The 144,179-nt window shown below is 37.8% G+C and overlaps 7 protein-coding genes across 11 annotated transcripts in view; 3 read left to right on the top strand and 4 right to left on the bottom strand.

The window, feature by feature from the left end:
- Window positions 1-3,693: 3,693 nt before the first annotated feature.
- Window positions 3,694-12,178, top strand: LOC108416633 (nuclear body protein SP140-like protein). Its single transcript, XM_037542785.1, has 11 exons — window positions 3,694-3,735; window positions 3,879-3,911; window positions 4,563-4,617; window positions 5,643-5,774; window positions 6,108-6,247; window positions 6,839-6,907; window positions 7,423-7,550; window positions 9,758-9,869; window positions 9,954-10,028; window positions 10,601-10,744; window positions 11,808-12,178. The coding sequence occupies exons 6-11, from the start codon at window positions 6,893-6,895 to the stop codon at window positions 11,886-11,888; spliced, it is 555 nt and encodes a 184-aa protein (XP_037398682.1). The 5' UTR covers window positions 3,694-3,735; window positions 3,879-3,911; window positions 4,563-4,617; window positions 5,643-5,774; window positions 6,108-6,247; window positions 6,839-6,892; the 3' UTR covers window positions 11,889-12,178.
- A 6,515-nt stretch (window positions 12,179-18,693) lies between these two features.
- Window positions 18,694-30,360, top strand: LOC108439138 (nuclear body protein SP140-like protein). The gene is made up of 11 exons (XM_037542771.1): window positions 18,694-18,854; window positions 20,481-20,588; window positions 21,890-22,023; window positions 22,575-22,628; window positions 22,772-22,804; window positions 23,456-23,510; window positions 24,536-24,667; window positions 25,001-25,140; window positions 25,734-25,802; window positions 26,326-26,453; window positions 29,767-30,360. Exons 1-11 carry the CDS (start codon window positions 18,728-18,730, stop codon window positions 29,885-29,887), a joined length of 1,101 nt encoding a protein of 366 aa, XP_037398668.1. The 5' UTR covers window positions 18,694-18,727; the 3' UTR covers window positions 29,888-30,360.
- A 2,377-nt stretch (window positions 30,361-32,737) lies between these two features.
- LOC108439124 (heat-stable enterotoxin receptor) lies at window positions 32,738-70,004 on the bottom strand. Its single transcript, XM_017717342.2, has 28 exons — window positions 69,833-70,004; window positions 68,973-69,173; window positions 67,287-67,399; window positions 66,115-66,182; window positions 60,722-60,940; window positions 59,759-59,877; window positions 59,015-59,111; window positions 58,365-58,467; window positions 56,472-56,622; window positions 54,357-54,439; window positions 52,983-53,094; window positions 52,135-52,216; window positions 51,138-51,240; window positions 50,437-50,499; window positions 48,446-48,517; window positions 47,317-47,421; window positions 46,904-46,990; window positions 46,435-46,567; window positions 45,926-46,063; window positions 45,628-45,716; window positions 45,201-45,292; window positions 44,905-45,063; window positions 42,654-42,846; window positions 40,732-40,906; window positions 40,115-40,213; window positions 39,932-40,026; window positions 35,085-35,161; window positions 32,738-34,262 (listed from the first exon to the last, which is right to left on the bottom strand). Exons 2-28 carry the CDS (start codon window positions 69,169-69,171, stop codon window positions 34,088-34,090), a joined length of 3,201 nt encoding a protein of 1,066 aa, XP_017572831.1. The 5' UTR covers window positions 69,172-69,173; window positions 69,833-70,004; the 3' UTR covers window positions 32,738-34,087.
- A 9,925-nt stretch (window positions 70,005-79,929) lies between these two features.
- LOC108439123 (phosphomannomutase 1) lies at window positions 79,930-103,410 on the top strand. Its single transcript, XM_017717341.2, has 8 exons — window positions 79,930-80,269; window positions 82,907-83,024; window positions 86,504-86,580; window positions 88,524-88,615; window positions 89,293-89,392; window positions 90,400-90,475; window positions 97,610-97,725; window positions 100,754-103,410. The coding sequence occupies exons 1-8, from the start codon at window positions 80,189-80,191 to the stop codon at window positions 100,874-100,876; spliced, it is 783 nt and encodes a 260-aa protein (XP_017572830.1). The 5' UTR covers window positions 79,930-80,188; the 3' UTR covers window positions 100,877-103,410.
- Window positions 103,411-105,457: 2,047 nt separating this feature from the next.
- LOC108439122 (cold shock domain-containing protein C2) lies at window positions 105,458-116,507 on the bottom strand. The gene is made up of 4 exons (XM_017717339.2): window positions 116,320-116,507; window positions 111,715-112,081; window positions 108,829-108,951; window positions 105,458-107,080 (listed from the first exon to the last, which is right to left on the bottom strand). Exons 2-4 carry the CDS (start codon window positions 111,879-111,881, stop codon window positions 106,918-106,920), a joined length of 453 nt encoding a protein of 150 aa, XP_017572828.1. The 5' UTR covers window positions 111,882-112,081; window positions 116,320-116,507; the 3' UTR covers window positions 105,458-106,917.
- Window positions 116,508-117,441: 934 nt separating this feature from the next.
- On the bottom strand, window positions 117,442-125,914 carry polr3h (polymerase (RNA) III (DNA directed) polypeptide H). 5 transcript variants are annotated; one of them, XM_017717337.2, is made up of 7 exons: window positions 125,658-125,914; window positions 125,101-125,212; window positions 123,588-123,684; window positions 123,335-123,421; window positions 122,226-122,289; window positions 121,778-122,009; window positions 117,442-120,089 (listed from the first exon to the last, which is right to left on the bottom strand). In XM_017717337.2, exons 2-7 carry the CDS (start codon window positions 125,209-125,211, stop codon window positions 120,039-120,041), a joined length of 642 nt encoding a protein of 213 aa, XP_017572826.1. In that variant the 5' UTR covers window position 125,212; window positions 125,658-125,914; the 3' UTR covers window positions 117,442-120,038. The 5 variants fall into 5 exon arrangements, with proteins under 5 accessions (XP_017572826.1, XP_017572825.1, XP_017572824.1 ...); XM_017717336.2 differs by having other exon boundaries at window positions 125,447-125,914; XM_017717335.2 differs by having other exon boundaries at window positions 125,725-125,913.
- Window positions 125,915-127,677: 1,763 nt separating this feature from the next.
- aco2 (aconitase 2, mitochondrial) overlaps window positions 127,678-144,179 on the bottom strand; it is a 22,016-nt gene continuing 5,514 nt past the window's right edge. Inside the window, exons 4-17 of the mRNA XM_017717331.2 lie at window positions 142,575-142,667; window positions 140,610-140,768; window positions 140,239-140,389; window positions 139,906-140,010; window positions 139,348-139,439; window positions 138,506-138,611; window positions 137,595-137,752; window positions 136,048-136,121; window positions 135,792-135,903; window positions 134,569-134,847; window positions 133,448-133,639; window positions 132,824-132,956; window positions 131,500-131,621; window positions 127,678-130,940 (exon numbers count right to left, since the gene is read on the bottom strand). Coding sequence (XP_017572820.1) covers window positions 130,806-130,940; window positions 131,500-131,621; window positions 132,824-132,956; window positions 133,448-133,639; window positions 134,569-134,847; window positions 135,792-135,903; window positions 136,048-136,121; window positions 137,595-137,752; window positions 138,506-138,611; window positions 139,348-139,439; window positions 139,906-140,010; window positions 140,239-140,389; window positions 140,610-140,768; window positions 142,575-142,667 — 1,911 coding nt within the window. The 3' untranslated portion in view covers window positions 127,678-130,805. The remainder of the gene's footprint in view (window positions 130,941-131,499; window positions 131,622-132,823; window positions 132,957-133,447; window positions 133,640-134,568; window positions 134,848-135,791; window positions 135,904-136,047; window positions 136,122-137,594; window positions 137,753-138,505; window positions 138,612-139,347; window positions 139,440-139,905; window positions 140,011-140,238; window positions 140,390-140,609; window positions 140,769-142,574; window positions 142,668-144,179) is intronic.

Genomic DNA, 144,179 nt, shown 5'->3' on the forward strand with positions numbered 1-144,179 from the left:
GAGATTCAGACTGGCTGAAGAAGAGCAAATAAAGATAAGAAATCACAGCAGGAAGAGAAAGATGATACTGAGACCGTCACCTGTCCATAATTTTAATCAGGAGACTGCATGCAGTAAGTCAGCTTTCCCCAGGAATTCAGGGAAAATAAAAAGAAAAGTGGTATGGAGACTTAAAAGAATCAAATTTATTTTTATTTTATTTTTATTATTATTTTATTTTTATTTTATTTTATTTATTTATACCATTTTCAGTTCATTCCAAATGGAGCTGATCAACAAATATCATGCTTGATGTCTGACATTTCCTTCTTTACTTTTGCCCTGGAGCTACAGGGCTAATGTAGCTAACAGGCACTATATATATTCATATATATATATATATATATATATATATATATATATATATATATAGACAAATATAATTATTTAACTGAATGTACATATAATTGTGTATAAGTGTGTTTCAATCTGAATAACAATAATGTATTCAGAACTGTTAAATACAGTAATTATTATATACAGTACTGTGCAAAAGTCCTTTCATTTAATTTCCAGTCGGCATCAATGGTGTTAATTTTTCAGCATCAGCCTCAACAAGCAATTCTTTTCAGTAGACTTACTCTCAGTTTTCCAAGAAATCTGCAAGATACTTTTAATACCTTTAAAGTTCAGTCTTAGAAGTTGGTTGCATTTTCTGCTTCTCATGAGCCAAATAATCCCAGACATAAATTTAGATTTATTAGTCTGTAAAACCTGACTTCTTATCTCAGATGTTCAGTTTCTGTGTTCTAGTGCAAAGGCTGTGCAATCTAGTGCAATCTTTTGTTTATTTCCTTTACTCATTAATGGCTTCTTGGCAAGGGCGGCATGGTGGCGTGGTGGGTAGCACTGTCGCCTCACAGCGAGGAGGGCCTGGGTTCGATTCCCCGGCCGGGCAACCAGGGTCCTTTCTGTGTGGAGTTTGCATGTTCTCCCCGTGTCTGCGTGGGTTTCCTCCCACAGTCCAAAGACGTGCAGTCAGGCCAATTGGACATGCTAAATTGCCTGTGTGTGAGTGACTGTCTGTCTGCCCTGTGATGGACTGGCGACCTGTCCAGGGTGTATCCTGCCTTCCGCCCGAAGACTGCTGGGATAGGCTCCAGCAACCCTGACGGAGAAGCGGCTTAGTGGATGGATGGATGGGCTTCTTGGCAGCTACTCATCCTTTCAGATTCATGGTGTTGAGTTGCCTTTTCACAGTGGAAGGATGGACAGAAACACCTATAGTTTTTTTTTGCTTTAATGTCAAGTAAGAGGGGAGCTTGATTTTCTCCTGTATTTCAAAAGATGAAAGCTTTACATCCTGTTTATCTGATGGGGACTGTTTTAATAGATGTTCAGAGTCCTGTTTTCTCTACCACAGTTTTTAAAAAAATTTAACACCTGTTTTTTTTTTCATTTATTTTTCTTTGCCTTTCCTCTGATTAATACACGTGGATTATCTTATATCTAATCTGCTCTGTAATGTCTCCTAAAAAGGAACAGCATTTATTTAATAACTATAAAATGGGGGGTTTCTGACTTTTGCACAGCACTACATCACTTATCTAGAATAAACAAAAATCTATCTTGAAGTCCAATTGGGATGACAAGTTCTTGATCAGGGTTTTACAGCACAACCCAAAATTTCACTCATCATTTCATTTGCATTGTTTATCATAAACCTGGCTCTGCTAATGTATAGTCTCTTCAGGCCCTTCAGTGAACAAGAGGCTGGGAGACCACTACAGGAACAAACAGGATCTTTTAGTCTGCTGTGGAGATAAAGGAGGCCTACTGCACAGGGAAAAGTTCAACAACAGTAAGTCTGAACGTGTTTCAATATATCTGTATCTGAGTTTGGGTGAAGTCACAAACCAAGCCAGCTGCTTTTTGTGCAAATCCACAGATACATTAAACAAATTTCACATAGTGGAACACATCATTACCTTTTTTTATCCACGTCACTTTAACCACTGTAAAGGTCTCTGTAATGACTGTATAAATATAATATGTACTGCTGCGCCATTTAAGGTGGAATGGGACAATTTGATCGAGAAGCAGGAGAAAGAGAAGCGACTTCAGCTTAGCGAGTTGTTGTAGATTAAAAATATGAGGAAACCAGCTCAGTGCTTATAAATGCAATGAAGTCAATTCATCTCCAAATTATCGATGTTTGTCTTCTTTCTCTTTGCTGTTTCGTTCTCTGCGTTGCTGTGTGATCAGCAGTCTGGCGTCAGCCTCAGCGTTAAGGGGTGGCGATTTTAAGTTTAAGACAATTTATTGTGAAAACTGTGTTAAAACTGTGTGTTATAACGATTTTACAGCAAAGGAGGATTATTGTGTTATTTTACCTAGAAATCTAGCTCTGCTGTGGAGCCGCAGCAGCTCTGCAGCAGTGGAGCGATTATTCTGGCCTGATTCTCACCCCAAACAGAGTCAGAGACACTGATGAGGATTTTGAGGCTAAAGTGTTACTGAAGTTTAACAGGACTCTGAATGCTGTGTCTGTATATCCTGCTGAAATGTTTAAATTGTTTGGCTTGTCTTCAGTTATTTTATTTTATTTTATTTTATTTTATTTTAATTTTTTATAATCTCATACTTTTCAGTTGATTTTTGTTAGGAAATGATTGGAAAGATTGACTTTGCCTTTAGTCTTATTTTTGTTGGATATCACGGCTTTGGGTGTGTAAGATTGATTGTTCGTTGCACTTTTTGGTGATCTTTTTGTATCTCTGAAGCTTTTCAGTTGTGTTTCTTTATGGCGTTGGATTAAGTGCAGTGTCTTGTTCAGACTATCAGGTGGGTTTTTTTGGTGTATCAGGTGGAGATTCACAAACAAACATTCTGACAATGGCGCTTCGAAAGCAGCTAAAAAACAGCCACTACTTTTTCTGGAAAAGTAACTAAATTGCATATATATGTACTTGAAATATACACATATATATATATATATATACACACACACACACACACACACACACACACATTCCTAATTAACTCTCTCTGTCTCTTTCTCTCTCTCTCTCTTTCTCTTTCTCTCTCTCTCTCTCTCTCTCTCTCTCTCACACACACACACATGCTCACACAACATCAACCCCCACCACAAACCCCTCTGCAGGTGAGCCATGCATCTCCTCTGCAGTCTATACCAACTCCAAACTAAACACACTCAATTCACACTCAATCAGTATAAGCAAAGAAACGAAGGTTTGATTACAGCATTAATAAATTTGTACAAATAAATAAACAGTCACGGGCAGACGTTTGAACACCCCTGGTCAAAGTACATGCTTTTTTCACATTCTAATTGATTCTAATTCTATTAATTCTAAATAACTTAAATATGATATTTTCTGAAAAAGAATGCTCATATTTATTTGCTGAGTTTAACATATTACATAAAATTATAACATATAAAATTGATAGAAATTTTACACAGGCTACATTTTACATCGATTTTTTACCCTCGTATTTAGCAAATAAAGAGTACGTTCTCTCTGTAGCGCATATGCACTTATTTTCACCTAGAAAATGAGCAACCATGTAACGTCCGTTTTTCCATATGTACGTACATATGATTTAGCTACATTATTTGTTTTTGTACACATGCAAGTGTAGAGACTTCATTCTAGTCTTCTTACTGTTCTCACTGTGTAGGGGGGCTTGCTTTCCTCTCCATCATTTAAACAAAAGAAGATTCAGGATGAAGAGGTACTACAGTCTCTTATTGTGTTAAATGATTCTTGTTAATGTCTTAAATTCTTACTGAAACCTTTTTAGGGCTTGAAATAAGTTTTTTCTCACAGTTCTTTGTTTTTTGTCTCAATTCTTCCACACACTGCTGGTTTCCAAAGTCTTCACCTGTTGGCAGGGACTCACTGGGACAGGTAAGACCAGTGATGTCAATATAATGTCTGTAAGCACTGTACAGGTCACTGTAAAGACTATAAAGACTGTAACTAAAGTAACTTATAACTGTAAAGTTCAATGTGTAGCGACTGTACCTAGAATGAATAAAGTTACATCATCGGGCAGAGCTTTCTCTTACAAAGCCCCCCAGCTCTGGAATAATCTTCCTGTTAATGTTCGGGAATCAGACACAGCCTCAGTTTTTAAGTCTAGGCTAAAAACTTACTTGTATAGTCAAGCCTTTGGTGATTAGGACCCGGCTTCTTTTCTTTTCTTTCTGTAACACTGATTGTTCTGTAAAGCTGCTTTGTGACAACATCTGTTGTAAAAAGCACTATATAAATAAATTTTGCTTTGCTTTGCTTTGCTGTAAAGGTCACTGTAGTGACTAATGACTCTAAAGGTCACTGCACTACCCATGACGGTAAAGGTCACAATAATGACTATAAAGACTAGAAATATTGTAAATGTTACTGTAAAGACTGTAAAGGTCACTATAAAGACTGTCAGGTTTAATCTAATGACGGTAATAACCATAAAGTTTAAAGCTAAATTTAGTTCAATATAGTCTATTCTGTGTCTTTACCTTAAGTTTGAGACAATGTATTAACATCTGTTTGTCGTTTTAGCCAAAATGCAAGAGAGCGCTGTTCACATCAAGTGGAAGTACCAGACATGTTGCAAGTTAGTGTCTTAATCGTTTACTCTGAAAGTCACTAACTCAAGTATTATGTTGTATGCACTTCATATCTGATGCATTTTTGTTAATGTTATTATGACTGAAATGGGCCATTAGTTGGATTTAATAAAAATTCTAGTAAGATAATATATTAAATATTGACATGTGCAGTTGTGACTTTGTGATTTTAGAAGTCCTGCTCAAGCTGATTTTATGTCAGAATCATGTTACAGATGTTTGACAAACACGAACACCTACTTATGATTCATCTAAAAGCACTGAGATGTGGATGTGTTTGAGTAATGAGACATCATACTGTACATATACACCGATCAGACATAACATTATGACCTCCTCTTTGTTTCTACGCTCATTGTCCATTTTATCAGCTCCACTCACTGTACAGGTGCACTTTGTAGTTCTACAATTACAAATTGTAGTCCATCTGTTTCTCTGATACTTTGTTAGCTCCTTTTACCCTGTTCTTCTGTGAGGGTCCATGGGAGTCCTGACCAACTGAAGAACAGGGTGTCACTAAATATAACTTATGATGTTCAAAGAGTTTCATTAAATTAGATAAATCTTAAAACCATGTAAATTACAGACCGTAGAGAGCAAAGATGCACTGGACCATGTTTGAGTGCTTACTGTTGATCTGCTACTGCTCAAACTGTTTTGAATGACTATGTGATGACCAGTGCAGGACATAGACAAGCAGTTTTTTGTCATTACTATTTCTCATTTTCTTTGTTATTAAATGCAATGACAATGTAGACTTATTTAACCTTTTTTAAAAGCTTTTTTCAAACAAAATTTTGATTTTTTCAGTGGCCAAAATTCAGTGCAACCCTGTTTAGGGCTTATTATTCAGTAAACACTATTAATTATTCAGTAACTGTGAAACTATTTTTGAGTTAATTGAGTCAATTTTTTATGTGTGTCCTTCTCTGCTGCTATTCTGATGATGTGATTCATGTGAGGTTGTGTACAAGAGCAAGTGTGAGTGATTTGCTCCAATACTGTCTGTTAGTTTCAGAGTCCAGTGCTAAAGCAGAAGAAGACAACACAGGGCCAGTGCATCCATTTGTGTTTCAAACTCTTACTTTACCGGTCAGCTGTGGTTCTGTCAATGGGGTTTTATATAAATGCAGATTTGCCTCAGGTAGGTGTCTGCTTTGCAGAGTGTAGTCTTATGATATTTAGAGGAATGGTTTGGGAAAAAAACTAATGTGCGGATTATCCATTCAACCCCAAATGTCAATCAGCCAAGACTTGATTGATGTCTGAAGTTTGCTTTGTACTGGAGCTAAAATGCTAGTGCTAACGTATACCCCACACACTTGTATCAGAGCATCTTTATCTGTCTCATATATATAAAAGATACTAATCTATCTCATATATATAATATGTAGAATATTCTATGTATTATATGTGCAACAACTTTATGGGTTTTATTTTAATCTGAACACTAAAGCTGTATGTTGGTCTTCTGCAGGGTCACGCAGTAAAAGCATCCGCACAGAGGAGCGCTGGTTCACTCCGGAGGAGTTTGTAAAGCAGGAGTTAACTCTGATAGACGGGCACTGGAAGAAAGATATTCAGTGTCATGGCAAAACATTAAACTACCTGCTGGAGGTAATACGAGAGAGAGAGAGAGAGAGAGAGAGAAATAATGAAAATGGCAGAATGCATGAATCCATTCATTCTTATCTAACCTACAGATGACATTCAGGAGAGAGATTTATCAGAGATGTCAAAATGTTTACATTTTGGTCAAATGATGGAAACTAAAACTTAAAATATTTAATGTGCCATAACATTTGTGCAATATGCTTTCTTCACTATGTTAAATTCAGCAAATCAAAAGTAACTGTGCATTAAAATGTGCGGAAGTGAGCTCTCCATAGAGGATGTGTTCACTTATTTTCACTTAGAAAATCAACAAAACATTCCCATTTTTTTTGCCTGTGCCTGTAAGATATGGAGGAAAAGTGAGTTGCAAGGTATTCATTTAACATATCAAGAGATTTGTAATGTATATTTGCATACAGCTATAACAGCCTCCTGGCACATTTAGAGAAAAGATCAGAGAATCTACATAATGCATGGATATGTTTACTGTATCAGTAACAATTTGTAGGAACTGACATCAGTTCATGGGATTTTATTTATTTAAATTTGTCAGTAATACAAATATAGTCTAACATGTATATGTTCCTTCTGTAGAAGCAGATCCTGGTGGAACATTGCCAGTGGTGTAGTTGTAGTCATTGCAGTACTATGGAGCAGGATCTGGTGAGTCCAATTCTACAAATTTCATCATATTCTATACACTATTTTTAGATTATAAACATGCATTTTTGCCTGAATCAAAATATGATGATATGCTACACAGATGATTGATACCTAATCACTATTGCTATAATGCTGTGGAAAAATGTAAGAAGATGTTAGCTAAGAAAGGGAGTTTAGGACAGAGTCCTGTGGAACACCTACTAGGTGACCATGAACATGAGACATGAGAATGTTATCATTAGTGCTTTTTTATTACCTTTTAAGATTGAAGTGGATCGGTTATAGTTAATTACATCAGTTATTTAATTAAATCCATTACAGTAAGTTGATCCATTATAGGTAGTCCTTAATAAAATATTACCATTAGTTTTCAGAATCATATATTAAATTAAGCAGGTCTAAACAGAAACCTGCTGATACTGATGCCGTTATTTTTTTTATCATCCCTGAATTAATTTACCTCAATAAGCATTTATTCAATATTCAACTCTTTTATCTTTATGTTCTGTACTCAGCTTCATGAGACAAATGATGATGAGTGCTTCATCTGTAACATGGGAGGTTACCTGCTGTGCTGTGATGAATGTCCAAGAGCTTTCCATCATCAGTGCCATGTACCGGCTGTGCAGGACGATTCACTGGGGTGAGGGAAATAGATTTTAGAGCTCTGCTCAGGACAGAGTTTATTAATATAACTACAGAGGCTTTTAATAACACCACATCCACTAAAACATACAATATACACTGACCGCTCACTTTGGTAAGTACACCTGCTTGTATTTACAACTGTTTCTGTGCATATTTTGTTTGCCCCCTTTCTCCCTGTTCTTCAGTGGTCATCACCATCACAGGACCACCACAGAGCAGGTGTTATTTGTGGGATAGATCATTCTCAGAGCTGCAGTGACACTAATAGGGTGTGGGGGGTAAACTGGCAAGTTGGCTGCGCAAGTGAACAAACAAACAACAACTGCAAATATTTTCTCTGTATAAAAATTACAATAATCATTGTATTATCTTTGTTTAATGTTGTTTCAATGTATTATGGTCCCATTCTTCATAGCAAGCATAAACAATCACTAGTTGTATGCTGATGTCTTGGTAACTAGCTAGCTGATTTTCCCGTTCCACCTTAAATGGTTCAGCACATTCTGATGCCTCAGGGGTGGGGTATGATAAATAATTGCACATCCTCCCCTTTGAAGGCAAATGATTCCCTGAATGTAACTAAAGCCCATCATCGAGGCTGCTGAACTTTGCTGTCCTCTGCTATCACTGCAGACTGGCAAGGTCATCTAAAGAGCACCACTTGTAGCCTGTTAATGACGTAATGTTATTCTTTATTAGAGGGTCTCATTTCAACCACTACACATTTGTAACTCACTTCTAAGGGGCAAGGTGACACTCAAAAACTCAAAAAGGGGTAGGGGTAAAAATAAGAAATGGCATTGGGCCTGAGTGTGTGTTGCGCTGATAGGAGTGGATCAGACACAGCAGTGCTGTTGGACTTTTTAAACACCTCAGTGTCTCTGCTGAACTGAGACTAGTCCACCAACAAAAATATCTGGCCACCTATTACATTGGTATTAACAAATGCTGCAACTGTCATGTCCAATTTTATTACAGTGTGCTTTGGTTTTATTCTACTAACACACCACCCATAAAATAACACAGACTAGTTAGTATCATTAAAGTGGTCAAATCTGCAGAACGTTTTTGTACAACTTTGATAAATAAGTGCCATCATGAGAATTTATATCAGGCTGACAATAATTACTTTATACAATAACTTAAAAAATGGTTATTTAACCACATAAACTCTAATTTCAGTCTCCTGTCAGAAGCGTTAAACCATGTGCAGTGGCAAAATTAGATTTTCACTTTTACTGTGTAGAACTGTGTGCTGTGTTCTCCATCGCTGTGTAAAATATGTACAATGCTTCCTTTTACGATGGTCCATGGTCACTCAGAGCGCCACTCAGATCACTCATTAAGCAAGCACTTATTGTTTCGTTGGAGTAACGATACAGCACAACTTGAAAGTGATACTTTATGACACAAAGTGTATAAAAGTCTCAGACTTGTTGGACTGAAAAAAAAACATGATTCAACAACTTGATTAACAGAGAAGAATAAATAAAACAGCAGGAATAGCCACTTTTTTCCATCTTACCTAAAGAGTTCAACTATAGCGAATGTGTTTTTGTGCTTTTGTTGTTCGGTTTAAATCTAATCACACAGTCAGTTGTTTAATGAATTACATTTACATTCAATTTGCATTCTGTACCAACAGGTTTGAGTTTCCACCTCTGAATTTTTCCTTCACTTTTGAATTCATGAACTGATAAAAACATGGCACAAATATAAATAATTTTAAAAAGAATTTCTTGTCACGGAACAAGACCATTTGCAGACCCAGTAGTGGGAAATATGGCAAAAAATATAACATCATGGTACTTGAAAATGCTTTCATGGTACAAAATACATATCGCAATGTTTCATATTTGAAAATTTACAATAGATCTAAAAGTAGAGCCACATAAACACCTACATAAAACTGTGAATTCAATGATTTTTCAAAATATCTCGCATGCTCACTACTGTTAAACAGGACAATTTTCTTCAGAGTTCTTTAAATTACTGATAATATCTGTGCTATGCTCAGAAAAGGATATTGTGACAAATCATTTTTCAAAAGCATATCATTTATCCTGTTATCAACAGAATATTGTCATATTGCCCAGCAATATGCAGAAAGATCATTTTTCATCCAATTCATATCGTACTGAAATGAAGTTTTCACAAGTTTTATGTGCTAATAACACAACTGAAGTCTTTGTGTTTGTGCAGAGAAAAGTGGATGTGCACTTTCTGTGTGTTGAAGACCAAACAGAGATGCCGGCAGCCCAGACAGATGACCGAAAAAGAAGCTCTGGACAGTTCCATTTCTCAGTATATACTGGTAAACACAGAAAAACATACATACAATTATTTATATTCAAACATAGCATTTCTGATTTTGTGTATTTGTGTGATTCTTTGTCAGCATTGCGAGTATTTGCTGCTGTATATGTATAAAGAGGATATAGACTGGGTGTTCATTGAAGACCCCACTAAAACAGTAAGACTGTCACTTTCTCTTAAGACTTTTATTTATGTATCCTTATATTCACCTTTCTCTACACTCTCCATTGTTCAGACTCTTACTCACTTTGTAAAGTCTGTACAGTGCTTGTAGCACTGACTAATCTAGATGATTTACTACTAATATTTTCTTGCTTATAACTTATTAAAACAGAAACTGGGAAATTCTTTGGAAAGTGCAAAATCTAAACTTGCAGTCCACACCATTATACCGTTACTGACCGGTATTACTGTTAGGAAAGTGATTAGTCTTGTTCTGTTGCAAGAAAAATATCCTTAATGTTCTTATTATTTTGTCAGTTTTTGACATCAAAACAAAAGAGTAAATTTGTCCAAGGCTGTTCAAAATGTTGTATTTGACTGTAGCGTGCACACTGAATAAAATGTAATTAACTATTCAACCAACCATATAACACAATTAAACGAAGTAAGCTGGATGTTTCACTACATTTTGATGAAAAGCTGCTGTATTGAAGTGAGAATTCATTTTCACTTAAATACTCTGTATTTCTTGGTATTATGTTGACTCTCTTTGTTTCTCTTATGCAGGTCTCAGGCTACAGCAGAGTGATCACTGACCCCATGTGGGTGGACAGAGTGAAGACAAAGCTGCAGAACAAACAGTATAAAACATTGGGCCAGTTTGTGTCTGACGTCCGGCTTATCTTTCACAATTGCCACATCTTTAATAAGGTGAGATGAAAATGATGTAGAGGTTTGTGCAAAAGTTTGGGCACCCCTGGCCAAATAGTGTTTTTAAAACAGCATTTTCAGCAAATATTAATGCCCAATTAATTTATATTTCATAAACATAATTAATATAAAGCCTCAAAATAAAGCTTGGAGTCTTTCTGGTCGTGTTTTAGGAATTCTCACCAGTCTTCTCTGCAGAACACTTACAGTTTTATGTGATATTCTTGGACTGTCTTGCATGCACAGCATGTTTAAGATCTACCCACAGATTTCAAATGATGTTCAATATTTCAAAAAAGACATTCAAAGAGTTTACATTTACAGCATTTAGCAGACTCCCTTATCTATAGCAACTTACAAACATGCTTTGTCATCTGCTCAAATAGGTTAGAGTCTAAATTACCCTTGAGCTAAGACATTGCCAGAAACAAATGCCAGTGTTGATACCTAGAAAGAGTAGGTAGCTCTTAAATCTAATGCAAGAAGCTACACAGCAGTAGAGGTTTCCTTCTGTAATATTTCCTTCTAATGATTCTTCCATGTGGACCATGTTTTTTGCAAGCAACGCTTCCAGTGCACCAACACTTCTGTCTGCTAAATCTTCTTGCAGGTCCTTTGCTGTCATAAGGGGGTTTTGCTTTGCAATTCTGGCCAGCATACAAGCAGTTCTATCTGAGATTTTCTTGGTCTTCCAGATCTTGCCTTAACTTTCATAGGCTCCTCTTAACTGGTATTTTTTAAAAACATTGCGGACAGTGGAAATTGCAAGCTGGAATGCACAGTGATATCTTTTTATAGCCTCCCCCTGCTTTGTAGGCATAAATTAGCTTCATGTTTAGATCCCTCTTTTTCTATTTTTTTATGTTACTCAAATAAAAAGTGTGTTCAACAACATTTACAACAATGTTATTTTTTTTAAATAGTTTGCTGCAGATTGTGTTGACCTCTTTTCCCTTTGAACATCAGCAAAATATGCAGTTTGGCCAGGGATGCCCATATATTATTGTTAATTATTGCGTTCAGTCATTAAAAAAAGTTTATATATTTTTTTCTTTGTCTGTAGGGCAACAAGTTTGACAAGTTGGGATCCAGGCTGAGTGAGGTGTTTGAGAGAGAGTTCAAAACCATCTTTAACATCGAGTAGCATCTCTCCTCACTCAGGAACCTGTTTGTTTTTTTTGTGGAATGTGGATACATTGCAACTCAAATTTCCCTCCTGTTGTTTGGGAACAGGCCTGGTTGGTTTCATCACATGTTAAGAAATGAGGTTTATTTGAACAATATGTATCAACTGTCATGTTAGATTTTTTTATTGTCTTTTGACTTAAAATTTCCTATTTAGTTATCACACTGATAAACTAACCTTTAAATATTTTGATTCACTGTGTTCTCCCCGTGTCTGCGTGGGTTTCCTCCGGGTTCTCCAGTTTCATCCCGCAGTCCAAAGACATGCAGTCAGGCCAATTGGACATGCTAAATTGCCCCTAGGTGTGAGTGTGTGAGTGACTGACTGTGTCTGTCTGTCTGTCTGCCCTGCGATGGACTGGTGACCTGTCCAGGGTGTATCCTGCCTTCCTCCCGAAGACTGCTGGGATGGATGTTTTCAGTCATACAAAACTGATCTTGCTTCAAATGTACAAAATGACTCTAGTATAACAGTCATGTGCAAATTTGCAGGTTTTAAATAATTAGAAGGTCCATTTTCAGCTGAAATAAACTCTCAAGCTGGATGAATGTCAATAAATACTTACTGTATGTTATTTGTTTATTCATTACACAGAATTCATAATAAATATTCAATAAAAATATCAAAAATGTCAAAAGTGAGCACATCCCTCGCAATTCTGCAAATATTTTATCGTCTTTTCATGGGACAACATTCCAGCTGTGAATGGAGAGCAGGGCTGTTAAATTTGGTGTTTTGGGTACAATTCATTCATACTAGCCACTGGATATTCAACATTGCACCCAAGTTGGCCTAGAGTGTAAAAAGACTGCTAACACCCTGAAACTAAGTTATAGCACGGTGGCCAAGGTCCTACAGCAGCTTTCCAGGACAGGTTCCAAAAGGCCTCGCCTGGTTTGACCAAAGAATTTGAGTCCTCGTATTCAGCGTCATATCCAGAGGATGGCTTCAAAAAATAGACGCATGAGATCTGCCAGCATTGCTGCAGAGGTTGAAGAAGTGGGAGATCAGCCTGTCAGTGCTCAGACCCTACGCCGCACAATGCGTCAACTCAGTCTGCTGGTAGTCATCCCAGAAGGAAGCCTCTTCTGAAGCTGACACACAAGGAAGCCTGGAAACAGTTTGCTGAAGACAAGCAGTCTGAAAATATGGATTACAGGAACCATGTCCTGTGGTCTGACGAGACCAAGATAAACTTGTGATAAGATAGTGCAGCTCTTGAAAATCCATGCCCAAGATAGTTCAATCAGTGCTAGATAATAATGGTGGTCACACAAAATAATGAAACTTTGAGCACAATTTGGACATGTTCACTCAGAGGTGCACTCACTTGTTTTGTCAGCTATTTAGACATTAATAGCTGTGCACCGGGTTCTTTTCAGAGGACAGTAAATCTATACTGCTGTACAAGCTGTACACTGACTACTTCAAGTTTCTATAGTGTTGTCCCATAAAAAGATAAAATAAAATATTCGCAGAAATGTGAGGTGTGTACTCACGTTTGTGAGATACTGTACATTTTGGTGAGTAGTTTGATGGTTTTTTTTTTTTAATCAATCTGCCAAGTGACTGACTCAAAATATAAAAGGCTAAAATAATGTGTTGTTATTGTAGCAGGGAGTATAATCCTCTATAATAATGCCAGAGTGACATAAACGATGTAAACTCCTGCTTCACTCAGACTTGGTACTGTAACTGGGATACATGTACGTATCTGAATCAGGGGAATGTGTGCATATTTGTGTAAGGGTGCAAAAGAGAAACCTGAATAATATACAGTGCTGTGTAAAAAAAGCTCTAGCTAGGCCTTTAAATATATATTATTCAATTTCAGCATCAAGAAAAGAAGCAGAAAACAGATATTTATTAATGTGGTCACCCTTTTTATCACAGCTTATTTTATGGAAACCTCAAATGGAGTATTTTATATTTAACCTCCTCAAAAATATCTCCTGAAAAATAAATTACATGTACATAATGGCCTTTTTGACTTGAATTTAAATAAATGATGAGTGGTTTCTGGGTTCTGTACTGTATCTGTATATGGAAACATGCTGACTAGATTTAAAATTGCTGTCAAGAAAGAAAAGACAAAGAAAGCTTTTTATATTTGGCCATTGATCCTGCCAGATTACTCCATGTGGGATGTACAAAACGTCAAACACACAGGACTGAAAGTTTAGAATGTTCACTTTCCATAGAATTTCTTTACTTTTTTAAAAAGCTGTAAGTGAAAAATGAATTAAATAAAATTACATTTGCCTGCTGTTATCAACAAGGATGAACATGTCTTCAACTGCTGACATATACTTATGGTTTTACTACATGCTGTAAGTCTGTTGCGTCTGTACAGGGAGAGCAGGGTGGGCTGGTTGATTTCCTTTATATTTTATTTTTAGGTGATGTCAGTGGAAAGATCATATTATGCTGATTATAATGCAATATTTTTTCCCTCAATTAGGCCACACCTCCCATGACCCAGTAGGAGACGCAGATTAGAAGGTGTGTGTGTGTGTGTGTGTGTGTGTGTGTGTGTGTGTGTGTGTGTGTGTGTGTGTGTGTGTGTTTGTCCATGGCCAGTCAGGTGACAAGATTTTTGCCAGTTCAAAAAAAACAGCAATAAATAATTTTTTCAATCCTTAAATCTGATAAACACAGGCAATGAGAGAGAGAGAGAGAGAGAGAGAGAGAGAGAGAGAGAGAGAGAGAGAGAGAAAGAAGCTGAAGGAGACTGAAGGAATTAAATTGTTTATAAAATTTAGCAGGACATTAGAGAGGAAATGTGTAGAAAACGTGCTTTGATGTGAAGAAAGAGGAAATGGCATTGTTGGCAAAACATCAGCAATTTTTTCATTTTCTAAAGTGTTTTCATTCTTTTCATTTGCTGTTTTTTGATTTTGTTTAAACTACATGTATTTTGTCTCAATATATAGAATAAAGTCTTTATCCGTGATGCCATAGTGGAACCATGACCAAAGTATTTCTATAACCTAAGAAAAGTTCAGTTTGGATTGAAAAGTTTAGTTTGCATTGACGTCCCTGTAGCTACTGAATAATAAGCCTTAGTATGTAAAAAGCCTGAAATGTTAAAATCCCAGTCTTAATACATACTAAGGCTTATTATTTTAGTAACTACAGGGATCTCAGTTCAAACTGGCTGAGATATTCTTGGGTGTGGCTGTGACGTAACACTTTGGGCCTCTGGTGGGCTATGGCCATTAAAAGCTTTTAGTTGATGGATCATCAGAGAACCAGTTTTTTGTAAATGAGGTGAGTGAGGGTGAAAAAGCTTTTTAAACTGTAAAATACCTCCACACAATGTAAAGGTTCTAGAAAAAAACTTAAACTGGTATACAGTCTTTCCATCACATGAAGGCTCTTTAAACCTTAGTTCTTTAAACCAATAAACTGAGGCCGCCAATGACTCACCACTCTCATATTGAAACATGTTTCTACCTTTACATGCACTCTGACTCACACAGAAACCACACAAGCTCTGTTCTGTCTTGTCTCAGGTTTTGATTACGAATGTATTACGAATATTTTCAGGACGTAATGAAACATATGATATAATGCACACAACAAACTGGTCTAACACCCTGTGCTGGTATTTTCCAAAATATCATCTTAAGCCAAATGCACATATAAGCACATAAACATAGAAAACCATTGTTAGCAAATGAACCATGAGTCCTAAAGGAGTCTTAAAGGGCCAATATCATAGAAAACCGAACTTTCATGACACATTCACACTAGCATTCAAATTTTGGAAAGTAATAATAATTATTATTTAATAAAACTTTTGTCTTGTGGGGCATTGACCTATAAAATATATATTTATACATTTATAACATTACCCTTTACACATTACAGAATTCTAAAGGAAAATATAAATATACATAAACATATTTATGTATATATAATATTTTATATATATATATATATATATATATATATATATATATATATATATATATATATATATATATATATATATATATATATATATATATATATGTAAGTGAGGTAATGAAGGTTTCTGGTAGGCCAAATCACACAACATCCACAGAGCAGACTTTGGGAAGCCCTGTATTAGAATGTGATAAGCCTGGTATTTTATGAGATTAAAACATCATAAACAAGACAGCAAAACATAAACTGATGATTTATTCTCATGTTTAAAGAATTAGGAGAACAACAGTAAGTTATGATACAGTAAAAATAATAAAAGTTTAGTTATAATGTAGTGCTGGGTTTTAGAAGCTTGTGAGGCTTGGCCATGGCAGGAGGTGCACGTCCTCCAGTCCTTTCAACTCTGCATTTAACCCATCCGTGAAGTAATGAAACACCACATACACTCTAGTGACCGTGCACACACACACACACGGGGGCAGTGAGCACACTTGCCCAGAGTGGTGGGCAGCCCAATCCGCATTGCCCAGGGAGCAGTTAGGGGGTTAGGTGTCTTGCTCAAGGACACCTCAGTCATCTGCTGTCGGCTCTGCGGATCGAACTGGCGACCTTCCGGTCACGAGGCTGGTTCCCTAACCTCCAGCCTGTGACTGCCCCTGTTTGTCTCTTTCTGCACTGGTGTTTAATAAAGATCACTTCTCATAGTGGAATTATGGCCTCCCCTGTGCCTTACTCTACACCGATATACAATATTAACAGCTATTTGATCGGTGATATCTGTGAATTTTGACAGCAATGAGAGATGTTACATTACATTAGCATTTGGCTGACTCTCTTATCCAGAGCGACTTACAATTTGATCATTTTACACAATTGACCTGACTGCATGTCTTTTGTAGGAAACCAGAGAACCCGGAGAAAACCCACGCAGGCACGGGGAGAACATGCAAACTCCACACAGAGAGGACCCCGGTCACCCGGCTGGGGAATCGAACCCAGGCCCTCCTTGCCGTGAGGCGACAGCACTACCCACCACACCACCGTGCCGCCCGTGTTCCTTGAGATTGACCCTGAAAATTGTTTCTGTACCATGTAAGTAACTTTTTAAAAAAAAATTTCACTTAACATTTTCAACTTACACCTATAGTAGTTTATTGGCTGTAATACAGCATTGTTCTGAAGCATGTAAGTACCTCACAGGCTGAGGTAGCTCTTATGAAGATTAAATAAAAACATGCTATAGATATGATGTAAATGAAACATTTAAATCTGATCATGCTGATATTTGCTCTTCTAATTTGTGTTTGAATATATTATTGTGTATTTGGGTGGGAAATTTCAAGTAATGCAAAAAACATAGACTTGTATATGAATTGAAAATTGAAATGAAACTGAAAGGAACCAGGGTGTGTTCAGTTGAGTCATGGAAAACAAAACCAGGAAGAGAGTGAGAGGATTGAAGGAGTGTAGAAACAAACAAAAAAAAAAAACACAAAAAATCAGCATGTAGGAGGGAAGAAAAGCAGAATAAAAAGTGTGTGCACGTCTGTTCATGAGTATAACCGGATGGTGTTGTACAAGGTGAGTAAATCTTTCACATTCTATTCATATCTGATCCTTATTTTCTTTCTGTGCTGTCAGTCTTTGTGGTTATTTTCCTTATTTTCACTGATGAACACAAGATGTTAACGTGGAATAACAGCGACAGCTTCAGGATGTCGTATCTGAACGTTTCTAAACATAAACTTGCATTAATGGTCTTTTGAGTCTTTAAGCATCTTCTAAATGACAGGTAGTGGTGTACCAACTTTCACTACTTAATTAGCAATGTAGCTCCAGTTAAACAATAAACAAGTAAACTTCAGACACCAGATATTTCTTGGTGGCTTGACTACATTTGAAGTAGGTCAGAAATTTAAACTGTTTTTTCAAAAAATTATTAATTTCTCCCTTTAAAAGTACCTTGTGAACTGATTCTGAATTGAAGTAATTCACCCCATGGTAACATTATAAAAAAGGACTTTTAAACCTCTTTAAAACCTCTTTAAAAAGAGTTTTTAAACCATTCCATCACATTACACTGTACAGGACAGTTTTCCTTGCTTGAATTCATTTGAGCTTGTTAATTAGGGTCTATCCTCTAACGCCACAGATCTTCTGAACGTTAGCATCTTTTCACATTGGAAGACAGTATGAGAGTTATTAGGCTTCTAAAGAAACCTGTCTATGGATCACAGATGCTTAAATCTGAAGCTCACATAAATTCCCAGTGGGCATATCCAGATATTAAAAAAGGCACGATAGATCTTGGATTTAAGTGATGCAATATTTAACTCCTGAGAATATTTGATTTCATGTGGTTTTTTTGCTGTCAAGATGATCAAAAACAGGTGATCTGGATACAATGTGGATATGTCACAAACCTGATTTGGGCTGGCAGTCTAAACAAAGACCTAGACTTGAATTTTCTCACACACTTGGTCCCTTTGTAAATCAAACCTGGACTGGTGGATTCCACTGTCAGTTCCTCATTATGTTGGTGGTTTATCTGACACTTGAGACATTCAGTCCAGCTACTGAAGTCCAACCAATTCAATAGCTTGCTTGGCTCTGTCTACCTACAGACCACAAAGAAAAAAATACTGACTGGAAAATTTTCTATTGAGTTTAATTATTTTGTTTACCACAATTACAACAAAGTGTGACGATTATATTAAATAACAATGAATCTATAATTACATTGACATTCATTCATTCATCCATTCATGCATCATCTTTAACCACTTAATCCAGCTAGGGTCAGTACAGATACGTACTTTTTTGTTTCATGGAACTCATTAGGCCTTTACTGAAGCCCTGGAAGGACCAGAAGAGAGAGGAAAGTGATGACTGGGACTAAGAGATTCAGACTGGCTGAAGAAGAGCAAATAAAGATAAGAAATCACAGCAGGAAGAGAAAGATGATACTGAGACCGTCACCTGTCCATAATTTTAATCAGGAGACTGCATGCAGTAAGTCAGCTTTCCCCAGGAATTCAGGGAAAATAAAAAGAAAAGTGGTATGGAGACTTAAAAGAATCAAATTTATTTTTATTTTATTTTTATTATTATTTTATTTTTATTTTATTTTATTTATTTATACCATTTTCAGTTCATTCCAAATGGAGCTGATCAACAAATATCATGCTTGATGTCTGACATTTCCTTCTTTACTTTTGCCCTGGAGCTACAGGGCTAATGTAGCTAACAGGCACTATATATATATATATATATATATATATATATATATATATATATATATATATATAGACAAATATAATTATTTAACTGAATGTACATATAATTGTGTATAAGTGTGTTTCAATCTGAATAACAATAATGTATTCAGAACTGTTAAATACAGTAATTATTATATACAGTACTGTGCAAAAGTCCTTTCATTTAATTTCCAGTCGGCATCAATGGTGTTAATTTTTCAGCATCAGCCTCAACAAGCAATTCTTTTCAGTAGACTTACTCTCAGTTTTCCAAGAAATCTGCAAGATACTTTTAATACCTTTAAAGTTCAGTCTTAGAAGTTGGTTGCATTTTCTGCTTCTCATGAGCCAAATAATCCCAGACATAAATTTAGATTTATTAGTCTGTAAAACCTGACTTCTTATCTCAGATGTTCAGTTTCTGTGTTCTAGTGCAAAGGCTGTGCAATCTAGTGCAATCTTTTGTTTATTTCCTTTACTCATTAATGGCTTCTTGGCAAGGGCGGCATGGTGGCGTGGTGGGTAGCACTGTCGCCTCACAGCGAGGAGGGCCTGGGTTCGATTCCCCAGCCGGGCAACCAGGGTCCTTTCTGTGTGGAGTTTGCATGTTCTCCCCGTGTCTGCGTGGGTTTCCTCCCACAGTCCAAAGACATGCAGTCAGGCCAATTGGACATGCTAAATTGCCTGTGTGTGAGTGTCTGTTTGCTCTGTGATGGACTGGCGACCTGTCCAGGGTGTGTCCTGCCTTCTGCCCGAAGACTGCTGGGATAGGCTCCAGCACCCCTCCGCAACCCTGACGGAGAAGCGGCTTAGTGGATGGATGGATGGATGGATGGGCTTCTTGGCAGCTACTCATCCTTTCAGATTCATGGTGTTGAGTTGCCTTTTTACAGTGGAAGGATGGACACCTATAGTTTTTTTTTTGGTTTAATGTCAAGTAAGAGGGGAGCTTGATTTTCTCCTGTATTTCAAAAGATGAAAGCTTTACATCCTGTTTATCTGATGGGGACTGTTTTAATAGATGTTCAGAGTCCTGTTTTCTCTACCACAGTTTTTAAAAAAATTTAACACCTGTTTTTTTTTTCATTTATTTTTCTTTGCCTTTCCTCTGATTAATACACGTGGATTATCTTATATCTAATCTGCTCTGTAATGTCTCCTAAAAAGGAACAGCATTTATTTAATAACTATAAAATGGGGGGTTTCTGACTTTTGCACAGCACTACATCACTTATCTAGAATAAACAAAAATCAATCTTGAAGTCCAATTGGGATGACAAGTTCTTGATCAGGGTTTTACAGCACAACCCAAAATTTCACTCATCATTTCATTTGCATTGTTTATCATAAACCTGGCTCTGCTAATGTATAGTCTCTTCAGGCCCTTCAGTGAACAAGAGGCTGGGAGACCACTACAGGAACAAACAGGATCTTTTAGTCTGCTGTGGAGATAAAGGAGGCCTATTGCACAGGGAAAAGTTCAACAACAGTAAGTCTGAACGTGTTTCAATATATCTGTATCTGAGTTTGGGTGAAGTCACAAACCAAGCCAGCTGCTTTTTGTGCAAATCCACAGATACATTAAACAAATTTCACATAGTGGAACACATCATTACCTTTTTTATCCACGTCACTTTAACCACTGTAAAGGTCTCTGTAATGACTGTATAAATATAATATGTACTGCTGCGCCATTTAAGGTGGAATGGGACAATTTGATCGAGAAGCAGGAGAAAGAGAAGCGACTTCAGCTTAGCGAGTTGTTGTAGATTAAAAATATGAGGAAACCAGCTCAGTGCTTATAAATGCAATGAAGTCAATTCATCTCCAAATTATCGATGTTTGTCTTCTTTCTCTTTGCTGTTTCGTTCTCTGCGTTGCTGTGTGATCAGCAGTCTGGCGTCAGCCTCAGCGTTAAGGGGTGGCGATTTTAAGTTTAAGACAATTTATTGTGAAAACTGTGTTAAAACTGTGTGTTATAACGATTTTACAGCAAAGGAGGATTATTGTGTTATTTTACCTAGAAATCTAGCTCTGCTGTGGAGCCGCAGCAGCTCTGCAGCAGTGGAGCGATTATTCTGGCCTGATTCTCACCCCAAACAGAGTCAGAGACACTGATGAGGATTTTGAGGCTAAAGTGTTACTGAAGTTTAACAGGACTCTGAATGCTGTGTCTGTATATCCTGCTGAAATGTTTAAATTGTTTGGCTTGTCTTCAGTTATTTTATTTTATTTTATTTTATTTTATTTTAATTTTTTATAATCTCATACTTTTCAGTTGATTTTTGTTAGGAAATGATTGGAAAGATTGACTTTGCCTTTAGTCTTATTTTTGTTGGATATCACGGCTTTGGGTGTGTAAGATTGATTGTTCGTTGCACTTTTTGGTGATCTTTTTGTATCTCTGAAGCTTTTCAGTTGTGTTTCTTTATGGCGTTGGATTAAGTGCAGTGTCTTGTTCAGACTATCAGGTGGGTTTTTTTGGTGTATCAGGTGGAGATTCACAAACAAACATTCTGACAATGGCGCTTCGAAAGCAGCTAAAAAACAGCCACTACTTTTTCTGGAAAAGTAACTAAATTGCATATATATGTACTTGAAATATACACATATATATATATACACACACACACACACACACACACATTCCTAATTAACTCTCTCTGTCTCTTTCTCTCTCTCTCTCTTTCTCTTTCTCTCTCTCTCTCTCTCTCTCTCTCTCTCTCTCTCTCTCTCACACACACACACATGCTCACACAACATCAACCCCCACCACAAACCCCTCTGCAGGTGAGCCATGCATCTCCTCTGAAGGACAGTGGTTCACACCCTCACAGTTTGAGAAGTTTGGGGGAAAGGAGAAAAACAAAAAGTGGAAAACTAGCATCTTTTATCGCGAGCTTCCTTTACAAACACTCATAGAGGTAAATATGCAGAACACATAAGAGCTCACACTGCAGTCTATACCAACTCCAAACTAAACACACTCAATTCACACTCAATCAGTATAAGCAAAGAAACGAAGGTTTGATTACAGCATTAATAAATTTGTACAAATAAATAAACAGTCACGGGCAGACGTTTGAACACCCCTGGTCAAAGTACATGCTTTTTTCACATTCTAATTGATTCTAATTCTATTAATTCTAAATAACTTAAATATGATATTTTCTGAAAAAGAATGCTCATATTTATTTGCTGAGTTTAACATATTACATAAAATTATAACATATAAAATTGATAGAAATTTTACACAGGCTACATTTTACATCGATTTTTTACCCTCGTATTTAGCAAATAAAGAGTACGTTCTCTCTGTAGCGCATATGCACTTATTTTCACCTAGAAAATGAGCAACCATGTAACGTCCGTTTTTCCGTATGTACGTACATATGATTTAGCTACATTATTTGTTTTTGTACACATGCAAGTGTAGAGACTTCATTCTAGTCTTCTTACTGTTCTCACTGTGTAGGGGGGCTTGCTTTCCTCTCCATCATTTAAACAAAAGAAGATTCAGGATGAAGAGGTACTACAGTCTCTTATTGTGTTAAATGATTCTTGTTAATGTCTTAAATTCTTACTGAAACCTTTTTAGGGCTTGAAATAAGTTTTTTCTCACAGTTCTTTGTTTTTTGTCTCAATTCTTCCACACACTGCTGGTTTCCAAAGTCTTCACCTGTTGGCAGGGACTCACTGGGACAGGTAAGACCAGTGATGTCAATATAATGTCTGTAAGCACTGTACAGGTCACTGTAAAGACTATAAAGACTGTAACTAAAGTAACTTATAACTGTAAAGTTCAATGTGTAGCGACTGTACCTAGAATGAATAAAGTTACATCATCGGGCAGAGCTTTCTCTTACAAAGCCCCCCAGCTCTGGAATAATCTTCCTGTTAATGTTCGGGAATCAGACACAGCCTCAGTTTTTAAGTCTAGGCTAAAAACTTACTTGTATAGTCAAGCCTTTGGTGATTAGGACCCGGCTTCTTTTCTTTTCTTTCTGTAACACTGATTGTTCTGTAAAGCTGCTTTGTGACAACATCTGTTGTAAAAAGCACTATATAAATAAATTTTGCTTTGCTTTGCTTTGCTGTAAAGGTCACTGTAGTGACTAATGACTCTAAAGGTCACTGCACTACCCATGACGGTAAAGGTCACAATAATGACTATAAAGACTAGAAATATTGTAAATGTTACTGTAAAGACTGTAAAGGTCACTATAAAGACTGTCAGGTTTAATCTAATGACGGTAATAACCATAAAGTTTAAAGCTAAATTTAGTTCAATATAGTCTATTCTGTGTCTTTACCTTAAGTTTGAGACAATGTATTAACATCTGTTTGTCGTTTTAGCCAAAATGCAAGAGAGCGCTGTTTACATCAAGTGGAAGTACCAGACATGTTGCAAGTTAGTGTCTTAATCGTTTACTCTGAAAGTCACTAACTCAAGTATTATGTTGTATGCACTTCATATCTGATGCATTTTTGTTAATGTTATTATGACTGAAATGGGCCATTAGTTGGATTTAATAAAAATTCTAGTAAGATAATATATTAAATATTGACATGTGCAGTTGTGACTTTGTGATTTTAGAAGTCCTGCTCAAGCTGATTTTATGTCAGAATCATGTTACAGATGTTTGACAAACACGAACACCTACTTATGATTCATCTAAAAGCACTGAGATGTGGATGTGTTTGAGTAATGAGACATCATACTGTACATATACACCGATCAGACATAACATTATGACCTCCTCTTTGTTTCTACGCTCATTGTCCATTTTATCAGCTCCACTCACTGTACAGGTGCACTTTGTAGTTCTACAATTACAAACTGTAATCCATCTGTTTCTCTGATACTTTGTTAGCTCCTTTTACCCTGTTCTTCTGTGAGGGTCCATGGGAGTCCTGACCAACTGAAGAACAGGGTGTCACTAAATATAATTTATGATGTTCAAAGAGTTTCATTAAATTAGATAAATCTTAAAACCATGTAAATTACAGACCGTAGAGAGCAAAGATGCACTGGACCATGTTTGAGTGCTTACTGTTGATCTGCTACTGCTCAAACTGTTTTGAATGACTATGTGATGACCAGTGCAGGACATAGACAAGCAGTTTTTTGTCATTACTATTTCTCATTTTCTTTGTTATTAAATGCAATGACAATGTAGACTTATTTAACCTTTTTTAAAAGCTTTTTTCAAACAAAATTTTGATTTTTTCAGTGGCCAAAATTCAGTGCAACCCTGTTTAGGGCTTATTATTCAGTAAACACTATTAATTATTCAGTAACTGTGAAACTATTTTTGAGTTAATTGAGTCAATTATTTATGTGTGTCCTTCTCTGCTGCTATTCTGATGATGTGATTCATGTGAGGTTGTGTACAAGAGCAAGTGTGAGTGATTTGCTCCAATACTGTCTGTTAGTTTCAGAGTCCAGTGCTAAAGCAGAAGAAGACAACACAGGGCCAGTGCATCCATTTGTGTTTCAAACTCTTACTTTACCGGTCAGCTGTGGTTCTGTCAATGGGGTTTTATATAAATGCAGATTTGCCTCAGGTAGGTGTCTGCTTTGCAGAGTGTAGTCTTATGATATTTAGAGGAATGGTTTGGGAAAAAAACTAATGTGCGGATTATCCATTCAACCTCAAATGTCAATCAGCCAAGACTTGATTGATGTCTGAAGTTTGCTTTGTACTGGAGCTAAAATGCTAGTGCTAACGTATACCCCACACACTTGTATCAGAGCATCTTTATCTGTCTCATATATATAAAAGATACTAATCTATCTCATATATATAATATGTAGAATATTCTATGTATTATATGTGCAACAACTTTATGGGTTTTATTTTAATCTGAACACTAAAGCTGTATGTTGGTCTTCTGCAGGGTCACGCAGTAAAAGCATCCGCACAGAGGAGCGCTGGTTCACTCCGGAGGAGTTTGTAAAGCAGGAGTTAACTCTGATAGACGGGCACTGGAAGAAAGATATTCAGTGTCATGGCAAAACATTAAACTACCTGCTGGAGGTAATACGAGAGAGAGAGAGAGAGAGAGAGAGAGAAATAATGAAAATGGCAGAATGCATGAATCCATTCATTCTTATCTAACCTACAGATGACATTCAGGAGAGAGATTTATCAGAGATGTCAAAATGTTTACATTTTGGTCAAATGATGGAAACTAAAACTTAAAATATTTAATGTGCCATAACATTTGTGCAATATGCTTTCTTCACTATGTTAAATTCAGCAAATCAAAAGTAACTGTGCATTAAAATGTGCGGAAGTGAGCTCTCCATAGAGGATGTGTTCACTTATTTTCACTTAGAAAATCAACAAAACATTCCCATTTTTTTTGCCTGTGCCTGTAAGATATGGAGGAAAAGTGAGTTGCAAGGTATTCATTTAACATATCAAGAGATTTGTAATGTATATTTGCATACAGCTATAACAGCCTCCTGACACATTTAGAGAAAAGATCAGAGAATCTACATAATGCATGGATATGTTTACTGTATCAGTAACAATTTGTAGGAACTGACATCAGTTCATGGGAATTTATTTATTTAAATTTGTCAGTAATACAAATATAGTCTAACATGCATATGTTCCTTCTGTAGAAGCAGATCCTGGTGGAACATTGCCAGTGGTGTAGTTGTAGTCATTGCAGTACTATGGAGCAGGATCTGGTGAGTCCAATTCTACAAAAATATTTCATCATATTCTATACACTATTTTTAGATTATAAACATGCATTTTTGCCTGAATCAAAATATGATGATATGCTACACAGATGATTGATACCTAATCACTATTGCTATAATGCTGTGGAAAAATGTAAGAAGATGTTAGCTAAGAAAGGGAGTTTAGGACAGAGCCCTGTGGAACACCTACTAGGTGACCATGAACATGAGACATGAGAATGTTATCATTAGTGCTTTTTTATTACCTTTTAAGAAAGATTGAAGTGGATCGGTTATAGTTAATTACATCAGTTATTTAATTAAATCCATTACAGTAAGTTGATCCATGATAGGTAGTCCTTAATAAAATATTACCATTAGTTTTCAGAATCATATATTAAATTAAGCAGGTCTAAACAGAAACCTGCTGATACTGATGCCGTTATTTTTTTTATCATCCCTGAATTAATTTACCTCAATAAGCATTTATTCAATATTCAACTCTTTTATCTTTATGTTCTGTACTCAGCTTCATGAGACAAATGATGATGAGTGCTTCATCTGTAACATGGGAGGTTACCTGCTGTGCTGTGATGAATGTCCAAGAGCTTTCCATCATCAGTGCCATGTACCGGCTGTGCAGGACGATTCACTGGGGTGAGGGAAATAGATTTTAGAGCTCTGCTCAGGACAGAGTTTATTAATATAACTACAGAGGCTTTTAATAACACCACATCCACTAAAACATACAATATACACTGACCGCTCACTTTGGTAAGTACACCTGCTTGTATTTACAACTGTTTCTGTGTTATTTGTGGGGTGGATCATTCTCAGAGCTGCAGTGACACTAATAGGGTGTGGGGGGTAAACTGGCAAGTTGGCTGCGCAAGTGAACAAACAAACAACAACTGCAAATATTTTCTCTGTATAAAAATTACAATAATCATTGTATTATCTTTGTTTAATGTTGTTTCAATGTATTATGGTCCCATTCTTCATAGCAAGCATAAACAATCGCTAGTACTATGCTGATGTCTTGGTAACTAGCTAGCTAATTTTCCCGTTCCACCTTAAATGGTTCAGCACATTCTGATGCCTCAGGGGTGGGGTATGATAAATAATTGCACATCCTCCTCTTTGAAGGCAAATGATTCCCTGAATGTAACTAAAGCCCATCATCGAGGCTGCTGAACTTTGCTGTCCTCTGCTATCACTGCAGACTTGCAAGGTCATCTAAAGAGCACCACTTGTAGCCTGTTAATGACGTAATGTTATTCTTTATTAGAGGGTCTCATTTCAACCACTACACATTTGTAACTCACTTCTAAGGGGCAAAGTGACACTCAAAAAATCTAAAAGGGGTAGGGGTAAAAATAAGAAATGGCATTGGGCCTGAGTGTGTGTTGCGCTGATAGGAGTGGATCAGACACAGCAGTGCTGTTGGACTTTTTAAACACCTCAGTGTCTCTGCTGAACTGAGAATAGTCTACCAACCAAAATATCTGGCCACCTATTACATTGGTATTAATAAATGCTGCAATTGTCATGTCCCATTTTATTACAGTGTGCTTTGGTTTTATTCTACTAACACACCACCCATAAAATAACACAGACTAGTTAGTATCATTAAAGTGGTCAAATCTGCAGAACATTTTTGTACAACTTTGATAAATAAGTGCCATCGTGAGAATTTATATCAGGCTGACAATAATTGCTTTATACAATAACTTAAAAAATGGTTATTTAACCACATAAACTCTAATTTCAGTCTCCTGTCAGAAGCGTTAAACCATGTGCAGTGGCAAAATTAGATTTTCACTTTTACTGTGTAGAACTGTGTGCTGTGTTCTCCATCGCTGTGTAAAATATGTACAATGCTTCCTTTTACGATGGTCCATGGTCACTCAGAGCGCCACTCAGATCACTCATTAAGCAAGCACTTATTGTTTCGTTTGAGTAACGATACAGCACAACTTGAAAGTGATACTTTATGACACAAAGTGTATAAAAGTCTCAGACTTGTTGGACTGAAAAAAACATGATTCAACAACTTGATTAACAGAGAAGAATAAATAAAACAGCAGGAATAGCCACTTTTTTCCATCTTACCTAAAGAGTTCAACTATAGATAAGATAAGATAAAATAAGATAAGATAAGATAAGATAAGATAAGATAAGATAAGATAAGATAAGATAAGATAAGATAAGATAATCCTTTATTAGTCCCACAGCGGGGAAATTCACAGTATTACAGCAGCAGCAGAGTAACAGGAGTAAGGCACTTAGTAGTAGAAACAGGAAACAGTGTAAACATTATCAACATTATAAATAATAAAAATTAAAGCTAAATCTCTAGACTATTTACAACAAAATAAGGATAATAATAAAATAAAATAAAATAAGAGTTGCATATAAATCTGTATTGCACTTAGCCTATTGCACAATGAAAAATGTTCGCATTCTGAATGTAAGTGTATATTGTATTGTATGTGGTCTACTGGGAGCAGTGCTGGTTGTACAGTCTCACAGCAGCAGGAAGGAAGGACCTATGATACCGCTCCTTCACACGCTTGGGGTGAAGGAGCCGGTCACTAAAGGAACTGCCCAGTGCTGCCAGAGTCTCACGCATGGGGTGGGAGTCGTTCTCCAGCATGGATGCTAGCTTGTTCAGCATCCTCCTTTCTCCCACCGCCTGCACTGGGTCTAGAGGAGTCCCTAGGACCGAGCCGGCCCTCCGGATCAGTTTGTCCAGTTTCTTCCTGTCTGCAGTGGAGATGCTGCCGCCCCAGCAGACCACTCCATAGAAGATGGCTGATGCCACCACTGTGTCGAAAAAGGTCCTCAGGAGTGGCCCCTGCACTCCAAATGACCTCAGTCTCCTGAGCAGGTAGAGTCTGCTCTGTCCCTTCCTGTAAAGTGCAGCTGTGTTGTCTGACCAGTCCAGTTTACAGTTAAGGTGCACACCCAGGTACTTATAAGAGTCCACTCTTTCAATGTCCGTTCCCTGGATGTTCACTGCTGGAGGGGGATGTGTGCGCCTGCGGAAATCCACCACCAGTTCTTTGGTCTTCTCTGCATTGATCTGTAGGTGATTCCGCAGACACCAGTCCACAAAGTCCTGAATCAGTTCTCTGTACTCTCTGTCGTCCTCATTTGTGATGCGGCCGACGATCGCTGAGTCATCAGAGAACTTCTGTAGATGGCAGTTGGGTGAGTTGTACATGAAGTCTGCAGTGTACAGGGTGAAGAGGAACGGTGCTAACACCGTCCCCTGTGGGGCCCCTGTGTTACAGACCACCATGTCGGACACACAGTCCCGAATGTGTTTTTGTGCTTTTGTTGTTTGGTTTAAATCTAATCACACAGTCAGTTGTTTAATGAATTACATTTACATTCAATTTGCATTCTGTACCAACAGGTTTGAGTTTAAATTTTTTCTTTCACTTTTGAATTCATGAACTGATAAAAACATGGCACAAATATAAATAATTTTAAAAAGAATTTCTTGACATGGAACAAGACCATTTGCAGACCCAGTAGTGGGAAATATGGCAAAAATATAACATCATGGTACTTGAAAATGCTTTCATGGTACAAAATATATATCACAATAGTTCATATTTGAAAATTTACAATAGATCTAATAGTAGAGCCACATAAACATCTACATAAAACTGTGAATTCAATGATTTTTCAAAATATCTCGCATGCTCACTACTGTTAAACAGGACAATTTTCTTCAGAGTTCTTTAAATTACTGATAATATCTGTGCTATGCTCAGAAAAGGATATTGTGACAAATCATTTTTCAAAAGCATATCATTTATCCTGTTATCAACAGAATATTGTCATATTGCCCAGAATTATTCAGAAAGATCATTTTTCATCCAATTCATATCGTACTGAAATGAAGTTTTCACAAGTTTTATGTGCTAATAACACAACTGAAGTCTTTGTGTTTGTGCAGAGAAAAGTGGATGTGCACTTTCTGTGTGTTGAAGACCAACCAGAGATGCCGGCAGCCCAGACAGATGACCGAAAAAGAAGCTCTGGACAGTTCCATTTCTCAGTATATACTTAGCTCTTAGCTCTGAACAACACAGCCAGTTACTACTGATTAACATTTTGAACAGCTACTACCTAGAAACTAGTTACAAATACTACCTAGAAATAAGTTATAAAAACAGCTGCCAATAACCATTTTTGCTCTGTACTAGGCATTCAGAAGTTTAATGGCTTGGGTCAGAAGTGTTTGAAGCTGTGTTAAAACAACAAATGACGACCACCTGGGGGTCTCTGTCGACTGGTCTACATGTTAATTGCAAACTGTAGTTCAAATTACTGTTTTAAATAGTGTAAAAATGGATGTGCACATGGATCAACTCCAGTTACCTCACAAAGTTGGCAACCCTGTCAGTGCAGCCTGTGTTTTTATTCATCCTTATGTATTTTTTCTGTGGGTAGGGATCCATGGATCTGTTCCTCCTGCATAGCAGCGAGAGAGCCCTTATCACATTTCCAGGTTCTCATTTCTGTTGGTTTCTGCTAGCAGGTAATTTTGTTTCTGGCCAAAATAAATAATCAAATCAAATAAAATTTATTTGTATAGCACTTTTTACAACGGTTGTTGTCACAAAGCAGCTTCACAGAATTCCAGAAAAGACAAAGTTTTAACAAGATGTAAAAAATGTAACCCCCCCCCCGACAGGCAAGCCAGGGGCAACAGTGGCAAGGAAAAACTCCCTCAGAACTGAGGAAGAAACCTTGGGAGGAACCAGGCTCACCAGGGGGGCCCATCCTCATCTGGTCAAACTACCTACAAGTGATTATAATACTAATATTAATAGCAGTAGAATTAGTAGTAGTAATAGTAAGAGTAGTAAGAGTCTATGAAAACATCAGTGTAGGGTGGGCAGCTAGTCCAAGGTAGGTGGCGGTAGCTGGGGCGTGGGCAGCTGGTCTGAAGTGGGTAGCAGGAGACCTCGACAGTCAATCGTCCTTAAGTGTCTGGCCGGACATGTTTGGCTATTGTATACTCAGAAAAAAGCAGGGAGAGGGAATTAGTTTTATTCTGTCTGTTTGTACATAAAACAAGGGATGTGAACATTTACAGAGTGTGGCTAATGACTCTGGCAGATCTGACTATGACAGCTTAACTAAAAGGAGAGAACCAGAAGGACACACAGACACGGCAGCACTCTGAAACAGTTCGGCATCCCTCCTCTCCACCGTCCACAAACCTGAGTAGTCAAGCTTTTAAGCATTTTGTTGTGTTCCTCAAAGCCACAACTCCAAAGAAAAAAAACATAGTTGCAGCACTATTTAAGGTGGATGTGAATATTTGAATAAGGGCTGACTTCAGCGTCATCACTGATATTGGAAAAGCAGCCTGACCTAACAAAGCACTGCTCTTCGCCCACAGTAACCACAGTAACCAGTAAACCTGAACTTTGTGTGGTTCATTGTTCTTCCTCATTGATCTGTATGATCTGGCCCTCACTCCTCATTCATAAAACTTGAAACTACATGTACATATAAAAACATTATTATAATAATTATATGTAAATATTAACCATGTTAGTTAGGTCAGCTTGCTAGTTTAGCTAAGTTAGTTGTTGATTTTAAGCTAACGTAGCTGCCTTTAAAGTCAAAAATGTCATTTTCAAAGAACAGCACATAGCCTTTATTCCTCCTGGTGTGTGTTGTGTTTATATTCTTGTATAAGTTGTTCTGCATCACTGGGAGGTCCTTAAGATAACTTGTGAAATGACAGCCAGGCTAACCAGAGGTGTTTTTCCTGCTTTGTCACTATTTCCTCTTGACGGCATCAGTGTGAAAAGGCCCTATTAATGTTTATTGTATCATATATTATTTATTTATGGAACAGTCTGTACCCTGATGTCATGACATTGTGGGAAATTCTAGCAAGTTGGCCTAAACCACCACCCTCTCTGGACTAAGTGGTTGATGATGATGATGATTATGAAGTTGGCCTACCTATTTTATTCAAATTTTGTACTCTACCTTAAACATTGCCTCAGTTAACTGTGGATGCATTTAGCATTTTGTCTAAAACTCTGCTTAACCAGCGGTCGGCCACCCAGAAAACGCTGTGCAATAACCCAGTGTTCCACCAGCTTAGCCATAAGAGGGCCAACAGTGGCCCACTATCTTCTTGCTACCTGAGAAATCCCCTTGCAGTAGGTTGTAAGAAGAGCTGGGTTACCCCATTCACTCCCAGTAGCTAATGGGTGAAACTCAAGGCAGCAAAGCTGATGTGCCAACCTTTTGTGAAAAACTGCTGGACTCATACGAGAGCAGAGTCTTTTGTAACACTGACCGAGAGACTTGGAGATCCAAGTGTCATCTATACTTTGTTCAAAAGAGGATAAATAAGTGACTGGGGTGACAAAAAGACTCAATTCAGTTGTTATTTGTAACCAATTATTTCACCTGTATCCAAAAATTTCACTTATGAAATTAATATAGCCAGCCATGCTACTTCTATCTACATGATACTTGCTTTATATGCTATATATGTTACTTGTAAATTTAGGGTGGACTATCTCTGTTCTTTGGGTGCAAGGAATGTAACAAATCACCTACTCCACACAATTTTAGGTCTTACCTCGTTTTCTTCTAGCTCCTTCTCAAACAGGCAAGGAGTGAAGGCACTGATGACCATATATGACCTTCCCTCGTCATTAACCATACATATATGTTAACACTCTTGTTTATTCATATAAAAATTACATGTAACCAATGAATAACTTCTTTGTTCTCTATTAACCAATGAAATGTAACAAACCCCACTTCGGGAATAAACAACCTTTGTAACTTTAGTCTGACATTTGGAAATCTCTGGGAATTTGCTAGGAGATTCTCCTCTGAGTTTTCAATAAATATATTATTTTGGAACATTAATCGTGACTCTAAGATTTTGCTGTTTTCTGTTTTATTCAGAAATTTCTTCGACACCATAAAATGATCAGAAAACAACGAAAATTCAAGGAGAGGGCTCAAGAGAGGGCTATGGATGTGACAAGATTATGGACATACATTAATGTTAACAACAAACAAATGTCTTTATTATACAAAGCCCCACATTACTGGCATGTACAGGAGTGAGGAACTCAATGATCCGTTTCAGTTAATTTATATATGATGTAAAATATGTTAAAAATTAGCTTCAGAAATCACAGTTTGTCATTACTTTAACCACAGTGATGCAATATTAATCCAACATATTGAATCCAAATGTTCATTATCTCAATCCATTAGGCAACATTTTGTGATGGTATTTGTTATGACGGCAATCAACAGAAATGAAGCTGCTATCTGAGACAAAAAACAGATGCAAACTGGGAGCTTTAAGTTGAAAAATTTGCTTCCATTCACTCTGGATAAGACCACACACGGACAAAGCTGTAGACCAGCTGTTACCAATCCCAGTGCTAATACACCATGCTCTGCACTGCTCTGGAAATGGGATTTGTAAATTTTGTGCGAAGTTACCAGGTCCATGTTTTGGAAATCTGTTTTTCAGACTTTCTGAAACTGTGTTCCTATTTAAGGTCATGAGAATGACTTTAATCACTGTGCATGCGTCAAAAGTTGCCTGTATCTGAATTGCTCAAATTCCAAAAAAGCTGTGCTTAAGCTCCTTCAGGCCAATAAAAAAAATAAATAACAATGATTTGAGCAAAAACTGAGCTCCACCACTTAAGGATTTCTATGAAATACATAAAAAAAGTAACAAAGACAAGCAATTTCAAGCACTCCACTTTCAATTACCTTGTCACACAATAGAATTACAAATGTTTAGATTCAATATAATTTTTAAAATTCTACTGTCTAAGTGGCTCAGAGAAAACATAGAATGTATGCAGGGAATATGAACTGGAAGCAGAGCTGATGTTCTGCCACAACCCAAATCCACTTTTAGTCTATCACTTTTGACTCTCTAATCTGGTAACAAATCAACAAATATCAGCTGTTAGTGTCATACTTGTAGAATGCAAGTGTAAATCTTACCAGCAAAAGCACGTGGAATTGTAGCAACAGTGGGGACACTTGAGATTTTGCCACTTTCCCTGGTGAAACACCTCATTGTAGTATTTCAAAACTATGTGACTTTTATGTTAATTCACCAATTTATCAAGCATTTCTTAAGCTGAATCGTGAGTTAGAGTAGGCAAAGCTTTCTGCACTGTCCTGGGTTGTGGATGTATATAGAATCCTACTCCTAGGTAGGTCAGGTTTTGTATGTATGTGAATTTGGGTGTGAGCTATAGGTAAGTGCTGGGGTCAGTCAGGTGTAGGTACTCTGGAAGACCATCGCTACCCTGTCTTTGGCTCCTGCGGAGGCGTGTGGAGAGTGTCTTTCTCATCTCATTTCCTCTTTTAGCCAAAGTGGAGGCTACCATCTCAGCAAGGTCCTGCTGCAGCCGCTGGAAATTCTCCCTGAGGAATAGGATACAATAGTATACAAAAGCTTGAAATGGTTTTAATAATACAATGAAAAAAGTAGTGCATTTATTAATTTCATCTAATGTGTACATCATTTCCACATGAATACAACATTACAATAACAGAATTACTGCCAAAGTAAACTGAAGGACAAGGTAGTGTTGATGTATTTTTTTCGTAAGAAATTATGTTTGATAAGTTTGATTCAATTAAATACAACTCATACAACTCATTGTGTATGAAACCGCTGATAAATGCTCATAAATTATTCTAATACACAGTACAACATCACTGGTTTTAAATATACAGCAGGATGTTTTGAAAAATGTATGCGTGTAGAATGATGTCTAGAAGTAAACAGAGCTATAGATGATTCTAAAATGACTGAGAAAGACATATAATATCAAGAATTAAGTATTTAAATTCATATCCCAAATGCCTTGTATTTCAAAAGTGTATATCAAATACTGAGTGAGGTAGTATCGACAAAAAAATCACAAATACAAGATAATAAATCATTAATTTATTCATTCATTCATTTCTTATTTTAACATTTAGATAACTTTTTTTATTTAAACATTTAGTTAACATAACAGTAGCATTTTATTGCTCCAAAATTCCTGAATAAGACATGTAAAAATATGTTAATAATAGTTAAATTGATTGTTAAATTGATTATTGGAATTGTTATTATTAAAAGTGAAAGATAGATGCAGATAAGATGTAGATGTAGATAATTTATATCTGTATAAAAGGTTTAGTAATGTGGTCACATAAAGAGTAGGTGAATAAATCAAGAAGAAATGGTTTTCTTACGCTGTGGGTGGGGTCGGCAAGTTGTACTTCCTTCCTGTTACACCTTTTAGCCAGTAAGTCATCTCCTTTCCTTTACCCTTAAAAATCACAGACATTATTATAATTGATGAGGGATGCATTAATACTGCCACTGGTATAGGGTAACAACCCAACACCGTGCTCATTTACTTACATTTGTTCTCGTGATAAAGCACTGATACCAAGATGCAATATCAGAATCAGAATCAGAATCAGAAGAAGTTTTATTGCCATTGTCAATGAACAGGATTCACAGACTAGGAATTTGCTTCGGCATGAAGGTGCAACATAAAAACAAGTAGTACTAGGCATGCAAAATTAAGTCCACATAAATAAATACTCTATGCAAATATATAGATAGAATGAATAAAAATAAAAATACAAAAGGCATGTACAACAGTACTGTATACAACAGTGCAGGTGGAGTAGTGCAATTCAAGTAAAGTGACCAAGGCAGGGTTATAAAGAGGTAAGTGACGTGATTATATATTGTTCTTGAGTCCAATGGCAGAGGGGAAGAAACTGTTCCTGTGGCGGGAGGTTCTGGTCCGAATGGACCGAAGCCTCCTGCCCGAGGGGAGTGGATCAAATAGTCCGTGTGCGGGGTGAGAAGGGTCTGCTATAATACGATCCGCTCCTCCCACAGTCCTGGAGATGTACAGGTCTTGGAGAGATGGGAGGCTGCAGCCTATCACCTTCTCAGCGGAGCGCACAATGCGCTGCAGCCTTTGTCTGTCCATGGCAGTGGCCCCAGTATACCACACTGTGATGGAGGAGCTGAGGATGGACTCGATGATGGCCGTGTAGAACTGTACCATCAGCTGGGCCGGCAGTTTGGCTTTCCTCAGCTGCCGCAGAAAGTACATCCTCTGCTGAGCCTTCTTGATGAGGGAGCTGATGTTCAGCTCCCACTTGAGGTCCTGGGTGATGGTGGTGCCAAGGAACCGGTAACAGTCCACAGTGGTGATGGGGGTGTCGGTAAGGATAAGGGGGGCAGGGGGCTTGTGGCTTTCCTGAAGTCCACAGTCATCTCCACTGTCTTCTGGGCATTGAGCACCAAGTTGCTGTTGATGCACCAGGTCACCAGCCGGTCCACCTCCTTCCTGTAGGCAGACTCATCACCGTCTGAGATGAGTCCAATGAGGGTGGTGTCGTCCGCAAACTTAATCAGTTTGACAGAGTCATGGATGGAGGTGCAGCAGTTGGTGTACAGGGAGAAGAGCAGGGGGGAAGTATACAGCCCTGAGGAGATCCTGTGCTTAAAGTCCGCGTGTCCGAGACAATCTTCCCCAGCCATACTCGCTGACTGCGGTCCGTGAGGAAGTCTGTGATCCACCTGCAGGTGGAGTCGGGCACATGGAGCAGAGAGAGCTTGTCCTGGAGCAGAGTGGGAAGGATAGTATTGAATGCAGAGCTGAAGTCCACAAACAGGATCCTAGTGTAGGTTCTTGGGGAGTCCAGATGCTGCAGGATGAAGTGGAGGGCCAGGTTTATGGCATCATCTACAGACCTGTTGGCTCTGTAGGCAAACTGCAGGGGGTCCAGAAGGGGGTTGGTGATGGACTTGAGGTGGGATAAGACCAGACGTTCAAAGGTCTTCATGACTACGGACGTCAGGGCCACAGGCCTGTAGTCATTAATTCCTGTGGCGCGTGGTTTCTTGGGGACAGGGAAACAGGATGGAGGACTTGAAACAGGCTGGGACATGGCATGAATCCAGGGAAGAGTTGAAGATTCCCGTGAAGACTGGGGCCAGCTCATCAGCACAGTGTCTCAAGGTGGCAGAGGACACGGAGTCAGGGCCCGAAGCCTTGTGTGGATTTAGCCTCTTAAACAGCCTGTTCACATCCTCCTCCTGGACTGAGAGGGCAGAGGGGGCAGATGGGCAATCCAAAGTGGTTGAGTGTATTGTGGTGTGGGGGGTGGAGGATGGGGGGTGTGAGTCCATGACTTCAAAACGTGAATAGAAGTCGTTAAGGTCGTTAGCCAGTTTGAAATCTTCTGAACAATGAGGTGCTCTGGGCCTATAGTTGGTGATCTCTTTCAGCCCCCTCCATACAGTGGCAGAGTCGTTAGCATAGAAACGCTGCTTCAGACGAGCATTGTACTTGGATTTAGCCTTTAACACCTCCCTGCTAAATTCATACTTTGCACCTCTGTAGCTGACTCTGTCTCCTTTTTATATGTCCTCACGACAGGTTTAGAGAGCTTTAGTCTCTGTCTGTTCGCGGGGATCAGGTGAACCATGACATGATCTGAGAGTCCTAAAGCCGCACGGGGCACAACACGGTAAGCACCACTCACTGTAGTGTAACAGTGATCCAACGTGTTCCCGTCTCTAGTCGGGCATGTGACAAACTGTTTGTATCTCGGTAGTTCATGATTAAGTTTCGCTTTGTTAAAATCTCCGAGGATTATAACAAGGGTCCGGTAAAGACCGCTCCACGTCCATAATCTGGTCCGCCAGAGCACGCTCAGCTTCGTGCACATCGGCGCTCGGTGGAATGTAAATATTGGCCAGAATAAATGAAGAAAACTCACGTGGGGCGTAGAACGGCTTACAGTTAATGAAAATGTATTCCAGAGAAGGAGAGCAGTGTCCTCCACCTTTCGTTTTACCTCCAGCAAGTTCCCGTCGTCTGTCCGCGCGGAGGAGCTGGAATCCCTCAAGATGGAGCGCACAGTCCGGGGTCTGTGTGTTCAACCACGTCTCGGTGAAGCACAACACACTTAGAGGAGGAAAAGTCGCTATTTCTTCCATTTCCATTTTATTGGAGAGTGAGCGGACGTTGGAGAGGAAAATCCCAGGTAGGGGCGCACGAGTACCCCAGCTCGCTTCCCTCTTCGGCGGCGTCTCACTTTTTTGTTTATAAAGTGCACTAATAATGCAGCAGGCACTAGAAAAACTGGTGAAATGTCTGTAGGGGTTGTTGTTCTGATGTTTAGTAGCTCCTCGCAGCTGTAGGAGCACGAAGACACACGAATAACGCACAAAAACAAACAAAACAAAGAGCAATATCACCTGACACCATGTGATGTAAGCCTAGTGTACACTGCCATGCTAAACAACACACAAACTCTTGCTAGTGAACGAGGGTCTGCTCACACAGAGAAGTGTTACATGATGCCATGGCAGTCAAACACAAAGTCGCTGGTCACTTTAAACACTCTGCCTCGGCAGATTCCTGCCAGGCATATGCTATTCAATTTTAGCCTGTTTTAAACATACACAATCACAACCATGTCCGCATGGCGGAGATGCATAGGCTTGCAAAATGGAGGGGAAAAAGCCAACATTTGCAGAACTAAAGTCTGTTCATGCTGACTTTACTGTTTGAATAGAATTGTGTAGCGGTATAAATGTTATTATGGTGGGGTTTTTTTATTGTCTTTGTAAAACATTATCTTTGTACTAGGAGATTGTATTGACCTGCTCATGTACAACACTGCCTGCTTTAGTTTCAGTCCACAGTGTGGCACAAGTTAACCAAGCTGCTCAGTTTCTTGGCATGTTTGGTCAGTACTCAGGTGTGCAGCATGTTACTTTGAAAGCAACAGCTTTACTGATAATTGTTCATATTCAGTGCTGTCTGTAGTTTCATGCAGCATGTCAGTCAGATCAAGTGTTTTTATACAGTGTGAACATATAAATCGTTGGCTTTCTGAACCCAATGGGCAATTCAAACGTACAATGTGAGGCACCAAAGAACAAGATTTCTAAAATGACAGTATGCCCGGACAATTCATCTAAAGTTCCACTGCCAAACACTCCCACAACACTTAAAACTCAACAACTGAGCTCCTCAAATGCATTAGCACTGGGACCTGATTCTTGCCATCACTGTGCTATAGAGATTGTTAAAGAGAAAGATGAGGATCAAAACTATGAAACATACATTACTTTCAGCTGTATAAATGCAATTAAATGACACTGAACAAAACTCACTCTTCTCCACTGCAGCTCTACACAATCCAAGGTAACTAATGTATCACAAGTACTAAAAAATACACTCGTACTCATACTCAATTAGAAAAAAAATACAATTGATGCATCACTACAAATTATTGCTAATTATTATTATATTATTATGTTGCAGTTTAACATTTGAACAGTTTAATAATTTACAGTTTCATTACTATTATAGTACTTCTGACATGCCTGCTACCAAACCATACGTTTCAGGACTACAATTCCCAAGATCCATTTGCAGGATCACATAACCCAGGACACAACACCATCGACCTATCAGAGATCCAGATCACCTGAATACTGATTACTCATAGCTGTGTAGTATGGTCATGTGATTGTTTTGGATAGATTTAAGCCTGGGCTTTAGTTCAGATCTTTGCGAAGTATTGTTTTCTTTGGAGACTTACTGAGCGTTCTTTCCTGTGTTTAATATCTTCGTGTATGACTTCCTGCCTGTTATCTCTCTTGACCCTGTTTTTGGACTTTCCCTTTTGGTACCTACGCCTGGTTTGTTTGCTACTTTGGTTTTTTGACTCTCTGCCTGTTTTGTGGATTTTGCCTTGCCTTGCCCTATCTTGTGATGTTTGCCTTGGTTATTGTATGGATTATCCTGGATATGACCAATGTCTGTTCTTTGACTGCTCTCTGCCTGTCCCCAAGTAAAACTTCACCTTTGTTTTTGTCTGCTTTCTGATCGCACATCACAACTTCTTAACAAATGTATACAGCAGTTTTACTCAACTGCCCACTGATTCAAACATTCAAACCAGAGCAAATGAAAACATGAAAAAGGAAAATATTTTCCCACTACAAGCTGTCAGTGACTGCTGATTTTCAATCTGTAATTTCTAATTCTTACCTTCAGATAGGTCTCTCCTCTGCTCTCAAATTCAAACTGGCAGTTTGTTCTCTGTAGGATGCTAATGGTGGACTGGCTCACATGGATTCTCAGAGCTGTGTGAAGAGAATAAAGCAAATGATGGGAAGAAAAATGAACATTCAGTAAAGTTTCTCTAAACCCTTTTTTGTGTGTGTGTCTTACGCAGTCCTGTTGACTCCATTCTTGATGCAGTGTTGACAGTGTCTCCAAACAGGCAGTACCGCGGCATCTTATTCCCCACAACACCTGCAGCACAGGGACCTATAAACACATTTTAATATTGTTACTAGCTCAAAGACTATTGTATCATAATCCAAACTACAGTGCATCCTATTATCCAAGTAATGCATGAAACAGCATGCCTAACTGTTACAGAAGCAGTGTCGTGGGAAACGTGGTAAAACGCAGTTTTAATTTTTTATTGACATTAAAATTGTGCAAAAATGTATTACCTGCATTGCTTATATGTCTTTGAAAATGCAAAAAAATACCTACAATGCATTTAAATAATACATTCTCTCTCTTATTATACAGTTCTGTCCTTATATGTAATTTCTACACATTTGCTACTTGTGTCAGCTGAATGAGTGACTCTGATTGTGAATTAGTGTGGTGCAGTGCAAGCATGGGAAGTGCCATAAATTCAGCAAACAATATGTAAAAGCATTTATCACTCTAATATGAAAATGACGGATAAAGATCCCCATGCTCAAGGGATGTAGTGAAACATTATGTAAATATCGCCCAACCTATTCCTTTGGTGTGAGTGTTAAGAGTACCTGAGTGGACTCCGATGCGAATCCAGAGTGGTATTCCTGGAAGATGACGGAGCTGAAAGGTTCCCATAAATTCCAGAATATCCAAAGCCATGAGAGAAATATCCACCGCATGCCTGTTCCCATTCCGCCTGGGTAAACCAGACGCTACCATATATGCATCACCTATCGTCTCCACCTCAAGTAAGAGAGATGACATGAGGAACAAGATCAGAACAATTTCCAACAGGCAATGCCTTTTTAATTCAGTCCCAAACTTCTACTTTGAGATGGTTTTACAACCCCAATTCCAATGAAGTTGGGATGTTGTGTAAAACATAAAAACAGAACGCGATGATTTGCGTATCCTTTTAAACCTATATTCAATTGAATACACTACAAAGACAAGATATTTAATGTTCAAACGGATAAACTTTATTGTTTTTTGAAAATATTCACTCATTTTGAATTTGATGCCTGCAACACGTTCCAAAGAAGTTAGGACAGGAGCAACAAAAGACTGGGAAAGTTGAGGAATGCTCAAAAAACACCTGTTTGGAACATTCCACAGGTGAACAGGTTAATTGGAAACAGAGCATCCCTGAAAGGCTCAGTTGTTCACATGCAAGGATGGGGCGAGGTTCACCACTTCGTGAACAACTGCGTGAGCAAATAGTCCAACAGTTTAACAACAATGTTTCTCAATGTGCAATTGCAAGGAATTTAGGGATTTCATCATCTACAATCCATAATATCATCAAAAGATTCAGAGAATCTGGAGAAATCTCTGCAAGTAAGCGGAAAGGCCTTCGTGACCTTCGATCCCCCAGGCGGCACTGCCTTAAAAACCAACATCATTCTGTAATGGATATTACCACATGGGCTCAGGAACACTTCAGAAAACCATTGTCAGTGAACACAGTTCGTTGCTCCATCTACAAGTGCAAGTTAAAACTCTGCCATGCAAAGCGAAAGCCGTATATCAACAACACCCAGAAACACCGCCAGCTTCTCTGGGCCCGAGCTCATCTGAGATGGACTGACGCAAAGTGGAAAAGTGTCCTGTGGTCTGACTAGTCCACATTTCAAATTGTTTTTGGAAATCATGGACGTCGTGTCCTCCGGGCCAAACAGGAAAAGGACTGACCTTTATTGTTATCAGCACAGAGTTCAATAGCCAGCATCTCTGATGGTATGGGGGTGTGTTAGTGCCCATGGCATGGGTAACTTGCACATATGTGAAGGCACCATTAATGCTGAAAGGTACATACAGGTTTTGGAGCAATATATGCTGCCATCCAAGCAACGTTTTTCAGGGATGTCCCTGCTTATTTCAGAAAGACAATGCCAAGCCACATTCTGCATGTGTTACAACAGCGTGGCTTCGTAGTAAAAGAGTGCGGGTACTAGACTGGCCTGCCTGCCGTCCAGACCTGCATGTGTGGCGCATTATGAAGCGCAAAATACTACGGAGACCCCGGACTGTTGAGCAACTGAAGTTGTACATCAAGCAAGAATGGGAAAGAATTCCTACAAATCTTCAACAATTAGTGTCCTCAGTTCCCAAACGCTTATTGAGTGTTGTTAAAAGGAAAGTTGATGTAACACAGTGGTAAACATGCCCCTGTCCCAACTTCTTTGGAACGTGTTGCAGGCATCAAATTCAAAGTGAGTGAATATTTGCAAAAAACAAAGTTTATCTGTTTGAACATTAAATATCTTGTTTTTGTAGTGTATTCAATTGAATATAGGTTGAAAAGGATTTGCAAATTATCGTATTCTGTTTTTATTTACGTTTTACACAACATCCCAACTTCATTGAAATTGGGGTTGTACATAAATTGGCATTTTTCTGTTTTCACTTCATAAAGATTCTACTTAATTTATCATTACCTCATTAACGATGTAACTTGTTTTCATCATTTTACCTAAAGATGTGTGTTTACCTTATAGACATCATGATTGTCAAGAATGCTGTCAAAGTTTTTGTACATGTCATTTAACATGTCCACCACTTCCATTGGTGTGCTGTGGTGGCAGATTGTCGTGAAGCCCACGATGTCACTGAAGTAGACCGTAACTTCATCGAACAACTCTGGCTCCACTCGACCCGTCTCCTTTAGAGAACGCACCACCGGCCTGTGTTTGTAAAACACTTGGTATTAAGGGGTTATATGACTTAATTACATGTATATCTGCTTAAAAAATAAATTTAAACAAAAATTGGATTTAAACAAAGACAGAGAGTTTGACTGTTAAATCTGTGAAGTGAGAAAGTTCCAGAACTGTAGAACAAGCCTGGAAAATGCCTGGCCACCAAAGCTACAGGGATTACAAGATAGAATATTAAGCAGTCCAGTTGTAGAAGATCAGAGAGAAGATAAGATTGTAAGGTTGAAGAAGGTCAGATAGATAGGAAGGAGCAAGATGAGAGCTTTATTTACTCAGAGCTTTATATTTGAGGAGAATAATTTTAAGCTTGTGCAGTATTTTATGGGAAGTCAACAGACGTTTAGGAGAACTGGCCATAATGAATTAAAGTTTTAGCAGGACACGAGGAAAGATTAGCAATTTTGCGCAGGTGAAAGAAAGAGGTTTTAACAAGGGAGCCGACATTTTTAAATTTAAGTGCAGAATCAAGAATGACACCCAAATGTCAGACCACCGAAGAGGGAAACAAAACAATGTGATCAACTGAAAGAGTAAAGGAACCAGTTTTATGGAAAGTAAATTTAGCATTCATGAGTTGTGTTTCATCCAGTTTCTCATTTCTGATAGGTACAATTCTAGGTTACCAAGAGGTGTTTCACCTATGGAATTGTGATAAATCTGTACATCATCTGTATAACAATGAAAATTGAGGTTAAAACGCTGTATGATCTGACCAAAAAGAGGCAATGTAAACAATGAATAATAAAGGTCCGAGAACTGAACATCGCTTGTCTCTTTGAGTAAGAGCACAAATGGAGGAAATGTGTCCAGAGAGAGTAACAAATTGAGTAATATAACTGCTACAAACTACAAATTGTTTAAAACATATACCTGCTCAAACATGGAACACATATTAACAAATGTGTCAGATCTTTGAAGCTTTTATAACGCTTCTTATGAGGTAGTGTTTCTACAACAAAAAGATTCAACTGTGCTTTTATGTATGACCATGTGCTGATATGGACAATACTGGGACATCGTCCATTAGTGGACCATTTTCCTTAAAAAGAACTTTATGAATGTTTCTTTGTTAAGGTCTATTCACACTGATTCCATTTTTTATGGTCAAATCCTCAAGTTTTGAAAACAAGTAAATTAATGCCTGCTGGCTTTTCAGCATCAAAAATCAGGCTGACCAAGCTTGGTTGCAGCGCAAACAAACATGCATAAAGGTGGTGACAGAACTCATCTTGCTTGTGACAGAGCACAGACGTTTATAAAACAAGCAACATGCTGACTATCAAAAAGGCTGGAGAATGACAGGATGTTACAATGCCTGCATATAACCCATATAAAGTTTATTTAGGTGCATTCTGGCAGGTTCATTCCCACAAAAGACTCAAACTATTAGCTTCCATTACTAATGAGCACTCCTTTTAACGAAAGGTAAATAAGTAAAAGCAGTGCCTTAAACAGAAACTGTATCGAGTACTTGAATACCTGAGTACTAACACCTAATCAATACAGCCATGACAATTTATGTAAAAACACCAGATTAAAATATCACAAGTGGTCAGCATAGGGTTCTCCTTTAGCAGCTGTAGCCAGTCAGCAGCATGTCCATATTGTTCAACCTCTTTCTCTCTCTCTCACACACACACACACACACACACACACACACACACACACACACACACACACACACACACACACACACACACACACACTAACCACAGGCCAAGTAGAAGGAGAACAGAGTGAAGGGACAAACCACCTCCACATTTTCATTCCCTATGGGTTCACCTCAACACTACATGTGTAATATAAATCTGTAGGGGATGTGCAGGGGGTGTACAGTGAAGTCACTGTAAATGTGTTATTTTATATGTTCTTCACAGAAAATGAGCAAAGGCAAAGGAATCTAAGGGTGAAATAATAATAAATTGCATCACATCTTCTTTTGGCAAACATTGAAAATGAAGTCTTCAACACCACATAAGGGTTTTAACTTTCTGAAAGCCAGTGTGTGGTATGTGTGTAACTAACCCTGGCAGCAGCATGAAGTTGAGTTGGTCCGCTCGGTCTCTTTCTGCCTTGTACAGGGCAGTTCTCTCCTCCACCAGGTGCTCCAGGTTACGGGAGTACATCTGCAGCCGCCGGATCAGATTATCCATGTAGCTAGCATTGGCCTGGTTATTCAGGTTACTGTGCAAATACAAAAACTGTTAGGGTTGTATATTAAAGAAGAGAAAAGGTGAAACTGTGGTAAGTCTGTGTTTTGGTCAATAATAAAACATGCTGGAATTTACAGTGTACCAGCTTGTCCTTTTAGCTAAACAAACCTGAAAATTTTCCCCAAAATGTTCTCAATCTTCTTAAAGTCCGGCCTCTTCTCCGGATCCTCATCCCAACAGTTCTTAATCAGCACATACACCTTGACATGGACAAACATATGTTAAAATCTTGAATTCCATGAAAGGAAGTGAATCTACATCTACTGCTGAAATAGGAATTATACAAGGCAGTGTATGGCAACTCTGAAGAGTGACTTTCTTACAGTGTTTGGCTTTAGCTTACATTTAAATGACAAATTTCAGCTTGGACTAATGTTTGTGATTCAATAACAATGTGTATATATATATATATATATATATATATATATATATATATATATATATATATATATATATATCAATGAAGACAAAAATATTTCAAATCTATTCCTCAAACCAGAATTAGCAAAAAAATGTGTTAGACACTTCTTCTTACCTCTACTTCTTTCTCTCCAGCGGTCTCAAAGTTGAGATCTGGTCTGAAAATAGTGGGACCGCTTGGACACTGGATCTTGTACAGCTTCTCTAGAGAGGACAAGACAGGAAAAGAGAGTGAAAGAGGGTTGGAGAGAGAAAAGAGATACTGCAGCTGCAGACACTTGTGGAGTCTAATGGAGGTAATGTATGAACATAAATCTTGCTTTACTTGATCAAAAATCATCAACATCAAAGGAAAATGATGTTTGATTTCTGTAATATAATGATGTGTTTTGGATCAGTGTGTTGGGTTTTACCTGCTATATCAGAGCAGCTCTCAGTATAGAAAGGACACTTTCTCAGCATAATCTCTTGAGCAATGATAGCAAAACTGTAAACATCTCCCTTCTGAGAAGTACCCTGCACGCGCATGTGCTCTGGAGCTGTCCACAAGTCTGAGAAACAGACATAAATAGAGATAAGAAAAAAGAAACAAGGAGACAGATCGACAGCGAGAGAGAGAAAGGGAAGGTGAGAAAGAGAGAGAGAGAACAATAAAACACAAAAAATAATTATTCAAATTTCAATTTACTTATTTCAAATATATTTATTTCCACATAAATAAAATATATTACATCAACACAATTATTGCTTAAGTTAATAAACATAAAGACCAAACTGTGCTGATATATTTCATTCATGTGAAAATACTTACTTACTCAACTAATTCCTTTAGGTTAACAGACTCTCTAAAGTTAACATTAGTAATAAATAGAAAAATCCCATAGACAAGTATACCATACAATTAAAGCAAAAAAAGACAAACCTTTCCCTGGTGTCAGGATGGTGTTGCAGCCAAAGTCTGTGATTTTGACCACCATGCGATTGTCTACCACACAATTTGTGGACTTGAGCCTCCCATGCATCCCTATATTGCTGGTATGCAGGTAAGACAAGCCCTAATATCACCACAAGAGGGAGACACAAAGCGCACATTTAATGTTTATTTATGTTTCAGCTCTGGAAAGAATCCATTACAGTGCCTCATCACAGCTGCACAGCTACTTGAAAGTGGCAGCCATGCTTTAAACTGTGTGATCATTTCATGACATGCAACATATATGGTCAAAACAGAACAATAAAAATGGTCCATTACAACTTAGTTGTAATATAATCTTAATATGTTAAATCAATACTGAATGTTTCAGTATTGATGTAACAGAGATACAAGTTTTTGTTACAACAGTGAAGATATGCTTCTTTATGTCCCATTTTCTCTAGATTTTTGTACATACCTTTGCTATATCATTCATGACAGAGATTTTAAACTCCAGGTCCATAAAACTCTCCTCTGGATATGAGATTGTATCATTGAGGACATACTGATATCAAGAAACAAAAAACAAACACAATAAATATATGCTAGAGTAAATGAACCACCAATTTCCACTAAATGTGAACAGCAGCTATTATGCTTGAATGCAAGGTGCTTTGTATGCACTATTACCAAGAAATCTCATTTATGTTGCTCCTTTATGGGCCCCAAGTCATTTGCATGTGTGCAATGTGCATTAGGTAAAATTTAAAGCAACAATGACATCCATTGTTATATACCGATGTGTGGAGTGTCTGTGTCATTGGTTACAATGTTTCATGCAGATGAGTAGGAAAGACTGAGTGAGCAAACGTGTGTGTGTGTTTGTGTTACCCTGAGGGAACCTCTCTCGCAGTATTCAAACACGCCGAACACTCCATATTCATACTTCACTGTACCATAAAACTTAGTCAGATTATAGTAATCAACCCGAAGAAGCTGGGAGAAAGAGAGAGAGAGGGAAAAGGAAATGTAAGAGAAATGTTAATAATTCACTAATCAATAAAAGCAACAATCAATTATCTCCCTGTTTCATTTTAACATTGTTGTTTCTGCAACTAATTAACTTCATTTAAATGTCTACATGATTTAATCAACACAGTTAATGCCAAAAGTAAATGAACTATAGACACATTGATGTAATACATGTTTATAATGTGGTGTATATGTGATGTACATATTTGAGTCAAGCAAATCCAGAGCATTCAGAGACATTACATAACAGAAGGTGACCATTCGCTGGTTAAAAAATAAATGGAATAGCTTGTGACACTCAACATGGGGTCTGTTAAAGGGGAGTCTCAATAGAAAGAGCCTATCAATAGAAATAGCCAATCAATTTGCTGGTAAAGACACAGATGGTAAAAGCCTTGTGGAGATATGCATAGAACAATAGCCAGAACAATCCCAGAGAAATACCAGAAAATACCTCATTTATGTGTGTTATGTAAGCCAAATCATACAACTTACTGAAGCAATTGTCAGATATTACCATTTACTTTATTAGTGATTTCTAATGTATTTGAAGTCTTTTTCTGCAACCTGGACTTACGGAGTTGGAAATAACTTAAATAATGTCTTCAGAGCGGACAGACCTTTGTATAAGGTCTTTGATTACATCGACTGAATGAGTAATAAGTAGTAATATTGATACAGTAACACTGTAGATAGGTGAACTGGGTCATACTAGACCTAAAATAGCAAAATAACAAAAAAAGTTTTATGTAATTTTCCTATGTCAATCTTTTTCCACAGTTGAATATCCCATGGAATAATAATCTGAATCACATTTTGACCTAAATGTCAGTCCAGACAGATATACCCTAGCCAGCCAGGATGTGTAAATAAGAAAAATCTCATGACAGACACATTTTTAAGTGCGAATAATGGACAGATTAGGTACATAACAGAGGGAAATAGTACAAGGAGAGTTTTACAGAACTTACACTTTTACAGAACTTACAGAATTTAGTTCAATGCGTTGGTCCTCTGAGAAATTTCCATCTGATTGCCTCAGCTCTTTGAGGATGACAGGCTAAAGAGAGGGAAAGAGAGAAAAGATAGCAAGAGATATAGAGATGAAAAGAGTGAGACATAAAGCTAGGTAGTGAGTGATAGGAGGGCATTGAGAATTTTGCTAGCACTTTATTAGGAATACATCCTTGTGCCTACACTAATTATTCATTAAGTGTTATCCACTTACTATAGAGGTAAAGCTGGGTCACTTTGTAGTTCTTCAATTACAGACTGTAGTCCATCTGTTTCTCTGCATGCTTCATCAGCCCTTTTTCACCCTGTCGTTCAGTGGTCAGGACAAGTATTATCTGGATGTTGGATCATTCTCAGCATTGCAGTAACATTGATGTGGTGGCGATGTGTTATTGTGTGTTGTGCTGGTACGAGTGGGTCAGACACAGCAGCGCTGCTGGAGTTTTTAAACACTGTGTCCACTCACCCGTCCACTCTAATAGACACTCCTACCTTGTTGATCCACCTTGTAGATGTAAAGTCAAAGACAGTAGCTCATCATTTGCTGTGCAGTTTGTGTTGGTCATCCTCTAGTCCTTCATCAGTGGTCCTATGACGCTGTTGGCTGGATATTTTAGGTAGGTGGACTATTCTCATTCCAGCAGTGACACAGTGAGGTATTTAAAAACTTCAGCAGCACTGCTGTCTGATCCACTCCAGCGCAACACACATGCTATTACCCCACCACCACATCAGTGCTGTTGCAGTGCTGATGCCACCCAAATAGTACGTGCTCTTTGGTGTTCCTGTGGGGGTCCTGACCACCGAAGAACAGGGTAAAAGGGGGCTAACAAAGTATGCAGAGAATTGAATGAATTACAGTCTGTAATTGCAGAAGTACAAAGTGCACCTATATGGTAAGTGGAGCTGATAAATGGACAAAGAGCACAAAAACAAGGAGACATTACTAATATAATGCTTGGTGAAAGAAAGTCATAAATTTGGGTTAACCATCTATGACTTTACAACCATTTAATTATTCTGGAAAGCATTTTGGAAATGTATTAATGTATTACTGAACCAAATTTTTACAGATATTCAATGTGATTTCATCATTTAGGTACAATTCAGAATTCTCAAAACAATACGCTAAGGTTTTCCACATCTAAAAACATTTGAGCACATGAGCACATACATTTACAGGTATTACTATAATCGATTATAATTGACTCTGATGTTCCAGAATTGATGTTGTTGATCATCATGCATTTATGCATTCAACTACATATTCTTGAGAAATTGGAATTATATTAATAGTATGATGCCCACCATAAAGATGGCATCTATTCAGTGTAACTCACATCTACAAACTCAATTTTATAAAGTTCTGACAGTAGGTAAAATGCCAGAAAACCAGAATGCAAAACTGCATGAGCAAGTAGTCCAACAGCCTAAGAACACCATTTCAACATCTACACTGCATAACTTTATTAAAAGACTGAAAGAATTCAGAGAAATCTCTGTCTGTAAAGATCAAGGCCAAAAACTACTATTAAATGTCTGTGACCTCAGATGACACCACCTTAAAAATCCATGCTGCTGTAACAAATATAATGGAAAAAACTACCACAGCTGGTCTTCTCAGTCCCAAATGTTTACTGAACATTGTTATAAGGAAAGGTGATGTAACACAGGGGCATTTTGCTTTTTGGGCAGCAAATTCAGAATGTGTTTTAAAGTGTTAATCTAAAAAACAAAGTTAAGTAGCTGAAACAGTAAATATGTTTTTTTTGTACTGTTTAAAGTTGATTTCAGGTCTAAAAGCATTTGAAATTCTTGCTGTCTGTTTTTATTTGCATTTTTTCCTCTTGCCCCAAACTTTTTGGAATTGGGTCTGTATAAGCACTCATTGTCCAGACTTAGCTCGGCTTTATAACTACAGAAAAAAACAAGCACAAAGTCAGATAAAGAAGCAAAAAGTAAGACCTTTTTGTCGTAGCGACCTTTCCGGACTTGATAGGTGCTGTCTCTCCTCTTATCCTCATCGATCTGACAAAGACAGAAACAAAACAAACATAAATGGTTATTGATACACAGAGTGTACATACCTAAGAGAGTAATAAGGATGACATGAAGAAAGATACATCGGAAGAATGGTTATGAATAGTTATACTAATAATTCATAAATGTGATGTGTGCAACACAGCCCACAACCAACATTGGCAACTTCCCCTCTCTCTGAGTTATGGGAAGATATAATGTTATACTCAATCTGTTTTCAACTCAACCTATTGGGTTGTGATTGCCCTGTAAGGACCATTACAAAGTGGATGTTTCCAGTTATATAATCAGACTGAATCATGTTTGAAGCTGTAAAATATTGGACATACATATTAGAATTCTGTACAAATGCAACAAGTTATTAAAAACCATTAAACATTAGTGTGTTTTATCATACAGTCTTTGTGGCCACTTCACATCATGCTTAACAACAACCATTAAATATCCCACCCAGCTTAGAGTGAGATATAGATGTTAGGGATGTTCGCTTCTTAGCGCCTGAGGTTTGTGGTGTTTGCAAATTTCTTTGACCAAAATAAGATTTAAGGGAAATACTATATTGCCTTGAGTGGGTTAATGCCTTCAATCTGTTCATCTGTTCATGTGTGTGTGTATGTGTATGTTACTTTGAGAGAGATGAGGTTTGTCTCTCTGTAGTCTACTGGTATAATGAGGTCTGGGCTTATATGAGACCATTTCTTCTGCATGTAGCGTTGCTTCCTGTTCTGTCTGAAGACACACACACACACAGAAACACAAACATCACATACACACGTGCAGCACACACACACACACAGTGAACAGTGACAAACATGAGAAAAATATGAGCAAAATGAACACATACTAAAATCATCATTACAACCTGTTTTATGAGTAGGTATCAGGTCAATTTAAACCAACAGCACTGGAGTTTCTGGAGTGAGAAAATGTATGGCTGACCTCAGCACCTGGTGTTTTATTACACTTAAAAAGGTTCCCAATTTGCTTCATTCAAATGTGCACATCTTTTCTGACTGAAAGAAATGACAACACAATTACTGCCAAAAGGAAAATCAAAGATAGAACTGTGTTGATGTAAAATTATTTTACTCATGATGTACACATTTGAACCAAGTAAACTCAATGTGTCTCAGATGACAACTAAGTGGAAGTTAGTGTGGCTCTGAAGCAGCAAGGACAAAATCTTCAATCCATCATGCTCCAGTCACTGTGTTTCTAATTGGACCTCAAAGGTTGAAATGCAGATTTTTGCTAATTAAGTAACGACAAAGTGTAATACTTATGTGATATTTATTAGGCAAATTGTTACATAGGTAGCATAACGCCACTGTCCAAAAAAAACTCCATTTCTCCATATCTCCATTTCAGATTTTCATTTTTCTAAATCATTTGAGCACAGATGGTGCCCTTTAGACTGTGTAAAAAATTAAATAATGAACGGACCAACAGAAATGCTCCACAATTGCTCAGAATAAAATCCCTTCACATTAGCATATAATAAATGTAAAAAACATATACCTATATCTAGATGTTCAAATATATTTAAACATATTAACAAAGAGAAAACATTATAAAATACTTATTATATATATAAGTCCATATTATAAAGCATGCTTCTCTTACCTATAGAAGAGTAAAGCAATAGCAGTGACAAGTACAACGCTAATGGCAAGCACAATAACAATGATATCTTGTATCTGCAGGCCTGCAAGATACATCACACACACACACACACAAACACACACACACACAAAATCATATATAAGCATCACAGTAGAAGAAAACAATTGGACTGCTAATATCAATTATATGAGCAATCAAGTATCTTTTGGCAAATAATCAAATAATCAAGCAATGAAAATGGGCTTAAGAGAACAAAAATTGTGCCGAGATTTCATAACACTGAAAACAATTTATATATGTATATATATATATATATATATATATATGGATGAATGGAATACTACGTGGCACCACAAAAATGTGTGTGTATCAGGCTCTGTTTATTACTGAAAGAGACATGCATATTTTAAATATGCATTATCAGGGTATGTGCAGGTATCATAAAATTCAACATGGCACTGCAAAAATCCATTAGGTATTATATGGGAATTTTAATGTTTTGTTCGATGAACATATCTGAATATTTTTGAACGGGCTTGTTAGACTAATAGATGTCTGCCATTCTTTTCAGACCTTATGAAACAAATGTCTTTCTACAAATACACTTTAACTTCATATACACTCAAACTACATCTACAAACGTAAGTGCATTTGTGAGATCCTGCTGTATGTAAACTGACAACTATTTCCTCTTTTTCAGTGACACACAAAAAAGCAATTTGAGTATTTTCAGCCTGCCAAATTATGACCTGCAAAATGAATCTACAAAACAGTGGTATGTTTTGTACCATGTTATGTAATGTTTCATTATTATTAACAAATGAAAATGAAAAAGGCCACATTATTACCATTTCCAGGTTTGTCATCAGGCAGACGAGAGCCACGCCAGGGCAGGTCAGGATTACTATGGGTTAGTGTGGTTTTGTTGGTGGAGGTGTCAAACACAAATAACGTCTTAAACTAGAGAAAACAATAAAAAGAATGAAAGAAGTTTATATGCTCATAAGATTACAAGGATCAGAACTGCAGGTTTTTAAAAGATCAAGCAGGATTGTTAATTCAGTTTTTTCAACTCATACCCATGGTATAACAAACATACTCATTGTATAACATCTCTGGAATGCCGTATGTGGGGTTTTAAACAAATTAGTTACTCAGCAATAAACCTCAAAGGAAATTTACATAATTGTCCACTAACCCCAGATGTAGTCAACTAGTCAAGACATGTTTGTTGTCCAAATTGTAGGACACAGTGTGACTGTGAACTGTAAAAATTAAGAAACATTCACTGTGTAGCTCATGAGAAGGAAACCATTTTAGACAACATGTGTTGAATTCCCACTTTGTAGTTCAGCCATACTTTGTCCTTAACCACATCAACAATTATATTTAATGAAGATCTTGATGTGGTTCAAGCGGGCTTAAGGACGTTTTGGGCCTCTACAGTATTTATGGAAAAAATTTACTTGACTATTGCCTTCTAGTGTTTGCTAGCAACATTAACCTGATAGCTTCAGTGTAAAGGAGCAACATCTGGGTACAAAACATGTCTTGCCTGCTTAACTACATCTAGAGTAAGGGGAACAAATTTAATTGTGTTGCTGAGCTATTCCTTTAAGATTAATAATTCAACAGCAGTTAAGTTGTAAATAACTACATACATAGATTTGAACCCCATATTAGAATCCCAGGTTTAATATATACAAAGGTTTATTCTCCAGTAACGTCAGGGATTTCAGTGCAAACTGGTTGAGCTATTTTTAGGAAGTATGTAACAAAACTGGCCTGTTCATTGCTATGCTGCTGTTGTAAACACATTTTGATACTTACAGCCAAATGATGAAGAAATGCTAGAAATGTACAGGGTGGGCCATTTATATGGATACACCCAAATAAAATGGGAATGGTTGGTGATATTAACTTCCTGTTTGTGGATTGGTCGTCGTGGACCATTGTTTTTATTGTGAAATTCTCAATAAGTTTAATGTGTCACATGACCCTCTTCCCATTGAAAAAACTAAAGTTGGATCCAAAATGTCTGACTTCAAAATGGCCACCATGGTCACCACCCATCTTGAAAAGATGTCCCCCTCCCATATACTAATGTGCCACAAACAGGAAGTTAATATCACCAACCATTCCCATTTTATTTGGGTGTATCCATATAAATGGCCCACCCTGTACTATGATTCTGTAACAGCATTACAACTCCTCAGAATGACCTGATGTGTGCTTGTTGTATACATCAATGAGAAGTTCATATCTCTGTCTCCGTATTCATCCAAGACATAATGACCTCCAATTCCTGGTCATAAATACACACATACGAACACGCATAAGACACACTTTTACAATCACATACAAACAAGCACAAAGATGTGTTAAAAATATTTCTATCAGGTGAAGAAATACATAGACATATACATGCACATAGAAATATACCTACAGACAGAGTTGGACAATGGCAATTATAAACTACTGCAGTGAAAACATTTGAAGATCCAGAGTGATAAATAAATTCAAATTTGGCCCATAAAACAGAGAGAGAGAGAGAGAGAGAGAGAAAGAGAGAGAGATGACACAGACCATAAATTCAGCCTTGTAATAAATGCTGCCTTGTATATAAAATATATCTCTGGCAGTCAATTGTAGATTTTGGTTTTATTGTAATGTCAAAAGTTAAGGTAATCACTTTAGACAGCCCAAATACACTCACTGGCCACTTTATTAGGTACACTAGTAAAAAGGGTGGACCCCCTTTCGCCTGCAGAACTGCCTTAATTCTTTGTGGCATACTTTCACCAAGGTGTTGGAAACATTCCTCAGAGATTTTGTTTATTTATTTGAGTCACTGTTGCCTTTCTATCATCTCGAACCAGTCTGCCCTTTCTCCTCTGACCTCTCACATCAACAAGGCATTTTTGTCCACACAACTGGATATTTTCTCTTTTTCAGACCATTCTCTGTAAACCCTAGAGATGGTTGTGCGTGAAAATCCCAGTAGATCAGCAGTTTCTGAAATACTCAGACCAGCCCGTCTGGCACCAACAACCACGCCACGTTCAAAGTCACTTAAATCACCTTTCTTCCCCATTCTGATGCTCGGTTTGCACTTCAGCAAGTTGTCTTGACCACCTCTACATGCCTAAATGCATTGGGTTGCAGCCATGTGATTGGCTGATTAGCTATTTGCATTAACAAGCAACTGAGTACCTAATAAAGTGGCCGGTGAATGTACATTGTTTTTTAGTGCTTAGTCAACAAAAAGAAAAAAGGATCCCTAATTTTCTGCATCAGTTTTGAAAATTTTAGACAAACGTCTGAAGTTACGTAAAATCCTGAAAACACATAAAAAGATTTCAATGTATGCACAATTAATGTCTATATTTTAATTAATATGCAACACAAGGTAAAATGAATTTTAAAGGGAAAAAAGACATTTTTAACATTTTCCTGACCGCCAATTTGAACCATTTCTGTAGAACGACCCATACATCATAGACAGTACTCAGGTGCACCATGAATTGTATCTCTGTCATTACTGCTATGTGAGTTTCAGCAATAAAACACATTGTTAAGGGATGCAATGACAGAGCGGCTCAATTACCTTGCATGCACAGCACCATAGTGACGTAATTACAGGGACAGGAACACAGTATTAGAAGCCGAACAAATACTTCCTTTTGTTGGGCTTGAAACAATTTTCTCTCCAGTGGAGAATTAATAACTTTACCATTTGGCAAAATCCCCAATTACAAAATGGTCAGGTGCACAGCTCAAAAATTACTCAATACTATTAAAATGCTTTAACAGTGAGGAATGTTTTCACTCTGTGTTTTGTGTAAAATGCTTAGAGTGGACAGAACGGCACATTTTTAAAATTATAATTATAACAGGACTGTGTAAAAGCACCTTAGTGTGCACCTAAGAAATGTATGAACATTTCCAGCCTTAAAAAGCAGAGCTACATCACACTTATCCAGTCAATAAATGACAATGAATGTTACAGGCTTACGTGACCAGTGCTTATTCCACAAATCCAAACTGAACATCAAATTCTCAGGGCATCCCTAATACTTTCTCTTTGAGGACAATTATAATTTTCTACTGTCATGCTTTCTTATACCATGCCTGAGCCCCCGAAAGCCCTCCCCACACCCTCTAATTGGCAGCCCTAACATATTTGGCTGGACAGCAACAAATCCTTTAATTTTCACTGTTGCCATAGTTACTGCTCTTGGCCTTTTTACCTTTGTGGGGCAATATGTCCAAATAAGAGAATCAGGACATGAGACAACACAGGAAAATATAACATGGAAAAAAAACTAGCACTGTACCATTGAAGCTGATGTTTCTGAAGGGGTTGTCCCCAGTGATGTTGAGTGTGCTTGCTAAACCCCCACTCTGACCTGGAGCTAGCATATTCCTCATCACCTCACTAAAGAGGAGTACAGCGTCATGGTAACCTGCTACATAATCGTTAAGAACCTGGAGGGGAGAGAGAGCGAGAGAGAGACAGACAGACCTAATGTCATTCTTACACATACATAACATTATATTGCCACACGTTGGGTTTTATTGTTTAAAGAGATTATAGATAATGACTTATATATGTTCATCTGTAAGCTAATTATTCAGTTTTGGATCTTTAGACTTATCATGCAATGACTAATGATTTTGGAAACTACAAAGAAACTAATATGTACATTACAATACTGTGCAAAATCCAGAGACCACTCTTCATGTAATTACATTTTTTTCATATTACAATGAAATGGGAAAACACAGAAAACATATATTTATCAGAAAATTATACTGAAACCTGTGCTAAACTCTGTTTAGTGTTTCCATACTTTTTCTTTATTACAAATTGTATTCTTTCTGGGAGAGTTTTTCAAAGAGATCTACAGGAATATTCTTCCACACCTCCAAAGTTCTGTCGTACAAGCTAGTTGCATTCTCCAAGTAATCTCAAACACATTCAATTACTTTGAGGTGTATTTTCTTTTGACTTTCCCCTTCCTTATGCAAGTGGATTATCTTACATCTAATCCTCTATCTATCTCCTTAAAATCAGCTGAAAAATGAATTTCTTGTGTTTTGGACGCTCTGACTGGACATTAGATAAATAAGCGTTGTCCTCTGACTTTTGCACAGTACAGTATCGAGTTATGTGAGTAACTAAAGTGTTGGTCCATATATATGCCCTTAGAGAATACAGGGGTTTAACACCACACAAAAGGCTTTGACATGTCTCAAAGCCATATGAAGCAATGCATTTCATTATTCAGCTGTTATGTTAAAGATGGCTGCCAGATTTTGAAGGATCTTTTATTCAGTTTAGAAACTGGGCATATGTTTTCTAGTGCTCATCTTGTGTATTCTTCCAGACCTTCAATTACCCACACTCGCAAGTTTTGAAAACTATTTGAAAAAGCCACAAGAAAATGCTGCAGCACCAGAACCAGAGTTTATAATGAAAGGTAAGTTATTACTGATTATTAATAATTACTGTAAAACAAATGTTGATGTTGACAGCATATGGTAGTTTTTAAAGAATATGATGATAAACCAGCAGAAGAAAAATGTGTGTTCTAAGCCAAGCACTGACATGTCAGTACAGCCTACTAAGGCTGTCTTGATTGTGCATGACCAAGTGCTGAACACAATCTTTTGTATTCCAGTGGTAGAAAGACCCTGCAGCCTTTACTTTAAGACGTTTATTGTCTATGTATGTAGTAACTGATTGTCTTACTACGTTCAATTCCTGCTGACTCTCCAGCAGAATTTTATTGCAGCTATACTCAGATTCACCATATTCCACTTGATTTTGTTCATTGTTTTCTTTTGTTCATATAACAACTTGCAATATGGGTAATTTTCTGTATGGACCATTCACCGAATTGGCAAACTGTGGTCCCAGTGTAAAAAACAATAAAGTATTCAGACTTTAAATATTTACAAGGATTATGTTATGGTCTATTTAGACCCAAATGAGATAGTAATGAGCTAAATATATACAAAACAATTATTTTTGTCTAAAATCCAAGTCAGTAAAGTGAAATCATTTTCAGCTCTGTCTTTTGAACCTGTTGGGTAGAATGATACTTATACGTTGTATTTTTAAACACTACACACAAGTTCGGACTGAAAATCAAGGGTAATTCTCTTGACTACTAAGGTGAAATGCAACAGAGAAATGGCATGAGTGTGTATATGTGTGCACTTACAGTCCAGTTGCCAATCAGAGTGTAGTTCCTCATATCGTGCATGGTCAGCACTAGTACGTCCCTCATGTAGTCAAATGATGATTCATTGAGGTGATAGCCGTTACTGAACAACAGAAAAAATTATGATAAACTTACGCTTTGTGCCTCCATGGTGAATAACAAACAGTGAATTATTTATTAGAAGAAAACTTGAATAAAGATACACTCAGTTCTGTAGACAGAGACAGAAAGCTTATTATTATTAAACACTTTTTGTGATAAAAATATTAAACATAAAATGCAGTAGTACATGTTAGTTGTGAAGTGAACTCAATTTTCTCCAGGCCCAATGGATGAGTTCTTATATACACTTTAGGTTGCTTCTATAAACTTCCAGGTGACCTATAGCCTAACCAACCACGGTGTTCTTATGTGAAAATTTCTTTTTGCCCTTTTGACTCATATGTCCTCTAAGCTTGCCTGAAAACAAATCTTAGGATTTTTTTTTATTAAACCACATTGCTAAAAAGTGAGTTTTTATCATTTGGTCTTGGTCTACGGTACAACCATGAAAAATTTCAGCACACATTCTGTAGCATTTTTCTTACCAGAGTAAATTTAGTTCTTGGTTTTAAATGGGTTAAACATGAAAACAGGCAGAGCAGACTCACTTGAAAATGTCTATAAGGATGAAGAGAATGTCCTTGTTAACATTCGTCCCGTTCTTAATGTAGAAAATGTCATCTGGGGTTCCACATGTGATGAAAACTAGATAAAAAAAAACAGAAGGAAATGGAAACTGAAAAAGCTGTGATCACCTCACAGCAAGAGAATCTATTCTGGTATGCTCAGCTTTTCTCAGATGTGTTTTCTCAGTGAATTGTATATACAAAGTACATCAAGAAACACAAAAAAACATTTCATGGCAATACATCTAATCACAAAAATTAAGATATATACATAAAAAATTGTAGGGTTTACTTATAGATACTTATTACTGAAGACAATTCCTTTTACACCCAAGTAATGTAAATGGAGATTTTTAAGGTAAACATGTATTGTCGTTAAATACCAGAATGTCTCAATACTCCAAACACCATTTACTGTCTGTCAGTGCTGGGTCAAGTCAAGCACTATAACATTAATTTAATTTACATATAGTACTGGGCAAAAGTCTAAGGCCAACCAAGCATTTTTAACAATTTGTCTAGGTAGAGCAGAATAACACCAATAAATATGAAAACAGTAAAGAGTAACAAGAATGTTTTGTTTTTAATGTGGTTATTGATATCTATTTGATGTGAGCTGGACACAAAACTGGTCAGGTTCGGATGTGGTTTAGCCACATTGTCAAATACAAAATCTGAGTACAAAGTATAATGAAAATGCCCCAAACGTGATAGATTATTACTCACTGTTGCTGTGCCGGTTGGCGTCAGAGAGAACAGGGATTATTTCCTCTCTGCTCCGGAGCACCTTTCTGTTGACCTGACTGGAAAACTGAGCCGTTGATGCTTCCAGCGCGTTAAGGTACCTGCAGCAGCAAGACAGATTCTCAGAGCATGTGTATTGTAGTGTATCTACTGCTTTGGCCTGCAAGCTACCTCATTAAACTCTTGGTTCCACATTTATGTCTACATTTCAATTCACACTCACTCTCAAAAATACAGTACTTACATATTAGTTTCTTAACTGCTACTGAAATTTTGGATAATTGTTTAACAGTTACTGATAAATCTTAAGATTAAATTAACGGTTTGGCACAAAATCTCATTTATGCAATTTTCACTTTTCATTTGATCAGCCAACACGTTTGGTACCCAAACTTTGCTTATTTAGAGGTTAATGATGCAAACAAACACTAGATATCATTTGACACATAACCTGTTGTCTAAAAAAGGTGCCCACTGCCTTTGGCTACACAATGTTTTGCTAATTTTTTATAATTCACAACACAAATTCACAGAACAAGCAGCATCCTAAATCACACTGACCATCTGTGTGACCTTAATGAAGACAAGGATACGGTCTGTGCAGGCTGAGAGAAGTTTCTGGGGTGTGTTTACAAAAAAGATTTGGACAATTATCAACTTCTAGTGTTTGTTGGCAAGATTAACCTCATAGTTCCAGCGCTAAAATGCAGAAGAAACATTAAAGCAACAAACATTTATTTGCTCACTGACTACATCTGAGCTTAGAGGAAAATTGAGTGAATTTGATTTTTCACCAAATAACTCCTTAAATAACAACACAATTGGGCTAGAGCTTAATGGGTTAAAATGCGACTGTGCACTGTTGCATGTGTGTGTGAAAGAGAGAGACAGAGATAGAAAGACAGAGAGAATGTGAAAGAGAGAGATAGAGATAAGATTCTGTACCAGAAACACTCCTCTGAGTTCTCTGTTTTTTTGTAGATGTAGGCTGTGTTCCAGTGAGTTTTCAGGTTGGAAAAAGTTTCATTATAGAAATGGACGAAGAAGTTGGAGATTTTGCGCGCCGGTGGCAGCAGACGAGTGAGCTTCTCCTTGTAGTCACATGACAGCCCGAAACTTCCCGCTGATATTATAGGTATGGTCAGAGTCAAACCCACCTCCTGACTAAGAGAGAGGCATACACAGACACACATTTATAGCTAACATATCACACATGCAGAAGATTTATTATTATATCTCTTAATAAGGCAGTGTAGGGCTGCACAATATATTCTTTGATAATCTTTGCTATAGTCATGTGACATATGTCACATGTAATATAGATATGTAATATAGATAATGGAATATAGACAATTTAGATAGATATGTTTGTCCATTATGTCCAGCCCTGATGCAATCATTATAACCACACAGACCCACTGTTAGAATTCACTTATGAGCAGGACATCTAACAATCACAGAGCCATGGAGGGTTGCAGTGTTTAAGAAACGCAAATAAAAAAAAGGTCAGGAAAATACGAGGCAAGAAACGTACAGTAGATCTGTACAAAGCAGCCACACATGCAGGAGCCAGGAGAGTCACAGTAAATCACCAAAAGTCAACTAATTTCTCCTAATTTATCAAGCAGTAGCAGCGTACATACTTAGTTTTACGTTGTGTTTTGCCACTTGCCACTATAGAAGCATGTACAAGCATAATTATAGGTTGGTGCAGTGACCCGGCCCCACTAAATGAACTGATGCAAGGCCTCTAAAAATTTCTTTAACATAAGGGTTAAAACGAGAATATCATTAATGTAAGGGTTTAAACCACCTCATACGCTGTATGCAGTAAATCTAGAACAGAACACTGACATGTTAGGTACAATAGAAAACTTGGTGCCAGGATTTAAATCACAGAAACAATGTCTGCTTTGGTTCTATGAGCACAAAGATTCAAATAACACTTCTAGTTCATTCTTTTGCTAGCATGGGTAAAGTTTCCTTAATGTGGTGAAATTTTTCAGTCAGATAGACAAGTATTTTTTTTTATAAACATTTAGAAATGAACTTTCTGAAACCTGCATCACTAAATTTCCTTCCCATGTTTTCTAACATGACATATTTTTGTATGCAGAGCCAAGAAAAGTCAGGCTATGAAGTGTCATAACCTTTCTGACAACAGAAAAAAACGATCTTTTCCAAAGTTGATCAGTTCCAAAGTTGCACTTTCGAAGAACCAAGTGTAACTTTTAACACCATTTGGAGATCCTCTCTTTTCTCACTTTTTAAATCTCATCACTTTCTAATTGGGACTTCAGATTTAAAAGTTTACAATGAAATGACCCTGTAAACCATAAAAAATAGGTCAAAGTAATTAAAATGAATCAGAGCAATCATGCAAGCTCATACGCTTATATCCTGGAATAGTTTGATTGAGATTCAAGGACATAAAGTGTCACTGATGCAAAGCATCAGCATGCAGCACTCCAAACAGTCTTAGAAAGCATGCACTTCTCACATGTCCACAATGCTCAACAGACTCACACATTCCAGCTAATGCTAACCACACACTAGAAGACTTTGAAAAGGTTTTTGAAAGACTAAAGTCTGACACCCTCTCACATCTAAAGACAATGTCACAGTTTTTAGTCACAGACTGTGATTTTACAAAGACTGGGGATCTTGCAGGGTCATTACATCCCACCATACAAGAATTTTCCTTCTCCACTCTGTAGTGGTACACATGTGAAGACAGGCTGGCTGGGGTTCAGCACAGTTCACTACAGAGCTGAATATTCTGGAAGATCATCAACCAGAAATTTTATAATTAACCTGTAAAATGTGCAATTACTTTTTTATTCAATGTAAAGATTTACAAAACATGCAGTGATTCAACATTATGAACTAAAGCATAAAAAACTAACAAAAAAGCAAATGCTAACACAAAGCAAAAAAAGGGGAAAAAAACAATAAAGCCATTCTTATGTGCAGTCCTCTGCACATTTTCTTTGTCTGCACATGCATTGCCATTGTAGGCTCAGTGAACCTGAAATGTAAAAACAGCCAGTTTACATTTTTAAGTTTGTTTTAAAGTGGAGCGGATTTGTCAATTTTACAGAGATTTCAGCCACACTTTTTCTCCCTTGCTCTCTCTCTCCCTATTGTGCTCACCCGCTTGCTCCCCAGCACGTCACTATTTGCATTAGCCAAGACTTATGATAATATTAAACATGGTTCATTTTGTAGTCAAGATGGGAAAGGGCTGATTGAAGACAGCCATCCTTAGCACCTTGCACTAAACGTTCGAGATACCGGGAGTGTGAAGCAACAAGACTCTCATGATTTTATTCCGACATTGGAAATTTGTCAGCGAGAGTGAAAACGCTTGAAAAGTTTACTGTAAGGCTGGCATAACACAAGGTTCTTTACTCACTAGTTACTGAAGTGCCAGCAGCCTGAGTATGTGATTGAGGTTTATGATGGGCATCTAAAAATCAACAGAGTGATTACTTAAGGCTACATTTCACATCGAGCCCTGGTTACCAGTGTTTATCTATTTCTCTACACGGACAGGATTTGATTTTAAGTTTTTAAATATTTTTCCAGCATTTCTCAGTCATTTTTGTCCCATCTAAACCCACCATGTCAGTCATTTTTACAGACTGTGCACTCCCAGCTCGGCAAAGATTCCAGTACCATTTACCTACTACAACATGAGCAGCAGAAATAACCCCAGGTTATATTAATCCAGGTTGCGCTGACATATCAGTAAAAAAGCTATCATATTCTGTCCAAAAGGAAATTCTTAAGTAGGGAGGCACTCAAAGAAACGCTTAGTTGTGTTTTTTGGGGTAAAATCAAGCCAATATGTACTGTTAGAACATTAAAAATTGACAAAAAAAAACATTTGATTTTATGCAATGACGTTAATTGATAATTCTAATGACACACTGCATTAACTTAAGACAGCAAGTTAAATGGGTACGGCCAACAAAATAATGGCTACATTAAATGTTTCAGTGTTTTCTATTCTCTTCTGAAGTAAAATGCGTAATTTAGTAGCCACTTCCATCTCTTGATTCATGACGAAATTTCTTATGCCTTGTGAATTGGTCAAAAATATTACAGACATGCTGTGGTAAATTACTCCATCTCCCCATCTAAACCTAATCCCGTCCGAATAAGTACATTAGAAAGTTAATGCCAGAGTGAATTTAGTTGTTTGTCTGTTTGTCTGAGTGTAATATTGCTTCTATTTGTTTCACACATATAATACAGTGTCACAAACAGAATTACAAACAGAATTTAACAACAGGAAGCAAGTAGGGTGATACATATTAAATAGAACTGTATGATTGTTTCATTGCAGGAAGCTGAAAGAGAATACAGCTTGACCTAGATCTCACACATGACTGAGATGAGATCAAAGTACACCGCATTTTTGACACAAACACATTTAAAACCTGAACAGATAAAATTTACATTTGGGTTCACAGCACTTCATCACACAAGTGGGTAAGGTTGTTATTAACGTTTCCCCATTATATTTTCCATTTTACTGAATAGTAATGTTTTTAGAATTTGCAAGGGCTTTTTGTATACTATATTTATTTCAAATATGAAATAAATATAGTATACAAAAAGCAAATATGTTGCATGGAATTTACACATCCATTTTCAGGCCCCACTGACAACACACCTGAGCAAATACTACCATGCGCACGACTGTAAATCCATGACGCTCACTCAATCTTTGTACTATACTTTACAGTCCCTGGGAAAGTACACCGGAAAAAAGTAGTGCTGACGTTATATAAGTCATATTCTAACCTCAATTCTAAAAACGTTGGTATAGAATGAGGGATGTAAATAAAAACAGAAATCATTTGTAAATCCACATTCACATGTATTCAAACAAAAATAGTACAAAAACAAGGTATTTAATGTTTTACTTAGCAGTTTACCAGTTTTTTGTTTTTGTTTTTGTAAATATACTCTCATTTGGAATTAATGCCTCCAACACGTTCCAAAAGTTGGGATGGAGTCATTTTAGACTACGAATGTTGTGAATACAAGAAAAAAAAATTCTGGCCAGTTGTAGTTGCTGCCAACCAGAGGACAATTGATCAAGCGATGTCAAAGCTTCCACCTGAATTGAAAAGGACAAAGCAGTGGTAGCCAGTGTCTCATGTGCTCCAAACAAGAGCAGTGAATGAGAGCCTTCCAGCTGACTTGCCACATCACTTTCATTTGATTTATTAATAAAAGATATTGGAGGTAAATTCATTATGGACCATTATGTTTTGCTTTAAAAGTTATAAGTTGTCACACAGTGAAAAATAAAGAAATCCTATATAGAAAAACAAGATGCATCAAGATGCAGAAAGTGGGTATCATACATCACATCGCAGCCTCTGAATCGCACTCGAATTAGGAACAAACTAATTTAACTGATAATGGGATTCAGCTGATTGGACATAGCCAGGGCTGAATGAAGCCAATCCTGTTGAATGCAAACCTAAGTTTACCATTATGTTTTTACACACAGACACACACACACACACGCGCACACACACACACACACACACTAGGCCATGATCAAAGGAAAATCCAAAAAAACAAAGGAAAAAAGTTGTTCAAACCACAGCAAGAGCTGTAATCTACAAACCGAAAACCTTGGAAACACCAGTGAATCTATCCAGGAGTAGCCAGCCAGCCAAAATTTGCCCAAGAGCACAGAGTTAATCATCCAGAAAGTCACAAAAGGTTCTAAGGTTACACAGAAGTGGCATTCATGGAAGAGTGAGGCAGAAAACACTGCTAAGAAAACGAAACATAAATGCTCACCTCTTAAAAAATCACTTGTACAATACTAAGCCTTTTGGGATGATGTTCTACGGACAAACCAGTCTGAAGTGTTAATTTTGAACAACAAAGATCCCTATAAAACTGCCGTAATGGAATTTACATTTCACAGTAGGAACATCATACCCACTTTCAAACACGGAGTATGTGAATACGTGACTGCGTAGAAAAATCAGGTTCAGGTACTGAAATCGAATTGGCTGGGCCACATTCTAAAATTACACACTGTATACAAATGTAATTCAATATAAAAAATTATACTGTTCAAGGAATCATCTTTAATCATTATATTGCTTAGCTCCACAATCGCCTTCTGTTAACATAGGGCACAAGGTGAAAGCAGCAGCAATTAGCTTCTCATCAGCACTAATACGAATTTTGTTAATGAGAAAAGAGAGACAATAAGGCAAGATATAAAGATAATTAATTACAATACAAATTTTAAATTCAAACAGACAGCAAGTGAATACAATAAGACAGATAAAACTCACTCCACCAGCTGAAAGCTGGCATATGTGCAAGATGGTCCAAGCATGGCACAGCCAACCGTACTTGTATTCTGAAAAAAAAAAAAAACAAACAAACAGAATTATCTCTGAATCAATGCCATACACATTTTTTAAAAAGCAAATTAAGGATTTGAGACATTCTTTTGTTCATTCGCCTACCTCTTGCATATTTTTATAAACAAAATAAAAACCCAGGTTTGACTTCACGCTGACTATTAACGTAATGAAGCGGGACATGGAAAACGACATGATACAAATAATCACAATTTCACTCCTGCACTTTGTAAATTACAAAAAGATGAAGGGAAGCCATTCAAAAAAGCTAAATTATCACCATCATTATATAATATTCCAACATAAAGACATTACATTTACATTCTGTATTAACAGGTTTAAAACTGTAATGCCAACTTCCCTTTGGTTCGATGTTTCGATGAACTTAACAACAATCTAAACAATGTTTTTTCTTTCTGCAAAAAAGCTTGTACACACAACAGTAACATTTCATCAGATTCAAATAATAAGTAAACATCTCCTTTACTTACAAAAGCACATCTGTTATGGACGGAAAGTTAGAGTCTACCTTTCCCCGAATCAGAATCAGAATCAGAGTACTTTATTGATCCCAGAGCAAAATTGCAGTTATTACAGTTGCAAGCATTTATTTAAAAGAATAAACACTTTAATAATTTAAGCCAAAAAAGAGAAATTTGCAATTTGTACAAGTTTAAATTCTTACAAACACAGTAAAGTGGCAGTAACTGTGATAATAAATATGAGACATATTGTATAAAACCTCTGAGTTATTGTTTGTTGAGTTATAGAGTTTAATGGCTACAGGTAAGAATGACTTCCAGTGGCGCTCTGTTGTTCTAACAATATTTCTCCACTAGAGCTATGACTGAGAAATAATCATAGTAACCTTTTTATCATGGGCAATAACCACTACATCTAGGGTTGAAACCCCAACCAAGAAGAGTCTTGAGCCTTTCTCGAAAAACAAGAGGTTTTAATTTCTTAAGAGTATTTGGGTATTATAAGTCTTATAAATCCATACTTTCTGTCCATGTTCTAATGAAGTGTACTGTATCATGACTGTATTAATCATTTTGTTCAGTTAATATGGGCCAAGCTGACAGACAGGCAGGACTCACATGCAGTGATTTGAGGATTTCCACTCCTTCACAGGTGCTGCTCCCACAGCCTTTGCGTTGGTAAAAAGTTGTGTTAAACCCACGGAAGTTTCCCTTAATCGTAAAGTTCATGCCTGTCGAGTCACATTTTAAAAGATGAACAATGTATGCACGTATTATACAATTACATTATACTGAGACTGAAAAATAAATGTGTCAATAACACAATCCATTAAGAATATCGCTATTTAAAGACATTTTCATAGTTTGACTCTTCCACAAAAGCAAAATGGAAAGCTCCAGTTCTCCCTCAGTGCTTTCATTGTAGCAAAAATCTACAAGGCATATGAACGAGAATGAGATCAAGAGGCTATAATGACAATGGAGCTGAGTTATTGACTGCATTTTTGATAAATACAGTATATACTCATTGGTTGAAATATGCAGTCACTGTTGCTCTCAATGGCTGTTGGTAATGAAAATTGAAAACTGCACTCACTCTATAGAAATCACGCAATGTTCAGGTTCACAATTAAAATAATATTACCTAATTATTGAAAGTAATAAACACATTCTGTTGAAGATTATTTTTTCCACTCATACAGCTATGACAAGAATGTCAGAATGAGCCCATATACTTTTTTAATGGATTTCTTAAATAGCAATACAAAATCACACTGACTAGTCCTACTGTTTTTACATACTTACACACTTACGTTTGTTGGATTATGCGTGTAAACTTGCGTATTAGTTACTTCCTTAATTATCCACTTATTAATCTTAAGTCTTATCATCCAGCAACTGTCATAAATTATTAAGTAACTGAACCTAACTGAAATGGAGAAGTTATGTAGTCATGAGATCGAGGAATCGAAGCACAGGTCATTCCATTCCGCTGATATTCCATTGATGACAGTTACAGTTACTGCCATGTCATTTGTTTATCACTGAAGTATGTCTAGGCCGAAGCATTTATGAGCAAAACACACTGCATCCCAGAAATATGTGTAATTTGGGGACAGGACTCTTAGGAGAACTGCAAGCAGCACCAAGCAGCAAAATAACAAAAGCAACAGCATAGATGAAAACTACAGTTTCACTCAAAACAAGACGTTACACAGAGGTATGAGATCCTCACAGAGAAGCAGGAACGTGGAGCCAGTGCTGCTCTTACTGGACATTGGTGATGAAAACTGGAAACTGCATTTACCATATGGAAATGTGATTTTCATGTCCATGTTCCCACAGAGTTCACAGGATGACATTATTGTTACTGAATTACTGAAAGCAATAAATACATTCTGATGAATGTCCACTGATGTATCTTTAACAAAATGCTCTGGTTTTTAAATCGGAACAGAAACTCTCACATTACTTTATCGATTGCATTTTCCCTTATGGTAATGTAATATATCACTGCTGTCCGAAGAAAATTATTGTTGTCCTTTACATTGTGTATAAATTTCATGAAGAATGAACCAAAAGAAATGGCCCAAAATGACTTGTTAAAAAAGTACACTGACTTGCATTAAAAGTAAAGGAGGCTTTTCCTTCTCCTGTCAAGTTACCATTTTGGGCAAACAAGGTTTTCTTCTGACAGCTTGACAGATATGTATAGTATAGTATTATAGTAGTGAGTTAGCACTTAGGGTTGTGCCGTACAGGACAGACAGCTTGTTTAAGAAAGAAAAACTGTATGGTACTCACTTTCTGCATTCTTCTCGTTTTCCATGGCTATGGCCCTTTCCACTGCGACCTCTACATATTTCAGGCTCCAGAGTGAGTCCTGGTCCTCCAGCAACACGATGTTTAACGTGACCGGCAGATTTCTGCACTTTTCTGCATTAAAACCAGCAGCGAGAGCCACCAGCGCAGAGCAGCAGCCCAACCACAATAAGCTCAGCATGGCTGGAACACAAGAAAGCAGCCAAGGCGTCACACCTGAGTTCAAAACAACCCCAAATGTGAAGTCCTTCTGCATGAACGTGAGTCTTTTATCACTTTTCTTTGACTGGAACCAGGCTGTATCTGTAAAAGAAAGTCTGAGATTTTTTAAGCACGTTGAAACAATCAAGGTCAAACATGGACACCTTCAACCTTCTGCGCCCCACAGGCGGTCCAAACACCTGACCCCCCCACAACTGCTGAGGTAACAATGCTGTGACCCAAATTAATAATGATTCAAGTGGAGGCAAAAGTGGCCCAGCAAAACCAGGCTGAGTAGAAAAAATATCAGGGCCACAAACTCTGAGTACATTCGGTATCTATCAGCATATAAACTGAAGAGTTTCTTCTCACAGGTATTTCATCTCTTCTTTTTCTTTTCTCTGGAAAACGCTAGTTAAAGCCTGAAAGCTACAGCTCACGCTACAGCAAAGCAGTCCAGAAGAACAGAATTAAACTCCAATATAAGTATAAAGGAGCTAAACGTGAAGATATTCTCTCAGATATTCTCGATGGGGAATATCAGCGTTAGCATTAGCTTTAGATCAGTAATTATAACCTACATAAACACTTACTGACGCCTCAGGCAGCTGAGGGAGTCAGTCTGACTAGTCTCTGCTCACCTCCGCTGATAACTCCAACATAGTCCCCTCTCGGTGGCAGAAGGTCAGACTTTCGGTATTTGTGTCTTTAATCTCAGGAAATAAAAGAAATAAAACCTTTTTTTATTATTTTCCTTCGACGCCTCAGCGGAGGGAAACTCACTCGACACACGCAGGAAAGCTCGCGCGTTAATCAGCAACTTCACACTGAAACGTCACGAGGAGGGACACTAATTTACATACAACATCAACTCGTCTGGATTTCTCTGTCCCTGCTTTTCTGTTCACCGCTGACGGACTGCAGGTTTTGCAAAAATGGCAACAATATATGATAAATTATTATTATTATTATTATTATTGTTATTATTATTGTTATTATCACTGCTGTTGCTGCTGTTAACCCTTGTGTGGTGTTTGGGTCTGTGGGACCCATTTTCATTGTTTTCATTCAAAAGACGTGATGTGATTTATTATTATTTCATCTTCTGAGTGAAAAAACAATAATGCCACCAGACCACTGAGTAACCAGAACATGAGCACCACACATGGGTTAAATTAGTTGTATTAGTATTGTAGGTCTAATTAAATGTAACATTTTGTATTTTTAATGATGTAAAAAAGAAAAAGTAAAAGACACAAACCAAGTTTTTTCAAGCAAATTACAATTAGTGAAAAAATAATACAATTACTGTTTTTGGCTGGTAAACCAAAAAAATTAAAAATTAAAAGTTCAACTGCAACATTACTGCGAGTTGCTTGTCATTATCACTGAGTCTGTCTAATCAGGCCTACAGAATGTGCCAGAAAAATATGAGCAGCAGAGAGTGTCAGTCCAGGGCCACTGAGGGGGCGAAGGTCTGACAGAGCTATAAACGGATGATTGGTGGTGTGACTGATGAATTGGAGTGCTATAAAAGTGAACTGTATGTGACTGTAAAACTGTTTGCCTGATGCTCATAAACTGTTTTTCTCAAAGCCGGTGACAGACGCTGGGCGGCTTGATTAACCAGAACATCTAACATGCCAGGAACAGTGTTTGTGAACAGAATTGTGAAAATAGCCCAGAAGTGTTTCTCAGACTTCAGTGACTGATTCATATATGAACCTGCATAGGCATATTACATTCATATCACATATCATATGAAACTCCTCTTAACACTGTAATTAATCTGGGCCTCATAGTCCATTTATAGGTGCCATAATAGCAACCAGGTGAGGAATCACAGCCGGTGAGAAGACAGCGTGAAGTCAAACCTGCATTTGTTTATGAAAGACAGTCTGAGACTGCAAAGAAATAGAGGAATAGAGAAATAAACACCTATAACAATGATTACAGTGGCAATTAAGACAACACTGTGAGACACTGTAAGAATTTGTGGGACAAGCACTGATCGGAGATGAATAAAAACAGTCTCTTCCTGTTTGCGCAGCACAGTTCAGTAGTTTAGCAAATTATTTTTCAGGGAAACTGAATTTGGGTAAACATCAGGGCTGTAAATCTCAATTGTATTTCTTTAGAAAATGATTCAGTGTGTCATGAAGTTTCCATTCTTCAGAATAAACAAATGTGTTTGCTTTTTTTAAGTATTTTGTTTTGGCCAAAAACAGGTGCATACTCTATTAAATATTATTAGAATTGATTACAGTCTATTTCAAAATCAATGAAGTTTTAGATTTATTTATTGTTAAAGTCTTGCTGCTGTTTTGTGCTCTCTGGAAAATATGAATAGCAAATACAGACTGCATATAAAATACTGTTACAGTACTACTGTATTCTCTATATAAATATGCAGAGATGTAATGGGTAAAACTGCCACATTTATAAAAACAATACAGTCAGATTAACCCCCCCCAAAAAAAAAAAACTTAATTATTTGGTAGGTTTATGTAAATAGATTTTTTTTTCAAGTAATCTAGCACTGTTTCTATTGGTTGGACAGCTGGTATTTCAAATTATGTCGAAGAATGAAAAACAAATGTTCCAAAAGCGATAATGTGCTGTGTATGGTACTGTGTATGGCACCTATACAGCATGAAAGAGACTCTGATTCCGACTCTAACTCTAAATTATAGTTTTGACTCTGATTCTGTAATTCTGATTCTGGCTGTAATTCACACTCTGACTCTGATTTTGGCTTTGACTCTAATTATAGCTCTGACTCTGATTATGTGATACTGATTCTGACTGAAATTCAGACTCTGATTTGGCTTTAATTGTAGCCCTGACTCTGATTCTGTGATTCTGACTGAAATTCAGGATCTGACTCTGATTCAGGTTTTGGAAGCAGAGTCAGAAGGCTTTTATCTTAACACTGAGCACTCAAATCTTAGCAGGCATGTACCACCCATTTTTATAGTGTGTGTGAAGGTGACATATGGGCGGAGGGTGAAAGGATAATATCTTCAGATGCTCATAAAGAGGGTCATTGTTCTATAAAAACAGGATCCTCCAAGTGTCCTAAAGATTCAACAAAGTGCTGTATGAAGTGTATAAAATGTACAGTGTAGGAAAACATGCACCCACTCACAAATGCACCAGAGGCTGTTAGTAGCTGCTCACATTCACTCAGATCTACAGACCAAAGTACATTTTCGTATATTTCTAAGTAATTTCTAATGATTGTACTTTTACCTCTGCTAAAGCAGTCCTATTTGAGAATAACTGAGTGCTGTGCAAAAGTCAAGGATTACCTTTCATTTATTTAATTTCAAGTCAAAATGGCCATTTATTATGGCAAGTTATCCATTTTCAGGAGATGTTACATGATGTAAAGAAGGATAAAATCAAAGAAAAATAAGATAAACAGCAACTTTTAAAATTGGTATTAAAAAATGATTAAAATAAACTCTGCTATTATTGAGACTGAATACTTTATTACTTAATAACATTTCCAAGAATAAAGCATACTTTTTACTACTTATTTGTTCATTTAAAGTTTCAAAGACCGGGAGTTTTTTCTTTTTCTCTTGCCAGTCTTTTATTGTGCAGTTACAAATATACTTTTTCAAAAAATCTAACCAATATGGCAGTGCCACAGCCGTTAGTGGTCCAGCTGTCCAGGAGAGCATAACTGGCCCTGTGCTTTCTGGGTGGGTAGGACGCCCCATCTCTCAATCAGTGTGTTCATATGCACTTAATAATCCAATAACTGCAGTGAATCAGATTTTGTCAGTAACCCAATCAATGCATTTATATGCACTTGAGTAATCAGATAACGTGAAACTCTGTGTCTACATGAGTCAGGCAGTAATTGGATTTCTGCTTTGCAACCAGCCGATAAACTCAGCTTGGAGCTCCGTTCCAAATGTGTTTTGCTTATTTCGGGCACCACAGTCTCGGATTTCTCAGGTCTTGCGCATGTGCAGACCGAGAAATCCAAAAGAAATCAGAGTACGAATATACATGCACTGAGAAATCTGATTACTGAGCTAAAATCCAGCTCTCTCTATCCGATATCTTAATCGGATTTCTAGATCAGAGTATGGGGTTTACATGACCATTTGAATAATCGGATAAATGCAGAAACCCGACTATGATCAGATTATTGAGTGCATGTAAACTCAAAACTAGTCAACATGGGGGTCTGTTAGCTTACTTAGCAGAACTAGCAGTTAGCGTGTGGTGATGCTTGAAGTGTCTCAGTGGAAAGATCTCCCAGCCTGGTATTATCAGGTGACAGAGGATTTAGTTAGCAGGTGAAATTGGAGCTGCACACAACTACTTATGTGATCTATGTCAGATTCTATCAGTGATTTTGAATCAAAAACTGAAAAATGATACAATGTTTTACTCCAACAGCAGCAATATGTTGTGTTTGGATGTTGGTATGCTGGTCAACCGTGCTGGCTGACCAGCTAAACCAGCACTAGACCAGCACATACTAGCTTAGACCAGCAAGGGCCATACAACACCACATCATACACAACACCAAAACCTTTCAGTCTTTTGTCAAAGCAGCACTACACAAGAGATCTTTAAGTCTCTTCTTAATTATACTAAATGACTGCGAGGTGACCGCTGTGAAAAACACACTCTCCCCCACACGCACAAACCAGTTAATGATTACTGAGCCTCACTTTTTCAGCCTGTTATCTTGTTCCTTGTTCACTGTCACTTTTTATCTATTAGTGAGACGGTTACTAACAGGCTTTTTATTAGTCATTTTGAACTTCCACCTTTACCAGCCGCAGCTGAGGTCACGTACCAGAGGCCTCTTTAAAGAAATTTCTCCATGAAATCGCAAATTTACGCAATGTTCCTATGCAGTTGATCAGTCAAGACATGTTTGGTGTCTGAAGTTTGCTTCTTTACTTTTACACTGGAACTAAGAGGCTAATGTAGTTAACAAGTAATGGAAACTTATGGAACCCAGTTAAGATTGTGTTTAAATGGACAGAAGGACAGACCAAAATATGTACTTTTGTCTATTTGGCTATAATTGTTCAGATGTAATATTTACTTTTGTCCATTTTATCAGTAACATTATGGCATTACTTATTAGCTACATTAGCCTCACAGCTCATGGGCTGTAAAATTGTGCAATTTTTTGTAAAACTATCAAGGAATAATTTAAGCGTTTATCAAGTGATTTGAGATCAAATCACATATAGTGGCCCCAGAAAATAATTTGGACATTTGTGCCATACCTGAAAAAGTATTAAGTTCATTGTATTAGGAAACAAAATGTCAAACCAAGTTGTGTTTATTATAAACCATTTTTTTACCTTTTGTCAAAGCACTCTTTTAGAGATAGTTGGTGTCCTTCGGTTCAGATATCTGTCAATATGGCCTTCAAGTGGACAGACTTTCTTGTAGATGGTTGCAGGATAAATTTCACCAGAAAGTTGCTGGCACATTTTAGCAATGGAAGAGGTACTTTGTGCCTTTGATAGAATGCAAACCTTAGCATCACAAAAAGTCCTGCATCCCCTGCTAGAAGAAAACAGCATAGACCAGCATGGCTAGTCATCCGCAAAGCCAGTATACGTTACGTTGTGTTTGGTTGGTGTGCTGGTCAACCAACATGACCATGCTGGGTGGCCAGCTAAACCAGCACCACACCAGCTGCAGGTTTCCATCCTTCAAACAATTCTGAGTTCAAGATACCGTCAATGAACACAAGCTCACCTACACCACTGTAGGAAAAACAGGCCTCGTGACCACTGTGTTTTACAGTACTCTTAGTGCTGATAAGTATAGTCTATATAGGCTGCTCATAGATGTGCTATTAATTAAGATATTACAGCAGCAGTTAAAATACTCATCACTTCACATGAACAAAAAAACAAAATTAAATGAAAACTAAAAACAATAACATGATACAGGTCTGAATACATATTAATAACATTGTTGTATCAGAGTTATCAGCAGTATGTTTATGGTTTATTAGGGTCGGTAATGAAATACTTCTATCGGCATAATGGACAAAATAGAAATTTCCCCAATTTATTTTCCCATCAGGATTTTGTCAGTTTGTTTATGTGAACAAGCCATCCAATCCATTAGCAGGTATGCAATGACAGTATCATATTGCATAGCACTCTGTAAACCTGTCATCATCCACCAGGCTGTAAATGTGTAAAACTTGTGAATTTCATATTCATAGTAGTTGTAAAAAGCACAGCTGCATTTATAAGAAAGTTAATGTGATAGTTTGGTCAAAAGTTTTCCTCTTACCCCAAATGCAGTTGATCAGCCAAGACGTTCGGTTTATGAAGTTCGCTTCTTTCATTTTGTGCCAAGCTATCTCTTTATCTTTTAGGTTTCAATATGCTGCTCTTGCTGTTATTAGTTATTAAATGTACTTTTGTCATTTTTAGTATATATTAATGTCATACATTGTCAGTGCCTCTGTTCATTTAGACATGCAGTTTGTACATCGCTAACTGGTTCTTTCATTATTTGTTAGCTACATTAGCCTCACAGCTCCAGTTCAAAACTAAAGAAGCAAATTGCAGACACCAAACATGTCTTGACTGAAGGGAAAAGCTCTGTACATTTCATCTTAGGCTGGATTTTACAGTATAGAAAACAATACAGAATTTGAACATGTTTTCACATGTAATCCCACATTTTTAGTACGTGAAGTGTACAGAAAAAACATGTGTTGTTCTGTAAAGGTTGACTTTAAAGCCGTAGGCCTCATCATGAAAGGCCTTGGTGTCACATTTGCACTTTTAGAATGAAAAAACAAGCTGTTTTAAAAGGGCAACTTTCAGATTCAACACTGTAGGTTTGAATGAGTCTCATGTTTGACACAGTGTAACTAACAACAGCAAAAAAGCTCATCATGCAAATTTTTAACGCCACACTTTTTGTCCAGTGGAGAAAATACATTAGAGTGAGACATTATTTGGACCATTTGAGCACGAATGATTCACTTGATCGATGTTTGTCTGATGTTTTTTAAAGATATTTTGGATGAAAACAGTTGCCAAATTAAAAAGTTTAAAGAAAATGTTTGAGCATCTGTTTTTCTATCTATCTATGAAACCCGAAGCTGCTAGCTGATGTGGGCATGAATATGGTGCCTGATATCTGAGTCATTGCTTTGTGATTGTTTTGAGACAAGATTTTGGCCTAAAATGTTTTAATTCATTCATGGTGGAGAGGTACATGCAGGGTGTGGTAAGGCAAAATACAGTTCACAGACAAATGTTAATTATAATTTTTTTCATTTGAATTTTTAATACATATTAAAATATATTTAAAATTTTTTGTCCATCAACAACATTATGTTTAAAAACTCAGAAGACACATGTAAGTTCACTGATCATCATTTTGGATAGAAAATGAAATGGCTATGTTTGTGCTGTAGATGTTGTGACCCCTGGTTCTCATCATCATTTTAAAGTCATCTGAGCTGTTAAGTTTCTCAACAATTCTCAATTTCTCCTAAAACCACTCTGAATGACTTTGTTTACATCTCAGTGATAATTATGCAGACGTTCCTCAGTGGAATTCCCATTTGCCATCATCAATACAACTTAGACCTTAAAAAAATTACTTAGGCCTATATATTAAATACATTAAACATTGCATACATACACTATGCATTAATATACCTTCTTAATAACTGACTGCAGGTGTATTTAGGCAGGAGAGACACTAGAGGGCAGTAAAAACCTTTAGAACACAGATGCGAAGACATGAAACGTTAGAAATGATTACTTTTTGAGAAAAATAGGCATGAAGTTTGAGTTTGAACATTTTAAATTGACTATAATTCATTTGAATCTTGAATTGCCTGTTTAGAAATGTGAATTCAGCTGTTTAAAATTTCCATGTAATTACATTCACTGTAAATGAATGAACTTGGATCTAAATTCATTCTCACATTATTCACATATCTAAAATTCAAAGTCAGGCCTTTTTTGTCCTGCTTACATATTCATCCTAAAGAGACATAATTAAGCTTCATTAAGATTGTTGGGTCACTGCTGCCCCCTGGAGGACAGACCTGCAGCTTCACCTGATTCGTGTGTGATTACACGTACATGCCACAGTTCTCATCAATAACTGCAGTTTGGCAGAAGATCTGTCTTCCAGAAACATGAAAACATGCTGTCCATTCTCTTTCACAGATCTCTTATTTTGCTTCCACTGACCCTGTCCTGGTGAGCTGATCGTTCTACATTCACTGCATCAAAGACGCTCTCAGAAATCCACAGAAAGCTGATTGACACTGATGAGGTAAACATTGATCTGTCTGATTACTCAGGCCTGCATGTCTGCATTGTCTGTAAACCCATCATGGTAGGTTTAATCATTAATCTGAGGTTCACTTATTAGGTGTGTTCAGTGTTTTAGCAGTCAAAATGTCAATAATGTTATTGACTGAGTCTATAAAAAGATCATTAATCTCAGCTTGGGGTATATTTGATTGTTTTATGAGTATTTTATAAGACATATTGCTGTTAATGGTGTTGAGAGTATAAATGATTCATTCTGAGTAAGACTGTTTCTGAACGTTTTGGGGGCCCTTAGCGACATTTTACTTTTGGGCCAGCTACCCAAACCCCAATCAATGATTCATTATTTGGACCAGGAAAAGAAAGATTTAATAAATGCTAGGGCTAAGTCAATAAAACAGTAGATAAAGGAAGTTGAATGTTTAAATAGAATAAATAAATAATGCAGCACACTGTTAGAAATCAAGGTACAAACAATATAAATGGTCCCTCAAAGGAACAACACTGGTTTTAAGATCTTAAATATGTTTTTTTCTCTAGTGGAAAAGTATGTATTTGTATATTTTCATAATGTAATGTTTAAAACAGAGCAATAAAATAAAAAGCCTGGAGACGAGACGGGGAGTGTGGAGTCAATACAACTAAGTGAATATAATTTCAGTGGATAATAGTACAATTATGTTCCCTGACTGAAGGCCCTGAGACGTAACCTTGAGGGTTCCACCCCAGTGACAAGGGGAGTGCTGCCCCAGCAATGGGCTTGTACCTTTTTTCTGAGTGTGTGTTGTGCAAAAGCTCAAATTTTATCAATAGAATTTGCATTCAAAACATTCATTCATTTTCAGGAGATATTTCTAAAATTTATATATAAAATAATCCATTTGCATAAGGAAAATAAATGAAACACCGGGAGTTTGCAAAACATTAAAAAAATGTAAAACATTACAGTTACACGAAAACATTTTGGCGCCCCTGGTCAAAAGTAAGCAAACATAAGCAAATATAATCATCTACACTTCTGCAGTCCATAAGTACTTGTCATTTGCTAAATTTGACATGTATTGTGGCCTGTGAAAAAAGCTGTGGCACATTTCATGTTTTATGCTTAATTTTTAACATGTAATTTGACCAGGGGTACCCAAACTTTTGTACTGTAACCGTAACAAGAAAATCCTAACCATGGTTGGCAGTTTTCTTCATGTAATTATTCCGTTAATATGTATCATAAAAAAATTAATTTCTTATTTCTGAAAATTCTTTATGTTTTTTCTCTTTTACTACCAGTCTACTCAGGCTTTAGCAGATCCCATTGAGATTAATAACATCATTAATAACATTGGGATAAATAACTGATCAATAACTGTATTCTAAAAGTATTCTCCTAAAAATGTGAAAGATAACTGAATTCGGAATATTGTCTTTTCAAAATGTCACTTGGACTGAACACAGGTACTTCATTTCTGCATTATGAATACATATTTCCATACTTGTTTTTTGTTACATCCCAACCTTGACCACAGGAGTTTCTGTCCATCCTTCCACAGTGAGAAGAAAACTCAGCACTATGGGTCTGAAAGGAAGCTCTCAAGACGTCATTACTTAGAAAACAAACAAAAAAGAAGAACATTTTGCACCCAAACACTGAAACGAGTAAAGCTGAGATGTGGATTGAGATTTTGGATTTATGAGTCTGAATTTGTAATTGAGATTACTTAGTTAGATCATGAGAAGCAGGAAGTACAACCAACTTCAAAGACTGGACTTTGGAGGCGTGGAGCAACATTCCTGCAGATTTCTTGAAGGCAAGAAAACTGAAGGAAAGTCTCCTGAAAAGGCAAAAGATGGACGCACCAAATATTGTGATATTTTGTTTAGTTGTTGAGGCTTCTGCGTAACTTACAGGGAAAATATGCTTTCTGCTTTTGCCAGATGATGAAAAATGAATACATTTAAATAAATGACTTTTGCACAGTACTGTCCATTAAATAAACAAATGTTACATACTTGTGCCCCCCTGGTGAATCGGGGTGGGGGGTGGGGGTCTTAGCAACTGCTTATCAGTTAAAAGATGAAAGGGCTGAGTTTCTGAGATGAGGTCTTTAAAGTGTGTGTAGATGTCAGACTGTTCTAGGCTGAAGAGGACCCGTGTTTACGCGGCCTGATCAGCTGAGATTTGTTTAGAGGTTTATCAGCCAGATTGTGCAGGACTGTATATGAATGACAAATCTAACGTGATATAATCTAAAGGCGGTCAGGCTGCAGCTGATGTAGGTGAGAGGTCAGTTCTGCTCTTTCTTTTTCTGAGGTTTAGGAAATTCAACGCACGTTGACACCTCCTGGCCCACGTGACCGGATCCTCGCGCTTTCATTGGCTGTGAGTGGAACACACGTAGGCAGGCGGTATCGCAATAGAAAGTGCACCCTATGTTCTCTAGCGGATACCTCGCTGCTGCTGCAGTAGACATGTAAACACGCCAGAACACTGTACAAACTGTCATTTTTTTAAATATATCTTTCCGTTTTAAAGAAAGGCGTGTGCGGTTTGTTTCGGTTAATTCGAAATCCAGTCGAACTGTTAACTCAGTTTGGACTCATGGATTCCAGCTAATTTTCCGCTTGGTTTATTTTAGCCACATTGCCCTTGTGTTCATTTGTGGTCTGTTTTAACTGCTTCACACGAAGAGGATGGACACGAAAAGTCTCCCTCCGGACAGAAATATTCTGTGTTTATTCGATGTGGACGGAACCCTGACCCCACCGAGAGAGGTAAGAGGAACTGGGGGAACTGGAGGAAGGATATATGTTAAATATTAGAGATGTAAACATTGTTGTTGTTAGCTGCCTCGAGTGGATCTAGTGGATGCTGTTGATTCATAGGGAGGATAGCCGACTATCCTTCGCTGTCTTATCATTCATTGCAAGCTTATCAACCTTTTTACACCTTTATGTAATGTTAATTAGCTTCTATTTACAGCCCTGATACCCCTCATATACTTCCTCTGCCTGTTCTGGGTTACTACAGCAGCCTGTGGGAGTGTCTTCACTACATTTAAAGGAGAATTTCACTCATTTTTCAGAATTCCCAGTTGAGATGTACAGTTTCAGTGGTGAAGATGTGAACAAAGTCATTCAGATTGGTTTGGTGCGAATGTTTAATCCTTGAGAAACTTACAGAGTCAGAGCTGTTCACAATGGTGAATACCCACATATGTAACGGCTTTCAGTGGAGTAGCTTTTGAAGGTGGATGTCTGGTTCCTTTTACCACCAATGTGAAGTATTCTTCCTCTGCAGATATCTCTGGAATGGTGCATTTCTAAATGCTTTAGTTTTCCTCTTTAGTTATGCAGATTCTTTGAATAACCATAACTCCTGTGGATTATCACAGCACAATACAGGAATACAACAAAATCTTTTTTTTTGTGGTCTTATTTTGTTCTGAATGGGTTTTAAGATCAAGCCAATAATATATGTCCATTCAACTGGGTTAGATTCAATTCAACAGGGGTGTTCATTCATCACTGTAATGTTCACTCAGCAATGGAGATTTGGCACTGATCCTAATCCCGTTTTGAATTGTATCAGTAAACAGTCTGTGGTCTGCTGGTGTGACTTCTGTCTGGTATTTATTGGGTCATTTGCAGCTGACGGATACTTGCAAAATACATAGGCCTGGATGGGCAGGTTTGCCCAAGTGGTAAGTGAGTGAGCTTCTTCCAGTTACTGCACCCTACAGATTCACTGGAAGCTGCTGCTTCTTGCTGATGTCCACATAAAACGGGTTAAATTGTGAGACATGTTCCATCATGTCATACATACCCCATTTCAGAACTTGATTTTACAAACCTAATTATTTAAGCAGTGTTTGCAAAACCAATGTCACTGTCTACAGATGCAATGTCATTCAGTATCTTTAAAAGAAATGCCAACCGTTGTTAGATGTAATATCAATCAGTATCTTTGAAAGCAGATGAAGAATGTTTTTGAAAACAAAACTATGCCGAATGGTTAAGCACCTCTGACCTACATGTTTACATGAAAGCATGTGTTGAATGTCCAGTGCAGCTGGGATATGTCAGTAGCTGTAAAGTCTGCACTTTCCAGTGTATTAGGCATTATCGCTAAGCTTCAGGGAGGCAAAGATGTTAAAGCTGTGACTTGTTATGGATTCTCATGATTGTAATTAGATCTATTAACATGCTGTGGTCTGTAGTTTTAGAAATATGGTATGACATGAAATGCCTTTAAAGCAAGCATTTAAATGAGAAAAACCAAGGGGAGGCAGGGGAATGGCTGTGGTATTATATAACTGATTCTGTGAAATGATGAACAATATAAAATGAACACACACACAGACACACACACACACACACACACACACACACACACACACACACACACACACACACACACACACACTCACACACACATTTTTGCCTGCGGTCTCCCAAACTGGAGATTTAAAGTGCTAACCGCTGATCCAACCACATAAACATGTTTTAAATCACTTAACATTCCTTATTCGTTGTAAACAATGACAACTGTAAACAATTTCTGTTAATTATTTTAACATTGAATCAGATGAGGGAAGCTGTTGTATTTGTGTTTGTTTTTGTACACCTTTAGGTCAAAAATCTCCTGAATTTGTTAATACAGAGGGAAACTTTTAACCAGTATCAACAAAATGGTCCTGACTTTATGAAGTGCTTTTACAAAAGTTCCCTAATTGTGTACATAATATTCATGGGGCATACTATTATTTCATATAGGTTTCTACATACACAGAATGCATATAGGACATATTATTACTTATACAACCCCAATTCCAATGAAGTTGGGATGTTGTGTAAAACAGAAATAAAAACAGAATATGATGATTTGCAAATCCTTTTCAACCTATAGTCATCAAATTCAAAATGAGTGAATATTTGCAAAAAACAATAACGTTTATCCGTTTGAACATTAAATATCTTTGTAGTGTATTCAATTGAATATAGGTTGAAAAGGATTTGCAAATCATCATATTCTGTTTTTATTTATGTTTTACACAACGTCCTGACTTCATTGGAATTGGGGTTGTAGATCTATACATATGTAGATATTGTCAGTGTTGTTCCACTCAGCATTGATGGCTTCATATAGCTGAAAAACATTGCCGAGCTAGTTTGTGTTTAATATAAGACCAAATATTCTCTATAGGGTTCAAATCTGGACTCTGACCAGGCTATAAGCATTGATATTTTGGGTTTGACCCATTTTTTTGCACTGGGGTGGATGGCTGGACAGACAGAGAGACAGACAGAGAGACAGACAGAGAGACAGACAGAGAGACAGACAGAGAGACAGACAGACAATATGTATTGGACAGATTGTTATAGCAAACCTGTGTGTGTTTGTATCTGCAGAAAATTGACCCACAGCTGGATGGATTTTTACAGTCTCTGCGTAACAAAGTGAAGATTGGAGTGGTGGGAGGGTCAGACTACTCTAAGATAGCAGAACAGCTCGGAGAAGGAGATGAAGGTAAGCACTATCACTCCTGTCACTGAGCCTGCTATCTAAACCAACTCGTAAAACTTTACCTTAAAGCAACGGTTCAGCCAAAATACAGACATATACGTTGTACCCTTATTCCAAATGTAGTCAATTAGACAAGACATTTCTGGTATTTCTTTACTTTTGTGTTGGAGCTACAATGCTAATGTAGCTAACAAAGTAAGGAACATTATGCCCCATTAATTAGAATCATGACAACTATATACCTAAATCATCACACACTTGACTCAAACTAGACCTAAATCATCATACACTTGGCTCAAACCAGGCCTAAATCATCACACACTTGACTCAAACTAGACCTAAATCATCGCATACTTGGCTCAAACCAGACCTAAATCATCACACACTTGACTCAAACTAGACCTAAATCATCGCATACTTGGCTCAAACCAGACCTAAATCATCACACACTTGACTCAAACTAGACCTAAATCATCGCATACTTGGCTCAAACCAGACCTAAATCATCACACACTTGGCTCAAACCAGCTCAAACCAGGTTTCTAACACCAATCTAGAAAAATGGTCAAAGGTTTAAACAAATATTAGGCATTAATTAGCTGCTTCTACTGTTTTTAAGTAAGACCATAACTAAGTTCAAAGCTACTGTTTTTAAGTAGGCCCATAACAAATGCCAAAAGTTTGCTCTACTCTTTCCTTTGCTGGTCATCGGTTTTGTACTTTTGTTTATTTGGCTCTACAGTTGGGAGAAAGGAGGAAGCATATGTGTGAATTAGATTTTTTGCTGTGCTATCACTTTAAAGGGCCTTTATTGTAAAATTGACTCCGAAATCCATTAAGTCTATATAGAAAAACTAAACTACCGAAACAGCACATTTTGAATTTAGTGTCGCTGTTATGTAAAGAGAACCAACTCATTTAAATCTATCCATATTCAGCCTATAGCAGTTTAGCACTACCCATTCAGCTTTGAGTGCTTTGTGAATGAGGTACAACATAGGGCAGCCAATCAGAACAGAGCTCCTTTATCTTGAGTCTGCCTTAAAGGCACAATAACACACAGCGATTATAAAATGGTAATGTACATTTTTTTGCTACATAAACAATTTTTGCTACATAAAACCACACTGTAAAAAATGACTACATGTGGTAACAAGTAAATTAACCAGCTTTATTCAACTGGAATAAATACTTTTAAATAAACTATACAGTCTGTCTTGACTTCAGGCTTTTACTTTTATTTTTATGTGCACCTGGGGAAGTGATTGTAATGTACCTGAAGCACAATATTATACAATGTTGGTTCATTTAGATAGTTTGTATCTTGTGGGTGAAAATGCTTGCACAGTACCCTTTTTCCGCTCAGGGTAAGTCTGTTCATACAAAAGCTTTCAAATCAATGTATCACTGTGTTACTGTGTTAATGTCTTGTTAATGTGTACCTTTGTAAAAGGCACCTGATTTGACCTTCACGACATTGAACACATATGGCTACTAGACTGCTGAACCTACCCAAGCACTGCTGAATTCTGGGAAGACAGTGAGCGGCTGTAGTGAATGGACACACTAAACCATTCTAGTCACTGGCTGCGAAAGAAACCCCTAGCACAGAGAGAGTCGTCTTTGACGTCAGTTAGCACATTGATCATAACCTCCTGGCTGGCTCTTTCACAACCATATGTAATGTTTTTGGCTCGTAGCAGAAGACCCTGACTCAGTGACACTGAAAATACGCAGAAATACGTACACTGCTTTTATAAATAGCACGGGAATGTGGAGAAGCTAGTTATCTGTTGATGCCAAACACAGCTGAGAGACTTAGAGAATCCTATAGGCCAGAGATTTCTATACATAAACACATATTTAGGTGCTTTCTCTGCTCTAACACACCTGATCCAGCTCATGGAGTGATTATGAAGCTGTTCCTGAGTTGAATCAGTGATATAAGCTGTTAAAATACAAAATGTGTAGTACAAAAGACTTAAAGAAGATCAAATTGACAATTTTCCCCTTGTCATCAATCAGTATAGATATGTTTGGCACCTGATGTTTGGTTTAGTTATGCACTGGAGCTACTAGGCTAATGTAGCTTATGTTATATCCCACCAATTAGCACTGGGTGAGTGGTTTAGACTGTGAGATGTCACTTGTCGAGTCATTGGATAGGCTACTTGCTTGCTTGTGTCTATTTTTAGAGTGCTCTCACTATCAAACCATGATTAGCTATTTTTAAACGTCTTGTACCTTTAAGCTGAGAAACTTGGCTGCCGAGCAGCTGTCATGGGAAGTCACTGTTTAATATTTAGGCTGAGGACACACAGCGTACAGCAGATCACATTCACTTGAGGACAGAAAGATTAGACTGTTCTGGGTCATGTTACATGAGTTAATCTGACAGAAGCCGTCCTCTTAAGAAAGATTAGAGCTTCAAGAGTACTTCAAGCAGGTTTCATTCAAGAGATTTTAATACAGTTTTGTTGCACATATATTTTCTATACACAGACTGTTTGATATATTAACTCTTCTGGAGCTAGTCTCATTTTGCTGTACACTCAGTTTATTTAAATTGAATTACATAATTAATTGCATTTGTACCATTACCTTTACCATTAGATTTACATTCTGCATCATGTTTGAGTATGCTCTTCTGGCCTTTTTCTGTTTGTTTCACTGTAAGTAATATATAATACTGTAATACACACAAACATAAACACACACACACATATATATAATATACACACACACACGCACACATAAATATATCGCTGCTCTCTGAAGAAATACCTCATATCTCCATTTTTGAGTTTTGACATAACTTGAAAATGCCTATTGATTTCATCATGATTGGACCAAAAGAAACAATGACTTGGGGGGAAAAAGTCTGGTTCAATAGATATTTAATATAGGAGAGAGAGGGAGAAAGAAAATGCAACCAAATTTTAAGACTGAACTTTGGAGGTCTAGAAAAATATTCCTGTGGATTTCTTTGAAAAACATGCCAAAAATATAAAGGATCTATACATCATATTTCATATCAGCACAGAGTACTTTATGCTTACAAACACAAATCAGTTCAGAGTTAAAATCTGCACTTTCAAACAGATTTCTGTGTCAATAAAAGCTACAAGTGAGAAACCATTTATATGTATTTACGGTGTGTTTTTGTTATCACAGCATTAGTAAATCTTAAAACAAATAAGTATCCAGTATAAAGATAAGAAGTGATTATCTGCATGATCATTGGCCACAGTGCATTCCAGGTTCTCCTTTGAGTCTCTTTATTGGGTGTGTGTGGCTAGCTATTAGCTATTAATGTAGCTATTAGCTATTAATGTATTTACAGTGTGCAGAATATTGTTTTTCAATCAGTGGTTTGACTGATACTAATAGACAAATTCATTATATACATGTGTGTTTTCTGGGTTGTGTAAATGTCTCTCTCTCTCTCTCTCTCTCTCTCTCTCTCTGTCTTCTCTCTGCAGTCATACATAAGTTTGACTACGTGTTTGCTGAAAATGGCACAGTGCAATATAAGGATGGCAAACTGCTGTCTAAACAGGTGAGCTGAACTTCATGGAGGGCAGGGTGAGGTGGGAGTGCAGTCTGAGAAAACCACCTGTGGCACTACGGGCACGCAAACACTTCCCAGTTGGATCTGAGTCACCTGTATTGAGACGAGTGAATGGGATCAGCCAGTACACACCACACCATCATTATCCAGACACTGTATAAGTCACACTGTTGATGCATTCACTGCTAAATTGCAGAAGTGATTCAAAACCTTGGAAGCAGCAGCATCTTTCTTTGTTGTTGTTCATCCAATTATGCTATTTCATCATGAAATGCAAGCATGATCAAGAGTGGAGATTGAGTCTCTCCTCTCTCTCAAAGATGAAAGCTTTTAAAACTGTAAATCTGATGGTGACAGTTTTGGGGGTCTACCAAAACTCTTGTATAGCTATTCTCTTGTTGAGTCTCTTGTTTTTTGAACTCCAGTTTTGGAAACTCCTGTTTTTTGCACTTATTTTCCTTTGACTTTCTTCCTTATGCAAGTGTATTTGCTTAAATCTTATCTTCTAAGAAATATTTGCTCAAAAATATATAATTTATACTTAATGACTTGACTGGAGATTTGATTATGAAAGGTGGTCTATGAGTGTTGCGCAAAACTGCATGCTCAACTGGTTCTGAGTATTGCGTCAGGGCGTGAATGGGATCAGCAAATACACACCACACAATCACAGTACAGGCATTGTGTAAGTCACACTATTGCTACATTCATCACTGAATTGCATAAGTGATTCAAAACTGGTTGGAAGGAGCATCATCCTCTTTCTGCAGTGATGAGTTATGTGATGTTATTCATCCTGTAATGCTTATTCATCATGAATGACAAGAATATTTCTTGTCATTGTTTACAGCATTTCTTTTAAATCTGGTTTGCAAACATTTTACACGGTGTGAAGTATTATGTTTGTAGTGGGTTGAGGGTCAAAAAGGCAGAACAGTTACATTTACAACCCCAATTCCAATGAAGTTGGGACGTTGTGTAAAACATAAATAAAAAACCGAATCAAACTCAAAATGAGTGAATATTTGCAAAAAACTAAGTTTTTCCGTTTGAACATTAAATATCTTGTATTTGTAGTGTACTCAATTGAATATAGGCTGAAAAGGATTTGCAAATCATTCTATTCTGTTTTTATTTATGTTTTACACAATGTCTCAACTTCATTGGAATTGGGGTTGTACTTGCATTTAAAGCAACTATACAAGTTTAATCCTTTTGTGGTTTAGTCGCCTGGGCGGTGACTAGCAAAAGTCACTATAAAAAAAACAAACAGTTAAACAAAGAGATGCTGTATAAAAATTCATTTCACTGCTGTCAGAAGAAAACCTCGATCTCCAGTTTTGTCGATTTTCAGTTTCAACATAATTTGAAATGCCTGAGATGGACTGGTGACCTGTCCAGGGTACATCCTGTCTTCCGCCCGATGACTGCTGGGATAGGCTCCAGCAGCCCCCCACGACCCTGACGGAGAAGCAGCTAGGAAAATGGATGGATGGATGGATGGATGGATGGATGGATGGATGGATGGATGGATGGATGGATGTTGACTTTTACATTGCATGTAAATTTCATGATGAATAGACCAAAAGAAACAATTACTTGGTAAATAGTCTGGTTCCATAGACTTACATTAAAAGTAAAGTTCTTTTTTTCCTCTTCCTGTAAAGTTGTCATTTTGGAGATAAGAGGTTTTCTTCTGACAACAGCAATATTCTCTTGTTGGCAAAGGGAGGATAGGCAACCTTCTGGGAAGTCAAATCATTATTTCATTGGTTTAATTGGTAAAGATTGTTCTTTGTTTTATTTTTCCAGTTTACTTTTTTGGTCCTGTTTCAGCTTAGAAAGCTGTGGATTTTTGCCATTGATATTCTTAGTTTTAATGTTAGTCTTATGATGTTGTATTAACCCTGCTGTATTCTGATGGGTTGCAGGCAATACAGAACCAGTTGGGTGAAGAGCTGCTGCAAGATCTTATTAACTTCTGTCTCAGATATATGGGCCTGATCAAACTGCCCAAGAAACGGTGAGACAAACTGCAGCTATCAACTACTTTACTGGGGGTTTTGCACACTGTTTTCATGTACTGTATACATACTAGAATATTGACGGTTATTACAAAGTCAGTCCAAGTTCTTCTCTGGCAACTTGTATGATGTTTAACACCTTAAACTGTAGGCTAGGCATATTGTTCAATTGACCGAATGCAAATGTAATGGAATTGTTGTTGCCTGCTGTTCAATGAACAAAAGTCCAGAAGTGGACATTCCGTTTTTATCTTTGAGGAGCACGACATACAAGCTCCACCTGTCTCTACCAGGACTTAAGTGACCTGAATCTGAGGCCTCAAGAGAGACGACTTGTCTGCTCTTCCTCTCCTGGGGGCCATTTCAATAGCCTTACTGACTGAAACTTTCGACTTATCTTATGCAAAATGCTAATGACAGGTTGGGTGGGGTCTCCCATGTCGTCTTCCAAAGCAAAGCCTGATTCACCCAAACAGGTTTTCAAATAATCGCCATAAAGGAATAGTAAAGAAAGCATTCAAACTGTTTAAGTAGCTGCAGATCAGCAGTGGAACCAAAGATGTTTTGAGTCCTCTAGTTCTCATTCCATATATCAGAGTCATTGGCTTTGCTTAATTTCTTCCATTTTGAATCACATTTTAAATCTGTTCCATGTTAAATTTCTCTTTTTCCACAGAGGCACATTCATCGAGTTTCGCAATGGAATGATTAACATCTCTCCAATCGGACGGAGTTGCACACTTGAAGAGCGAATAGAATTTGCAGAAATAGACAAGGTACATGTGATATAAGAATGTTTCATTCTCAGACAAGATAAACAACTTTTAGTTATGCAATTCAATATACAGTACACACATTCTAGTTGTAAATACAAGCCATGAGGAATTCTTGTTTAATATGGCCTGTCTTTATCTTTATTTGATCACTTTATCTGATTTAGCTGATAATTTGATTGACCTTGATGAAAGGCTATCATGGACGTCACAGAGAAAACATGGTACACTTCTCTCCAGATGGCCTATTCAAAACAGATACATCATTGACGTAAATAAGGCCAAAAAGTTGCCCAATTGTTGCACATTTTCCCCTTGTTGTCTTTCACAGTGTGATGTGGTGGTGTGTCCAGTGGTGAACCCATCCTCATCTTAACTCAGCCTCTCTTTTTCTGCCCTTTTTTGGAACGTGTGATTTAAAATAGGCATATATATTTCTCAGAAAACAGTCAAATTTCGCAGTTTTTCAGAATGTAACGTTGTTTCTGTATTATTTTCAAATTAATACACATTGCACCTTACACATTGATTTACACATCATTGCATTCTGTTTTTATTTACGCTTTGCATAGCATCCCAACGTTTTTAGAAACAGGGTTATACGTTAACATGTCCTCTACAGAGAACAAACTTGAATGTGACAGTTTCTGTAAAGGTTGGGGGGGGGGAATCTGTACAAATTTATTTGCTGAATTTAATACATTGGAAAAAACTTACTAAATGTGCCATAACGTTTCTACAGGTCACATTTTTTTTCCTCTTTATATCCTAAATTAATCGATATTAAGATATGAAAAATGCATTAAAATGTAAAATTGTGTCTCTGTAGAGGATGTTAACTTATTTTCACTTTTCCATTTAAAAAGTCAACAAAACCTGTCGTTTGACTATAATGCTGTGTAATACTGTATAATCAGTATTGCATAATACTGACTAAAACCATATTATACCATTTTTATCAATTATGTTATATTATCCTTAAGTCTACTATTCAATTCCCCCCTACACAGAAAGAGAAGATCAGGGAGAAGTTTGTAGCTGCTCTGCAGAAGGAGTTTGCAGGAAAAGGACTGAGGTTCACTCGAGGTGAGTCAGTAGCATGAGAATCACTGCACAGAATACGTCTATTTTCAAAAGTAAAAATCAAAAATCAGCCAGTTGTATTATTTTTATTGTCTGTATTTCACTCACCTTTCTGTAAATAGTTTGATCAGTAACATTTGGGTATTCCATATAATTAACAAAAACTGAATTAATCAAATTAAACCATAGTGAATTTTGAGTGATACATTGAATGAGCATGATTTCATTATGAATTCTTAGAATCATGTGAATCAATGTGATAAGATTGTTATTATGTGGGAGATTCACACACTAAAACTCTCTTTGATGTTCAGCACGATAAAACATGTGACCTGACTTAAACATCCTTGTAAACAAATCATCACAGACCTGCTTTATATTTTTTTACTCTTCCCATGCAAATTAAGGCTTTCTGAATGTGTCCTTCCTGTGATGAGCAGCTAGCAGCTAGATTCTGTGTCTCAGGTTATAGTCTCCACTTTCCTCTCTGCTTTGAGATTGAAATGTTTGTTACACTGGGTTAGAGGTGTTTTTGAATTCCTCTTGTGCATATGCTGGAGTGTTTTTCTGTCCTCTGTGCATGTAGGCAGTTAATGATCTGTAAAGTGTTTCCCCATGTACTCACGTAGCACTGCTTTCCTCACAGAGCACATCAGTAACTGCACTAGATACCAGAGTGTACCGTGTGTGTGTGTGTGTGTATGTATATATATATATATATATATATATATATATATATATATATATATATATATATATATATATAATATGTGTGTGTGTTTCTTTTGTACTATATGGGCAAAAGTATTGGGACATTACATATACATTACTCCTTGGACAGGAGGGCCTGGCTTGCAATCTCTGTTTTTGTTTATCCCAAAAGTGTTTGATGCGGTTAAGGTCAGGGCTCTGTGTGGGCTAGTCAAGTTCTTCCACTCCAAACTCACCCAGTTGTGCCATTATGGACCTATGCTTTGCTAACTGGGGCAGTCATGCTGGAACAGAACATGGCCTTCTCCAAACAGTTTGGAAGTTGGAAGGGTACAGTTGTCCAAAATGTCTTGGTTAGCTGAAGCATTAAGATTTCCCTTCACTGGAACTAATGGGTCTAGACCAATCCCTGAAAAATAGCCCCATTATCCCTCCTCCACCAAACTTTACAGTTGACAGAGTGCAGGTAATGTTCTCTTGGCATTTGCCAAATCCAGGCTCGTCCATTAGACTGCCATGATTCATCACTCCACTGAATATGTTTCCACTGCCCCAGAGTCCAGTGGCGACATGATGTACACCACTCCATCTGATGCTTGGCATTGTGTTTGGTAATGTAAGGCTTGCATGCAGCTGATGTTAATGCCAAAGGAGGTTTGAAACTCTTTATGTACTATGTGCCTCAGCACTCAGCGAACCACTCGGTAACTTTACTAGATTTGACACTTCATGGCTGAGTTGCTGTGGTTCCTAAACGCTTCCACTTTTCAGTAATACCACTGACAGTTGATTGTAGAATGTCCAAGAGGGAAGAAATTTTGTGAACAGACTTGTTGAAGTGGTGTCATCGTATTCCAGCACCACACTCGAATTCACTGAGCTCTTTGGGAAAATCCATTCTTTCACAAATGCTTGCAAAGGCAGACTGCATGGCTGTTCCCTAAAAAGACTCAATGGCATTATATTCCCCTTCAAACAGACACTGACATTCATAAAAAACAGCTACCCAAGCACACCACAGCTGCCTTCTGTTCTTTATGTATAAAATAATCCAGTTGCATAAAGATATAAGTGAAAGGATGGGCCACTGTGGGTCTGAAAGGATGTGTAATTATAAAGAAGTCGCTACTGAGAAAAGAAAATTGACAAAAAAAAGAACATCATTTGCACTAGAACACCAAAATAAACATCAGTCATCGAGTCAGGTTTTGTGTACAGATGATGTAACCAACTTGTAAGACTAAACATTGGAGGTGTAGAAAATTCCTGAAGATTTATTTGAAAAACTGGAAGCATCCATCCATCCATCCATCCATCCATCATCTTCCGCTTCTCCGGGGTTCGGGTCGCGGGGGCAGCATAAGGGTGGACACACTAAATACTGAAAATCTATATGATATTTAGTGGTTAAAGCTTCTGTGTAGTTTTCTTTAGAATATTTGTCTTTTGCTTTTTTCCTGAATACTACCTGTACTTAAATGAAGTGAAATAAATGAAAGGGTGGTCTCTGACATCTGCACAGTACTGTAGCCTATGCCCTGAAAATGTTGTTGAACTGTTATAGATGATAACAGACAGCTGTACAGTGTGAAACAGGATAAAACATCTTAGAGTCCAGTGACCCTGAAGCGAAAGACTTTCTATGTGTACAGTGCAAAGGTATGCAATTAAGACAAGCATATACACACAGAAAGGATGAATGGGCAGAGTGGTAATCACTGGTTTATGTTCTAACCAGATGGATTATGCAAAAGCAACACTTACAGTGATATGACAGCAATAAAAATGCAGGCCAAAATACACGCTGTGCAGAAGCAGCTGTGTGTCAATGAGTTCTTTGCATGACCATGTGATCACAGGTTTAAAAACAACCTTCCTTACGTTAGCTTAAAGAAAACAAAGTGTGAGTGTGCACACGTACTCACAGAGTTGTTGTTTGGACTTAGACTCTCTCAAGTGACACGCTTACAAAAGGAGCAAACTTTGAACACAAAGCCTTAAAGAATTTCTCCAGCTTTTTCAGACAGATCTGCTGTAATTACATCATACTGTTGATTATCATGGGAAAATCCCACCCATTGATTTCTATTATAAATGTTTATAAAAGTGATTCAAATATGGCTTCTGGAAACCTCAATTCTAAATGAAGTTGAGACAGTGCTAATAAAAACTGAAAGCAGTACAAAAACATATTTGATGTTTTACCTCGTGAACTCCATTGTTTATTGTAAATATATGCTCATTAGAAATTTGATCATAAGATTCAAGATTTAATGGATGTTTACCACTGTTTTACATTACCCTACCTTTTAACAACACTTAATAAACATTTGGGACTGAGGACACCAAATGATCCAGTTTTGGAAAACTGTTATTTTCTTCCTCTATTATGCACGTCCTCCATTATGCTGCCTAAGCATTTTATTCATGGGTGCTAATACCCCCCCAACATACCACAGTAGATCCTGGATTTTGAACGTTATGCTGGTAACAATCTAGATAGTCCCTCTGGCCCAGAGAATACCACGTCCATTGTTTCCATAAACAGTCTGAACGGCTGACTTGTCAGACCACAGTACATGTTTCCATTGTGCATGTGTGCAGTTCATATTGTGGAAGCGTTGACAGACAGTGTCCATTAATAACAGTTTGTCATGGAATTTCCAAGTCCAAGTGATTTTCAAGCATTTGAAGGGGGGGGGTTCGAGAGATTGAAGATCTTGGACATTCACTTGTGGTTTTAGGTTTGTCCTATACACACAGATATTTCTCTGGATTGTCTGAATGTTTAGATGGCGTTGTGCACCGTAGAGGGTGAAATACCTAAAATCCTTGTAATCACATACTGAGGAATGTTGTTCTTAAACATTTAAGTTAGATTCAGACATTTAAGTTGGATAAGTTGGACTGCTGGATTGTAAACCATTAAATGTCTTTGTTTAAAAACAGGTCAAAGTGGATTTAGAAATAAATTGTTTTCTGTATTTATATGCATTTCACACACACTGTAGTTTTTTTGGAATATAGGTTTGTAAGCAGAGAAAACAGTGACATTTTCCTCAACAACTCAGCAATTACAGTTTTCTCCAGTAACAGCATACACACACACACACACACACACACACTGGACTGTTTTTTTCCTCTTTCTTTCTCTTTTTCTTTGGGTGGATCAGTATGAGACTATAGGGGAGTGTCTAGGGGGGTGTGTGTGGAAATAGCATAATCTGATTGGCTAAGGTTTCACCAGCTGTCTAAGTCCAATAAAGCACTGCTGCAACAAGGTCAGTGTGTTTGTGCTAGAGCTGCATGATGTGGGCAAAATGCTGCATAATGATTGTTGCTATATTGCTACATAATACAGTTACAGTATGCCTTGCAATACATTAAATGCATTAATGAATCAGTATCGAAGATAAATATATTTACCATCATTGGATAAAGTGAGCTGCTTGTGATTGGTCAGAATGCTAATGGCACATGGGATGTTTAAACTCTCTTTAAATTCAGTTCATCTTTAACTGGCATAGTAGGGCAACCATACAGGCTGAAGAATGCGGCACGTAGCACACGGAAAAGAGAAACTGAGGAAGTGAGAGAGGTGGGGGAGGGAGGAGGTAGAGAAGAAAAAAGACTCCAGGCACCTCCCTCTGTTCTTTGTTCAGCAGTGTATAGACGTGTGTAATCCTAAAGCCAAATGGTTCCTGGCCCATCATCTGTTAAAAGGTTGGGGGGGTGGGTGGGGGGGGGGGGGGTATTGTCTAGCTTTACAAAAGACGCTGCAGGTTAATAGGGTCGTTTAATTAAAACAGTACATATCACAGTGAATCTCTGACAGCTGATGACTGATATTGTTACAAGTAGTTTTTGTATAGGACGTTTTGCAAATATGCATTTTTAAAAACCTAAAAATCTAGTCTTTGCATAATGTTAGAATTAAGAATGAATTATAAATATGGAATTAATTAGGCTTAAAAATTTTATTATTATTATTATTATTATTGTTGTTGTGAAGACACACTCTAGATTAAGGATTTTACAGAACAGATTATTAAAATCTCATTCTTTTATTGTTTAATCAATAAACACTATGCATTGGTAATGTAAAACCTTTTCCAGTTTATTTTGAAGTGCAAAAGTCTACCATAAAGCCAACTATGAGCAATATATATGAAATACTTCATATCTGTCAGAACACGTTCAGGAATTAGCATGTAAAATTTGATGAGTGAAGGTATTTTACTCTGTAAGCTGCAGATTTTTGGTTGTGAATGTTGAGAATGTTCAAAATTATTATTTTAAAAACGGGCCTCAGAACTGAGAACCCAGTGAGATCTCAGAAAACATGCACCCTTTGCGCGAATGTTGTCATTAGTAGTTATATTGTACAGGAAAAAAAGCTTCCAGTGATTTTATGACACAACATGGTTGTGAGTGCCACGTATGGTGGAGCTAAAGCTTCATCAGAGTTGCAGACTTTTGGAAAATACAGTTCAATCTGAGTGGACCTGGTTTTAATACGCTAAAACGAACATATTTCTGTTGCGTGTCTTAAGATTGCAGTTTAAGAGAAGATGTTATTGATGCAAATTATCCAAGAATCTGAAAAACGGTGACCTGACCAAAATCATCGTTTCTGGCCTTCATACAAACCAGCAGTTTCTTTGTCAGTTTACAGTATCTTAACATTCTGAAGAAGACAATATAACATTTTCGACAGTATTTACGACACAAAAAACAAGCAAGTTTAACCCCTGTTGAGATCTCTGCTCTTCTAAGGAAGGCAGTTTGATGAACATGATGCTGAGCATTGAAGTTAAATATACCCAAAGTAATAGCACATAGCTGCTTTCTGATAAAAAAAAACAGGTATTTTTCGTACTTTATTGAGAGGTACGAGCAAGAGATTTGACTTTCACAAGGCACCCAAAGGTACAAGGTACAAAAGAGTACCCAATCCTTGATGAGATGGTTGTGCTTTCTGAGAGTGAAGGACAAAGACTGGCTTAATCCCAGTTTAAAAGCATTCTATACTGCTGCGAGGCAACAGGACCTGCTTTTACCCTCACTAATAAAATGACCAAGAGAAAAGGAGATTGATGGGCAGAGAGAGAGAGAGAGAGAGAGAGAGAGAGAGAGAGCTTCTTGCACAAAAGCCTGCCAGGACACGCACACACTCATGCACTCGCACACACTCGCACAGATACACACCACACAAGGCGGGTGTTGTCCAAGCCATCAAAGCGCACTCAGTGGACTTGGTGGAAGTAAATGGTGAAAAGCCAAATGGTAGCCATAGAGTCATTAGCCGTCTGAGTTTATGCAGCAGTGTTAAAAACATGTTGCTAAGAACACAAAACATCATTAATATAATTAGAAGCTGTATATTTTCTGTAGCAAAATGTCTTTCTGACAGTGAAAGAGAAATACCGTAGCCTAATGCTTGTTTAAAAGACAGTGTTTAGTGGTAGATTAGTATGAACCATGTTAGCATGACAGATGAAGTCTTAAGGGTTTTAGTATTTACTATGATGGCATTACAGAAGAAGTGACTTGATAGTTCTCTTTTCTAAGCTGTTGTTAAAAGCACATATCTAAACAATTTTGCCCAAAAGTGGTTTAACAGCTGAAAAGTTTGAGTGCTGAGGGTAAAATGGGTGACCTTTGGCATGTTTTCCAAAATAGGTAGACTTAACGCTACCAGGTTGCAGTTTAATACAAAAATAGAAAAAGACCTTTCCCCAGAATACTTTTGCATTTCCTTGGAAATTCAATCAATTTTACAAAGGAACACAGAGTTACACTGCAGTTTTATTTATTGGTCTATTTATTTTTGCAGTGCCATTTTAGGGGCTCAGTTGTCCTTTTTTTTTTGCTAAGAAAATGGCATTGGAGGCCTAGGTTTCCTTAAACATTTAATGAGCAGAAGATGTGTTAAAAGACTGTTCTTTTCCCAGCATTCTTGAGCTCTTGCCCCTGACCACCCCTCTGTAATTGCTGTGTAAAAATTTGGCACTGTAATTGTGTGGTGGAGTCACAGACTGGTTAACTGAGCTTGAAGAGGCGATGGTTTGACTGCAGCTCAGGAGTCCTAACATGAGGAAAATCTCTACAAGTCCTTAGTCGTGTCTTGTGCTTGTGCGTTTAGGATTGTGTCATTGTCCGTCACAGACAGAACTGTGGCTCATGTGTAAAAGGAGATGACTGTGGGTCATGTGCTCAGTCAGATGCAGCAGACGGAGAGAAGGAGACATTTTGTTATGAAATCTGTGGATTCAAGAGTGATAAGCATGCTTTGAAATGCGGTATTAATACTCTGTACATATTGAACAAGCACTCCATGTTGAAGTGCTGAAACCAGATATAAATCACGGTCCCTAAAGTCTCTGTTCTGTCATTCTCCTTGTCTGTCTTTCTCTCTATCTGTAGGGGGACTGATCAGTTTTGACGTATTTCCTGAAGGCTGGGATAAGCGTTTATGTCTGGAACCCCTGGAGAGAGAGGGATTGGATGCCATCTATTTCTTTGGAAATGAGACCTCATTGGTGAGTTTTTTTTTCTCTTTTATGATGTGTTTGTGAATTGGGGCCCAGACATTTGGACCTCGCTTTACTGCTGATGGTATTGTGGAAGGTTGTTAACACTGAGGTGCGACTGCTTGGTCACTCTCTCTAAATGACTTTATTGGCTGAAAAGGTGTCTTGTTGTGTAGGTACGAGAGAAAGCATAATGGCAAAGTTCAAAGTAAGCTGAAGTGTTTTGAATAGCGGTGACAGTGGTGAAATTACCATAGAGAGATAGTTGCAGTTGTATGCAAAAGTTTGGACACCCCTAGTCAAATGACTTATTTTGTTGATTGTCTAAGTAAATATAAGTTAACAATCCTCTACAGAAAACACACTTTTATATGGGATTTGTCTGCTAACCTTACTGCACAGCTATATATTTGCTGGATTTAACATACTGTAACGAAGAACATTAAACAAAACAATTAAACAAACAAATAACATTAAAGAAAACAACAAATATAAATTGTGCCATAACTTTTGCACAGGCCACATTTTATTTATTTTTTTTCCCCCAATGTGTTAAATTCACACATCAACAAAATGCATAAAAATGGCAAATTTTAGCAAGATGCCGCATATTGCTACTATGGAAGTCTTCAAAACCCCCTTCCATTTCAACGTGGCTCCGGGATGTCATACATTTTCGTACTATGGAAAAGATAAGGTCCACCTTGAAAGGCAATACTGCAACATTTTATTTTTTTATATATATATTTTAATTCACTTCAGGTTGTGCCAGCTAACTGAGGGGATTTATTTATTGTATTTATTATTTTCTTTTTAATCTAATTGTAATAAATATTTTTCTGTCACCATGATTATGCAATTTTCGTGTGTGTGTTTTGTGAGAGTACATCTCTTTGTGGTAATAATAAAAAAAAAAATTAGGAAGTTTTTGAATGTGTGGAACTACTGGATATGTCTGTTTTGCTTTTATTCCTTAATAAAAAGAAAGAAAGGAAAAAAGCCACATTTTTGTTAAGATGCTGAACAATTTACCAGTACATTGATCTAAAAGTGGTTATTCTGCTGCATTGGTGGTGATTCATCTAGTGTTAGAATGTTAGACCTGACTACAATAATAATTGAGAAAGTTTGCGCTGATTTTTGTCTAAATTAAATTCTTTGGCTATTTTCAAACATATAATACACCACCTCTTTTTGATCTTTTTATTTGTCTTTATACAGAAGTTCTGAGCTTGTTGAGAAGTGTTTTATCTAAACATCACATTTTTTCACAATAACTGTATCACTCCATTGAGCACCGGGTGCAAAACCGCTATTGTTAACTATGTCTCCAATTTAGCATATCTAAAAACAGAAAATGAACAACTTAGATATGTTCTATAAGACCTGACCCGCAGCCCGGTTGGTCAGACTCAATAGAGTGTCACACAAATAGAGTGACGGCAGGACTACATCAAAATCCAAACACCATCGCCTAAGCAAACAAAAAAAGCTACTGCTCTCTTTGGCAGAAGGAATTACAGATACTAAAGCACAGTTAATAGTGTTCTGGAATTCTTTACCTTTTTCTTTATTTTGCTGAAGTGGTGTGTGAAAGCAACAGAGCCCTGGAGTTTGTGTGCTATCACAAATAGCATCATGCCAAACTACAGCCATGATGTCAACTGTGATAACACACTCCCTGTCAGGTTCTGTAGCTGAAATAATCCACTGCAGTGTAAATAGTGTCTTGAGTCACATTTTATTTAACCATTAATTTAGTTCAATTCCATTTGAACTCTTATTTACAGTAACAGCCTGATACAATCATATTGGTTTGTTTTTTCTATTTTTTTTAATGAACAATGCAAAAATCAATTAACGTTTGCTACTCACAACTAACATCTACTGAATGTGTACCATGCTTTGCATAAAAAAAGCTGATTTACAATCAAGAATTGTTGATTTGCAAAAGGCTGGGAAGGGTTACATAGTCATCTTAAAGAGTTAAGGTACAGTCTACTGTTAAGACAAATCAATCGTCTATGAATGGAAATTATTTAGTACTGTGCCTGCTCTCCCTTGAAATGAGCTCCTGACCCAAAACACTTCAAATGTAACAGTGCATAATACTCAATGAAGTAAAAAGCACACCAGAGTAACAACTAAAGGCTTGAAGGAATCATTGGAACAGATTAACATCTGAGTCTACAATGGTAAAAACAGTGAACAGCCAATGGGGCTGCTTTGCTGCTTCTGGTTCTGGACTGATTGACATCATTGAGGGACAAATGAATCCCTAAATTTATGGTGTCATCCTACAGGACTATGTCAAGGTATCTGTCCACCAGCTGAAGCTCAGTAGAAGCTGGGTGGTGCATCAGGGCAATGACCCTAAACATCAAACTAAATGTACTACAGAATGACATTACATGGCTTTACAGAGTAAAATTCACCTTCTGGAGTGGCCCTGTCAGAGCCCAGACCTTAACCCAATAGAGATGCTTCAGAGTGACCATAAGAGAGCCATTCACACCAGACATCCCAAGAATATGGCCATGCTGAAGCAGCTCTGTAAGGAACAATGGTCCAGTATTAAAGGTTGTGCAGTCTGATCCGCAGTGACCAGAAGCACTTGCTTGATGTTATTGCTTCCAAACAGGGATTGACCATTTGTGAAATCCAGGGGGCTATTTATTTTTTCTACTAGCACTGTGAATGTTTTGTTGGTGTGCACACATGAGACATGAAAGATTCAAATTGTTTTTATTAGCAGCTTTAGTGCATTGTGTTTTCAATGCTTGTGACATTTATGACTGATTTTATGGCCAGTCAGTGCAGAAATGTTGATAATTCCAAAGGTTCACATACGTTTTGTTGCCACAGTAGTTCGGGGTGGCCAATTTTGGTCCTGGAGATCTGCCACCCTGGAGAGTTCAGATCTAACTCATCTGGCTCTAATATCCAGAAATGAGCACCCCTGCTGTTGACAGACAGACAGACAGACATACAGAGACAGATAGATGTGTAACATCTCCTCCTTTTGCATTAAACACAGGGTGGGAACGATTACGAGATTTTCGAGGATCCACGGACCAAAGGCTTCACTGTTTACTCCCCCGAGGACACAACACGGCTATGCACAGAACTGTTCTTCAACACCCCGCCCAACGAGGCTTGACAATACATCCACTCATACAAGCACAGAGATATCAGCAGCACATGTCTGCGTGTAACTGACACCCCCTGCTGTCCAGAGCTGGTACTACACCAAGAACAGCACTCTGTGGAACGTGGACAACAAATACAGATGATAAACAGGTTAGCTAGAGTGGAAGAAACCCAGTCACTACCAGTAAACAAATGAACATGTCTGAGATAGAACTTTTAAACAGACTACATGAGCTGAACTTATACCTGGTCAACAACAACCACCACATTGCTTGTGATACCAAAACTAACCCTAAGATTTCACTCCTCAGACTGATCATTGGGAATGTTTTAACAGTAAAAATGAAATGTTTAATGTGACATTACATGTGATGTTTTCTAAGGCATGGTCAGTGATCCATAATTGATCTGTCTTGCCTGATTTTGTGAGCTTTCAGCTTGAACTTTGTGCTGATTGTATTTTCCATTGCGCACTCCCAGTCAAAGCAGACTTCATGATAAATACTTGGATCCTTTAAGTGCACTCGGCGAGCGGTACAAAGTGCAGTGATAATGCAGAAGAACAGATATTGAGAAAGACCCAGAGTCTTTGGCCTGATGCCAAGCCACCTGCAGACCCAGAGAACCAGCAGTAGTCCTTTATCATGGGTTAAATATTGACATTGTGGCATACATTGAAAGAATATGGTAATTTAGTAAATAAACAATGTCAGTGGTTGTGAAAATTATTAAGTATACTTAGATTTAGTAATCCTAGCACCTACGTTTAAAACCATGGCAGGCCCTGAAACTGCTGGTCTAGGACTGCTGTGTGCTCTCTAGGGTGGATGAAACCAACACTGTGTCCAAATAGTCATTTTAAACTTTCTGTTGTATCTGTGTTCCTTTATTGTGCTTGGTCTGGTAGCCAGGAGGAACCATATGCTGGTCAGTCCAGTCTAAGCTTTCTTGTGTCCTATAAAGTGGACCTAGTGTGCCACCTACTGGCTGGACCATAAGTGTGCAGCAAGTCTGCTATGAAGTCTACTACTGCGTCTAAGGGCCTTAGTGCAGGTAGAGGCTAAACCCTCAATCAGAACCTGTATTCACGAAGGATCACATAGGAGTATAGGAGTACATAATAGGAGTACTAATCTTGGACTGAATTGTTCCTGGTTTGTCTTGTTCTTAGTCATTATAAGATAATAAGCTAAACTGATCCAGAATCAGCACTCCTCACAGCTGCATTTGTGAGCAAATGTGAAAAGTGCTTTTTTTTGTTGTTGTTGTTCTTGACTAAAAATTATTTTTGAAGGGACAGTATCTATTGACGGTGAGCTTTTTTCTCTGACACTAAGCCGAATCTAAGCGTGGAAAATGGAGCTAACCATTCACTCTGATCAATGCATGTCATTCGTAGCCGTTTCTGTATAGATAGCAGAACAGAACTGTTCGAACGGAATGAGATTAATCTGTTTCAACACAGCATCTGCATGCAAATGGCTGTATTGGCAGACTGTTAAAGGGGAATTCCAACTTTGTAAACATTCCACATAAACTGTTATGATGTAAACAAAGTCATTCAGTGATGTTAGTCATTTTAAAGAAACTTAACAACTTGAAATAGTTTACAGTGGTGGTGATGGGAACCAGACATCTGAATAATTTAATTTCTCTTAAAAAGTTCCTTACAGAAATATTTTACAGAAAATAATGTAATTGGTTTCAGTAGTTTACACAAAATAGATGTTTAAGACATTGTTTTACGTTGTTTCGTTAATGGTGCAAAAATATAAAACTCAGACAAGTATAGATAGACTGGTGGTTTTGGATAGTAAATAAATTGGGTACACTTGTATTGTAGACATCACAACTTCTGGTTCCCATCAATCTCACTGTAAAGGAAATGCGCTTCTGTAATTTTTCTCTACAAGGAATTGTCAAATCAGACCACTCTGAAAGACCTTGTTGACATTGCAATACTTGAATTATGTAGAAATCTTAAAAAACAATCTGTGAAAAATTCCCCTTTAAGCCTCAGAACTGAGCATGTACATACAGAACGTGATAAAGGGAAAAGTCAAATTTGAATGTATTCTAATAGGCGGTAACATGAGCTGTAACTGTCGTCATTAATTTACATTCATGCCTGAAAGTGGTTGCCTGTGAATCTAAATCACTACATATGAATGGCTCAGTCATTTTTATTGCAAATTGTTCTCCGTACTGTTTTGCATTTGTGATTGGAATGGTCAAGTTCTGCATCAGGAGAATCCTGAAGCCTGTATATAGTCTTTATTCATGATATTCTTTTCAACACACACTGACCTATCCAAACTCATGTGGGATGGAGCATGAAGCGACAAGATTTCTGTCCATCTTGGATCATTTTTCTGCCCTTTAACAAAAACACAGCATTCAAACACCCCTCTTATGGGCTACATGAAATAATGGGATATTTTTTTTATGGTACATTTCCTGTGTGTAAAAGATCAGAAACATCTCTATGATTTTTAACAGTACATTTGTGTTTGTCTGTTTTAATAAATCATTTTCATAAATCAAGCCTGGGTGTGTTTGTAACAGGGGCATAGATAATACAACGAAGGCTAATATTGGCTAATTAGCATTACGCTAATGATCATTTTAATAGAGCAGCCTCCCTCAGGCAGGGTAACATGTAACGCAGAGGTTTCAACATGCTCTCTCCAACTTAAATGCTTTGGAAGTGCGTAACTCCTAGCTTTTATGTTACACAAGTGCTGCTATGCAGTTTTTAGCTGTTTGAACATAACTTGCATGAGTTTTGTGGTAATTACTTTGTTTGGCTGTAAACTTTGCTGTAGAACTGTATTGCCTGTCGCTTTTGCTGCTAGCTGTGTAGCTTTAGCTTGCTAACTAGCAAGCTAGCATAGTAGTGAAATACCAGCCTATAACAGAGTGAGTAGTTTGCTACCTAAACCCAGTCTGAACATAAGAAGTTGAATGTTATGGTTTTGAAATATTAATGTATTTTACAGCTATAGCTCATAAAGTAGAGCCAGTTTATGAGGAGTCTGGCCTCTTCCTGTTTTCCCCATTATATCAAAAACACGATTGCAAAGGCGCCAGCGAGCAAGTCCTCAATGAATTGCGGCGAAAGGAGCTAAACAGCTAAAAACAAATAGTTAAAATACTTTCTAACCACTCACCCAGAGCTAGTTTATTTTAGTTTATTGCAAAGTGGGACACCAGCATTACTGCTACTGAGCGCTGGCTGGTTGGCGAGTGGAGGAGAGCTTTGGCTGTTCACGCTCAGTGACGCCATAAATGTACATGAGATGCCATTTTAAACTATAACTTCAGTTTAAAAGCTCTTACAAGAGCACAGCGGTGTTGAATTGTTTTATGCTGTTCGGTATTCAGGAAATTTTATTCAGTAAAATTCTTTTACATTAAAAATGTTTTTGCTCAAATGCTTCATATTGTTTTGGACTCGCTTGGGAGCGCCCTCTAGTGTTTGAGAAATCTGGAAGAGAGCTAATTCTGCTCTCTACAAGTTCAATTTCTCAAACAACTTTGCCAATTTTTCGAGTTTGAAAACAGGTCACAGTGGGCAAACTCTGCTGCCTATTTACATCCACTCAATCCCTCGCCTCTTCTCACACACTTCACCGGAGGTAATAAGGTAATGCAACAACACTTATGATGGCGTCAGGTATCCTCCCAAAGAGGAAAAGGAGGGAAAATACTTGGTAACATTGGGCAGATTATTTTAAATAGAATGTGCTTTTGGTATTGTTCTCATATTTACAGCATCATCATCTTTAATATTTAACAGCCATCGGACATTTCTAAAGATGTAACTTTTTTGTTACATTGAAGTCATTTTTTTTCATCATGTTTTTTAATTTCTGAGCTTTTTGTTTAAACTTTCAAGGTCACACCTATATTTTTTAATCTGCCTTCTTGGTGTGTGTAATGTAGCACCATTTTTAGCTGTGTAAATAACTCACAGTGAGAACTAGCCTGGCTAAAGTTAGTTTTACACAGTATTACTAACACTCAACCAAAATAGTTCATATTTGGACGGTTTATGCACAGATTGATCCAACGTACTGTAGATGTCATGCAAAGAAAAGATTTCAGTTTTATCATGTTGATATTTGCTTTTCTACTTTGTAAAAAAAATTGCTGTGTTTGGTATAACCTCTTTTTCACTAATACTATAAAAAGTTTTCATGTTTAAAACAGAGAAGAAAATCAAGCTCTACTCTTGCCTCAGATCTGCAAAAAATCCCAAGTGTTTGTCTGTCCATCCTTCCACCGCAAGTAGACAACTGAACTTCCCATACTGACGTGTAGCTGTCAAGAAGCTCTTACTGAGTACAGAAAATAGACCAAAAAGAACTTTTACACTAGAACACCTGAACTGTACATCTGAGATATGGAGTGACGTTTCACAGACTGCTGAGTCTATATTTGTATTTGGGATTACTTGGATCATGAGAAGCACAAGATGTAACCAACTTATAAGACTGAACTTTGTGGGAAAATATCCTTGCAGATTTCTTTGAATTAAAATTTCTCAAACGGAATGGAAGAAGTAATAAAGGCAAATGGACAAAGTTTGTTTTCATTTGATGCAGATTTATGTAGGCTTGATACACAAAATGAATCCTGCTTGAATACTTAACAAATTATTTGGTAAAGACCAAAATGTGTTGGTATTGATTCCTGCGCTCTCCTCTACTATTCATGCCTTTCTGGGTGAACTGTTCTTGAGTGCAATAGGTCAGCTATACTTCAGTATTTACCAAATGCATTTTAGTGCTTTCCTGCTCAAATACACTATCAGCTCATTTTAAGCTCTTAATAATGCTGAAGTATATGACCACTATGTGTATTAGCATTTGGAAACACTGCCGTAATTCATTACCACTGAAAACAGACTGTGTGTCACAGGGTGGGTGACTAGTAGAATTTTTTAATTTTTTATTACTCTGTCAAAGATTACATGGAAATGACGCTTACACCAGCCACAGTGATCTGACCGGAGAAAAAGTGCTCTGAAACATGAAGGAAAAAAAAACAGTTGTCAACTGAGTACTTGTAGTACCAGACCATAACCAAATAAATACAAAAATAAACAAACTGAAGCATAGAAAAGATGCATAGAAACCTTGTTTGAGAAATTACTTGATGAACCTTGACTACATGCAATGGTAGGTTTAACCATACACTGAACAGCATGTGCCCAACAAAAATGTAAAAATCCAATAAGTAAACTACTCCAACACTTTGAGTTTCTACCACATTATGGATAAGCCAAAATACTGTAAATACAACAGAAAAAAAGCACAAGACATTGTAAGGACTTCAATAGAAGTAGAGTGTTCAGTAGAAGTATTTTGCTAGGCCAACTGCTGCTTCTAAATTGGACTACAAAATGCTGCTTGGTTTTACCCTGAATCGCTCCCACTGGAATTCTGGGAGTTGTAGTCAGTTTGGCAGTATGTCTTTTTTGGGGTTTCAAGTTTTAAGTGCAACATTAGTCTGTGGTGCTTGAATTCCAGCATAATTTGCAAAATTCTGAATGAAAACCCCCCTAATACTACAAACTGACAAAAAAAAAAACCCTAACCAATAAATAAATAAACAAACATACATCTAAATAAATACATAAAGGCCAACATCTGAAAGAAGGGGTTTCGATCATACATGTGTAGCTCAGGAAAATTGCTTTTTTCTCTTTCACAGTTCAGTAAGTCTACTTAGTATGACCTTGTTTCCCTTCTTCTTCTCTCTTTTCCTTTATGTTCGTACTCATCGACCAGGACCCAACCCGTACCCCAAAACAATCATGTCACATTACTTCCTGTCCCTATTCTAAATCTCCATTACTTAGAATTCTGTTGCTTCCTTTTTGAACTTTGTTCTCGCTTTAACACAAAAAAAAATCAGCTTTCTTCTTCCACAGTCGATTACATTCACAATCCGCCTTTCTCACTTCCATTCCCTCTCTTCACCTGCAGTGTCCCTACATGAAAAACACCCAGACCCACCCAGCCCATCCCCTCCCCTGATCTAAGTCTAAGAGCTGATGATCTGGCCCGACCAGGTCTCATGCTTCGTTCCTGGGTTCAGATGAGTGATGATCACCTCCACAGCCTGGAACTTCTGGTTTTTGGGTGGGATGGGGCACACTTTATACGTCACCTCATCTCCCTCCACAGGCACGTATTCCCCCTCGATACTGGAGGAAACAGTATTGTGATACATTAGAACAAACTGTTTGTGATTCTCCATCAAAGGTGTTCATTTTTCAAAAACATTCAATTCGATTTGCCTTTTGATTTTAAAGTCAAAAGTTCAGTTCAATTTGGGATTTTCTAGGTGAAACTGTCTACATCCAAACCTGTGCTGCCAATGACATGCACTCATCATCACACAATCAAGATAAAAATGAACGCACTCATTTTTAAAAATGTTATTAATAGAGGTGCAAAACGAAATTACAATAATCTCAGTCTTTGCAAATTACTGCTTTAATAAAACTACATTAGACAGATTATTAGATCAATATCTGTTAATATATTTGTTGTACTCTGGAAGAGCAGAAAGAACACTGGACTGCTAAGCTAAAACAGACTCAAATAATGTATGTCACTGCATAAATATATGCGTGTAACACTAAGTTGCAAATCAAAAACTGAAATATTTTGATTAAAAAACTTAATATCTAACTAACTAAAATAATGTTTGTGGATTCTATCATAATTCATATGAGGGAAGCTCAGAGTGGCCAGCAGAGACTGCTGTGGAGTCTAGAAGAAGGTTGCAATTATCGGCCATCATTTCAATATCTGACTGATAATATAATAAATTCTTTCCCATAGTTAAGTATTATAAACAGATAATATATCAGCTGCCGATATATCGTGGATCCCTGATTTAGAATTTTACACCCGTAAAATGTCTCAGTTTACACCTGCCATTAACACCCTTTGTGAATGATCTGATTACAGGCGAATACTTGAGAAGTCTATCTGCTTACAACTGGAATTTTTAACAGAGTCACTTCATGCGATTCAAGTCTTAAGTCTTTAATAGAGAAAATGTACAGTGAGTCCTTCTTCATGCAAATGTATGGGCTGTAACAAACATTCAGACTGCAGGAAAGAAAAAAAACTGCAGCTGCTTTTGTTGCTGCTGTCATGATGCAGCTGATTAGGTGGTCCTTCGAGACACTTTAGCATCAGAAATGATGAGGAGACGGGTTACGACTGAATTAAAAATGGGAAAGTTCGTAACACTCAACTTGGCATCTGTTTACGGAGAAAGCGCTGCCCATCAAGAAAAAGAGCCAGTCAGCTTGCTAACAGTATGAGCAGGGGTAGTTCCCCCCACCCCCTCGTTCTGGAGAGCTGAACAAGTGCAGTAGAAAAAACATGTTTTTTTGTGCTTTACTGAGCCAAATGCTACAAAGTATTTTTTTAGGTTTTTGTCATATTTAACCAGTGATTAGGACTCCTTTTATTCTAAGAGATAGGAGCCTGGTCTTAAGCTGGAAATAATTGCAATGATGGCTGCAGAGTGAACAGACTTTCCTATGAGGACTTAGCATTGACTAATAAAGCTGGTTTGAGTGGCCAGATCCTTTGAAAAACATTAAATCCTGTTCACACCTGTGTTTAGCGCTCTCCATTTACAATCAGATCACCTAAGATGTGTGTTAATGCCAGCTTTGAACAGAGTCCTGAGTGTCAAGGACTTCAGCCTTTAGAAAAGCTCAATTTAGAAATCTAAACGCAATCTGAAACTACCTGCCAACATTGTTCAACCTGAATAAGTTAAAGGGAACTGAAATTGTCAAAGAAAATTACAAAGTGAGAAGTCCTCAGCAGAAGGCAACATCTTCTCTGAATCAAGACACAGTAATAGGAATTATCTACACCGGGTAGACTGAGAGTATAGTTTTTGCACTAAAGAGCAGTAACTCACTCTGAGATATGGACAAAGATGTCTTCTCCACCTTTGGCCGGGCTGATGTAGCCGTGACCCTGTGACCTCGAGAAGTTCTTACACACACCCTTGAACACAGGACCTGAGTTGGCTCGCACTGTGCTGGAGAGAGAGGAGAGGGGACAAGAGTTTTAGAAGCAATGCTTTTTGCTGTAATTAGCCATGGATAACAATATTTTTATAAAGGACCCTTTACGATCACTGGAAGCCAGTGATTTCAAGGTCACTAGGAGAGGCCTGCCACAATCATGAAATTTTAGCTGACGATTGTCATATAAAGTATTTTCTTTTCTTGTTCATTGTTTGCAACTATTAAAATGTAAGTCTAAAGTGGCCAAAATTAACTGATTAGCTACCAAGCTTTCTATCCATGTTTATTTAGTAGCCAACACTGGTTGTGATGTTGGATCAATACTGCACTTACACTCACATACAATAACACAGAATTAGAGTATAGAATTAAGCCAAGCTACATTTTCTTTCCAGAGTGAAAATATGTACAAGGAAACTCTGATAGCAAACATACTCAAACATACTAAAAAGGTTAGCATTAGCTACAAAGCTAACAAATAAACAGACATTACTCAGCATTCCCTTCTAAACATGTTAGAGCACCAAACTAGACATTAGTATTTTATTTTCATAAGCACCATGATGTCAGAATGAATGCATTTGCTGCCTTCTTTTATTTTACGTTTATACGGCTGAACGGGTGGTATGGTGACGCAGTGGGTCGCACTGTTGCCTCACAGCAAGGGCCTGGGTTTGATTCTCGGCCAGGCGGCTGGGGTCCTTTCTGTGTGGAGTTTGTATGTTCTCCTTGTATCTGCGTGGGTTTCCTCCCAGACATGCAACCAGACCAACTAGCATGCTAAATGACCACCTAGGTGTGAATGTTTGTCTTTCTGTCTGCCCTGCGATGGCCAATGACCAAAGAATGGGCTCCAGCTTCCTGCGTGACCCAGAATGATAAGCGGCTTAGTAAATGTGTTTCTGAACACAACATACCAAATTTATTCACTTAAAACATTTTGTTTGTTGCATCATATGACTGAAATCTAATGACCGTGAAGAACGACTACAGTTGGCATAAATAACTGCTATTTTCCCAAATAACTGCAGGTAAGCAATTATGTAATAACTGGCAGGCCTATTTTAGGCTAATTTAAACTCTGGCTGCTGTAAACATTTCAGCACAAAATGCTTAATTCATTTGTCGGAGGCTTTAATGTTAGATAGTTTAGCTTGTGTAGCTTTATTGAATAAGACTGCTGTCCCTTTTCATTAGCACCTTGCAGTATGTGTATTTTCATACATGTGGATACAATGGCCAGACTGCTCCTTGTTGATAAAAATATCTGTTTCACAACTTTAAAACTAAGGGCCTGTTACGTCTTTATCAGACACAGAATAGAGCCACAAATGCTCTTGGCTGTCTGTAACTCGAAGCATGTTGGAAACAGAAGCTTAAACACTGCAGGAAGGTCCACTGAAGGTCTTAGCATCCTGAAGAGGTTCTCAGAAGAAGCTTGAGCAACATGCTCCTTCAAGTCCTTTATCCACTATTCATACATGTCGATATGGGAAGCTTAGTTCTTTACTGAGGAATTTAACTCATCAATAATAGGGATTTTCTCTCTTAGAGTCAATATCCATATATTTCCAGTTACACACAAACTTCTACCTGATATTAACATTTTTTTTCTGTGATATTTACCCCAAATCTAACTGGATCCTCTGAACGACAAGCTGGGCTTACACTGCTGGTCCTTGAACTGACATCATAAGACCAGAAACTTCACCAAAATACACCAAAAACAGACATCACGATATTGAAACCCAGCACTACTTGGTATTTTTGTGTCAGCTCTAGTTTCAATACAGACATTTGTAGCCCGTAATAGCCATGTAAGTAACGTTCTTACTTTGACTGTCTTTTGTTTTTCAGTAGCGCTTTATTTAAAGGCTTAAACTTGAAGTCTGTCTTTTATTGTTGTAGCATTAGCCAGCTAGCTTTCCGCTGCCTGTTCAGCCTCCTAGTGAGGGCAAAGTATAACCAGTTATAAAGAATATAACATGAACAAGTTATTGCGAGTCTGTTACATATTCTGTACATCTAGGACTGTTTCCATTTCCATTACCAGCAGTAAGGCCTTTTCACACCAAATCTGAGACTAAATAAAACTAAATTTGCTTTTTTTAACACTGAATGCTCTGAGCTGAAGCTGAGACTTTGCACATGCACACACACACACACAGTGCTGCTGTTGTGAGTTGGTGGAACTCCTCTTGCTGTTTATGATTTTTTTAGTGGAATGGACTGCTACCCTGTGTCTGAGTTTTTGGGAAAAAACAAAAACTTCCATCAATGTTAAGGCTCAATCTGTCTTCCTTTGCTTGTTTTTACTGCATTGTTAAATAAAAGGTGTATCTGTCTTGAAGTGAGAGATTTAGTGACATAAATCTATAAACAATGGAGAAAAATACTGTTTTCCCTGTGTCCCAATGTGACAGTTATGGCGTGCTGTTGTACAACTCAACTCAATGCTGTGCATGAAATCAGGACGGAGTTTCAGACAGTAGATTTTGTGGCGGTCATCGATAATGACTAATAAAACAATGTGGTTCCAGTGCTAATTTTGAATAAGAATGGCATTGATTTTGCCTGTAGAGAAAGACAATTTAGCTTTGTATTTGGACGCAACACTGACATAAAATATAGTGTGATTTGAGGAGTCTACTGTAAGAAATCATTTGTAGCACAGATGAAACACTAAATATTGGCAGCAGTAAAGAATGAGGAACTAAAGAAGGCAGATTAGTCAGACTGTTATTTAGAGAGGAAAAGAAAGAGAAAACTCTTACGCCGAGTATGTGCGCGTGCGTTTGGTGGGGAGTGGGCTGGGCAGTTCCCCTGTTTTCTCCCAGATGCGGCTGCCCTCCCTCAGGAATGGGAAAGAGAGGGAATGGGAGGACGAGCGGGGCGAGCGGAGAGAGGGATCAGCCGGAGTCGACAGGTCTGGTTCCGCCATGGCTCGAGTGTATCTGTGTCTGTCGTCAGCACTGGGCTGGTTAGATCTTGGAGAAGCTGGAGGGTTTCCTGAGCTAGCTGTGGTGATGTAACCCTCAGGGATCAGCACATCTGCTGGTTACGTTGAGGAATTTTTTGCTGAACAGTCGAGTTTAAGCCTGAGTGATGCTGTGAGGGCAGTCATAAACATGTAAAAGCCAGCTGTAGCAAAAGAGAGAGAGAGAGAGAGAGAGAGAGAGAGGTTGTCAGAATCAGAATCATTTTATTTCACTAAATACAAGTAACACACACAAGGAATTTGTCTTGGTGAGTGCACACATGTATGACGTGTAACATACGAACCAGACCAGACAAGCACACAGACTTAAGTGTTTAGCTAAAAGACAAATCAAATCAAATCAGAATAATAAGAAAAATAAAGAGCCAATGTGATATGAGTTACATATGTGTAAATGTTTGTACATATGCAAATATGAATATCTATACATTTTCAAGTCTGTGTAGACATATAATAACTGTTACATAAAGAATAGTGAAATGAACATTTGTAAAAATTAACATTTGTCTCGTGGTGCAAATAAGGATTACACTACAGGAGTTTTACTGTGATGCTGTAAAGGAGGTTTGTTGATTTCAGTTTAAGTTTAAAGTGCAAAGGCAGACTCATTATTGTTGGCCCATCACGGCCCTTCACAGCTGTTTCGTTGGAGACGCAGTTGTTGGTGAAAAAAAATGGTGACTGAAAAGAAGAGGTGAGAGCATGCACTCTTGTGAAACTCCAGGATTGAGGGACTAGGGGTCTCATGTGTACATCTGCTGTCTCCTGTTTGTCAGGAAGTCCATTATCCACCAGCAGATGGGATCTGGCACAAACAGCTGGGACAGTTTGACCTGCAGCAGCTCCGGCGTTGAAAACCAAGTCCACAAACAGAAAGCAGATGTTCCAAGATTGTCAAGATGCTGTAGCATGAAAGTGCAGGGCCATGCTGACCACATCATCAAAAGACCTTCAGCTGGACTAAGACCAGACCTTCAAAGACCTTCATGACTCTGGTCAAAGGTTGTAAATTATATAAATCCATTTGGTAGCAGGTACATGTATAACATAACTAAGAAACTGTAAAAATTCAAAAATGTTAAGAGAGCTGTAGCTGATTCTAACATAATTGAGAAAGCTAAAAAAAAAATAAATAATAAAGCTATAATAAAGCAATTATTAGTCTGTAGTTTGTATGTGTGTGTGTATATATATATATATATATATATATATACACACACACACACTAAGAAATAGACGGTAGACTAAAATGATACAGTACAACAATACTGCAATAATTTGGGTTTAGACGTAGCATCTAAATCGATCAAAATCGCCAATTTTATTATTTACTTATTCAGATTTGAATGTGTACTAAGGACTCAATTGCCAATGGCAATTACTGTTACGAATATTTGGATGTCAACATTACCTTCACTTATAAATGCTGTGGATATCCACTTAATATGTAAATGCACGGACAAATCTTGCTTGAATGTTGATTTCATCAAGTTGTAGTCAGATGAACAAAGTGGAAACTTTAGAACAAAGCTTTGCTCTCAATACATAACAGTAAGACGCAATATATATTATCATGAGTTATATACCACGGTAACTTGGCTAGTTGTCGCCAAGCACAGGACTTTGATGTACACAGCAATTTCCACTCCTGATACTAAGTGATTCCAAACTTTTGAATGGTTGCGTGTCTCAGCAACATTATATACAGAATAACAATAACAACATTCCTGACATATGCGCTGTGGTACTCTATCTTGGCATCTTTTACCGAGCGCTGATTCTGGTTGGGCTTTTTAATCTTCATTGTGCTGCATATTTGTGCTTTCCTGCTCCAGCACACCTGTTTGAACCTGCGCATGTCATTAGCTGATGAATTAGGCATGCTAGAGCAGGGAAACCAATAAACAAACTGAAAAGCACACTTCATTCCAAGATTGGGATGAAGAGCAATCTCTTTAAATATAGCTGACCAGCCAAGACATGTTTGGTATCTGGAATTTGCTTCTTTAGTCTTGGGCAAATGCGCAAACTGCTGCCTAAATCATCACACACTGGTCTCAAACTGCTTGAATATTTTAAGTAATCACTTATTTGTCTTATTTTGTAATTTGACTTATTTGTATAGTTTTGGACACTGTGTGACATACAGTTATCTATGAACATGGACAAAAGTGCATAAAAATCAGGCTTCAGGATGGCTACTACTGCTTTTTTTACAACAAGCAGAGCATCATAGACAGTCATAAACCACATAATCAGATCTGACTGAGATTACTGCTCGGCAGTCTCACACAGTGTATGATTACATATGACACAGTCCATTTTGTATGTGCTATTTTGCATGTACGCTTTCACCGCTAGTTCTCCAGCTCCGGTGCAAACCTAAAGAAGCAAGACTTTAAACAGCAAACTTGTCTTGGCTGATTCTTTCTGTTATCTGCCACTGTTCCTTTAAAGGAAAAGAGTGCTAAACTCTGCAGTGCCGTGGTCCTCCAGGACCAGACTCAGTTTCCTTCTTCATTAGGCTGCCCAGTCCATGTCTGCAGCTTTGCTCTGTTCAAGGAGGAAAAAAGCAGCAAGTGAAACAGCCCTTTCCTTGATAAGTGGCGTAAATAAAGCTGTGCTGCAGTTTGTTTACATGCACGGCGCCTCATGCCCCGGGGTGCGGGGAGCAGAGCTACCACAAAAGCGTCCATTGTGTCCAGACAGGGCGGCACAAACTGGGCAGAGTGGCACTAAAGAGCACAGGAGCAATGAGGGACTTTATTCTGTCATTTTTTTCCCCTGTGCATTTCCACTGGAGTGGTGCGATGCTCTATATGACATTAAGAAAACCTCTGCAGTGTGTGGAGAGCAGTGACGCACACGAGCCGTCAGGGCAGCTGATGAGGTATTTTTAACATCATTGAGCAAAAGGAACCGAACTTCTGCTCCACAGACGGATGACGATGAAAATAACAGCTACACATCTTCACCTTAGATGTACAAAACATGACTGTACAACTATCCTTTTTATATTTTATAACAGATGAAAACATTTTAGTAGTGTTTACAGAGGACCCAGACCCAGGAAACATAGTGTATTTAAAATGCATTATAATAATATGCATAGAGAATTTCAGATTCTTAGATTTAAGGATGAATTACAGGCTCCATTCTCATATATTACAATGCGTGTAAACAAGCTAACTTGGCTGAATGCCCAGTCTTACCAGGCAAAGGAGAAACAGACCTGCTCTCCTCTTTCTCCATTTCTGGGAGCAGTAAGTGAACACTTCTATGAACTATCACAAAATTCTCACCATGTCAAAATATTGACTTACTATCTCAAAATAATGGAATATTATGTTGATATCACTTGTTTTATCAAAATTTTGGTTTAGTGTCACGAAATAATGACTCATTTTCTTGAAATGTTGATATACGGACTTACTATGTCAAAAATAATGACTTATTTTTTATATATTGACACAGCATCTCAAAATAATTTATTAAAAAGGAAATGAATATTTCAAGACAAGACATTAAATCATATTAAAACATAAAACTTATTAAAATTATCCACATTGACATGCTAAAAAAACATCATTTTTTAGCTCCTGCTGGTGACCCACAGTCTCTGAAGGTATTTTATCTTTTCCTAATGGGTTGGTACCACAGTGTAAAGGATTCTAATGGTTTAACAGGTGTTCTGGGACTGACTGCAGATGCACTTGATGGTTTTCTAATGGGATCTAAAGGTGTCCTACAAGAAACTAGCCTCTAATGATACCCATTAAGCCAATTCCCATTAGAAAGCAGGGCACTGGTCAGGAATGTGCCTCCATAAGAAGAGAGAGGAAGGTCGGATGAATGATGTGGATCTCTGATCTGATCTAACAAAGCTGCACTTTCAGCCTCCACTTCCTCACCGCCGCCCTGGAAGAGCGAAAAACGAGGACTTAACATTATCGAGGGCTTAACAGAGCAAAGTGTCTTAATCAGGTCCATCACTGACCCATAACCGTTTTATGACCTAAAAGTGTGCAACGCATGTAAAGCAGCAGTGGCTCGACCAATAATACTGTGGAGAAATCTCAGTCAGACATCGCTGCTTTTCCAGAAGGTTCTGCAGGGACGTCGAGGAGACAAAACAAAAGAGGCTAAAGAGGGGTGGATAAGGGGAGAGGACAAGAAAACATACCAGAACAGCGACTTGGAGCATATTTGCCATTTTTGTGGGCACATTTAGCGAGAAAAAAAAGCCCTCGACTTCCTCACGGTTTCCTCACAAATATCTCCCGAAATCTGCTTTAAGCGAAATGCAAACAACAACGAAGGAAAACGGGCAGCAGCAGCGTTTTTTCAGGGTGACTCATATTCAGCAGTGTTTACTACTCACCGCTCACTTCGGTTAAACCCGGTCTGGAGAGGCAGATGTTTCTGTCACGGTTTGTATTAAGAAAGATGAAATGAATTCCCTGAATCCTGATGCACCACCGGAACAGCCCGGGATCTACTCGGGATCCCAGCGTTCCCACTGAGCAGAAGGCTGAGTGTGTGTGTGAGAGAGAGATAGGGGGAGAGAAAGAGGAGAGGGAGGGACTGATGCAGCAGCTCCCACTCAGGCCTGTGTGCTCAGTCATGCACAAGGGCAGTGGCTCAGAGCACTGAACAAAATGGCCTAACACTGTTACAACTGCCTATCCAATATGTAGAATTCTGTTTTTGTGCACTTTTATGGCAACACTGCTGTATTAAAATGGCACAGTGTCAATGAAAGTATTACTAGAAGTGCAACAAATGCCACAGCAGTTCTTGCCATTTTAGGCACACATCATACTTTGCGTCCTGCTCATTTCCCAGAAATCCACTTATGATGTTAGTTTTTTTTAACCCACACACGACCACCCTGCTGAAAAAGGATCATCAGAACCATTAGGAATAAAGCCTGGTTTTGCTTTCTAGTGGAAACTGGCGTAATAGTTACCTTAGTTTGCTGTAGGACACCTTTAGGTCCCATAAGAAACCCATCAAATGCACCACAGCCCCTGTTATACCCCTGTACACATATAGATGGTTGATAGCCAACCAGATTCCATTGTTTTCAAAATTGTTTCAAAATTCTGCCAGCAGCATCCACAACATGCTGCAGCGTGCATTCTTCCCAACAACCATGGCAGTGGAATTAAACCATTTTTTTGGAGCCATGGACACCAAACATCTCACTGTGGCAGCATAAATCTGGTTTTTGTGACATCACAAAAACAGATTGCAGTTCAGTTTATATAAAGACTTGATCTGTATTTAATATTTCATGTACTGTGCTGCAATATATCCATTTAAACAGATCTAATTATGCTCTTTGTAGTCAAATATGCAGTTGGGAAGTGTTTTAAGTACTGATGATTTCCACAACATGCAAAAAAAAAAGCATACTGTGATTTATTCTGATCTAATTCATTGCAATAATCCTAACTAGCGTCATACAAAATGCAGTCAAATAACAAATTGCAGTACCTTCCATTTTCTACAAAAACTGCTCAGTGTTTAATACACACATTATATTGTACAAATGTTACATTAAAACATGTGGCCTCCTTTTTTGAGCCCAGTAGTGCTGATCACAGCAGGCTGTGAAAACACTGAGGTGACAACAAATGTATTCCTGTTTCACCTTTGAAAAGTGTTTTTGCACCTTCTCTGTTTTTATGCAGATAAACTTTCACATTCTCATTCTACGGATGTATCTGTAGGTGTCAGCAACCGTGTTGTGACTTGCATGAGATTTGCAAAATCTTACGTTGAGGCATGTTTTCAGAGCCTTTTGTTATGTGTGGGTTAGATTCTGCAGATATTAAAATGGAGTGACGAAGCCTGCACACCAGGCTATCCTGTTTATCTCTGCCGCAACTATGAATCATGTGACTGTGACTAGTTGACATTTTCAACTAGTGTTCCTCAGCACCTGCTGTGACGACCAAACAGCTGAATCATTTCACTTCATTAGGCTACTTCACTGCACTAGTTTCTTTGAAAGGAGTTTGTTTGTACACAAGGAGACCACAATATATATTATTATATATAAATGAAATTAATTCATAAAGTTGAGATTCTAAGAAGTTATCTTCTGTTCTTTTGAACACATTCAATTTATGTGCACTGCCCAGTACAACAAACAGAATTGTATGAACATACAGATAACATCTGTTCACTGGCAAAAATAAAGGCATTGTTCTCAGAGCTTATGTTTGCCAAAACAAACAAACAAACAAACTCTTCCAGCATGTGAGTGTGTCACACATACATGGGGCAGGTTGTCACGTGTGCACATTGTCATTTTAGCACTTTCACTTCAATTATTTATTTTTTATAAAACTTTTTTTGTCTTAAATGTAAAGTGTGACAACCAGCCCCATTCTCTCCTACCACCCAATACAGTATTTACATCTCAGCAAAAACAGTCTTGGATGGAGGGGGCAAAAAGTATATCAGAATGCAAGAACGCACCTGCCCAACCTGAATCATCTTTCACAGATAAACTGGCTTGAATGGATATTTATAGTGTTCACCATCTGCATAAATTTGGGCAATTTAGTATATAGTATGTTGGTCGGTCAAAAACAAATCACCAACACTGGCACTTTGTCTTCATCAGAAACTGAGCAGATTTTTTTTTAAGCCAACATCAAAATAAACACATCCCTTCACAGCAGGGCTATCTGTCTTCTCATTTGTAAAGGCTGAAAAAAGACTCAAATTCACACATGATGGGTGATGGATTAATGAAGCCAAACTGGACCACATTACTTTGTGAGAATGGTCATCTGCTGCCAACGAAAAGTAGCACACACAGATTTTATTACATCTCATGTGCTGACTGGTCCACTGGTCAGTCATTCCAGGTACATATACACAGGTATGTTACCTCAACCAAAACGTCATGCTACATTTATAGTGTAGCTTTTAACATAGAGATCTTTTGATGTCATGGTGGTGCAGATGAACGTTGTAGAGGAGGGCTGCAAGACAGACTGTTCGGTAAACTCCAATAATGTTTCAAAATGTCCGATGTAAACAAAGTCTGATGTGAACCGTGACATATTAGGTTATTACTGAGTCAGCATTGTTCACTGTGGTGGCAATAGGAACCAGACATCTGAAGCACCTAGACACCTCCCATAAAGCTATTACACAAAAGTTTTGAAAAGGCTTTTGCCTGAAATATGTTTTTATTTATTCATGATGAAGAGGTACATGCAGGGTGGTGTATGGCAAAAGTCCCCAAAGAAAATTTTTACCACGATTTTACTATTATCAACTTTATATATAAAATGCAGAAGACATGACTAGGTTGACTGGTCTTGTTACATTTGCATTATAGACATTGCAACCCCTAGTTCCTATCACCATCACTATAAATGAAGTACACTCAGTAAATTTGTCTACAATGCACCATTTCACCCCTAACCATGCGAAATGACCTGGTTAACTTAACAATTATGCAGAAATGTTGTAAAATGGGTGAAATTTCCATTTAACTGCTGTTGTGATATTGGCCTTTGCATTTGTGCCATCACAGAGGACTGTAATACCTAACTGAGCCTTTCACCGTTTACTGTTTTAGTTTCATTATTCATGTGTGTGTGTTCAAAGAGTATTTTAACCAATGAGTTCCACATGCTTATGTGGATGTTTTTGATTAATCAAGGTATTAATGTAACCCAACAAGAGTAAACTGTCACATTATGTAGAAATATAATTAAAATGCTAGCACTTCGTCTGTATCGTGCAGCCATTATCCATAGCAGAAAAATAAGGAGGCGGAGTCAGTTCAGATGGCCACGGCCTGCAGCACGAGACCCAAATGGTAAAGTCTTTTTCCCCTTTCCACTGGAAAGAAAGTCAGCTGTGATTTCTGAACAATGCACCTTCTTGTAAATCCAGACAACACCTTTAAACATTCAAGATGATGCTGAGCCAGAACATCTGTGCAGTGTCTCTTGCATTAATCATGACAGGACCAGCTGCACACAAAGACACAAAGATGGTTACTCCTCCAGGTTCATTCTGCAGAGTAGTATGGAGCAGAAGTGTGTAAAAGCAGAAATCCTCCTACAGCTAGCTGCTCCACCAAGACAGCAGCCCTAATCCTGGCTCACTGATGGAGGCCTGCAAGACAGATAAGAATACATAGAACACATCAACTATAGGTTTTATTGTATGAACTAAAGGCAATGTTAGTGAGTAGAGTTAGCTTTGTTAATTAGAAGTTACTACATACTAAGAGACATACACTATATTGCCAAAAGTATTTGCTTGTCTGCCTTCAAACGCATTTGAACTTGAGTGAGATCCCATTCTTGATCTATTGGGTTTAATATGATGTCGGTCCACCCTTTGCAGCTATAACAGCTTCAACTCTTCTGGGAAGGCTTTTCACAAGGGTTAGGAGTGTGTTTATGGGAATTTTTGACTGTTCTTCCAGAAGTGCTTTTGTGAGGTCAGACACTGATGTTTGACAAGAAGTCCTGGCTTGCAGTCTCCGCTCTAATTCATCCCAAAGGTGTTCTATCGGGTTGAGGTCAGGACTCTGTGCAGGCCAGTCAAGTTCTTCCACACCAAACTCACTCATCCACGTCTTCATGGACCTTGCTTTGTGCACTGGTGCGCAGTCATGTTGGAACAGGAAGGGGCCGTCTGCAGAAGGTTGGTGACCGCTGCACACTATGCGCCTCAGCATCCGCGGACCCCACTTTGTCATTTAATGTACCCGAGTCACCGTCATTCCCAAACTTCCAGTTTCTTATAATACCTCTTTACAGTTGAGTGTGGAATATTTAGTAGTGAGGAAAGTTCACAACTGGACTCGTTGCACAAATGGCATCCCATCACAGTACCACAGTAGAATTCACTGAGCACAAATGTTAGTAGAGGCAGTCTGCAGGCCTAGATGCTTGGTTTTATACATCTGTGGCCATGGAAGTGATCGGAACACCTGAATTCAATGATCTGGATGGCAATATAGTGTATGTATAACAAAATGCTGCCGTCAGAATAAAACCTTTTGAATCCAAAATGATGACTTTACAAGAAAAGGAACCCAACAACCCCACCCCAAAAGTAATGTTGAGACATTTATTTTGGTCTATTCAACATTAAATTTAGATACAATGTCAAAGTACCTCAACTGAAAATCATTGGACCAGTTGAAGGTGCCTAGAATTACACCTGTGGGGGCCAATTCTGGTCTTAACTAGCCAGAGTTCAGCATAGTTTGGTGGTTTCCTGCTCACACCATCTTTACCACAGCATGATGCATGTCACTGATGAGCTGCCATGGCAAACAGCAATTTTCAATGTTACTTTTAGTTGAAATTATATATTTTGGTTGCTGCAAGTTTATTTTTACCACTGAAAACAACGGATGATAGTGTCAGACATGCTTTTGCTTTTAAATGAACACTCTGAATGAAGGAGAAATTAATACATTGAGTAGCAACATTTACATGCAATCGAATACTGCAATCATCGTCATTATTGCAAGTGGGCATGCAAATAGCACACTTCACTTTCGTAGATTAAAGTTATCATCAGATTTCTTGAAACAGATTGGAATTTAACTCTGTAATCAGGTTTTTCAGTGCATGTATACCCCCCACTCTTATTTCTTTTCTGAGAGTATATGGACTGAGTGGACACAGGGGTGAATGGTATGTCTTGAAACACACCACATCAAACTCTCTTCTTTAAGAAAAGCTAAGGAAAGTTAATCCTCAGATCAAGTCTGGCATTTAAGTACAGTATTACATAAACTAATATGAATGAATGTGTGCGTGTCTGCATGTGTTGTCTCTCACCATCAGTGTGTAAGGAGCCTCTTTTTTCTGTGCACTATCGTCTGTAGCTGCAGTAGGTGCTGTGCTGGAGTTAGCTGGAGGCTCTGGGTCAGTGGTGGGCCCGGTGGGAGATGTGTCCAGGAAGAGCTCGTCCACGACCCGGAACCGGATCTCCTCACCCTGGTCCATGTAGAGGTCATGAGTGCCCTCATCAGTCTCGTACTCCCACACCCACACTTGCTCTGCCTCATCGCTATGGCAACCCGTAAAGGACCAGAACAAACTGAACACAAGCTGTCATTTGGTGTCCCACTCTGAGAGCAATAAGATAGGGCTGCAAAGCTATGATCTAAAGTAATACATTTAGACAGAACAAATATAAATCAAACTATAAAAAAAGCCAAGCCAATTAAAATGAGCTGTTCTTCCATTATCATCTACAGTTAATCAAGAGTGACACATAGGATACAACTTAGCAGGCTGCTGTAGGGACTCTGGTGGGATTAAGATGTCATCAAAGAATCCAAGGGTGACTATGAATGAAAGAGAGAAAGAAAGAAAGAAAGAAAGAAAGAAAGAAAGAAAGAAAGAAAGAAAGAAAGAAAGAAAGAAAAAGAGAGAGAGAGAAAATTTTAAAAGATCATTTTTAAAGCATTATTAGTTAAAAATGTTCTACATAAAAGAAAAAAAAAAAAAAAATACTAATAACAGGGAGGAAGTTTACCAATGAAATAACACACCCTTACCAGATACAACACTTTGACCAGCACATCACTTTCACCAACCCAAGAATATTAAGAGCACTTTAATAAAATAAATAAAAATTTTTTTTTAAAAAAACTCAACCCATGAGAGTCATTCCAACATGGCTTGGGATGGTTTTGAAGCGTCCGTGCTCAGACACTGATCTTTTGTTCTTTTGAACAGGAGCCTCCACGAAATATACAGACATTTAGGGACAAAACGACAGGCTCTCCTTAAAGTCAAATCTCCATTTTAGCTCATGGAAATAAAGTGATGTAATAACTGTGGTAAAACACCTCCTTACTAGCTGTTTACAAAGGCACCATCTGCAACCCTCTCATGCAGAAAAGTTGCTCCTCACTTTCCACAGGGTTGCAAACAAAAGGGTTAACAAATAACTCTGGGAAGGACACTTGAGTCAATCCATCAGCCAGAGCAAAAGTCACAATCACCTTAAGGGGTAGAGACAAAAACGCTTTAAATGCACTGATTAAACTGCCAATTACTCTCTCTGACCTGAAACCAATATGCTGTGCTAAAACTCCAGCTGATCGCCACTATCCAACCTTAAATGGATCAAACGCCTGATGAGAGGGGGCACAGAGAGAGGGAGAGAGTGACAGAAAGAGTGAGAGAAAGACTTATTGCGAGAGTGAGAGAGAGAAAATGAGAAAGAGATGGAAAGAAAGAGAGATCAATAGAAAGACAGTGAGAGAGAAAGAGACTGTGATATAGCGAAAGACAGAGAATAAGCAAAATAGAAAAAGATAGAGCAAACCAGAGAGTGTGAGAGAGATAGAAAGAGAGAGTGAGCAATGTTGCATGCAGCGTTACCATATACTCCTTCTTGACTGCAGTATTTAATCTTCCCCACCAGAATCTCGTCCAGGAATGGGTGAAACACCACATATCTAAAATGCACTGTGTGAAAAGAAGCAACAGTAAAGATCTTATGGTCACAAACATTAAAGCCCATGTCTGAAACCACTGAAACTGGAAGGCCAGGAGTAATACCACAACAAAGGCTTTCAAATAAGCATTAAAATGCATCTAGGATATAACACAACAATCCACCTGGCTGCAGTACCTTTAGTGTGAGAGGCTCCATCCCCAGGAAATATGTATGAATCCTCTAGTTTAGTGATGTCATACAAGCAGATGCACAAGCCAACATTATACACAACCTAAAGAAGTGAGAGACCAGTCATTATCTAACAGGGACAGTGGGTTTAGTATCAGTAAACTGGCTGCTACAGAGACAACCTCCTACAGAATGGACAGGTGTATTCAGATTAACCACTGAAAAGCAATGACTAATGTTAGACGGCTATCAAAGATTATTTAAAAAGAATGAGAAAGAACTGGTAAAGAACTGTGCCTGAACAATTATAGTTAAAGAGTCTTTGCATGGATCGTCAGTCACCTGCAAATAGGTCTATTTGTCTCTTTGCCTTTTCGTTAGCTACTAGCTAGATGAACTAGCAGTTATAGACTACACTAATTCCAGCGTTTAAGATTATATACTGATAAAACCTATTTTTATCTAGAAATTGAATTCTGCAGTGCAGCTGCAACAGGCCAGTAAAAGAGATGCAGCTTGCTGACCCTTGAACGAGCATTTTGGCTTCTCTGGAGCTCAGGGGGAAAACCAAGACACACGTTTCCACCCATTTTCTCAGCACTGCAGGGACACTGACCTGGTGCTGAAGCGTTAGTGTGTTTTGTGCTGGTACATGTGAATCAGACACAGCAGCACTGCTTGAGCATTTAAATGCCTCAGTGTCACTGCTGGACTGAGAACAGTCCACCAACCAAAATTATCCAGTCAACAGCGTCCTGTGGGCAGCATCCTGTGACCACTGATGAACGACTTGAGGCTAACCAAAAAAAAAACAAAAAAAAAAAACTGTGGCAACAGACAAGCTATTGTCTCTGACTTTACATCTACAAGGTGGACTACAGAGTGGGTGTGTCTAATAGAGTGGACTGTGTTTAAAAACTCCAGCAGCATGGCTGGGTCTGATCCACTTGTACCAGCACAACACACACTGACACACCATCACCATATCAGTGTCACTGCAGTGCTGAGAATGATCCACCACCCAAATAGTACATGCTCTGTGGGGGGTTCTGACCACTGACGTACAGGGTAAAAGGGGATGTATTATGAAGGTTAAACTGCTTCTTTTTATTCAGTCAACCATTTGTACACAGGAATGGGGTCGGTCGTTTGAGATTACCTTCAATATAAGGACAACTGTTTGCAAAAGGTGCACTGCTGGTGACTGAGGCAGCAAACTTTGCAGTGATGCAAAAATAAAGAGCCAAAAATGTTCCTTAGCTTCACTTATTTAACACAAGGTGTAAACCTCGGCAATTTCTGTAACTTTTTAAGAAAAGCTCTTAAGTTGAATTAATATTTTTATGCTGTCCTCAGTCATAGAAAACAATGCAGGGTTAAGTGAGTGAAACTGCGTGAAGGGAGTTCCACGTCGTCGTTTGTTTTTGTACTTGATCCAGAAGACGTGCACTGGTCGACAGCTGACGTGCAGTGCAGCTCTACAGAACTGAAGCTGGGAAACAGTGGATGCAGGTCTTGCCTTGTTGGCCAGTTTCTTGTTGAGCTCTTCAGCGACGGCCTCGTTAAGCTGCCGATGGAAATTCCACGGAGGAATCCGCACCGTGTCGACCATCTCCACCACCAGGAACATCCTACGAGAGAAAGCGGACAAACGCGAGTCCACAGCGAGAGCACAGCAGACGCCAGTGTCTGCGGACATACAGCTAACAGACGAGGCTAAAGGTGGCTTCCTTTTCACCAGCGTCTTGTTCGAAGGTCTCGTTCCGCCTTAAATGGTGCTGCAGCTGTTTTCTAGCGGGAGGAGGTGACGGCCGCGTCTTTTAAGGTGGAACGAGAAACTCGGGGGGGAAAAAAGCCAAACTCACCCTCGTGCATGTAACGTTAGCTAGCTTAGGGTCTACAGGGTCCCTGCAACGGTAATTTACCCCAGGAGCTTCCGGACCCGAAAGTTGTTTAACTGAGTTGTTTTGGCAGCCACATTTACTTCAGTTACTTCTAGTAGCCCGTCTTTCACCGGTCAGAGAGGACATTTTACCCGACGGCGGTCTCACCGGTCAGAGCCGCGCGTTCACTCACCAGGGTCGGTTAAACGAACTGGGCTACGCCGCGCAGCTAGGCTAGCTGTCCGCTCATGTTCACCCACCTTCTCTGTTTTCTGCCAGACCCTAATGCTCGGTAGATAGCCACTGTTCTGGTCAACTGTCCGTTTTACCCATATTCGGTTAAATTAGCATTAAAGTCGCTCCGCAGTTAAAAACCCGAAGCTCTTCCAATCTTTAGCTGAAGCTGCCACACGTGTGCTGTGAATTCACGACAGTCCGTGCCATTTTACGTCACAGCGCCTGCGGCCAGATGACAGAAAATCAGCCTTAAATAAATAAATAAAGTGATCAGTTTTTAAAACTACACACCAATCCTAACGATAAAATATACATATCAAGACTTAAAACGTGAATTATTCTGAAGGAAAATCATCCTCAATCTGTTTACTTTTATCTTTATAGAAGCTCGACTGTAGTTCAAGTTCTAATTTATAAAATACTCTTAATTTATTGGACCTAATCAACCGTCAGATTATAATTAATTAATGAACGTTTTATCCAATAAATATTGATGTATTGAAGATGAAATTAGTTGATTTTTTTGTGTAAAAAGCGAGCACGTCCTCTACAGGAAGCCAGTTCAAACTGTGTTTTTCAGCAAATTTTAGAGCACAATTTGCTACGTTTTCACATTTTCACCAATTTAATCAGCAACTATTGATTAAATTCAGCAAATAAAGTGTTTGTGCATTAAAGTGTGAAGTGCGCTCTCTAGAAAAGCAAACGTCATTCAAACATCTCCACATGACTGCGTATACTGTCTATATTAAATATAAAGTATATGGTTTCTATTGATTTCTATTTCTATCTCTGGTAGGTATTAATACCATTATACTTATATTGCTTACATATTATGAATAAACCATAAGGGCACTCTAACATATGGGCCTTAGAGCCTGTACAGTGATATAATGTGATTATGTAATCTGCTCATGGCCTCTACAAACTCTCCTCCCCCCGAAAGCCTGAAGAAAACAAAATATACAGCAAACCATCACAGATATGAAGGTCAAACACATCAGATCTGTAGTTCAAAGGAACTCGGCACAAAGCAAATCTGAACACATTCAAATTCTGTGAGCAGGTACAGTTTTAGGAAATAGCCATATATGTAAAATGCTTTGCAAAAGTCACTTAATTTCCTATCAAAACAGTCATTAAGTACAAGGTTTTCATTGTCAAGAAAACAGCAGAAAACACAACAGAAAATGAAACCCAAGCCTCAACAACTAATCTTATGGGCGATTTGCGTTCAGTATTTTTTCACACCTCCATAGTTCACTATAAGTTGGTTAAATTTTCTGCTTCTCATGATCCAAGCAATCCCAGACACTTTCAGTGATGTTGAAGTCTGGACTCTGAGGTGGTCTGTCCATTGTTTGAAGAACACCAGCAGCTTCTTCAATAAGTGTCTTGATCTTTTCAACATTGTGCTTGGTGTCTTCCCAATCAAAACGTCCAAAGGTTATCGCATGATATATTAAAATTGCATCCATCAGCATTCACGTCTTTGATCAAACCACTAACTCCTCATGTTAAACATCCCACAACATGCACCAATCATCAACTGTGCTTAACCACTGGCTGTTGAAATGGCTTAAAGAATCTTGATTGCTTGAGTGGCAAATTGCTGCCTTCAGTAACTTTTAAAGATCTTAAATTTAGAAGTATTAATCCATTAAATCGAACTTCATAATCCAAATGTTCTGTTTTTGTGCTCTAGTGCAATTTTAGATCTGGGCAGCTACACATCCTTTCAGACTCGGCATTGTCTGCTCACAGTGGAAGGACGAACAGAAACTTGTGGATTTTTTTTTTTTTTTTTTTTTTTATAAACGTGACAAGAGCAGAGCTTGATCTGTTTATGTGCTGGTGAGACAGTTTCGGTGGTCTACCAGGTCTTGCACATTTATTTGGGCCCAATTTCCTCTGTATTTGGCACGTATTTGTATGATGTGTGTGCATTTCTATGAAAATCAAGCTAAAACAACATGTTACCATCATCTGGAATATTTTATTGTCATTAATTTAGGAAATTCTCTAGACTTTATCAACACCTCTGCCAGCAATAAAACTGCGAGCTTTCAAATCACATCCTTCTAGAGAGGAAAAAAAAAAAAAATCAATATTAAAATCAGAGACATTGAGACAGATCTTGACGCATTTTTGGATGTAGAGGAGACACCAGATGTTAGGAAATGATATCAATAACAGGTCAGTTCAGTTGACAGTGCATGTGCACTTGTGAGTGTACAGTAAAATTTCAGCAGATATTACAGGTCTTAAGCACATCACATCACAAGCACACAGATGTGGTTTTTTTTATAACATCATACAGCTGGCAAGTCTTCACAAGTGCTGACCATAAGCCAGGTCAGGACAGGGCGGTTTGCAGCAATTCGGCTCAGTAAGCGAGAACTGCACATAATTGTGAAAACTTCAGAGCGAACCTGTTATTCTAAAGCTACAACAGACTATAATGCTTGTTTTAATGCTTGATTCTAGTTGCATTTTTGTAGATTAATGCAGAACCAGAGGAAAGAAACCAAGGCTTAGATCTCAAGCAGTTAGCATCGAATGAGTTTACTACAAGAACAATAACAAGCTCGACCTGTATAATACATCTCAATCTCATGAAATTAAAAAGGTACAGTTCATAAGTGGTGGGAAATCAAAAAGGTGCACAGCCATTCTGTCAAATCTTACAGAACTAGGTTCTCCCTTTTTATCCCAATCCAAAAGCACTTCAAACAAGCTATTTACAACTTGAGAATATCAGGATCTGGGTTTGCAGCATAGTCCAAGACTATAACCAAATGTTCAGAAGGAAACCTTCACTTAAAATGTAGCTCAACACTTTAAAGTGGGTCATGAAAACTAAACCACAGGCTCTGAAAACTAAGTTAAATAAGTAAATCCACAAGTGCTTTCCACGTTCGCACTTAAAGTACGCCATTACAATCTGATATCACTGAATGTTCTCATAGACTATTTATACATGTTCATGCTTGTTTTGAGATTATTTGATCATTTAAATTGAAATGACAGTTTTACAAGAAGATTTTAACTCATTACAAAAGTCCAGACATTAACCAATGCTGAAAAATCAGTGGAATTACCTTTTAATCTGACTGACATTCAGCTGCAGTTCTCTTCAATAGCCATTCAAAAGCTCCACCCTTCACTTACATTTTACTAAATATGATCACATTCAGGCAAACCACTACAGATTCTTCAAGATGTCATTTTGCTAGCAGTAAAAGCTCTTGATATAGGCTTAAACAACTGTAAATTAGCTATTGAAAAAGGAGTGAATCACAAGACTATGTGTGGTAGGCCATGTGTTTTAAAACACAGCCTGCAGACCGCTGTTGTGCGTCTAGTTTCTTAAAACACGACAAGATGGTAACCACTGAAGACAGGACATGAGTCAGCACAGAGAGTGGGGTCATCAACATGACAAGCTGGAGGACAAGGCTGCACACACACAAGCTGAGAAAATAGTTTCTAAAGATGATCTGAGACTCATTGAGTGATCACACAACAGTATTACAGGAATGAAAAAAAAAAAAAGACTATTTCCAATGCAGAAATGATTAGCAAAAATAATTAGCATTCATTATGAAGTAGCTCTCTTCCAATTCAGCCTTGACTCTGAACGCTAGTTCTGCCACACAAGCAGTGACTACAACTAAGCTGCATTTTCTCTTAGTGGAGTGCCAATTCGGTGATCTAAACCGGTGCAAAGTTTGATTTGTGAGTTAGTGAGTTAACTCTGGCATCTATCGAAGTTAACCCTGAGATTAGCTGGGGGAAAATCCACTCAGCTCAAGACTACTTTTTACAGAAGTTGCCTCACTGATCAACTAATCTAGAATTTTAGAAGAGCTCTTGGAAGTGTTGTCAATGTAACATTCAAATCAGTAACCAATTCAGCAGTCTTGTGGCCCTACAAGTCAACATCTAAGGATAAAAATGAGAAATTCTGGGCTAAATTTAGGCAGAAACGTATACTTATTAGGGTGGGAACAAGCTGAGTGTGAAACTCTGAAACCAATACATCATAGGGGGTGATGGTGCACTCAGATAACAAGGCTGTCGTTAGGCCAAGGCTGTACCGCAAATTAGCATGGATGAAAAGTCCCACCAAAAAACTCCAAAAAACAGATCACATATAGTTTAGCTTTAAAGGATACTACCGGAGTGGTGGTAACCGTTAACAGTGGTTTACTAGCAGATGTTTACAGCCAGAGTCATTCACGTTTATGACAATGAAGCCAGAATAAATACGATGCACAAAGAACTGGCATCTGTTCGGGTAAAGCCAAACAACTGGATTTGCACTTCAGCTACACAAGACTGGAAGAGTTTGGGGAGGGTTTAGGGGGAGTGTATCCTTGCTAGTGCCAAATTTCACCGCAACCCAGCACCAAAAATTGTATTTTCATTACAAGATCACATTAGGCCCCACAGCTCAGAAATCCTATAGAACATAGCTCCCTACTCCCTATATAGTGCTACAGTCATGAAACTGCAGCTTAAAAATACAACACACTAAATAGATGAGCTACATATTGCAGTACACAAGAGATTCAGTCTAATATTCATTATTGACACAGGTCCAGGCCACAGCCAAAAGCAGAGTCACCAATGCTGAAGCAGCTATTTTCACAGGACGGCTAAAGGAGTAAAGAGTGACGTGAGAGAGAAAAGACTGAATTGGAGTGTCTATATACACCTGCTACAGTAACAATGTCAGTAAGGTCACTATGACAATAAGTGCTAGACAGACATGGTGTGGACAAGGTTCGGTTAATACAATATTTAAAAACAACAAAAAAAATGCATGCATGTGTGTGTGTGCCTTGTCTGCACAATACAGTAATCCTGAGGGAGTGTGTGTGTGGGGTGTGTGTCTGGTGTGCGCGTTCAATCTGTACAGCGACCTGTTATGTGTGTGTGTGTATGCATGTGTGAGGTATAGACTGTGCTCTATAATGGGTATGTGAGTAATCCACTACTAGCCTAGTTGATTACAAACTATCCTCTGAATGTGCATTTTCTCCCCATCATTTACATGACCCCACACATCTCCAACTCCTGTCCCCACTCCTCCTGCTGTTCACTTCTGGAGCTGCTTCATCCTGTTGAGGGCGGAGCCAGCCTGGAACCACTCAATTTGCGTCTCGTTGAAGGTGTGGTTGAGCACAATGCTCTCCGAACTGCCGTCAGAGTGTTTCAGCACTGCTGCCAAAGGCTGGAGAGCAAAAGAGAGACAGAAATTACTGATACAAGCGTTATTGTTCAATGCTTTTGCTTTTTTATTCATCAATAATTATCACAAACTGCTATAAACTTAATGAGTAGAATTTACTGCTTTTTCTTTCCATTTTGCATGCATGTGCACTGTGCAAACTCAGCAAAACTCCAGTCATGAATTTACATAATTTGCACTGACAGCAGTGAGTTGTGAGCTGTGTGTCCGAGCAGCAAAAAGTTCAACAGCAGAGCTGTGTGTATTTCAGCTTGATGCTCTGAGCATTAAATGAGCAAACAGCCATGGACTCATGCGAAAGACAGCATTTGTGGCCATTTTTTTCAGGAAGTGTGAAAAGGCATTGGGGTTTGTCTCCCTCTTTGGCAGGAATGGAAAAGGTCCTAAATTTAGTGAATAGTATATAATATCCATATTATTTTACACATCTGCAGTAAAGCTAAGATTAGCCAGCATGCAAATGCAGTGGTTGGCTGGCTGTTGATCTTGAAGAGGACAGAAGAGCTGACAGACCAGAAAGAGCACAGTGGAGTGGACTGACCTTGCCTGGGGTGAAAGACTTCAGACCAACGATGGAAATCTTGTCATCAGGGCGGATCTTGTCATAGTCCCGAGGGTCTGAGAAGGTCAGAGGCAGCAGGCCCTGCTTCTTAAGGTTAGTCTCTGCAGAGGGACACAAGCAATTTGAATATTAGAGGTAAGGTATTGCAGTGGTGATTGAACTGCATTGATCCTGGAATGTTAATTTATTATAAAGACAACAATAATATCCGATGAGATTTGGTCATTTTTGTAGGCAAAATTCACAAAAAAAAAGATGCACTGAATTTCCCATTTCCTGTAATCTAACCGGTGTCAAGATTTTAGTGCTCATCTAGCAGATTACAACCCTGTGTACAGCAATCGATCACAAAAACAGATCCTATATCAGCTCTAGGAGGTTGTTTACACTTTGCATCTACAAGTGTAAATGAAATCTGGTCAAAGTATACGCAAATCCGATCTGGTTATGAAATGTGTTAATGCAAGGTGAAACAAGCTCATAGTGACTTATGTTTTATAATCCTGCAGTCCTGTGCGTAACAGAAAATGATGCATTTGTTGACATTTCAATGAGAAAACAACCACTCAAACATGCTACATGTACACTTAAGCCCTATTTGGACCAAACTGAATATACTTAGGGTCCTGGGATAATTTCCTCTGTTACAGGAGCATATCTGTAATTTTATTGCAGCGCAGATCGGATGTCAGTGTTTTTCTCCCCCTTTCCTTGGAAAAAAATTACAGGCCTACTGTTTTTCACCAAACTCAGCAGCGGTCTTATATTTTAGTCCCATCTCCATGTTTTTTCAGGTAGATTTTACTTTGCATTGGGGAAAGAAAAATATATAAATAAATTTAAAAAAAAAGATTTTTGGCTACATATATTCTACCCAAGTAATTAATGATGAAAGGTAAGATCGCACAGGCTCATTAAAGCAGATTAAACAGCAGCTACAGGTATGAAGCATTACTTTTTATATTAGAACATATTTTCAGAATTAAAAGACTAGTTATATCCTTGTCAGTTCCTTAACCCCTTAAAAATCCAAACTTATTACATAATAAGTAATAATAATTATTCATTAACTACAGGGACCTTGGGCTTGGCTTGGAATGGGGTTAAAGAACTAAAATTAACTTCTATAATAAAATCCAACCCACTAGAAACCTGCTCAACCTGTTGTATTTATTTTTTTATTGCCAACAGTTTTGTCACAGACATGCCCCTGACAAAGTAATCTAATCCCACAGTGCATTAGACTTTTACACACACACACAAACACGAACAATACTCAAATTTTCCCCCCTCACACACATACCATGGATCCTGGCAAAGCTCTTGACGATGATTGCTCTTCCTCCCAGGTGTCGTGGCTCTAGAGCAGCATGCTCTCTACTGGAGCCCTCACCATAATTCTCGTCTCCCACAACCACCCACTGCACACCATTAGCCTGCACAGAAACATGTAAAAGAGAACATCACCCACCGGACTCTGCACTGTCTAAACAATCATACATCAGTTACATTTAGGTTAGGTCAGCAATTAACAACTACTTCAATAAAAGAACAACCTATGGACTATTGTTTTAATTAATCCACTAATAACTGCTTTCTTTAGTCCCTCTCTATGTACTGGAAGCACGCTTTCAAATTCTCTCTTTAACAGAAGCGATTTTAAATCGATTTGTAATAGAGTTGTAGTGTGGATCAACTTGCTGCAACAATCATGTTGATTGTATCAACATTACAGGGTGCTACATATTTAGTAAATGCTGCATTGATAAAGTTTTCACAATGGAAGTTATTGACCGTTTTGTTATTTTATTATCACACTATATGCTTGCACAGTATTTATATTTCCCTGATCTTTATTAGAACCTGTTATACAGCGAGTGACATGACCACGTATCCAGACCCTACAACAGAGCCTGAGTGTGCATACCTTATAGAAGCGAGCCACGTCTGGTACACCCCCATACTCTCCGGTCAGCTGGTTCTTGATCTTGTTGACAGCATCGTTATCAATGTTCACCGCACCAATCAGCAGGTTGTTGGAGATGTTGTCAAGGTGACCACGGAACTTCAGCCATGGCCCAGCAGCACTAATGTGATCTGTAGTACACTTCCCCTTCACCTGAGTGAGTGAGTGAGTGAGTGAGTGAGAGTGAGAGACAGAGAAACCTTCAATGGTAAAATACAGCCAGTCTAGTAGTAGTTGTTGCCAATTTGTTTCATTCCATTCAGTTTATATACATAATGTGGCATGTACCTCGCCAACAAGTATGGATTTAAAAATGTCAAATTTCAAAAGAAAAGAATCACTCTGAATGACTAAATTATACATAAACTCTGAAAATCATGTAACTTTCCTTTAAGAATAGCCATAACTAGTTCAATAATTAACAACCTTAACAGTAGGCTGCATTTTAACTATAATAATATATATACATACATACACATATACACACACATACATTATATCTATCTATCTATCTATCTATCTATCTATCTATCTATCTATCTATCTATCTATCTATCTATCTATCTATCTATCTATCTATCTATCTATCTATCTATCTATCTATCTATCTATCTATCTATCTATCTATCTATCTATACACACACACACACACACACACACACAAGCTAGATAGCTAGCTAGATAGCTAGATAGATAGAAAATCTCTTTGCAAGCAGCCCCACATGTTCTTTATAAAAATGCAGACCCACCATAAACCTAGTATTTAAGATTAAGATAAAATCTTGTATCTCTAAATCGATCATTTTAAGGAAAAGAAAACTCCATTTTAATGTACATTTCACTTTACATAATTTTAATTCAATTTCTCACAGCCCATTTGACAAATTGTTGATACAACATAAAGGGTAGCTGGCATTTTCAAATGGTATAAAAACCAAAAAAAAAAAAAAAATTGCGATGAGGTATTGACAGCATTAACAACCTTCCCAATTCATTAATGTACATCAACTAAAGTCTCCAGCTTCACTCTCCTCATTAGTGAATGATGAAATTGCACAATTCCAATAAAATATTTCTCTCACCTTAATCAACACCTGTAAGTCCTCCAGGTCTTTACCATCCCATTTCAGGAAGGGCTCGAGCAGCTGCAGCCTGTTGCTCTGCGGATTCACATCCACTCTGACTGACCCCCCCTCTGTGGGTGGGTGCTGGTACGTGTCCTCTCCAGGGTCGAAGTCTCGTGATGGCAGTTCATCACCTGTAGGGGCCACCAGCTTAAACTTCTCTCCTTTGGAATCAGTCAGGTAATCTGTCTCTGGGTTAAAATTCAGAGTGCCTGCTATCGCTAGAGCAGTGACGATCTGAGAGAGAGCGAGAGAGCGAGAGAGCGAGAGAGCGAGAGAGCGAGAGAGCGAGAGAGCGAGAGAGCGAGAGAGCGAGAGAGCGAGAGAGCGAGAGAGCGAGAGAGCGAGAGAGCGAGAGAGCGAGAGAGCGAGAGAGCAATATTACATTATCTTACAGTTTGGTTTCAAGAACATCAGGTTATAAAGAACATCATGAGTATTTAAAGTGCCTGTACCAACTTTTTTTGTCTTTTGAGAATGAAAGTTTGATGCAGTGTGTTAGTAAACATCGCTCACTCATCAGTTCATCGGGAGTGAATAATATGATATGCAGCATCACTGATTCCTTTTGTCTGTTCAAACCTCAGAAAAAAATATTTTGGTGCATAATGTGTATGTAGGAAGCATGAAGTTATGTTTTTAAAATCAACCTTTATGACTCATGCAAAAAAGCTGCTCAAGTCTGAACAGATAAAAAGAAGCAGGTATAAAACAAGAATACAAACACTGTCACAGTAATAAAATTTGCTAACAGAAGGAATTTGGAATAAATCTGAACTTTTCCATATCATTTCAAAATAAATCTTTAAAAACGGTATCATTTTCACAAATATTGTTTTCAGCTGAAATTTAGAGGTTAACAGGACAGCCACCTTACAATAGAAGGCACCCCATAAATAAAGTTTTTGTATATATTTAGCTTACTGCCTCAATTAATGCCTTGAACCGATATATCGTAACGGTGCATCTAAATACCTATGGTCTGAAATTGTCTGCTGTGCTCTCATGTGTACAATTCAAAAACCATCAACTTGAAAAATTAACCTGCTGTTTCAAGATAAAAACTGTTTTTTTGGAAATTAAACATCTAAGTGACATGACTGGTCAAACAGCTTATTTGTTGGTTTACAGTTAATCTGTAAATCATTCACATCCTGTGTCTAAGTTGTTTGTGTCTGTACCTCAGGAGAGGTGACGAAAGCGTGAGTGGCTGGATTTGCATCATTCCTGGCAGTGAAGTTTCTGTTGAAGGAGGTAACAATGGTGTTCTTTTCACCTTTCTTCACATCACGTCTGCAAAAGACACACACACACACACACACAAAAAACAAACTTGATACATACATTACAAAGAAACTTGTCTGGTTTTCAACAGGCTACAGTAAAGTAAAGTAAATGAAGACTGAGAATAGTTTCTGTGTACTGCAGTTCCTTCACCTGTCCCACTGCCCAATGCACGGTCCACACGCATTAGCCAGAACCACACCGCCCACATCCCTTAGGATCTTAGCCTGCACAGGTTAGACAAATATGAACACAGGGGTGTACACAAAGTTTGGAATAAACTTTTCAATAATAAAAAACTAATTTATAGAAATGCATACAATCATTCTAATGTACTAGGTCCTGCCTAACAGCTTTCAAAGAATGAAAACGAAGCTAGGGGTACGGAACCAAATAAACAGAGCTTTAGACCTCAAGAATGAAGTTATAAGATCTTATATTATCTAGAACGCCTTGCATTTCCAAAGTAGCAATCATGCTTTACAGCTGATAACTTGGAAAACAAATTCTATAATTACAACATAATCACGTAATAACTTCTTGTTGCTCTCAAATTAATTTTAAACAAAAGATCTAAGAATACCTTTCATGTCTAGCTTATATTTAAATCTTCCATGTACAATTTCCCTGAGCTGATTAATGATTAAATTGAATATCATGATAATTCAATTTAGTGTTGATTTCTTTGTTTTATTATTGATTTAGCATGATATGACCAGTCATTCTAATCTACTGTTCTAAAGTAGTCATTATACAAGACATGTAATTATAGATTATACTAACAGAATATCACCAGTCCATGAACTACACATAAATAGGGGATTCCAAAAATCTGAGATGACTGAAAATGCTTCTATTTTGCATTCTTTTCTAATTTAAAACAATACCACCATAACCATTGGAGTAAAACTTCTTTTGAAGTATTTACTTGGATTCCAGAATTGCTTAGTGTTTAATACATCAAGTTCCTCTTTAGCTTTAATGACTGTACACTTCAGCTGCATTAGCTCCACAAGTTCGTGCGAAAGCCTTATGAGTAGATCAACTCCACTTCATTGGAAGAGATGAGGCTCAAAAACAATCTGACCTTAACATGATCTGGTTTTAACGTCACAAATTTGTTACTAATAAATAGTGCAGAATTTTATAATAAACTAATAAAATATAATAAACTAATAAATAGTGCAGATATTTCTTCATTTTGCTTCACACAACTTAATAAAAAAGAGACATTTGTGGTTTTGTTATAAATGTTTCAAACTTTCAAAAAAAAAATTGTTTATCTCCAGGATTATCAGGGAAAAATAAGTTAAATAAATAAATGAATATCAGATTTTCAGTGTGGTCTCATTTTTGGACCCCACTGTACATACTTTAAACATCACATGGAAAAATGGCACAAACCTGGAGAACCCATGGATATAGGTTATTGGAAGCTAGTCCACTTGGTAGTTATATGATAAATGTATTAACATAAAAAAATACAAATTACAGGGTACGGCTCTGTAATGCGCAAGTGTAATTACTAACTATACTTGGATCACAATATCATTTCTCACAATAATTCTGCAGACGATAATAGTTCCTCTAAATTTACATTGTTATTCAAGCTTAATATACAATTATTATTGTACAAAAAATAACAATATTGTTCCAAACTTTTTCTATATGATTTTAAATATGTATGTGTGAGTGCTTACATATCCATCTCTCTCAATGGTAGCTCTGATCTGTTCTGATCCAGGTGTGACTGTGAACTGAGCTTTGCATTTCAGGCCGCGATCCAGAGCCTGTTTGGCCAGAGAGGCTGCACGGCCCATGTCCTCATAGCTGGAGTTTGTGCAGCTACCAATCAGACCTATAAAACATCAGATCACAACCTATTAGACGTCTGTATGCAACATGATGGCCTGCAATTATGGACTTGAAGTACGACTTAAAGCAAAAAAATAAATAAATTCCACAGTTTTCTCCTCGTACTCCAAACGCATGTACTGGAAGCTTGTAGCCCACCAACTGGCATCATGCAAACTTCATGCCCCAATCACACACTGCTTTAAACCTCACTGAGCTATTAAGTAATCTCAAATTGACTACTGTATGTAGTTTCTAACACTGAATGACCAAAAATAATAAATAAAGTACAAAAATACCACACATGGCTAAAGTACTGGCAGCCACCTTGAAGCCTGAACTCTGACTGTATGTTTGTTCATTTTACGGAGAATTGCAGAAACAAAGTGACAAAGTTCTGGTAAATGGAAAGAACCTGGGGAGCAAAAACAACTTAGTAGCACCCCCACCCCGATGGTAGCTGAGGAGGTAACAAACTAACTTTTTAGTTGATTCGATTACATCTTTTTGTTTGTGTGTGAGACTTAATTATCAAAATTGAGTGAATTACAATTTCCAAGGATTTACTAACTTGAAATAAAAGAATTCCTAAATTTAGTCTTGATCTGGTCAGATCTTAACTTGTACCATAGTTTTTAGACAATCTATTTGGGTATAAACTGCAAAATTTGTTGGCCAATATGTAATTAAACTAACAAATATTTGGATATACAGTTAGGTTTGAGAAGCATATGTGCATGTGTGCACATCAACTCACCCACTTTGATGTCGAGGGGCCAGCCATTCTTCTGAGCTGTAGCTCCAACTTCAGACACTGGATGAGCCAGGTCAGGAGTAAAGGGTCCATTGATGTGAGGTTTTAGCTAACAAGCAAAAAGACAAAATTAGGCTTAAACATCACAGTAACATTTGATGTAGGCATGCATGTCAAATTAATTCAGATTCTCTTGAATAGGAACAGGATGATAATTGATTTTAATAATATAAAAAAACCTAATGATAATCACCGTTTCAAATTTAGATAGTCTGTTTATCAGAATTATCACTTAAATTAAACAGCGTACTGCTTATACTTGCCATTAAACCACAGGCCTCAACAAACACAAAGTTAGAATCTGAACACTAAACAGTTGCATTATCTGGCTAAAAGTATTTGGTGAAAGAGAACTCTCAACTCAGTCATATCTACTATTTAGCATTACCCTTCAGTGTTACTCCATTTATGAATATATTTGTAGGCTTTGAATATAGTTCTACAGCCTGAATATATTTTAGGATTTATTTAAATTGGAGTTCATTTTTTGCAATGAAATTTAAATACTACACTTGTAGTGAAATGATTGTCTATTGGAGCCTTACAACAAATATGTTCAACATATTTTAATAATATAGTCAGTCATCATAAGTGAACATCTTACAGGGAGCCATAGTTCAGTTCAGTCCCCGAAGATGTGTTGAATTATTCATTCATTTGATGTGGGTGCCAAACATTTGTTTACGAATGTAACCCTTTAGTTTTTTCTGTGTATTTTGTTTTGTTAAATTGGCCCCATCTCTAGTCTTCACTCCGTTCATACAGAGTATGAACATTTGACCTACCTCACTCAGGTTGAGCTCAATAAGCTGGTCATAGTGACAGCCTGAGTCAGGAACCAAACACTCTTTATACTCATCGGCCAGCTCAGCAATCTCTGAAAACAACAATAAAAGAATGAACGATTGTGAGAAGTAATGTCGGAACTGAGCTCATTAGTGCTGATAACCTAGTTGATCCTTTTCATTAAAAGTCTTAGCTTTTTTTCCCTTGATGTGACATACAGTGCCCTCCACAAATATTGGCACCCTTGGTAATCTTGAGCAAAATGAGCTGTAAAAAAATATTTGTGGAGGGCACTGTATTTGACTGAAACGGTATCAGGCAGGGTCTCTGAGCTAGCTGAGTGTTTCTGCCTGATGACAGGTGGTGGGAAGGAGGAGATAAAAACAATATTTTGGGTAAAATTAACTTTCTCCAACTGCACAACGACTATCAAAACTTAAGATATTTCAGAGGTATGCAAAAGTTACAACATTTTGATGGATGATGACAGAAAAACTACTTTCTTTCTTTTAAATAGAACAATATGACCATTCATGAAATAAGGGGTAAACAGTCACCTTTGCGTCCGGTTTTCTCCAGATAGGTCTTCATGCGGTGGTTGTAGGGGAACACGGATGTTGTGGCTCCAATCTCAGCTCCCATATTACAGATAGTTGCCATGCCTGAAACCAGCACAAACACAATTCAAAATCCTACTGAAATGCAATTCAAAATCTTACTGAACTGCAATATTTACACTTGGAAAACACTGAAGGTAATCCTAAACAGAAATGACTGCTAAACTGAAGCTTTTCTTTTGTGGAATATTTTGAGAAAGCTGCAGATGGTGAACACAGTAAACTTAATTGATTCTGGGTCACAACGTAAATTTTAAGTGTATGCATATGCACCTGTGCAGGAGATGGAGTCGACTCCAGGTCCATGGTATTCCACAATAGCACCTGTACCTCCTTTCACAGTCAGAATGCCTGCAACTTTCAAAATGACATCTTTAGGAGATGTCCAACCAGAAAGACTGCCTGTCAACTTCACCCCAATCACCTGAAACAGAGCAAGCAGGCAAGAAAGTAAGAGAGGTCATTTAAAATGCCTAAGAAAGGATAAAGGTCTACAACTGCCTTCTAAGCCTGAAATTGAAAGTGAATAACATGCAAATTACACTTCAATTGAAAGGACAAGAAAATTAAAAAGAAGGAGTTCCAAGGGACACAGGTGAGGGTTTAAATGGAGCTGGAGATGATTTACTTATGATCGCACTCACGTTGGGACATTTCAGCTCCCATGGAATTCCTGCCATGACATCTACGGCGTCAGCTCCGCCCACTCCAATGCAGATGGCCCCAAGACCACCACCGTTGGGCGTGTGCGAGTCTGTGCCAATCAGCATCACTCCAGGGTATGCATAATTTTCCAGGATAATCTATACAGAAATAAATATTTTAACACATTTCTTTAACGCCAGGTGAACAGCAAGTGTAGCAGTAGAGTAGTAACGTGGGTACAAGTGCATGTGCAGCTCTATGTATTTCATGGTAATTTCTGTATGTGCAGAACTGCAACTTTCACAATTCACAAAATCAGAATATTATTCTTTAGAAAATGATCCAATACATTTCTAAAATTTCTCCACAAGACACAGTAAATGTATTAATAACTTTCATTAATAAGTTAGCAGAATGTCTGCTGCTTAAAGATCCTCTGCACACAAAACCATGTTTTTTATAAATGGTTAACTCCTCTTGGACAGCCTATTACAATTACATAGTTTGGCATGTATAAAATTTGGTATCAAATGCAGAGTTCACATTTCCATTGCAAACACAAGGTTTCTAAGTACTTCCATGAAAAAAGCACTTCGTGTAGCTACTTTGGGGGGGTGGGGGGGGGGGAGGGGGTAATATATATTTTTTGAGCCTGTCTCTCGTACGTGGGAGTTTCTGTCCAATCACCTTGAAGTATTTCTTTACACCTTACAAATACGCAAACTAGATAGAATGGAAATACGTCAAAGATGATACGTGCTGTTCTTTTTGCACAATTAGTTACTTTTTGGGCACAACATGACCTGTTATTTACTAATTGCCATTTTATCACAGAGGGGGGAGAGACACCCTGGATCCTTAAACACACGTTAATCTAAAGTGATAAAACCTGTAGTACAAGCTAAGCAAATCAGTAAATGTGTATAGAATATACACACCAATATCAGCAAGTCAGTAGATACATGTACCCATATATATATATATATATATATATATATTATATTTTATTATTATATATATAAAACACACACACACACACACGTGATAAATCTAACATGGTGACAGGAAGTTTCAGCTATAGGACATAGCTGTGCTAACGTAGCTAACTTAATGTTTGGGATAGCTGGATTGCACAGTTAGCAGTAAGGATGAGTCAGAATATTTGAGTCATGAAAGCTCAAAAAACAAATCTCAGAGGGTGTCTGATGATATGCAATTAAGCATTTCTAACTGTTCTCATAGATAAGCACCATGAGATGTCCGAATGCCATCTTAAACTATCCTTGGTCAAAGAATTTTTTTTTTTAAAAAAAGACCCAAGGATATTCATTGTATATTTGAATAATATTGTGAAATGCCCAACCCTAGGTAGCAGTTAGCAGATCAACAATGGTGTTTTGGTTTTTTTTTTTAAACTAAGACATTAAAATTTCTATTTTACATCTACCTAATAAATTGTAAAATAAGGAGTCAGTTAAAGCTGTGGCATGCTGGTGTAGCTAAGCTAGCAAAAAAAAAAAAAAGTTTTCAATTTACATAATCATGCAACATAAGTTACATGAAACAAATTTGTATATTTATTAAACAAATACCTTAACATTTGCAATGTCCCTTGTCAGCTGTGATTTGATTAAACATTATATTGAGTACACCAATGTGTCTGAATAATTATTTACATAACAGTAAAATACAGACCATAAACACAAACCAACCATTTCGTTGGGAAGTGGAAGAACTTTATTTTGTTGAAATATTAGAGGATATTTATATATACACACATACCTATTAGTGGATTGAACGTTATTCTAATCAAGCCTAACATTCTAAAATTGAAGTCGTAGCACAATAACCTTGAAGCTGATGCATCAATACATTTATACCTCTAGTAGTTAATCTCTTTGTGCAGCTGAGTGGTAGACTGTGTGTGATCTCCAAAATTAGGCACATTTAATGGAGCTGTTTACCTGGTGAATGATTCCTGATCCTGGTTTCCAGAAGCCAACACCATACTTGGCAGCAGCTGTAGCCAGGAAGTTATAGACTTCCTGATTCACTTCCTAGCAGCCAAAAAGGAAATAAGTGCTTTTAGTTCACAACATATGATTTACATGAGTTGGTAAATTCAACCACTATTTCCAAGTCACTTCCTCAAACATAAAGGTCACCAAGTTTATCAGGCCTCATTCAGAGGGAGAGCACTGATCTGGGAGCAGCTCTCCACAGCATTACGTCCTGTTCATTACAGTATCAAAAGCACAAACACATTTTTGAGCAGTGATGCACTGAAATGCCGTGTATGAAATCACTGGTCTGGTGTATTGCAGAGATGGTCATAAAATCTCACATGTAGAATCACTTTATGAGTAAGATCAACCTCAGTAAACCCAGTTTAATGCCTTAAACAAGCATAATAAAATAAATATCTCTGGTTCTTAAATCTGACTGGCTGAGCCATTGTAAACATATGAGGTACAAACAACCATATAAATCCAGAGGAATTTCACCAATTCCCTGCATCATAAAAAGGTTGAAATGTAAACAGTCATTCAGTGATCTGAGGTGATGTTAACTTGCTCTAGAATGTAGTACAAGTTTGAATTATTCACAGTGGCAGTGATAAAAGCCAGATGTCTGAAGTTTAATGCCTCTATAAAGCTACCTCGCTAAAAGAAATGGTTATGAATACACTTAGTCTGATGCCTAAGGCATTGTTTTACAGTAGTTTGGAGATAAGCTTTGGACCTCAAACTTCTTTTTGGTGGAGAGGTACATGCAAGGTGTCAAAGCAATATAGTCCCCAAAGAATTTTTCCCCAGATTCACCACTATTTTACCATTATGAACATGACAAAAGCTTAAGAGAAGTGTAGATGATCATTTTGGACAGCACATAAGATGCCTATAATTGTGTAGACACTGCAACCCCTGGTTCCTTTCACCACCACTGTTAAGACATTTTGAGTCGGTAACTTCCTTTACAAATTATCTTCATAGCGAACCACCTCAGATCAAGACACATTCAATGACTTTGCTTAAAAGTAGGAAAAAAGACATTAAAAATAAACAAAAACAGCAAAATTTCACTTTAATGTGCCATGTTAAGAGCTTCATTTAAAACCAGCTACATAACCATCCTGAACTTATACAGCTAATCTGAAAAAAATAATCCACATGACTGTCCTATGTACCTTTGCATTGAGGAATAAGATGCAAAAAGTTCAAAGTTGGACTAAGCCGTGTGACCTAATCCCAGATATTCTGTCTGATATTTATATCAAACACAAAGGTCAACAAAAACTTTGAACTTGGTGCTATAACCCACTAAGAGGGGGGTTGTTTAGTGTTAGTTATGTAAATAACAAATAATATCAGCATATATGCTTTGCAGAAGTACTTTTTCCACACAAACAGCCTGTTCACGCCTTGCATCATGGCCAGATCACGTCTTGACAAACAAGGCGTAAATACTTTTTTTTACAAAAAAAAAAAGTTAATTTCATATCAGTACAACCTAATATTAGCCACAATGTGATAATCACTTGGAAGCAAAATCAGTAAACTGCCAATGCA

The sequence above is a fragment of the Pygocentrus nattereri genome, chromosome 1 (assembly GCF_015220715.1).
Source record: "Pygocentrus nattereri isolate fPygNat1 chromosome 1, fPygNat1.pri, whole genome shotgun sequence".
In the NCBI taxonomy this organism is placed as follows: domain Eukaryota; kingdom Metazoa; phylum Chordata; class Actinopteri; order Characiformes; family Serrasalmidae; genus Pygocentrus; species Pygocentrus nattereri.

Coding starts and splice junctions, on each gene's coding strand:
- polr3h (XM_017717332.2), bottom strand. CDS start 125,280: ATGTCCGCAGACACTGGCGTCTGCTGTGCTCTCGCTGTGGACTCGCGT. Junction 123,685..125,100: donor ACAAGAAACTGGCCAACAAG/GCAAGACCTGCA, acceptor TCACTTCTTTAG/GTTGTGTATAATGTTGGCTT. Junction 123,422..123,587: donor TGGAGCCTCTCACACTAAAG/GTACTGCAGCCA, acceptor CTTTTCACACAG/TGCATTTTAGATATGTGGTG.
- LOC108416633 (XM_037542785.1), top strand. Junction 9,870..9,953: donor CCATTTCTCAGTATATACTG/GTAAACACAGAA, acceptor ATTCTTTGTCAG/CATTGCGAGTATTTGCTGCT. Junction 10,745..11,807: donor ATTGCCACATCTTTAATAAG/GTGAGATGAAAA, acceptor CTTTGTCTGTAG/GGCAACAAGTTTGACAAGTT.
- LOC108439124 (XM_017717342.2), bottom strand. CDS start 69,171: ATGCTGAGCTTATTGTGGTTGGGCTGCTGCTCTGCGCTGGTGGCTCTC. Junction 52,217..52,982: donor TGATGACAAACCTGGAAATG/GTAATAATGTGG, acceptor TGTATCTTGCAG/GCCTGCAGATACAAGATATC. Junction 35,162..39,931: donor GAGGAGAGACCTATCTGAAG/GTAAGAATTAGA, acceptor GTGATTTTTAAG/GGTAAAGGAAAGGAGATGAC.
- LOC108439122 (XM_017717339.2), bottom strand. CDS start 111,881: ATGGCGGAACCAGACCTGTCGACTCCGGCTGATCCCTCTCTCCGCTCG. Junction 108,952..111,714: donor CGCACGCGCACATACTCGGC/GTAAGAGTTTTC, acceptor CTCTCTCTCCAG/CACAGTGCGAGCCAACTCAG. Junction 107,081..108,828: donor ATCTTTGTCCATATCTCAGA/GTGAGTTACTGC, acceptor TGTTTCCTCCAG/TATCGAGGGGGAATACGTGC.
- LOC108439138 (XM_037542771.1), top strand. CDS start 18,728: ATGACTGGGACTAAGAGATTCAGACTGGCTGAAGAAGAGCAAATAAAG. Junction 24,668..25,000: donor TAAATGCAGATTTGCCTCAG/GTAGGTGTCTGC, acceptor GGTCTTCTGCAG/GGTCACGCAGTAAAAGCATC. Junction 26,454..29,766: donor GTGCAGGACGATTCACTGGG/GTGAGGGAAATA, acceptor GTGTTTGTGCAG/AGAAAAGTGGATGTGCACTT.
- LOC108439123 (XM_017717341.2), top strand. CDS start 80,189: ATGGACACGAAAAGTCTCCCTCCGGACAGAAATATTCTGTGTTTATTC. Junction 86,581..88,523: donor GCAAACTGCTGTCTAAACAG/GTGAGCTGAACT, acceptor GATGGGTTGCAG/GCAATACAGAACCAGTTGGG. Junction 90,476..97,609: donor AGGACTGAGGTTCACTCGAG/GTGAGTCAGTAG, acceptor CTCTATCTGTAG/GGGGACTGATCAGTTTTGAC.